Source organism: Cinclus cinclus, chromosome 2 (genome assembly GCF_963662255.1).
Source record: "Cinclus cinclus chromosome 2, bCinCin1.1, whole genome shotgun sequence".
NCBI classification, from domain to species: domain Eukaryota; kingdom Metazoa; phylum Chordata; class Aves; order Passeriformes; family Cinclidae; genus Cinclus; species Cinclus cinclus.
In genome coordinates this window covers 48,535,092-48,679,270 of record NC_085047.1, presented here as the reverse complement: position 1 = coordinate 48,679,270, position 144,179 = coordinate 48,535,092, and the positions used below count along the sequence as shown (strand labels likewise).

General features: G+C 40.4%; 1 protein-coding gene across 2 annotated transcripts; it reads right to left on the bottom strand.

The window, feature by feature from the left end:
* Positions 1 to 67,826: 67,826 nt before the first annotated feature.
* CDK8 (cyclin dependent kinase 8) lies at positions 67,827 to 142,630 on the bottom strand. 2 transcript variants are annotated; one of them, XM_062487611.1, is made up of 13 exons: positions 142,487 to 142,630; positions 119,376 to 119,451; positions 108,353 to 108,463; positions 105,141 to 105,281; positions 88,342 to 88,399; positions 85,459 to 85,590; positions 83,438 to 83,581; positions 81,387 to 81,456; positions 80,269 to 80,341; positions 75,376 to 75,473; positions 73,942 to 74,020; positions 73,664 to 73,822; positions 67,827 to 69,009 (listed from the first exon to the last, which is right to left on the bottom strand). In XM_062487611.1, exons 1-13 carry the CDS (start codon positions 142,612 to 142,614, stop codon positions 68,884 to 68,886), a joined length of 1,395 nt encoding a protein of 464 aa, XP_062343595.1. In that variant the 5' UTR covers positions 142,615 to 142,630; the 3' UTR covers positions 67,827 to 68,883. The 2 variants fall into 2 exon arrangements, with proteins under 2 accessions (XP_062343595.1, XP_062343596.1); XM_062487612.1 differs by having other exon boundaries at positions 73,664 to 73,819.
* Positions 142,631 to 144,179: the final 1,549 nt, after the last annotated feature.

The window sequence follows — 144,179 nt, the reverse complement described above, 5'->3', positions numbered from 1 at the left end:
CTCGTTACACATACAGTAACTCCCATTGTGAGACAAATAAGCTACTATAAAACCATAGTGAGTCGCAGAGAGAATTCAGCAGTTAGTCTTCTGTAAAAATCCCCTTTCAACACTTGAAGGCTGGAAAGAAACTTGTGTTCCATGAAATCTGGCATTCTATCAACACATCTCCATGGAGCTGGCAGGACAGAAGTGCTCCAGAAACCAGCTTCAAGTTAAAAAAAAGCATTCTTACCATGTACAAATAATAACAAAGAAGAGCCTCAAGCAACTTTTTCTCCTAGCTAAAAATCATCAAATTACAGCTAAGAGTACTGGGGTTGCAGAGGTTATCAATGATACCACTAAATTTGTTCAATCTGCTTTATTCCTGTATTTCAAATTAGTGCATTAAAATATCCCTTGTGGAATCTTTTGTCTGTCTTGCTTCAAGACATGTATCTTAAAAATGTAAACTTAGCTTTATAAGGGATTATGAAATTTCAGAACCCAACAGTGAGTATTTGAAAGCATCACACTGATTTATGTCTGTAATTCTCTTTTAGTCAATGCCAAGTGTGGGTGAATGCTAAGTGTGAGTTGGGAGGAAAACCATTACATAGAATAATAAAAGCAAAAACCATCAAAATACATGGAGTTCACAGTGGAGAACAGCATAAGCCATCAGGTTTTACACCTGTGAGCCTCTGGGGATATTCAAAGACTTCAGAGACTGCATTACCAAGTTGTGTGGTAGAATAGGACCATAAACACCTTCAGAGCACAATAGCTGCTCATGATGATCCCGAGTCCATCATGCATACACTCTTTCTTTGTAGCAAAATATGGATATTTGTTCCAAGCTAGTGCTCTCCCTGTCTATGGACCATCAGATGCTGACACTGTCACATATGCCCCTACAAACAATGTTTTGGTTTAACACCCATCTGAAAGAGTTCATATACTTCACACCTGGGGAATTTGCATCATAAATATTATCCTGGATCCAAACCAAACCTATAGCATAATACATCCCTACAGTGCTGTTTCAGCACGCTTTAATTTGCTGTACAAAGGCTAAAAATGTAGCAGTTTTATTTTGTTTTAATTTTGTCAGGATAAGATGGAAGAGAGACAAATACCGGTTAAAAAGAAAAACTATCATCCTAAGGCTGAAAATATGTCAAGAGTATTTTTTAATTATACTTCCCTCTAATACTTACAAATCCAGGTTCCTTGGATGGATATGGATAGGAATCAAAGTTTGTTTGATCCTCTCACTCCCTATAATGCACTCAGCCTCCCAGTCCTTTGGGAAGGATCTCATCTTCCTTTAGAAAGGAAGTTGACTGCCAGTTAGTACTGGCAGTCAAACACACAGCAAAATTCTGGCAATAGAGCCTATTAAAATCCACTGAAAGAGGAACAGACTACCTAAACCTAGCAAGGCTGCAACTGCCAAGGAGCATCACCAAGCCTCTTACAGTAAGGTTACCCAATACCTGCACTCCTACAATATCTGTACACCCTGACATTAAACTTACTCTCCAAACATGAGAAAGGCAAGAAGCAGCATCTCATTTATACTGCTGAGAGGCACAAGAGCCACTTGTGCTGGTCAGCATCATCAAGGCCTGTAGAAAGATCAGAAGTTGGACCTAGATCACATCAATACTTAGCAACAAATGTTTCGACCACAAGATGAGTTATGTTTCCTTCTCAGAAGGAAAACCCAGTCATTGCCTTAAGATCTGCTCCACTTAAAGTTGTGCTTTTTAAGACAGCTGCAAGCCAACCACTCCTTGATTTAATTAAATGGATTCCTTTTCCCATTCCTGTTTCAACATTTGTGCTATTATAGCTGCCGCTCCTGGCTGAGCTGCTTCTCATGCTGGAATCAGATTGGAAGTCAGCAAAATTCTAATCCAGGGGCAAAAAGTCAAAGCAGTTTATGGAATTACTACCCTTATATCTGAGAGCATAGAAGTGTTAGTGAAAGCACTCAATCTGCTTCAGGACAAAAGAAAAAAAAAAGAACAGAAAACAAAGCAATTCAAGCTGAACTCCCATTTCATACCCAGTTACAGTGTTTAGTTGTGCAGGTGAACAACAAGCTAAGGACAAGAGACTATAAATACGACCTGAAAGACTAGCAACAGCTTCCTACAAGAAATGGCATCAATATTGTCATATTGAAATAATTTTACTTGAGTCACAGAATATGCCGAGTTGGAAAGGACCCATGAGGATAGGATAGTCCAGTCCAGCTCTCGACCACACAAGGCAACCCAAAAGTTAATCCAGGTATTTAAGAGTGTTGTCCAAGTGCTTCTTGAACTCTGACAAATTTGGGGTCACAACTACTTTCTTGCAGAGCCTGTTCTTGAGTGCTTGACCACAACTCTCAGTGAAGAACTTTTCTCTAACATCCAGTTTAAACTTCCTCGATGCAGCTTTATGTCACTCCCTTGAGTCTTGTCATTGGACATCTGACACCGGCTGGATCAGCACCTCCCTCACACGGAAGTTGAAGATAGCAACAAGGTACCCTCTTTCCTAAGATTATACATGGTACCTTCAGCTGCTCCTCAAAAGTCATTCTCTCAAGTTCCAGTCCATCTTAATTGGTAGGAACATAAACTAATGACACTAAAGAGCTCAGAACTTTTGCAATTTTCAGTAACTTTCTGCTGACACATTTCCCAAAATCACGCAGGCATCCCAGCAAACTATGAGTAAGTCAACAAAAAATTTACCGAACAGAAGAAAACAGATATCCCATAAATTCTTCTTACCTTTTTAGCCACATAAGTTGTTTATGTCTGTATCCTTTCCATCTCTTCCTGAAAAGCATGCTTTTAGTGAATGCTAACCTGGTATACATTGATTTCTGTGGTTTGCTTCCAAAAAGAAATAAGCAGCATATACTCATTTTTATAAACAATTTTCATAAATTTTTAAGACCAAATTTATTTTTAAAGAATGAAGTATTAAATATGTACTTTTAAAATGAATACACAATACTCTGAAACAGAAGCGTGGATAGCAACTCAACAAAAATTAGTATCCTCCTCTCAGGAATAAGAAGTCACTTAACTGATGAAAGGTACCACCATTACCTCCCAAGAAAAATAATTGCCCTTAGCTCCTGGCAAATTGTGAAGGTCCCTTTTTTCTTTCCCAGGAGAATAAGACAGAATCAAGGACAAACCATTAAAAAAATAAGGAACCATTCTCTCTAGGTTTTCAATCTAAAATACAAATTTAATCCAAACAGATCTTGTAATTCATAGAGAACAGAATATTCTTTACGTGTTTACCATAATCACAAGTCATTGTGACTGCATGTTGAACTGATCACATTCCTATTTCCCAATTGCATCTATAAGCATTCCGCAGCCAAACACCTGAAGCCACTCAAGTTTTATACTGGTGAGATGCTCTGCACACATTTTAGACCACAGTCCAACCTTCTCTTCCTTTATAGGAGTTCTACTGCTCATACATTTATCTCCTCCTCTTTCACATCCAGCACCACTGCTTTGTGCATATTCACCACTCAGTTGCCAATGCAAAGGGAGGTTGGACCAGATGCTCCACTGTGGACCCTTCCAAACTTTTCCATTCCGTGAAATACATAAACCAAATAATAAATGAAGAAGCTTTAAATGTTGATGTTTTATTTGCAAGTAAAAGTATAACACTACAATGAGCATTGATGAAGTATGCTTTAGTTTTATTCCTGAATTTGAAGATGAAAGGGCAGCCATCTAGACCCTGATGATCATGAGAGTCTCTTGTAAACTTAAAGTAGTTTGAAATCATTTAGGGCAACTACTTCTAAAGAAAGAAAAACCCAACTCATTATTTTCACCCCTCCAGTTTCCAGTTCCACAATGGTTAGCAGTGAACCTTGGGATGAGTTTGTTTCAAAATATTTTGCATGCTGGACTAAAGCACTTTCATTAGATCCTATTGTTAAATTGCTTTGAACAAAAAGATTGCCTAGATGTTCATTCTTGACACTGGAAAGTAGATTTTGAACCTAAAGATGTTTAAGTGAAAACAATGGGGGGGGGGGGGGGAATGAAATCCTGGAATCTTAATATTCAGGATGCTCTTGTTTTTCTTTAAACACACAACAGAAATATAAAAGATGCCGAATTCTGAAATAACCTACTCTAAATTTTCCTCCTCACAGCAGTGCTGTTGCTGTTATAATGGTGATAAAATCTTCTCCTGTGAAATGCAATCATTAGTTTAAAACCCATTGAGCTGATGAGATCCCTCAATCCAAGAGGAATAGATTTCTTAACTACAGCTGTGACCAGCTGGCTGCTAAACAAAAAAAGGACTGCTATTGCCATCTCTGTGATGAGGCTCCAGTGGGCAATGCTGTGGTTGTTGGCACCCTTCCTGAGGTTGCGATTCACATCAGACCCATTGTGACTGGAGACCACTTCTCTCTTTTTTATGGACTGAAAGGGTGACTGTAGGCACAAACACATTGACTCCAACTCTCAAAGACTGTAATTTAGTTATCTATGATGACATGGATCTTCCATACACCCCACCAAATTATGTAACAAACCTATCAATACTTACATTGCTCTTGACTACACCTTAAAATAATCAGTGTAATCTAGACAGACTACAAGCACATGGAAGAAAATCAAGCCATTAGAGACTAATCCACACACAGTTCAAGAAGTAATTTAACTACATCAGTTAAATTTAGAAGCTGATTTATTTAATCATTGCATAGGCAAGATTTAAACCTCATCTTCAAGCAGATCCCTGTGCACTAGCTGCATAATTCAAGGGAAGTTATGATGATGCCAATTACAGAAAAGTTCAGATAAGAGGCCAATGACTGCATTTATTTGCAGAAATTAAAATTTCCCAGTCTCAGACAGTGACAACAAAGAATATTTCTATATGTGATGAGCATGCTAAGGCTCTCACAGTGCAGACACCAGTTTTAATACAAAGAGAAGAAATTTGCTAACATCAAACCCATTTTTCCAGGCTGCAATTCAACTCTATGCAGTCAAACCCAAAATGTAAATAAGTGCATACTGAAAAGAGTTTAACCCCAGACAGGCAAGAGTTAAGCCCAAATATTCAGCCTCTCCTAACATCAAAATCAGACTGAAAACAAGGAAAAGTTCATTGAAAATGCATGTACCTCAAGACTGAAATCTGTTGTGATTTCTCTATCATGTTTTAAGTTAGTCTCTCTCAAAACCAGTTCCACCTCATTTTGGCTTTACCACTTGTAACACAAGAATTCTGCAATACTTTCACCCTTCTCATAGGTCTTTTTCCATTCCCAGGAGACCATTGCAAAAACATTGTCTTGCTACTCCCCCCCTCCATTGCTATGCAATTAATGATCTGCAGCTTTTGGCTGGACAAGTAGTCCAAAAACCTTCCACCATTCTCCAAAGATTATTTCTCTCCTGCCCAACCTACTTTCACATTCTGAAAAGCTTCTTTCTTTCATGGGACTATCCTTAATGGTTTGTTTTAAATAAAACATTTAAGTTACTAAGTAATTTTGCAATTTAGCAGCCAGGAAGGTTAAAGGATACAGGTTACATGACTGAAGAGTCAGACAGCACAGGCAAAAGTCTTGGCATATAAATTTGGTTTAACCCTGACTCAAAATATCCAAGTTGTTTTCCCAGTAAAAGTAATTCTAAAGACTGGAAGAGTATTATCCACACAGCAATCACAAACATAATTTTAACATCTTTTTTTAAAATGTGTAACTGAATACACAGTATTTTTATCTGCCAAACTAAGTGTGAAGGTGTATTTCTTAGAATTGTTTGTATGTGATGACAAAAATTCTTTTGGTAGTCTACTGAATTGACAGCTAGGGCTAGTAAGCATCAGAGGCTGTTTTCATGCCTTGCATCTGGTATTTCATTCCTCACTACAGGCTCTCTAACTTTCTTTGTGGAAGACATTTTTGTACCGTAGTGTTGTAGGTTTATAATGGATGTTTAGAAAAGCCAGGACATGCTACTCACACACTTAAAATGCTGACTGCATTTTAAACAATCAGCAACTTTTACAAACATTTAATATATTATTTCTATCAACTTGACAACTTTTAGGGGCATTTATATTAGCAAAACACAGTAGGAAATCCAGAGAAGCAAGACAAGGCACAACTATAATCCAAGTGACAAAATGAGTGACTTAATTTCAAATTCAGATGCCTTACTACGCATGCAGAACAAGTCAATTAAGTTGTTTAAATTTTTTACCATGACTTGTAAGTGAAATTCTTTGAATAGAAGTTTAAAAAGAAAATATATTACATTTCAGTAGAAATCAAACATTATTTTAAGTGCAAGTTTCTCATTTTATTGATCAGGTAGTTTCCAAATTGTATGTCCAATCACAATGTTTATGATACGTGAAAGATCCATATACAACCAAAAATTAGAATTTGTTTACCAGAATTAGGTTTTAATTTTTTTAAAAAAACTTAAAGGCTGATATTTTCAACTACGTTCAGCATTATCTTTATATACCTATCAGTCACATTAAACTCCAGACTAGTTAAACACTAGACACTTCAATTTAAACACTACAGGGAAGTTGGGCTTAAACGGCACAAAGAAACAGAAAATATTTGATAAAACTACACTGAGAATGAACAGCAAATATCTCAAAATTTTTGAAGTTTTATGAGTAAATATAACCTAGGTAAAATATTCCAAAACCAAGGTTCTTACTCCTGTAGTAACCAATTTCCATACCCTCCCACAAATAAAAGCCACAATGTTTCCATTCAGCATGAAATGCAACTGAAATGTAACAATGCTGTAACATTCAATGCTTCAATAAATAATAAGCAATAAAAAAACCTAATAATCTAGTAGTGCAGTATATTTTCAGTCCTGCATAGCTCCATTTGGTTTACCCTTGTTTTGCCTTTTTTTTTTTTTTTTTTTTTTTGCAGACTAGTCACTTTCCCTGATACACTTCCTCCGCTTTTAACATTTACAGCAAGAGGTCTTTTTTCCAAAGAATTTCAGTATATAACCATTGATTTACCTTTCCATTTAATGGGCAATGCAAGAGGGGTAAAGGGGAAAAGAGTAGGTTCTCTTTCACCCTTCTCCTTCAAAAGCTGTTACTATAACTCTCCCACACCTGTATATACTATATATCTTCCTAATTCCTTCATTCCCCTAAACAGTTTCCTACTTGAAATTGTGAACGCATATATTTTCCAAGAATCCTTCCCTTTCCCAGCTTAAAGTGCAATCTCTCTCAGAACATATATGCTGAAAAGCACCTTGAGTATCATCAAGCATATCCTCAGAACTCAAAACTGAAATAAGCATAAGTGAATTTCAGCTGAGGGGGAAAAGTGTGGCAAAGGATCATAGCCAGGGTTATGGACAGTCAGCCTTAGGACACAGGAGAACAGTATCCTAAAGAGCAGTCTCCTAAAGCACTGCTGCATACTCTACTGTTTCTCAGAGACCTTGAAGCAAGGCTGGCCATGGTTTCTGCCAAAGGCACCACTGTGCTGTGCAACGCAGGAAGAAGACAATCCCTCCTACAAGTAGCTAATACTACTTTCAACCTCACTCTCTCGGAAGGAAGAACAACAAATCTGCTCTTCAGCTTTTTCTCCTACTCAAAAGCTTTCTCTCTCCCACTGCAGATGCCAACAAGCTGCAGCTCCCTGTAAAAACACATAGGCACACACTTACCTTTACTTACTGTAACAAAACTGTCTTCCCTTTTGGCAGCAGTCCCTCACTAGCAGCCCCAGGTGCTAATGTCACCCCACCTCTTGTGTCACACGGTGAGAGAAGTGCTACCCCCTTCCAGCAATGCAACAGGCAGTCCACATCCAAAGGTCCCTGGTGTTGAGTGTGGCAGCTGAGACAGATTGGGGGCAGGGAACTATTTCCCACACAGCTAGTTTAATAGCAATAAATACAAATCTTTTATTATCCGTTGCACTTTGATGCAAACAAATATTCAACCTCAGCAGATTTAGTTTAAATCTCTTAGACAATACATCAATGAAGTACAGATTATACAGAGTAAATGTAATTAACAGATGGAAATTTATAAATCCAGTACCTCATGAACAACGGTGAAGAAAGTAAATTTATTTCTGTTTTCCACACAATAACATCAATATTTAAATGCTACCAGTCTGCTGGGTGAGCAAGGCTTCTGACATTTGTTTCAGGGCCTAATACAGCACATCTTCAACATCACAAAAACATAAGCCTCCTTTCCAGGGCTGACTCAAAACCTTTTGGACAAGTTTCCAAAATTCATCACTGGTCTTCAGTTTGAGGAACTTATCACAGTCTTCAAAGCCATTTGTAATAGATTCACACAAGCACAAAGTAAGTGACAAGGAAAGTTCAGTAAGAGCTCTCTTGAACAACTCACCATTTAAAAAGGAGTGCAGAATATCTGTACTGCTTATGCGCTCGAGGAGACAGCAGTTCTCTACCTTCTGGCACACTCAGGTGGCTTTTTCTGCAGAGACAAATTTAACTTAGTCTTTCAGTAACAGAATCATTAAAAATATGCATTAAAAATGGGTTCCGTGATCAGCTAAAAAAACAACTTAGTAAAATATGGATGAGTAGAATCCAGACATTTTTAACTGTTTTGCACTAAATATTTCATGATACAGCTTTATCTTTTTCAAGGTAACAAAATAGCTTGTGTTATTTTATAATAAATTTTTAAATAGAACAATCAGCAGAGAAAGTAACATTTACCCACTCGAAGACTGTGGGGATGGAAAAATTATGTAATGGCCTACAGTAATGCACAATAAAACAGCAGGCTTAAATCCCTCTGAGATTCTTCACAGCAAATTAAAAATTAGTGAACAGAAACCCACTAAAACGGACTAAAAAAAGCAATGAGAATCTCTTACAAAAATTAAGTAATAAGATGTTTCCATGAACATACTACAGATCCTAACATCAAGAGAACATTGTGACTATTGTGATTAGCATTTCTCTCATACACTAAATTTTTACAAACTAAAGTTTTTTGCAGTTAAGATAAAAATGCCCTTTCTGCAAGAACTATACAAAAAAGAACTCTAAAACAGATTGCTTGCTTAGAGAAGGTTGATACTATTACTGTATTTTTACAGGGTTATACTATGCATTTTTTTGCCTAAATATTTTAGACAATTAAAATTCACAACAAAAAAAATTTCTTTATCTCAAGGACACAATAATAAACAGTGATTTATAAGAAAGACAAAGCATCTAGAACAGCAAGTCACTGTTAAAGTTACCACACGGATTTCTCAAAGGCAAGACAGCAGTGTCCTGCTTGCTCTGTCACCAACTGCCTTGCTCACTTTCCTTCATCCTACCTCAGAACACCATAGCTTTAAGGTGCCCATACCTTGATTTCACTAAGCACCGGTGAATTAACCACCTATTCCAAATAAAATACTGTCCTTCAGTTAACTTGCTGGCAAAATCTGCCAGTTTGTCAAGGTCTTGGTCCTCACTTCAGTGTTTCTGTGCTTAGAGATAAAACTGTTTTAAAAAGACACATTATAAAGGTTCACACACATACTCTCATTCATGCTCTCATTACCAGGACAGGTGTATTATATGGGGAAAGTGCCTTTCAAACACAGCTTCACAGTCCCAGTTAAATTATGTCAGACAGGATCCTATTAGCCTAAGTTAATGTAAGATGGACGTGGACCTGCTGAAGGGATTCCAGGACGGCCACAACGATTACTACAGGGGCTAGAGCACCTTGCCCTATGCAGACAGCATCCTGGAGAGGAGAAGGCTCCTTCTCTGCTGAAGGGAGACCTTACAACAACTTCCAGTACCAATAGGAGACCAGGAAGAGAGCTGGAGACGAACTATTCACAAGGACATGTAATGAAAAGACAAACTGAAAGAGGGTATGTTTAGGTTATATATTGGAAAGAAATTCTTCACTGTGAGGGTGGTGAGACATTGGAATGGTTTGCCCAAGAGAAGTTATTAAAGTGTTCAAGGCTAGCTTGGATGGGGCTTTGAGCAGCCTGGCCTAGTGGAAAGTGTTCTGCCCATGGCAATGGCATTGGAATTAGATGTTCTTTAAGATTCCTTCCAACCCAGGCCATTCTGTGGTTCTGTAACTGACTTCAACCAGCAGTGATTTAAGTATGCCTGTGGCTCAGGAAACAGTAAATCTGCTTTAGAGGAAATAGCACTACATTAAAAACGCTACAGAACAGACATCACTAGTAGTACAAGGTGATTGGAACTTTATACATGTCTTAAACCCTCTAGTAATACCAGGGTGGCCAAGAATGTATTACATTACGTTATCCTCAGCAGCAAAGGCACCTTAGCTCTTAGTTCAATTCCCCACATAAGTGACACATTTTTGTCCACATGCTGCAGTCTACCACTTCTATCATTTACATCTGTGCACCATTTGCAGTGCTGCACTACATAAACAGGATCCCTGAATCCATCCTGTGATGAAAGAACTCCTCACTCAGATCAACAACATAGGGCCTATACAGGGATGGAAAGGAAGTTGAGAATTACCACACTGTGAGGACAAGGCTCAGCTTTCATAGTGAAATAAAATCAAATCAACTATCTTGACATATATTTCAGTATAAATCCTTTCCTGGTTAAATAAAAACATCAGGATATGGTTAATGTCAAGCAGTTTTAGATCTTTTTCCTGTAATCAGATTTTTTACTTTTTTTTAAAGTAGAACATGGAAAAAGGCCCAGGATAAGCCAGAGACTATGTGCTCTGTATTTAAGATACACAGATATGATGAAAACACAAGACAAGATACAGAAAGGAAAATACGTTTTGGTACACCACTAACAGTCCAGCAGTACCTATCTACTGCCCCACTGTGAAAACATACACATTTCCCTTTTGAATGGCTTCTTTGTCATTAAACCCCCCCAAGAGAGAAAAAAAAAAAAAAGACAAAAAACAAAACAATAACAAAAGCCATTATAAAAAGATTCTTACTCATTATCAAGTACATCACTGACTCCTCTGTCAAGTGCCCCATTTGACACATTCACTGACTAAATTACAGAAAATACTGAACCGTCTCAACAGGTAAGAATTTAGACAGAAGAATGTGTAGCATTGACTTCTGATAAGAAATTTATATCCAGCTGAATTTTGTTTAAAATCAACATTTTAAAGGTTTCTAAACAAAGCTCCTAGAAATGAGGATATTACAGGCAAGCAATTTGAAGAACAAGCTATATGGCACACAGAGGATTACTTCAGAAATCCACAGGAAAAAAACAAAGGATTTAATGCAAGACATAACTTTTACATAGATTGAGGATTAAAAGTATCCAAATGGCGGGTCATCATGAAAATGGTGAAAAAAGGTTTTTATTTTGAAGTCTGCTTTCTGAGGTGGGGGGGAGTGTTTTTAAACCATGTTTTCATGTATGGAGACCCAAAGCCTACCACTATTGTCTGAATTCAAGTAATTGCATTACCAATGTATGCGCACAAAAAAGAAAGCGGGTTGAAACTTCAATACTGGTTTGCCTTGTTAAATTTATTCATGTATTCAATCTTAAAAGCGTGAAACTCAATCTTAGAAACCACTAACTCTGCAACACACATGTGGAAAACCCAGACAGGTTCTGAAATCTTCAAAGAGTAGAACCACACATCAATTAGTGGTTGGGTCACTTCTACAGGGGGATGGGGCTTTTCTGTAAAAGAGCCGTACAATCAATGGGGCTTCTCAATAGCACATCCTAAGCAGCTTTCATGAGACTGATTAAGACAACTCAAAAGTTTCTTATTTTTGGACTGGACTTGGTCCATATCCCAGTCTTAAATTTGGGCACAGAACAGGAGCAGCATAAAGACATGGCAGTCCATATTTTCCAGGTGGTCTTTAATTAAAGACTCACTTGCTGTTGTCTAGCCTGAACTTTGAGCCTCCGCAGCATCCAGAAATGCAAAATTAGTTGGGATAAATGCTGTACTTGGAGTGCAGAGAGCAATCTGCCCTTTGACAAGCCCTCAAGGGACCATCTCCTATTCTGCATCTTCTTGAGAACCACTCTGACAGTCACAGCACCCAGCGTGTCTTTTGCCAACAATTCTTTCCAAGAAATGAACAGGTTCAACCTCTTGGCAGTTTTTCTTCAGAGAACAAGCAGATAAATTAAAAATATCCAACCTATGTGGAGTATCTTTTATTCCATTTCACTCGCTGGATTATGGTACAAATATTCACTACTTGACTGAGTATTGCAGTCCTTCAGTACAGGACAGAGGAAACCCATCTAAACAGCAGGCTTGCAAAATCCTAAACATCCTGTGGAATTTATTTGAGGTTAACCACTTGATCTTCAGAGATTTGGCAATCCACAAAAGCCAGCCCATCAAGCCTATGAGCCAGCCAGTAACAGCAGTAGCTTGTCAGACACTCTTCACTGGTAAGAAGCATGACCAACCCAACATCTATCACCCCCTTGGTGTCTCAGCAAGAGGTTTGCCCAAGACTACACTCTCTTCTTATGGTCACAGCACTGACTCTTTACTGCAAATGAAACCAAACAAAGATTATACCACAAATTACTAGTACCAACCACAAAAGACAGAAAGCTCTCTTATCTTTGATCCAAAAAGAAAGGTTTCTTTCAACACCAGGAAAGAGAAAAGGCCAATACCTCTGAGAAGGAACAGATTTCAGATGGGATACCAATATCAAAACGTTTTCAAACACTTGAAAAGGTTTACTGGCAGCACTCACCATCCCTAAGTTCTTCACAGATAACAATCGTAATACTACAGTACAAGTCTTCCGTACTATCAGCCTGCTCCTCCTCCCAGTACAGCCCTGCACTCTTCTCCAGAAGGTCAGAGTACACATCTTAACACAATAGCAAAGAGCTCCCTCTAAGTTCCACTCCTAGCCTGTAGAGATGCCATCCTAATACTTCACTAGACGAATGCTGATGGCTTTACTCAAGTGGATCCCCACTCTCCTGTAACAACACTAAAAATGGGTCATCAGCAGACAGCATCTTTACAATTTAAGTTGTTACCCACCTAGCATTGCATAGCACAGTTTTTCAGTTACTAATATTTAAGAATATGTTTCTTAAAGTAGAAAGGTCCCTTCAATTGTATTTTCTGGAGCACTCAACCTCACTTCTTGTTAGCATACACTGCTAAGAAGCAGTGTATGCTAACAACTAGACAGATGCGTTGTGCAAGTACTCCAGACAGAAAACCTGTGGGTTCATTAAGGGGATTAGTCCAAAGATAAATGATGTGACTATCAAGTTAAATGCTTCATTAAAATACCTGAATTTGGTGACAAAATCAATCCAAAAATACCGTCAGGTCTCTTACAGCTGACATTCAAATAAAATACCAAACTTTACCTTGTGCTAGACAAAACCTAAGATTTTCTTCACTCACACTTCTCCAGAAATAGAAGAGGGTCATGCAGATTGTACCCTACAGTTTCATAATGTTAAAAAGAGAAGTGGCAGAGTAAGGGACACTTGAATGAGCACAGGCCACAGAACCCCACTGAAAAGCATTAGCCAAAAATATCACATATACACAGACCACAAATGAGGCACCTCAAGATTGATAAATGAAATCTAGTAGGCTTCCGATTGTCCAGGAAAAAAAGTGAAATTAAACAGAACTGATGTGGTTTTTAAAAAGGGGAAAAAATACCACACCAATAAAGAAGCGCAACAGGGAAGGGGGCAGCACCAAGGTCCTACTAACGACTCAGCACTGCCATAGCTGACAGCCAACTTCAATTCTATGGAATCAGAATTATGCAGATGGTCACAGCCTGGATCAAACAAGCAGCTGCTCTCTCTAGCACACCAAATTCAGGGCCAAGGCATTTTTACATCTAGATCTAGCTGAAAGCAGCAACTCGCATCATTCCATGGCTAATTCTCCTACAGCTTGGTGAACAAGAAATGAGAAAACATAAGAGCAGTCATTAAAAGTTTGAAGAACAGAAGGCACATCCTTCACCCTAGCAAACAGAACCATGCTTTGTGATACAGAGCTGAGTACATGGAAAAAAATTTCACCTTCCCTGTTATTATGTCCTCCTAAGAGGCCACACCCTTTGTTAAAAAACCACAACTGAGATATGAAACTTGCTTCTATTGGGAACTACTTTATGATGCCTTAAATGGCTTTTTAAAGTACATAAATAGCAAGAGGTCTTAAAAAACAAAATTTGACTTGTGGGAGATGATTAAGTGACTACTGGGGTGAGTTAAAAACAAAGGTGTTCAGTGGTTCTTTTTTTTGCTTGTTTTTTTTTTGGTTTTTTTGTTTTACAGAATTATAGAACGGCTTAGGTTGGAAGTTACTTTAACGATCATTTTGTTCCAACTCCCCTGCCATGGGCAGAGACACCCTCCACTATCCCAGGCTGCTCAGAGCCACCCAGCCTTGAACACTTCCAGGGATGGGGAATCCACATAATCTCTGGGCTATTTGTTCCAGTGCCTCATCACCCTCTGAGTAAAGAACTTCTTCCTATCTACTCTCTTTCAGTATAAAGCCATTCATTACCTCTTGTCCTGTTACAAGCAGCCTCCTCTTCCCTAGACTGAACAGCCCCAGCTCTCTGAGCCTGTCTTCACAGGAGATGCGTACATCAGAGGTACAGCCCTCCGATTATTTTCATGGCCTTTCTATGGACTTGCTCAAACATGTCCACACCCTTCTTAGGTTGGGGGCCTCAGAGCTGGATGAAGCACTGCAAATGGGATCTCACAAGGGCAAAGGAGAAGTGGAAAATCAACTCCCTCAACCTGCTGGTCAGGTTGCCTCAGTCACAATATTGATGAACCTGAGGCTGCCCAGTCCCGAGCTGGAAGACCACAAGTGTGGGAACAGTGGCTTTCCATTTGTGGACACTGAAATTCTAAGGGAGCAGCTGTATCACCTGAATATTTGCAATTCCATGGGGCATGATAGGATTCATCCCAGAGTTCTGAAGGAGCTAATGGACACTTCAGCAGCACCCCTGTCCATTATCTACCAAAAGTCTTCAGAGTCAAGAGAGGTCCGTGCTGATCTGGATCTAGTTTTACTCAAATTTACAAGAAGGGTATGAAGGAAGACCCAAGAAACTACAGACCTATTCATGTAGCCTCAGTCCTTGGAAAAATCATGGAGGAAAAGATTACACTGGGTAATACTAAAAGGCATTTAAAGAATAATGCAATTATCAGCCACAGCCAATATGGGTTCAAAAAAGGAAAGTCCTAACTAACAAGCTTATTTGATAACCTTTTCTGATAAGGTCACACATCTAGTGGACAAAGGGAAAGCAGTAGATGCAGTTTTTCTGGATTTTTAGGAAAGTTTTTGATACTGTCTCTCACAGCATCCTTCTAGACAAGTTGTCCAGCTGCAGGACAAGTGGGTTCATGGTGTGCTGGGTGAAGGACTGGCTGAAGGGCAGAGCTCAAGGGGTTGTAGAGTGAAGGGGGCTACATCCAGCTGGTGACCAGTCCCCAGTGGTGCTCCTCAGGGATCAGTTCTAGGGCCAGTCCTGCCCCTGTACTTCCCAACGATCTGGATGCAGGAGGGCAGTGCACCATTACCGAGTTTGCTGGTGATACCAAACTGGGAGGTGCTTTTGGCTTTTGTGATGAGCAGGGGGCTTTCCAGAGGGATCTGTGCAGATTGGAACACTGGGCTATGATCTATAGCATGAAGTTTAACAAGTCTAAATGTTGGATTTTGCACATGGGACAAAGCAATGCCAGACAAAGCATGAACTGGGAAAGGGATCTGGAGTACCTGGTGGGCAGAAGCTCTGAGTCAGCAGTGAGCCAGGGCAGACAGGAGGGCAAACCCCATCCCAAGATGCATCAAAAAGCATCACCAGCCAGGCAAAAGGGGGGATTGTCCTGCTGCACCCAGTGGTAGGTATGCATGTAGCTAATACTGTAGTCCTCACTATTTATAAATACAATATATTATTGTGTACCTCAAGAAACAGAGCTCTCTATATACACAAAACCAGTATGCTTTATCACTAGGAAGATATTTGTGAAAAGTGTGGGGTTTTCCCCCAATTTTGAAGTCTCAAAGAGCATATAATTTGTTTTCAAACAGACATAGGTATCACACAGATTAATCATTAAAGAGCCACCATTTACAAAATTAAAACTCAATGCAATTAAACAGTTAATGACTTCTTACAGCTGACCTATGGGGTTCAATCAAGGACAATATTCTGTAAAGAAATAAGGCAGGTAAGAAGGGAGGGACAGATATTGTAGCATTTTAACCGCTAAAATTTATGTACTGATTTTTTCCATTTTACATCCCAGCTGGAAAGCTGTTCTTGAAAGAGACTGGCATACTTAAGCATTAGCTACATGGCTCAGGTCTATCCCAATTTGTCCAGGGTGCCCCCCCCCCCGCTCCTGTCTTTAAAGGGCCAGATGCAACAGGCAGTTTCATTTGTTATAAACATTTTTATTTATAAGCCAGTTAAACTAAAACAGTTTTGCATGGATCTGTGACCTCAAATCTCACTCAATGTAGAGGAGCTTAGCAGTTCAGGAAGATCAAACAAATCACCAGAAATCCAGAAGTATGTGAAATAAAGTCCACTTTTTCTTTTAAAAAGAAGGCTAAAGAGGCTTAAAACCATCAGGCCTGCTGTTACTATGAGATTTTTATGGTTTTAATTAAGACCTGTTTCCATAAAAAGGAATTTTAAAATACTTTTTTTAATATAGGTAATAAAAAATATCAACTTCATTATCCTAATCACCTAACCCATCCAGGTCACCAACTGCCTTACCATCAGATTGAACACCACACAGTTGATACTAACTAAAGAGACTAGTTTTACCTGTTCCCATTAAATATTCCCATAAATTCAATAAATCCTATCCTTCAGATTACTTCATTATGACATTCACAGCTATGTTTGCTATTTTCTGCTGGGGGAAGATGAGGCAGTCAGCTGCCACAATTGCAGCGACTTACAAAGTAATTTCCATTAAGACATTTAGAAACAATAACTAAGATACAACACGACCACAAAGAAAACCTAAATTATGTAATACATACTACATATATATATATCAGATTTCTCCACAATAATATTATTGCAGGTAAACTATACTATTCTGGATTGGTTTGTTGTCTGCATTCCTTCCCCAGTCTTCCAACAACCAGAAAATACCCACTTCAATTCTGCCTTCCTCTATTAACATTTTGAAAACTATAAATAATTTATATTTCCAGTAATTATATACAGATTTACATCATGTAAGATGCAAAATATCTTGACTTTTGGGAAAAAAATAAACACTTAACATGGCAACTGGTTGCTGAAAGACATGGGCTTCCAATAAACATGCGAGAATTTTTTTTCATTTGAAGAGCAGCTATTCTGTTTAACCCTATGTCGGCAGGAGTGGAGGCACAGGATGTGTCACAGGAAAGAAGGCATGCCATGTCCCACAGCAATGCCATGCCTGCCCATGCAGCAGCTGACAGCTCCAAGAAATGTGTCTTACATCTGGAAATGGAAGCAACCAGATATTCTGGTTATTACTGACCACTTCATTCGTTGATGGGAAAAGACAGCAGGAAACCTGGCACAGCTTCAAATCCACCTCTTCCCACCTCCATATAAAAAAGCAGAAACCACACAATGCTTTGAGGAGTAACAACTCCACTTCCCAGAGGGCAGGGCCAGAGCTGCACAGCTGTGACACAGCTTCCTCTTTCCCTCTTCATTTAACAGCTGCTTGGTGCTGGCAAGAACAGTAGAGGAATAAAATACAACCAAACAGGGAGGCTCAATTAAAACTATTGATAAGCAGTGCATTAAGCTTTTGTTCAAAGACCACCAGCACATGCACTACAGATGGGTGGAAGGTTGCAAGATGCAACCACAAATGCAGAAATTGATGCCTTTACTCTTCTACCACACCTGACCTCTATCTGAAATGCTTATGTAGCTCTTCAGACCTGACCTCTATGACCAACAAGGGCTGAGGAGGTGTAAGCACCACAATCATTTGAGCTGACCATTCATGTTATGAAGGTTATGAAACCTCTCGCAAATTCTGCATTAAGTACATTGAACTAAAACAGATCACCCAAGAAGATAGGGAACCTTGTTTGTTTGGAGGTTTTCAATGATATCTGGGGTTCGTTGTTTTTTTCAAAGCCTCCTTTATGAAGCACCACTTAAAACTATCATCTGATCCCAAATAATAAAGTGTTTCCTTCCACACAGTGCAGATGCATACTGGCTTTGTTATTTTAGGAAACCCTACTGCAGATTGCCATGGCAATCACACTTTTTTTTTAAAGGAGATGAGTGCCCCCAACACTTCAAGATACTATGTCTTTCACAACTACCTCATATCCAAGTATAACAACAGTATGGAGATATTCTGCCCTTGAGAAAGGTATTTCTTTAGGAGTGGCCTATTACCAAGTTAATACGTAAATAATTCTGTTCTGCAAGAAAGCTACTACTTTTGGGCCAGCTATTCCATAGGTAGTGTTCTCTTATATCCAGAATCACCATAAGTAGTTTCAAGCCAACAAAAAACATACTGCTGAAAGCTCCCTCTTTGGCCAAGTTTGTTCTTCTTTTAACACCCAATAAGAACCTGATTTAAATCAAGTCCTATATGCTTTGAACAAGAAAAAGATGATGAACACTTCATTATACACCTGCAGAAATCAGAAAAAAAATGTATGGAAGGCATATTTTAGAGAACACTCCTGATATAATGCAAATTAACTAATCCAAAGTGGAATTCAATTATTTCTACAGTCTTATCTTCCTGCCATTACATTTGTTTTAGTATTTTCTTCAAAATGGATTTAGAAGCCTCAAAAATACAATTCTGACAAAAGAACACTTGTCCTTCAAGATTCGTATTTCAGACAAGTTTCTGTTTGAAGGTTTCCTCCATATTTTAGCTCTAAAATATCAGCTTAAACATCTTAAAGAGAATATAACAACTCTCAGAAACCCTCAATTTAATTCACTAGTTTTATTCCTCTAGATTCAACACCCATACTTTTCACCCTCACAGTTCAATCTCCCTCATGTTTCTCACACAGTGCTACAGCACATCATTTATCTTAGCCTATCCCTATAACTGAATGAATATAGACAAACTTGTTTGAGTAACCTGGACTGCTCTATGCTGTATTTATTGTTCTGTGATGAGGCATGAAGAAAGTTATCTCTGACCAACAAATCAAAGCTGTTCACTAGTTAAGACTGTCATCCCTTAGGTTCACAAATCCTAACTCAGTGTACTTTCTAATGCTTGCTATTCAAAAGCATTAACAACAATAATTGCACCAAAATGAGTAACAGTGGGGATACTCAAACTACAGATTTAGAGTCACAGGTCTTACAGTTAACATTACCATTAGCAAACGCACAAAATGATGCTGCATTTTTTTAGTACCTGAACCTCAACATTTAAGTTTGCTTCAAAAAACTTGATTATTACAGGCTGCCTATGTGCTTCTCTAACTTCCTCAGTGCTCTTGGCTGAGCAAAACACTTGCCGAGCTTGGATTAGCATTTAGCAGCTTTGGGGCTAATTGTTCTTGTTGTTTCAACCTTGACAACCAAATGTATGGACACACTATTACATTTAAGCTTCCAGAAGCATTTAACATTTGATTCTGCTGAAAATACAGTTCTACTATATGTTTTGAAAATAAAATCACTTTTTCCTCTTTTGGAAATCCATGATGATGCCAAACATATGCTTGTTTTCCAAACAACAACTGTTTAAAAGAAAGAAAATTCTTTCTGATGTTCCTGCCAAAAACAACATTCTGTGGCTCAAAGAAATTTGATAGTAAGCAGTTCACTCAGCTAAGGCAAGGAGGATTTACATTTGGCAAGGATTTACACTTCATGTCTTGCATCTACTTCCCTCCATTTTAAATTTTTTTGGGAATCCATGTGACAACTGGGAAGGGTTTTTGTTGTGGTTTGTTTATTTAATTTTTTTTTTACATCTCCAAGTATTTCACTCTCTAAAAATAAGACATCTGTGGGTTTTACTAGAAATGACACAAAGCAGAAGTTCATCATGTTTTTCTTTTTTATGGGGAATACTAGGATATTTTACAAGTTTTGAAGGGAAGTAAAAGACCTCAGAAAAAACGCATCAACGAGAGTTTGCAGCAAGAGGAAGTGGAACAGAAAATCCAAATGAGGAAGTGGCACACAAAACATTAAACAGCTTCATTTTAAAGCTGGAATAGGGAGAGAAGGCAATGGGTTGGGGTTTCAGCAGCCATTGTCTCAGGCAGCAGTAATACTACATACCCAGTAATGGTGGTTATTTCACTGCTGCCTCAATAGTTTCAGACTAAGAGACAAAATGGCCAACAGAAACATGCAGATTGGACTACATGCTACGTAAGATTTATTTCTATACATTTTAGAAAGCCAGGGGTTTAAAATGAGGGTTCAATCTGCTCAAATATTTGACTGTCTTTCATTAGTAACTCACAGAAATAGTTACTGGACCAATTTACGAAGTAATGGACAATATTTAATTCACTCCAAGCAGCTAAGACAACAGAAGTTCTGAAATTTTCCCCAGCTGTGGAGTATTACCTGCCTCTCCCCAGTTTTTGCAAATCATGTTCTAAATCCCATTGAACAGAACCTTGCCATCACCCTCCAAGATACAGAAACTACCAAAGACTGCTAAACCTGCTTCAGCATCAAGCCAAACTAGTCAGACAATGCTTCAGCCAGTTGAGTAACCAAGCATGACAGCAAGCTGCAGATCCACACAAGCTTCAAGGCCCTCAGAATTGTTAGTACAGCAATCAGAACGTTTCGCACAGCGCACACCTTCTCCAGCAAGATGGCAAGTATTCTAGAAGAAACATCAAAATCCCAATGATGCTACAGTAGTATTTCAGATGGAGCTATTTCAAGATGATAAAAATCCTTAACGTTAAAAACTAAACCACTTATTAGTCCACCAACATGGAAGCTTCTCTTGTTACTACCAACGCAAATCCAGTACAGAAATTCAGCAACTAGACATGAAGCTCTGTCTTTACAGCATGAACACCTTGAGCTATAAGTAGGTGTAGCTCCTAATGTTCACTGTGTGCTTGTGTGGAGATACCCACCCTGAATCAAAGGATACCCTAAACTTCAACATAGTCTACAACAGCACAAGCAGTGCTTGACAACAGAGGCAAATGTTCTAATAGCTGCATTTCATGTGAGGGCTGAAAACTTATACCTTGGTGTGTTCTCAGGCACTCCTCTGGAAGGCATTTGTAGCTCCTCATTTCAACCTTCAGGTACAGCACACAATTCACAATCTTTACAATGCTTTACTTGCTAGAAACTGATTACTACAGTGACTATGTACAAGACCTGTAGGATTGGAAAGAAAAGCTTCAAGAGAAGTGAGCTGGATGAACAAAATAAGACAGAATCTCCTCCACTTTGGGGGGAAAAAAAGAAAAACAAAAAAGAAGCTGCTGGAATGATAGTTCCTGGTTCCTTCTGCCAAAAGAAGAGTGGACAGAAAGCACATGGCTGCACATCTGCTTGTCTAGCAGTGCAAATATCCTTCTCCTATTCAGTTAAATCACCTGACACTGTAACCAAATCCCTTGTATAACTGCACCAAGACATCCTCTTTAAATACGACTTAAGATTTAACTACAGCTCCACTCCAGCTCGAGTTAGCATGCAGAGGTGAGAAGAAACCTCAATATTCCATGTGCAAAAAGCATTGATACAAGAGTGTCTTCAAATTCAGCATGAAATTGAAGGCTTCATTTGAAGTGATGTACTTTTGTCCACGCTTGCAGCTGTTTAAGCATTCAAAGCAGCAGCCAAGAAATACTACTTTCCCAGAAAATAACTCTCCAGTAAACCTGTGATGATATAAGTTCCAGAGAATTTCAACATTCAACAGAAAACCCATCAGCAAGCCCTAACTGCTGCAAAAAAACAAAGCGAAAAGCCACATCGCCACAAAAGCCTCCCTTCTAATTCACAAGTTCAAACTTCATTTATCCATTCACATGTAATGAGGCAGAAGAACTCCTCAAAGAGGTGTTTCCAAAAGCTGTTTGAAGTTTCAAAATAAAACAAGCTTTTCAGGCCTTGTCTTCCAGCACATTAGTCCCCACAGCTGCCTGTTGCTCTGTTAGGACAACACCAAAGCCATAGCAGATGAATGGTTTTCCTCAGCATCACTTGATATCAACCTTTTCAACTATGGGATTTCAAAATCAACATCAAGAAATCAATCCCAACATTCACTGGATACTATTAACATGTTTTGATGTATTATGCATCAGACATTACATACACAAGCTCTCCAACTATTACTTGTTATGAGCAAAGTGGTTTGCCACTGTAGATACGCCCAAGAAACCTGGGATTCATCACTAAAGTACTGAACAACACTCAATTTTTCTGCTTCTAAAACATAATACTTGAAAAGATAAATCAGTTCAAGCTTTCAAGTGGCACGAATATAGTGAATACTCAAAACCAAAATATTTAATAAATCTGGCATACTATGCTTTACACGCAATAGAAACACGCTGTCCCCTATCACTGAATTTGGCTACCAAATCTCTGTTAGAATAAAGAGATTATATTTGTTAGATAGGAAGGGGCTCCAAGAATCTTGAAGGAGTAACTAAAACTCTGCTGAATTGAGAGATCCACAAAAAAGGGGAAAAAAAAAAAAAGAAAAAACCACAAACCAACAACAAAAAAAAAACAGTCCCCATATATTCTGGGTTGTTTCTAGACCCAGAAAACACCATCAGTTCAATGGCAGAATATTTCACTATGTGAAAGGAAAAACTAATTCACAACCAGCAAATCCAACAAATATTTACCATACTTAGAAGCCTTCAAAATAATTCTCCAGCTACCTCACCTGCTAAAAATAAAGAAACCAAAGATAAGCTCCAAGTTTGCAGGTTATATCAGCACAAAGGCTGCCATTTCGCTCTCCAGGTGTTTATACAAATTTCTTAATTTCTTCCCAAATATTCTGGTGGTTCTTGTGACAGAAGAAACTACATCCATCAGTAGCTAAAAACATTTCAGTTAATTGAATTTTCAAAAAAAAGGAGTGAAAAACAACTGTGCTTTACCAGTTAAGAAAACAACCCAATACAACATTTCAACAGTTTTTACCAAATATTGGCTTAGAACTAAATAATAGTTAAATGTGAAGGAAAACATTTGTTTCAAATTTAACAAATAAGTCTGGTATCACTTGAGGTTATTGTCATTATTACCTCCAAAGGCAGACTAAGTTCTCAGGAGAGAATGTAAGTGCTATGAAAGTTCTGCTACAGAGCTAAGGCTTGAGGTGCTTCAATTTAATTCTCAGCCAAGACACTAATTTTTATTAGATTACAGGTATTCTGTATGTGAGCCTTCCATATGGAGAAGTTAATAGCCACCTTCTACCTCCACCTTTTCTTTTAAGAAAGTAAGCAGTGACAGACCACGACTCATCATACCCCTTGTACAGGGAAGCTTCTGAAGGCAAAGTACAGCTCTATTCTACACTGGAAGACATTTGTAATCTGATCCTATCACTGATCTCCATCTAATGCATGCCATTAAGATTAGAGAACTAAGAAATGGTCAAAACCAATTGCTCCCCATGAGTACTGTATAATAACGTAATTCTATGACATATAATTAACAAAACTCCGTATCTTAACCTGCTGGGCAGGCACAGCCTGGTCAGTAACTCACACCAGTAGTGCAATTCATGTGATACACTGCTGTGGCTCAGGATCCTATGCAAGCAAAAATAAAAACACGTCGAAAGTAATGACCACAACTTGTCTAATAATTTTAACTGGATCCACACATGAACCAGGAAGTAATAACACATCCCAGTTGAACTGAAGAGTACAAGAAGAGCTGTACTATACAACCTGCATTAGATTCTAGTGCAGTTACAAGACACATTGAGTAAACTTCACATAAAGACAGGCCAGCAAGTGCAGACTGAAATTAAATGCAATAAAATTTTTTACTCCTCCTTATACAAAGCAGTCAGAAGAACTCCGGAAGACAATGCTCTGGGACTGCTCAAAAGGACGAAGTACACTAAGATGTGACCATCCATGCAGGAAGTTTAACCAAAAGACAATGACCTGCAAAGGCATGAAAGCTAATTTATGTCCAGATGACAGTGATACAGTGACTGAAACACTCAGCTACCATCAGCTCTTCTGGAACTCTTCACCAAAGTATCTGCTGTGGTTTGTTTAGCTTTTCAGAAACCTTGTCCTCATCACTGTGTAAGACATTTGAAAACACTATCATCTGTCAGAGGAAAGAGAAAGAAAGTCCATCATCTATGCAGCAATATTGCCCACAGTCTTGTTTCAGAAAAATAAATGGCATGCACCTTCTCACTGAAGAATTGAGTAAATAAACCTGAGCTAAAGTAGGCACACCAAAGACTAGCTGATGTACAAGGAATTTATATTGCTACTCCAAAAATCATGATCCCTTGAGACACATTTTACAGACAAGGCATATACTGAAAAACAGAACAGGTTTATGGTGTTATTAACTATGAAATGTCGCATTATATAAATCAAACATGAAGCCACAATAACATATTCCTGCTATGAAAATACCTTTTTAAAGCACAAGCAATTCTATTTCTGACATGCAAAATAATTTTTAATACTTCCATGGACAAAGAGGAAGATTAACAAAGACTATTCAATTTCTATAACTACTGAGTTATAATCAAGACTATTGTTTCAGCATGTGATTAAAAAAATGTTTTCTATTTTCTCTTTATTTGAGGAAGATAGCCATGGAAAACGAGAAGAGGACTGGCTCAATTATACATTATTTCATGTACAACAAAACCTCTGTGTTCACTGCCTAATAGCTCCATTCATACTGCCGCTAGCTATATAAACACAAAACTAATCTTCCAGCAAGGGACAGAAAAAGTTTGCTTTGCACAACTCATCCCCAGAATTCAGCTGGAAGCAAATCAAGTTTCCACATCATTTAAGGGAAACATAGTATGGTCCTAGTCTCAAATGAATAGCTGCAGATAAAACATCCTAATTCCGACTAAGAATGACTTGGGGCCTGTGGGCAGATAACTGTCCTTCCATCTCAGCATATTTTCTTCTGATGAGAACTTAAAAGGCAAAAGGCTTTAGCATGACAACTAACAAAGCTCAGTTCCACAGCTCAAACACAGGGTTTCATCTTCAATCCTTGAAGTTTACAGGCACTGTAACCAATAACTTTCACAGATTTCCACCTTGAGCACTACTCTAGCATAATTATTTCGTATCATGTTAGCCTCCATGTATGAGAGGCCACATAACTTCGAATCTGAACTACAGACCACTGTAGTGTGGGACAACACACTGGAGGATAAGAACTGCAGCCTTATTCCATTACTTCAGTCCTCTCTTCAAGTACACTCACTATTAGTTTATGGGAAATACTCTATCAGCACACATCAAAAGAACAGTCTGTCTCCTTTAAATGCAATTTTTTTTTTATTTTCTATGTGAAGTTTTAAAAAGGCTGTCAGTCTGGCATGATAGGCAAGACAAAACCTCCTCATCCCCACATTTAAAGTTTCTTAAAGTTCTTGGCTGCTTTCATAATCTGCCCCATCTCTTTCTAATGGGAATACTGTCCCCTCATTCCCTGTAGTTTGCAAAACAGGCACAAAGAACTACAACTTTTTCCTGTTCCTGCACAAGCAGCACATACACTACACCATTTGTGCTTTGAAGTGTTTTCTATCAAGGAATCTCACAATTGTATCCAATAATCCATCACTCAAGTAATGGCACCACTTTATAGATTATTGCTCGACCTAAAACTATCAGCCCCTCTGTTATCTGCAGCGATTACTGAACTATACCAGAAAGAAAGAGAACAAACAAAGCATTTCTTAACTGCTTTTAGGTCAGTGTTAGAAATTGAGCAGATGAGATAAATCCCTGTCTTCACACGCCTGCACTCACTCAGACTCCAGGCTTCTTCTCAGCGACACATTTACTTAAAAGCCAAGTAGAAAGAAAATATTAATCCACAAAAAGCAAACAAACAAAACCAAACCAAATTAAAAACAAACAAACAAACAAACAAAAAATAAAAAAACACACGTGGTGGGGCAGGGAAGGGTTTAAAAGTTCCCGAGCTGTCAAGGACTCCCAGAGCCCTTCAAAGCCAAAGACGATTATTTCTAAGTACTTGAAGAGGGCTGGACACCAGAAAGCCTCGCGGGGGCCGCTCTCGGGGGGCGAACACGAGAATAGGGACGAGCCCCCGGCCGGGCGGCTCCCGGGAATGGACGCCGTGCTGCCGCTGCCCGGACGGAGCGCTCCGGGGAACGCGGGGAGCAGTTCGGGGACCCGCCCCCAGCCCCACGTACGGAGAGCTCCGGAGCCTGCCTCCGAGAGCGGCGGGGGAAGGGGAACGCGCCCCTCGGCTCCGGGGACCGGCGAGGGGCCGAGGCCGGCGGGAGGACTCGGAACAAAGCTGAGGCGAGAGGGCCCGAGGACAGGCAGCTCAGACCGGGCCAGCGGAGCGCAGCCAGCAGCTCCGGAGCGACCCACCGGCGCCCCCGCCGCGGCCGGGAAGAGAAAGGGGGCTCCCGCAGGGCAGCGCCGGGATTATCCCGCGGGCTGGAGACCGCTAAAGAGCGGCTGCTCCCCCTCCGCGCTCCTCACAGGCGGAGAAAGGACCCTCTGAGCGCCGCCGCCCGCCCTCCTGCCCTCCCTGCACGGTGGCTGCGGGAGACCGGAGCAGAGCCCCGCACCCACCTAGTGCCGTGTCCGTCCCATCCCTCTCCAGCCGCCGCCGCCGCTCCAGCCGCCGCTCCAGCCGCCGCTCCAGCCGCCGCCGCCTTCGCGGGCTAAGCCGCCGCCGCCCCGCCCCTTCGGCCGCGGGCCCCGCCCCCTCGCTGCCCTTATGGCTCGTGCTAGAGGGGCGGGGCGGAGCTTGCCAATAGGGAGCGGGGCCCGGCGGTGCCGAGCTCTGATGGGCGTGGGGAGCGGCCAATGAGAGCGCCGGGAGGGCGGGGACAGCTGTCAATCAGCGGCCCCTACCTGGGGCCGGCGAGCGGCCGGTTGTGGGGGAATGGCAATTCTGTCCCTCCTCCATCCCACCCTCCTTCGTCTTTCTCCCGGGCGCGTGGCCCGTCTCCGCCGCTTCGGCCCCGGCCTGAGTCCCGCTTGGCTCCGTGCGGCCGCCAAAGCACCCGGGGTGTGGCGGCTTCCCTGGGGCTCCCAGACGGCCCCCGAGCCCCACGTGCCCCTCGGGAGCTGCCGCCTCTTCCCTCATGCCCGAGCCGCCCTGTCCCGGCTGCGGGACGGCGGTGCCCGGTGCCTCGCAGTCCCCGGTCCCTCGCAGTCCCCGGGGCCATCTGGCGCCTCCTCCACGCCGCTCGCAGGGTCGGTGCTGTCACCCGCCCACCGCCCCGGCCCCGTCTCTGCCCGCAGGAGGCCTCTGCGGCGCTTCTGCCCTCATTCCCGACTGCCACGAGCACGCCCACCCCCGCTGCCCTTTTCTTGCCCTTGCGACCCAATTCCTGCCGAATCCAGCTCCTGGGCATCCGGGGCCCCCACGAGATCCGTGTTTGTCCAGACGGGCTCTCTCCCCCCTGGGCAGGTGCGTTGCGAGGGCTGCAGCTGCTGGGCCAGCCCCAGCGGTGTGCCCCTTCCAGCTTTGCCTGAGCTGCCATCCTTTGTGGTGATCCCTGCAGCGGGGGCTTTTGCTGAGCGCCGCAAAGCCTGTAGGAAGAAAGTAGGTGGGAGTGTATCACGGGAATCAGATTTTGGAGGGGCAGGGTGGGCAGAACGGACTTTACTGGCGCGGGAGGCTTAAATAACTAATGACAGCTAACACAGGACGCCCAAAAACCAGCAAGCTCATGAAGATGACGACCAGCTGCTTTGCCCAGTTCAGCAGGCTGTCCAGATCGATTGAGTCTCTGCTTGGCCTTTATATGGGACAAAGAGGTCAGGAGCACTCCCGTGATCATGACTCGGAATGATGCTCTGCACAAGAGGAGCAGGCAGGACCCACCGCGATGATGGTGGGTGGCACTGATGTGGAAGGCTGAAGGGGCAGCCACTGTCTCTAGACTCATACTGAATAAATGCTATTTAGTCAATAAAAATGATCACAGCTGAAAGTAAATGTTTTTAAACACCATCTCTATTCAATTGGCGACCAGAAGTTCACTCAAATCCGGTTGTGCCACTTCAGTTACCCGCATCTTACCTTACAGCAAAGTTGCAGGCTCATAAGCACCTCCTTTTCACAAAAATAAATAAATAAATATATGGGATTGCTGTCATTTTCAGATAAATTATTTGTATTTGAAGCACTTGTATCAGTCGTGGTAAGAAGCAACAGCTGAGAACCATTGCTGTAATCACTCCAAGTTGCACAGTAAAAAGCTGCAAGCCAGCTTTGAACTGCTGATGGTGACAGTTTTATGATCCTTAGCAAAGTAAACAGAAAAGAAGTCTTTAAGTAACATAACCCTAAAAGAAGGAAGCAGCAGGCTTTTTACTCAGCATAAGGTCTTAGTGGGACAAAAATCCTAAGAGCAAAATAGTCTCAGGATTTCCAGAAAAATTCATTCTCTACCCAGAAAAGAGTATTTTTCCTAAAACACATATGCAGCAAGTGGAAACTCTTCAGAGACTGTAAAATAAAACAGAGGGGAAAATTACTTGCTATTGTTAAAATACAGCTGCATTCATGCTCATTCAGTTGTCCTTTTTTCATGCTGAAAGTGAGATCTTGAAGTTTTAAAAATATTAATTTCAAACAGACCTATCTCTACCACTACTTTTTTTCTGCTCCATCAACACAAGTAGCCTGTGTGATGCAAGGTATTAATTAACATTTATTTCATTCCGGCTGCTTCCCAGTCTCCTGGATTACTTCTTAGCTTTCATTTTTCTCCTCTGTATTCATGACATTTTTAATGCCATTTCTAATAACATCTAGATCTTGTAAGAAAGGAACTCAGGCACAGCTTTATTATTGCTGCTTTGACCTTGCCTTTAAATTTGCAAATAAGGCAAATCTGCCAAACAATTTGTGTTGAATTGGTATTGAGTTTTCATTAAGAGAATAAGGAAAGTGGTTAAATTAAATGCAGGGAATAATTGAATCAGCATTTGTATGAACCAAAATTTTTTTTAAGTTAAATCATGCTTCAGAAAAGCCCTCTGAAGGCAGTAAATAGAGATTTAGATTGGCACACCAAGAGATATCCAGAATTGATCTTCTATTAATTTCACTTGAAGGAAGAACCAGACTTCAGAGGGTAATGAAAAGGGAGAATTAAAGGAGACTGAAACCAAGATGAGATAGTTGAAGTGAGCATGACATTTTTTTAATATCTGCTTATAATATCACTGCTTTAGATCAACTTTATAAGGACCTCCTTCTCTTGAATAGTTAATTTAACACACACACACAAAAAAAAAAGATACAGCATAAGAAGGAAAAATATTTTGAAAGCCTGTTATACAGCTTGTTGCTTCCTGCTGGAGAGCATATTTCATGATATGAAAATGTTTTTGTCTTTCAGGAAACACGAAATTGCTGAATAATGCTAAAATAAATAGTGTTGTGCAAATGATTTACAATGCCACCGATAATCATTACAGCATTTCTGATTATTAATGGTACATTGATAGGCCCCTGCAGAGTTTATTGCTGAATCAGCTTTTGATATAAATTGCTTTCCCTCCATCCACAGCTGCACCCCAGAGAAAGGGGAACCATGCCTTGACCGAAGTAAATGATTTAGGATAGGAAGCAGATACAGACTCTGCACAACCTAAGATGCTCTATTAATTACTACATCTCTGTTAATTGATTTATTTTCCTTTATCACAAAACTGTTTAGCCTTGATAAGGCTGCATATGTATTTCTCATACTATTAATATTTTCAGTGTTACTGATATTACCATATGATTCACATTTTTCAGGAATACTTTCCTGAGAGTATTAATTATTTTGCTTTTTCTTTATTGTTTTCTTTCTACTGTCCCTGGATTGCTGGAATACTGAAAGACTAGCAAAGAATATGAAACCAAGATGCAAGTGGATCCTCAAAGGAAACATTCAGTGTAAGTTCAAAGAGTCACGGTGTAATCAATCTTGAGGAAAAAAAAAGGCAGGGAAGCAAGAACAAAAGGAAGCCTAATAATTTTTCAAGACAGCTACTTTCATCAACTAAACAGGAGTTGTAATTCTGCCAATTAATAGTAAGGTACATTAACTATAAATCATAAAAACTATTCGCTATGCAAAGCACTCGTTTTTCTTTGCTAGCCCTGATATTTTGGGAGGGCAGTGTAGCAGGATATCCTATGAAGCAAGGAATGGTGATCTATGGTGGGAGTGGACAGGCTCTCTTAATGATTTTACAGCATTGCCAGTTGAACAAGCTCCCTTTATAAAAATAAACACAGGAAAGACATGATTCCAAGTTCCCTGAGAGATTAAAAAATTATATACAGAATGCTATAGTTAGTAGTGCACTGTTGATTTAGAGTGGCGCTAATGGAATGAAACTAGAAAGGGAAGCAGGGTGAATATCTAGGGGAAGGGAAGGGAAGGGAAGGGAAGGGAAGGGAAGGGAAGGGAAGGGAAGGGAAGGGAAGGGAAGGGAAGGGAAGGGAAGGGAAGGGAAGGGAAGGGAAGGGAAGGGAAGGGAAGGGAAGGGAAGGGAAGGGAAGGGAAGGGAAGGGAAGGGAAGGGAAGGGAAGGGAAGGGAAGGGAAGGGAAGGGAAGGGAAGGGAAGGGAAGGGAAGGGAAGGGAAGGGAAGGGAAGGGAAGGGAAGGTCATAAGGATAGTTGGGTTTCTGCAAGCAGGACAGTGTGATATGTTTCAAAGAGTACTGTAACAAACACTTCCCCATCAGCTAAAAAGATGAGCTAATTATTTTTTCTCCTGGTTGGATTCACTATAGCTTTTTTTACAAACCCAGCAGTCCTTTCCTAAACTTCGGTGGCTCTTTGTGTTATGGCCACCAATCATAACAGGGGTGTAATGTCAAGAGAGAAAAAATCTCATATAGGTAAAAAGAGCTTTTCTGGGAGAAAAATAAAAGGGTAAAGAATAACAATTGTTCAGTGTTAAAGGATTTATGTAGTGTTCTGGGAAGTCCCTAGCTGCCTTCTCATTCTACTAAGCCCATAAACAGGCATGGATACTGAAAGATTCATAATAACTGTGTTGGATTGCTCCCAGCCTGATGTCCAATAGTTACTGGTAGCTTCACTCCATCTGATTTGTCTGTCTGTCTTGTCTCTCTCAAGGGTAAAGTTTACCCACAGAGATTGCAATCATCCATTTCCCACTGACTTTCAGCAAGAGGTTATCATCTAGGTCCCTTAGGGCCCCTTAGAAATCTCTCTTCTCATCCATAGAAGAGAGTGCCTCAGTGTCGTACTCCATTACCATCTCTGACTTTAGGAAAGTCAAGGGGACAGAGTGAAGATAAGCTATGAGAACAAGAAGTGACTTTGGCTTATATTTGAACCCCTGTGATTTGCCTTAGATATGAAAGTACTTTGAATGACACATGGATGCCCAAAACTGCAGAGCCAAACCCAAGCTGGTTCAAAACCTTGGAATGTCCCAGTAGCATCCCACTTCTTTGGACAGACACTAGCTGCAGTCTAGTATGTGAGGTAGGGTGAGGGAGGAATTATGAAGGAGGTGGTGATGAAAGGATTAGTTATGTTAAATTATTTTTCTTTTTTTTTTATTCAATTATAAAGATCATAGTGGGTGCCAATAAAAATATGCTCCTAGCATGTCCTGGTATTGTTAGGAGGAATATTACATAGCAAACAAACATGAGGAGTACAGTAAGAAATAAATAAAAATAGAAAAAAAATCCATCCCTTTCAACCACGCATATCTCATGGGAATAAAGCTGTCATGGAAGCACCCTGATTACTCATCTCAGTGTCTGCCTCACAGGTTATCAACTTTTTTTAATGCACAGCCATTTAGATGGGAGGGATCAAAAGACCAAGTGTACAAGGATGCAAAACAATGCTTCAAAATGCTTCTGAACCTTCCCTAGCCTGTTGTACACTGCTTCCTCTTACGAGTGCTGTGACAAGTGAACTGTTATATCCTGTTATGTGACAGGGCAGTGACACAAGACCAATGAGACTGTATCCTTCCAGCAGCTTGACCAAGGATTTTATTTTCCAGTTGAGATGCCACTCTAACTTCCTGACCCCAGCTTCTAGACACAGTTGGATCACCAGTTAGATTTGTCCAGTGGATTGGCATCTGGTGTCCCAGAGTGGAAGAAGCTGATATGTAAAGAATTAAGGTGGAATGTAAAGGTAAAAATTGAAGAAAATTAAATGTATGGATGATAGAGGTGAGATGGAGTTTACTGAGACCACTTTTCAAAAATGTATGTAAATTAACTGCAAATAAAAAAGTTAACACTAAAATTAAATTGTGAGAGTAGTGATAGAGACCTGGGAAATGGGGCCAAAATGGCAGATCTTAATCCATCTTCCTGTGCCAAGCCTGCATAAATGAGAGAGATATGGTTATGGATTGATGTCTGCTGTATTATTTTAAGCTATTTAATCTAAAGCAGAGAATTTCACCATTTCCTCATGAGCTCTTGCTAAGCTTCTGTTGTCAAAAACTTTTTTCTAATATATAATGTAGCTCTTCCATGATATAATTTTAACACATTCTTTTCTCTTTATGTCTGCAGTGGATGCAGAGAACAGATGACAAACTGAGATTATCTGAAAGTTTCTCACATCTCTCCAGTCATTCATTCAATAAATTAAAGCCCTAGCTCTTTCTTTCTTGCCTCATTGGACATGTCTTCTAATTCTCTGGTCATTTTCCTTTCTTTCTTTTGAATTGCCTCCACATTTGCTGAAGTTCACTGCCCAGAACTAGACATGCAGCTCGCAATAGGAAAGCCTCATGTTTGCTTTTACTGTAATAGTATGACACTGTTGATACATATTCCACTTGTGAGTCACCTGCAGCCTCAACTTCTTTTTCAGCAAAATTTCTGCTTAGTCAGCTGTTTCCCATTCTGTGTTAATGCACTTGATTTTTCCAGATTGTGTGCAGACCTTGTGTTCTCCTCTTTGAAGTAAGTTAATCCTAGTTTTTTTGGCCAGCTGTCCCATTTGTCAGGATCACTTTGATTGCTACTCCTCCAGCTTTGTGACATCTGCAAATGTGCTAAACATACTTTCTACTTCATCATCCAGGTCCCTGAAGTATATACAAAACATAACCAAACTCAGAACACTTCCCTGGAGAATCTCAGGCAACAGTTTTCCACTGTAGTAGTGAACCTCTGCTAACTCTTACCTGATCTCTGCTTTCCAAACAATCTTCTCCAGTTTCTTAAAAGAATGTCTAGCAATGTTAAAAACCTGTCTCTATACCAATGTTTTAAAAGGAGATGAAGTTAAGAATCTCCTTAAAATTCGTGTGTATATTAAATTTGATTACTTATCTCTTGTTTCTGTTATGGAATACTTGGTATTTGAATGAGAGACAAAAAAAGAATATTTCAGAATAGACAGTGAAATCTGGGGTGTTTTGGATACCAGGCAGGGAAAAGTTGGATTTTCACTCAAAGAAAGTCCTTAGATTTTGAGCATCAGTAAGTAATCTGTTTCTGAGTGTTTGCTCACATGACTAAGGGTTCACATCACTATGATTGATCTTGAAAATGACAATTTTCTTTTTAATGAAGTTTTAGAATTCTGCATTTATTAGTTTCCCTTTTTTGAAGCTTATTCTTTATTGTCTTTAACAACAGCTTCAGCATGCAAATTCTCTAGCTTTTATTCTCTTTTGCTAGAGCTAATACAATTTTGCTGCATTTTAGACTCAAAAGCAAGGGAAATCACGCTCCTCCTCAAAGCACAATGCATATGTCATTATGCAAAGTTGAAGAGCAATCACCATGATAGGTTTCCATCTTGCACATTTTATCCTAAGCCTCCTGTTGTCTCCAATTAGACTTGTGTACCCATGAAGCATGAAGCATGAGTCCCTTCAGATATCAGTCATCAGCTCAGTCCTGCAAGGCTCCCTTGCTCTTGTGTTATCGTAGGCCATTCTGCCTGAGCTACATGGGATTTTCTAAGTTCCACCTGTACTTTCTGGGTCAGCACGCTCATTTTTTTGCAAGATGAAACCTGATATGAAAAGAGCATGGAAAGTATCATTTTCTGTGGGTCTTATGTCTGCCTGAAAGCTGCACGGATGCCTACGGCCTTCAGGGGACATGCCTAGGCTCTCCTTGCTCATATACAATTCATATTGTATTCACACGTGCCCCAGTGCACAATCAAATCTTATCTGAGTGCATGCAAACTGGAATATGCAAGAGGCATTGGCTGCACTCTGAATGCTCGCTGTGTCAAAAGGAACAGGAGACTTTACTCCCAATGGTAATTAAGCCTTGCTGGGAAATCAAGCGTATGTCATATAGAATAGGCTGCCTCTTCCGTTTTCTTTCACTCTCTCCCCCTGTCGACCCCATTTTGGATAAGAAGGAATAAAAAATGTGGAATGAGGGGGATATTTTAAGTAATTTTTAACAGCAGTTTGTCTGTTGAAGGAAAATGTGTTGTTTGCATAATAGCATTACAAGAGGAATTCTTAACTGGTACTGGAAGGAAATAATGGCAACCACAAGACAGAGCAAAAACCTGTCAGAATAAAGAAATCTTGGTCAACCCACAGAAAGGGCTATTGGGAGGCTCTGTTGCAGAAAGAAAATAGCAGAGCCTTTATGTGATGTAGATGCTCAGGGAGGCAAGGCAGCAAGGAGAAATAGAGGCTATTTGCTGGTTCGGTTTTAGCTGGAATGGGAGATGGCTGTCGTTCCTGTCATACATCAAACCGAGCTCTGGAACTCAGCAACAAAAACACTTCAATACAGATTGTCTGCAGCTATGTCTTTTTTATTCTCCTTTTTCAACCAGTGCTCCATGGGAAACCACATCTCACACATGCTCCCCCAGCTGAAAAAAAAAAGTCAGTTTAGAAACAACTGTCATTACATAGCATATTTTCCTCATTATAAGGCACTCAAAGAACAAGAAAAAGCCATCTGCTGTAACTTGGCTGCCCTTTCCATTTTAGGTTAATCCACATTTCTGGCTTTTTCATCCTCATTCCCGATTAAATCTGTCTCAAAAAAAAAAAGAAAAAAAAAAGAAAGATAGTTTTACAATCTGTATTTAAACCTTCTTATTCAATTCCAGTTCTTTTGTCAAGAGTATCAGGCAAAATCTCCATATCTTATACAAAACAGTTCTGCCTAAACTTTGAACATGTAACTGATCTTCCATTTTTAGGCAGATCTCTGGGGAAAAGGACTTAAGGTCCCATGGGATCAATAGTCCCAGCTTTTTGCTAGATGCTGAAGTATAATGGCATCATAGCATACCTTGAGTGTTAACTACTTCATTGTACAGAGTTCTTGTGTGGAGCATTCTGTTCACTTCCACTTTACATTTCTTGGAGGTTGCTAGAAGAAGCTGTTGTACTGTGCTTTGTACAATCAGAGAATTGCACCATGTCCTGTCTCTTGGGGAGGCGTTTGATTTTTGTTCTGCTTAGTTCTATCTATTGTGCCTTAATCTAATGCAAAAGTATCTGTGTGGAGAACAAAATGATGGGAGTTGTTTGCCCTCAAGTTCTAATGCTGTCTCTCCTATTTCAGTCTTGTTAATGAACAGCAAAACAATACAACAAACCAACAAGTCTGAGCTTCTCTTTGATAACACAGCAGGCACACGGAATGGCTTCTCCCAGGCATACTGATCGCTTTTGCCACATTTATAGTGCTCTAATAAATGCTGCTTGGAGCCAGTCCAGGCAATTGTAATTAATTCTCAGTGGGATGCTCATAGTGGTCACCCCGGATCAGAAAGGTCAGGACTTTGTCTGTGCCTTTACAACATCAGTAAAAATTAAACACCCACTTTCTCCAAAGGTCATCACAAGCCAAATACACAGAACGATCAATCTCAATCAGTTTCTCATTCCCTGCTGTTTCTCATTATTTCTGCAGATATCCTAAAAATTAAAAGTAAACACACAAACAAATCAAGGCAGAAGGCGTTTCCAGTGTTGATCTAATCCTCTCTCCTATGCAAGCAACTGTTGAAGATGCAACCAGGGGAAAGTGAGAGAGCCCCCTGAGCGTGTGGAGAACTAATTCACCTATGGGCACTCTGGCTTTAGTTAATCTCCCTGCCTTCTTAGGGTGGCTAAAGGAGGAAATCCAGAGTGGAAAACATCTGTTGCACCGCGGAGGCAACAGCAATTTAAGGTGGAAGCCTAAGTAACCTGAAGGAAAAATGCTTCCCACGCTGCCGGAGCGGGGCGAGGAGCGAGGGCTGTATCCGCTGCTCAGCACCATGGACAGGGCGCACCGGGAGGGACACGGAGGGATGGCGGAGAGGGGACAGGCAGGCAGGGAGCGGGACAGGCAGGCCGGGAGAGGGGCACCCACCCCATGGACCCCCGAGACTGCCGCCCCATCCCCGCGGGGCCGCCCGGCAGCCGGCCGGGAGGGGAGCCGGCTTGGTGAGACGGCTTTCTTTGCTGCATGCCTTTATCGCCGGCGCTCCGCTGTTTTCCATAACTTGCCGTGGCCTTTGAAAAGGGCAATGTGAAATTGCTTGTCAGTTTTCCTTCTGTTTTTTTTTTTTTTCTTTTTTTTTTACTGCTACATATCTTGGAACCTGGCAGTTTTGCAAAGGAGGAGGAGGAGGAGGGAGGAGGAGAGCACAATGCAAGCAAAGCACAAAAATGAGGAAGAGAAATAGAGCAGTGTGCACTTCAGCCAAGAGAGGAAGCATCAGCCAAAATCATGCACAAAATAAAACCAGCTCTGGACTGTTCTAACCACACAGGTACTCATAACCACAGCCTTCCTCAGGGAGAGAATATCAGTCAAATATCCCTCATTGACGCTGGTGTAAATCTAGGTTCCTCTTCCAGTATAAATGTTTTCTCTTTACAGTGCCAGACAGAAAAATTTGACCTTGGTGCTTTTATTAAAAATATTTAAATTTTATGGAAAAAAAATCTGCTTCTTTCTCTGTATTGTTTCTTTTTCTGGCAAATATTATTTTCTTTCACTGGCATGGTGAAAATCCAAAGCACATTATCACTTCTTTCAGAAACCATGTCAGTTTGCTTGCAAATGTCAAGTCCAGTTGTTCAGTATGAGAAGTACCAGCTTCAGGGCCAAGGCAGCCAGGTTGTTTTAAACAACTACAAGAAATAGTCTTCAAAGGCTATCAGGCACTAGGTATCATTACACTGCTAATTTCCCTTGGGACACTCAATCTCTGCTCATAGGCTCCTCACAGTCCCCGGCAAAGCCTTCATCGCAGCCTCACTCTCTTTACATCAATCTCTGCCTCCATCTCCTCCACTATATTCTCACTTCTGTGCATCATCTCTCTCACTCTGTTTTTCTTTTTAGTCATTGTGCACCACCATTAAATCAGCCAAGGAAGAGAAAATGTCCCAGCCTCACTGCCTTTTCCTCAATGCTCAACTTCCTTCAAAAAGCCAGGGAGCCAAATTAAGGGGGATACCATCACATCATATAAGATGTTTTCAGGGTCTCTCTCTCTTATATTTTACTTTCTTTGGCTGCAAATCATTGGGCAGTCAAAATCTGAACAGTACAGTCTCAGTTATCTTTGGCTACTGCTGAAGTACAAATGAGAAGAAATTATCCACCTTCAACTTGTACACAAGATAATTTCATTTTCTATCAAATAATGTGTCTTGTAAGAAATGCAGACAGATGATGGACTCTGGCTGGTGTTTATTATATGAAGTGCAACAACTCCTGTGATGCAGCCCTCCTTTTCTGGTCTATCTCTCTATTGATTTCCATGACATAATTAAATTGTGAACTCTGAAAGGGAAAGCCATCTTTCATTTCAAGTACTGCTCAGCATCTGGCCCAGCAGGGCTCTGAGCCCTTATTAGATCCCTGGCAAGGCTGCAATGCAAATAGTAAAGGGACTGCATCTGCCTGCTCACCAGCCCCAAGACTCCATGCTTGTCTGATGCAGGGGTCTTATATATCCAATAACACAATAGCTGGAGTGACAGATCACTACAGTGCTATTGTGCCGGAAGTGTTGTTATGAGTATAAAGGATTGAGCCAGTTATTAATCATCTCAGAGCACTTTACTTGGGCACAAACATAAATCACAGCACTCCATCCAGTTTGGTAATTACATTCTGCCACAATAAATCCCTTCTAAAATTTTTATCAATGGTAGTATTTTTCACTTTGTGCTAAACTTTGTGCTTTGTTGCTTTATACCACTAAACAGCTGACGTATTTCTCTTCTCAGATGATCAATCGCTTTCTATGGAAATTCAGATGTCCACAGAGCTTCAGTATGTTCTTTATGCAGCTGTCAGAGAACTCTAAAAAGCCGTTTCTTCTTATTAAATTATGTATAAATGCACATTTTTTTACTATAAAGAAAGATGCATGAATGATGTTAAGCAACAGAGTTCTTCAAGCAGCCTTTTTAAATGTCAGAAGAACAAACATGGAATTCCTAATGATATTTATCCCATTATGTCATCAAATCCAAAAGCATCCAGAAAAGAGAGAATACACTACTCTCCTCCTAATGCACCTTTCAAAATCTCCACACAGCATGGACAGTTCTGAATATAAAATGGCAACTTCATTTGCAACTGGCTATTTATTATTTAGTATACAGTCTATATAGCTGTGCATTCCTTTATAATACATGAAGAAAGCTTTTAATTAGTAAAGTAGAGAAGATTTGATCCTTTAGACAGCCACACTGGAGAACATTTGAAAAGCCTTGTGGAACTGCAGTTTCTGAAGCCTTGTGGCGCTATTCATAGCTACCACTTAGGATTTGTTCCTGAGAGAGAGAGCTCCCCCTGAACAGAGTAAGGTGTTTGTGTACAAAGGGAAATGGCATGCTGAGGCATTCCATGCTGGTGACAGTACAGGTCATTGCCATTGTTAAAAAAATTAAATAAAAATCACTTTCCAGCCGCCTTACACAAGCCCCAATGCACTCTTACAGCTTCCAAAGAGAAGATAAATGGACCATCTTTTCAAAACAATGTCTTCAAAATTATGTATTACACCTGATATCATCACTTTTCAGCTATCTTTGGACGCTTCCCTGGTTTAGTAGCAAACTGAAGAGATAAGCAAACACATACTAGGATCCGCATCGTTGCTTGGAAACAATCAGTTTGGGAATGGCATAATCCTATTAGTCTGAGGAAGACCAAAATTTTAATAGACTTCATGCAATTCAGATGCAAACTCTTCCTCTCAAATCAAATTTTACTACACATAAAACAGCTTTCCTCTTTTTTTTCTCCTCCATACTAAAGGGCATACAAAATGCCTCATGGCATTGCAACAATGAATAATGGTGTGCTAAACCTTTATTGATTTGCTTGGCATTCTCATAGACTCCCCACTCCCAAAACATATGCACTGAATTACACACTCATATTTGCAGTATTAAGAATGCATTGCATTCAGGAGAGAAGATTGGAAAACTTAAAGGACTGCTAATGGAATATAGAGGTCCAGATTATTCAAGCTGGGCTTGGCACAAGAGCACATTTGGGTGCACAGGAGGGATGCTGACACCACAGTTTTAGGCAACTCAATCACTTTGCACATCTGATTAGAGCCCTGCTATTGTGAATGGAGAAACACCGGGATCTCCTGTGACTGAGCCAGAGCAGGTGCTCACTTACTGTCCTACTCTTTCTCTGCTGAACATGGAAGAAGCCTCACTACCTGAAGAGATTGTTGAAGTTGAGCAGAGCCTCAGGCCCACTCTGATGTATTTTCAGCTGTCTCAGGAGTCAAATTGACACCCTGGGGCTGCTGCACACATGGAAGCCCTGTGCTCATGTGGTGGCGCCAGTGTGGATGGTGCTGACTCCTCTCCTCTGCTCCAGGCTGGAGATAGTTGTAGTGATGACTAGTGAATTCAACTTTCCAAATTCTAAGCAATGCAGAGCATCAAGAAGGAAACAGAGGGTGAAGTCTGTAGTCTTACATTGCTACATTTCCAATTTCAGGAGTGCCAAACTAGGCACTGAAATCCATCTTTATTCAGAGGAGCTCCCATTTACACACCGAACTCTCTTCCGCTTCAGTGGAGCAGAAACTTGTGTAAAGTGTACCGTACACACAATGCTTTCCCAGTGAAATTACTTCCTGCCTCATGGCTGTGGCTGCTGTCTTCGACCCAGCCAAGAAGGAGAGTTATCTAACCTTACTGTGTCAGTGTGAAATTCACCTGTTGGCTATGGGCAGCTCCTTCTCAACAGATATCATGATCAGAGCCACTATGACAACCCAGATTCAGTTCATACCTGCTCAACAGCCACACAAAGGATGGGAGCACCCCATAGCCAATATAGCCAACAGACCTGCTTTTCACCCCAAGACACTTCTCTCCAAGGCAGGGTCGAAATTTGCAGGGCAGGAATAATGCTGAGATACTACTGATGTTGCCTTGACTGAACTCCATTATCTCAGGCTGTCAAGCAAGCTTGCACTTTCAATGTTAAAAGCGTGAATTGCAAAAGTACAAATGGGAGATGATTCTCAAAAGACATCTTTATAGCCAGCAGAAAGCTTCATGCCAGTTGCCTAAAAGGCTTTGAAAGTTTTCCAAGACAGCACAACACAGGCCCAGATCACTCTGAATGGTTTAGCTTCATAATTGCCTTCTCTTTCAATACATATTTTTGTCTTTAGCTGAGTGTTTCCTACCCTGCTGCCCAAGTCCTCTCTCAGTGCCAGTATCCTTCAGGAAGAGATGAAGAGCTTCCTTTCCCACCCCACAAACGTGACCTGGCTGTGCCGCAGGTTGCCGTGGGCAGAAGCACAAGGTGCACTTACTCAGTTGTGGCCGAAAGTATTTCCAATATTCCCAGCATGAAATATGAGGGAGAAAGTCCAGCTCTGAGGTACAGCACAGCTGACTGCCAACTCCTAAAACTGGAGTGATGCCACAGAATTTGGCAATTTCTGCTTGGCCAACACACAATACTCTCAAAAGTTAACCTATTCTGTCACCAAGAATTACATGACCAGCTGAGAAGAGGAATTGTTTGTATTTCAGCCAACCCCTCCAAGTGCTGGGTTTTACTGAGACAGGTTTCTGCAAGCAACTTGGATAAAAGATCGTACTCTGATCTCTAACACTCCTTCTGGAGGTTCCCAGAAGCCATTTTTCACCTGCATAGTGTCTGTCTCCAGCCAGTGCTGGAGGTGTAATGAATTTTAAATGCAGCATTTGGGTCAGAATTTTTCTAACCTTCTTTGCTGCCATTTCTGCTCATGTTACAGAAGAGCCAGTCTGACCTCAGCTCTCTGAGACTATCCTAGACTGTTCTGCTGTTGTCTAGACCTCCTGGGCACTTGTATTTCCACCTTGAGATCTCCAGTGGTGTTGTCCTCACTCCTACATCCAAGCACTGAGAAAATTTTGAGCTAGCTGCTTCAGAAATGCAAAGCAATGGATGATAATCTTTTCTCACTCGTGTTCTTTAACTATTTTTTCTCTTAGTAAGAAATTGGCCTTTTTTCTTGTCTTTTCTACAACTTCAGTTCTTTAATTATTGTCCTATTTCTTATTTCTTGCTCTTTAGATTATTACATTTTTATTTTGGAAAGATTTCTTGAATTCTTCAGTGCCTAGCCACAAAGTTCTTCCTTATTAATACGTTACACTTGGCTGGCAGGTATTATATAAATATATATATAAATATACACACACACACACATATATATATACACACACACACATATATATATATATATATATATGTGGGTGGGTGGGATACAGCTGTTTGTGCAGTTGGCGGATCCTAATGGTCAGCTTTTGGTGGGAAGATGTCCACACAAGGTGAGGGTGATGGTGTCAAAGTAGCTCAGCCCCCTTTTTAATTATTTTCTCTAACTTTTCTTTGTCACAATCTAAAAGAGCCTTTCTACTCTGCAATTATAGCTCCTTCCTTCCAGTTCCCACCCCATATATCCCCAAGCAGTAGGGGGTGGGGTCTTTCAGCTCCACACAGTGATCTGAGCTCTTTTTATTTTGCTTGGCCCTGCAGGAAGCCTGGGGTTGGGATGGCTGTGGATGCTGTTCACATGGAAATGACTGCAGTCATCACAGAACATTCTTTAGGGTATCAGGGGCCACCAGGGGGACATCAGCAAGGAGAGGCTGGTAAGCCAGTGGCGTGGAGCCAGCCAGGTGAAAAGGGGAACAAGCCAGGGAGGTGAGCCTGGTAGTACCACAGGAATAATTGTGTGTCCAGAAGGCTGGAGGCAGCTGATCATGGCAGAAGGCAAGTGTGCACGTGCTGAGGAGGGAAGAGCTTGCCCCGTTTGTCAGTCAGGATGAAGGATGAGTCAGAAGGGTTAAGCTTCCCTGAGAGGTTTAAACATTTCAAGCACCAGCAGCCATAACCCTGTAACCACAGCACTACCACTGCTCATAATGAGCCCTTACATGCAGCACCGAGTTTCCAAGGTCTCAGGGCTGAGGTTCATTAGCCTTTTTGTGTCTGAACTTTCCTTAATCTGCCTAGAGCTTTCTTTTAAGCATGGTTAGTTGTATCGGCTGTGTTTTTTTTTCCCTAATGACCAGGTGGCTGTGCTTGATTAGTATTCCTTTTGCTTGTTTTAGCAGGCTGTAACCATAAGGTTTACACTGACGGTAGCAACAACGAAGAGCTCTTCTGTGCAGAATGAAGCCTTCGTGTCTAAACACAGTGAAGTGGTGTAGAGGAAGGCAGGATGATAAGTAAAAGGGCAGAGTCTGACACGGCAGAGCCCAGGGCCGTAAACAACTCACCAATGGGCAGCTACAGAAATAAAGATCTGGGAGCTGCATAAAGCACATTTCAGGGGTGGCAAACAGCAAAGAGCAAGTGTCTAGAATAAGTAAGATATGGTTGCAATGCAGAGTGTCAAATCAAGGTGTAAGCCAAATTAGCAAGTTTACAGAAATTATCCCTATTGGGTCCTGAGGGGAGGAGGAAGATACTATCAACTTGACAAGGTACACAGGGGTTCTGTTGCCCCCTGTCCCCTTGGTATGAAGCCATCAATCCGAGCACCGAGAAGGGCAGTGGAAGGGGTTGCAAAACACTGGAAAAAGGACCAGGCACTAGGAGTGGATATAACAATTTTAGCTGTACTGTTGTTATTTAAACTTTTTCTATAGTAACATTTTTGCTTTTATTTCCTTTCTTTTCTATATAAATTAGATATGGATTAATAAGAATTCTTCCGATCAGATCATTTAGATTTCAATTTTGCTAACAGCAGATTCTTACCCCTACCCAGTGTGCTTCCTTTTTGTCCATAACAAGATTTTGAGCTTAACACGTTGAATAATCCCCAATACTTTGGGGATTGAGGGAAATTCTGGTTTCTCCCTCTGTTAACAGCTCTGTAAACACCAGGCACCTGAAGGCACTAACATTCTCACCATTTTCCCAGAGCAATATTAGTAAGAGTGGGAAAGAGATGCTCAGCAGTTGCAGAGCATTCATTACAGTCACTTGGCTGGAGTAGCAGATTCACTGAGGCCCTACCTAACATCCCGGCTATAAAGGATTTCTAATTCCTGCAAGAAACCTTGCTTTTTCCCATGGCTCTGCAGTGCAGGCAGATAATTCCCATCAGCTCCTAACAGCTCTATCCAATGTGTTTTAATGTGCTTTTCTGAATATGACAGAACAAGGTCCAGAGAAGTGTGAGATCATCCCCAGGACCTTTGGTTTTGCGTTGTAGCAAAGGGGCTGTATCTCTCTATTGAGATGGTTTTTAGCCAAGCACCACAGAGCAGAAGAAATTCCCAGGTGATATGGGAAATGTAGGATCCATTATCCCTGTTCCCTGCCCACAGAGGCGGAGTCAGCTCATAATTATTCTGGTTTTATGGGCATTTTGCCTGAGGAGAGCAATTTAAAGCAGGTGCAGCATCACCAAGAAATGAGGCCAGTGACCTGGGGTTTCAAAAGGATTTGAGCATCTAGAAACAAGTACAACCTTGCTGAAAATACCCAACTCTCCTCTGGACACTCATCCCTCAACTACTAACTACTTGGAACAGTTTTTCTCCTGGTAATTTTAGGTCTTCCAACATTTGATAAAAAAATTCCGGATTTCTGATGGAATTGATGAATTTAGGAGACAAAATGCCAGCATTTCGTTCTATAAGCACTGAGATAATCCACTGAATTTACAAAGCTTCTACCTGCAAATCTCACTCAATATCAGCAGCTCCAGTGGGAACTCAGTGCTTCTGAGCGTCCAACTAGGAACAAACCACAGGCTAAAGACAAACTGCAGAGGATATTGGTGAAAGAAATTGAAGAATAGTTTTCTGAGAGATGTGCCATTCCCTGGAGAAAAGGCTGTCCAGACTGCCAGCTGTACAGATTTTTAGGTTGCTTTTGTGAGGAAATAAAATTCTAGTTATGAATGTGTACAAAAGAAAGTTTTCATTGGCAGATTATCACCTAAATCCTTTGCAGAAAAAGTGAATTAAAGAGGAATTTGAGTGGGGAAAGAACAATGCTTGGGTCAGGAGATCAATCCCTTATGCGCAGTGTATATGCTTTTACACTGTGAATGCATTTTCCTTGTGTTTCTCAACTTTTTTTCTGCCCTTTAATTTAAGGTTGCATGTTCTGATAGCAAATGTCTCACAGCTGCAGAAAGGAAGTTGCAGACAGCCTGTAATTTACTGCCAAGTAAATCACTCTGAAGAAGTTTGCAATTTGTGATAATGGTATTGTTCCTTCAATTCTGTTCTTGTAGCTCATCCTTCATTACACACACTTTACAAAGCCTTCTGTGTTTAGCAGCATTAGCCCCTCAAGCAAGAGATTACAGTAAGAATATTTAAAATTTTATTACTGAAGCTTTTTTTCCAAGTCCCTAGTGGCAGCAAATACAAGGTATGAGTGGGTGTGCCAGGAAAAATCATCCTTGTTTGTGTCAGGCAACTAATAAACCCCACATGTATAATACAACTTGACATGATAAACTGTCAGTGCAATTAGCCCTTAAATTAGTTATTTTATAATTCAGCTGTTCAGCACTGACTCAAACCTTTGTATGGCATCTTTCAAGATACAAATAGCTTTAGCAAGCAAAACAGACACCTGTAATTTATTGCTTCAAAATACACTTTTCCTTTCCATATATCTGATCTTTTGCCTGAAAAAAATGAAGATTATTTGAATTAAATGGATGGACTTTACCCAAAGCAGTCTGAGGCTCAGATAGGAGTGTATAATCTGTGTCATCCGTGGATGGACTGGGAACATGCACCAGTGCCCCACAATAGGCCATTTCTCTGGTAAAGAATTTGCATTTTACTGCTTTCCCAGGCAACAAATGCATCATCTCTTACCTCTAAGGAGGGGTGTGCATGTGCAGAGAATCACTGCACAGAATCTCATGGGCAGGATTCAAAACAGACAGATCTGAGGTTCCTTCGAGTTAAAGCTTGGTTTGCTTCTAATTATGATACCAGTCAAATCCACATAGGATTCAGATTGGTGAAATCCAAATTTATTTTGGTGTGTGATGTTGGTCTTGTTGAGTTTGCCATCAATGACTCTCTCCAGACACATTAGTTGGTGTCACCAAGGGACTCCCAAGGACGGGGGAGTGCTCAGCTCTGCTGCAGAGCCATTATTCACAGACCACATGCAATTGCCCAGGATCTGTGACACTGCACTTGGCTCACAGATTATTCGGCATTGTTATCAGCACCCAATGCATCCTCTCGAGTGTTACAGTTAAATTTTCCTCTTTTGTGTTCCAGTACAATTTTTTCTTCTCCCCAAATGGGATATTCCTTCCCTCTAGAGAAATCATATCGAGTGCCTTTTGAGGAGTCTCTGGTTTACCTTGTTTATAAACCCACTTTACACTATAGCTGAAACCCACTGCTTTGTATCTCATGTCTTTTTTTTCACCTTAGTACAGTGAGAAGGAGGGAATCATGCAAGCAAGATCTTCATCTGCTTCATGGAGAGCTAACCCAAAACATGGCCTGTGTTCAGCCAAGAAAAGGTTTTCAAACTCTGGTAATATATATATAAAGAAAACAGAAACATGAATATGAATGATCCACCCATTCCCTACCAATCATTGGCGATATTTAACTGAATAGCACGGCAATAAAATTTTGTGATCTGATAATTTCTTTGAGTGGAATGAACTCAGACTAGGCAGTCAAGTTGATATGGTGTTTGTGAATTTAGATTTATTTTTCATTACAATTTTTGTAAGATTTTGTAAAGCTAATGTGTTCCTAATTAAGTTCAATACAGAGGTGATAAAATTAGAAGGTAGTTCATAGTTAATCAATATTATAAAGATCTCCAAATGCTTTGGTGAATAGATCATCATATATCATTTTAAATACAAGTGAGATTGGTTGAGAAAAAGTAATTTTTTCAGAGTGATTCTTTGGATGATTTTTTTTTCAAAATGGATTGCTGTCTTGTTCTGACAAGATGAGAAATTCAGTTGCAGAAAAAAGGAACTACAAGACTATGAGAGGGCTGAAAAAAATCTACAGAAAATGCTTCCTTTGTTTTCTGGAAATCTGTAGCCTCTGCCAGTAATTTTTGTGTGATTGGTCAGGAGTAAATCTAGCAGAAGTTTTACTCAGGCTCTGACTCATTGTAATATAACAGAGGTAAGAAGCGTCCTCTGTGTAATTTTCTTCTCTTTTAGAATTAATATTTTCCTACTAAAGTAACTTCTTGAGTACAATATGCTTTCCTGCATCTCTAGCATATCCTAACATAGAACTTTAACTTTGATTTCTACAGAAAGTGGTACCTGTGGTTTTCAGAGATTTGTGGCACATGCAGCTGTGTAGCTATGAGGCCTCTTTGGGCAGTAAGGTCTGTTTTGGCAGCCCTTATATTCTAGGTATTTCCCATATTTCCTCAGTTAGCAAAGAGCTCCACAGCAGCAAAGAACCTCAGAAGACATCATGAAACCTGTATGAAAAACACATTATTAAACACCAGTCTCAGAATAATTATTGTCTTTACTGTCATCTTTCAGTGGCTGGCCACATGCAGTTTGACCAGCAAGCTGTGTCTTCCATCTCCCCTGCAAAGGAACACAACTAGATGGGGTGACACTTCAGGCTGGCTGGCAACAGTGGGAGACATTTCACTGACCAGTCCCTAGAGGAGAAGGGAGGCTGGGCTAAAAAATGTTTGTTTCTGCTTACTGACTACGATTTAGCGCCAGAACTCAGCATTAAGAGATACCAGCCCTAAGAACAGCCTTTTCCAGATATTCTGTGAGTCCTTAGGGCCTTGATTGTATCACAGCGTGAGGGGTCCCTCACATCTCTCCTCTCCTTGTTGATGTGATACCTGCAGATTAGCCCCTCACCCTGGTCAGGCCCCTCTAAGCCCACCCCAAGAGCAAACACAGACACTGCTGGCAAGACAAAGCCCCATTTACCCACCAAGAGATAAGTTCAGGTTTCTCTTAGATGATTTGCCAGCAAAGCATAAATACAGTTTTAATCTCAGCCCTACAACACAATGGGTCTGTTTGCTTAGGCTCTCTTACCTAAAACATACCTCTGCTCTCAGAAGAAAGGGCTGAAAGCACCATCCCACCATCATGGTGTCAACCTCTGCAATCCAGAAGCAGAAACCTCTTCCCCAGTGCCGAGCTGGTTTACAGACCTTAGGACTGGAGTCAGATGTTAAAAAGCAAATGCTGAGAAGGGTATTTAGGAATCACACTAAGGACTACCTGAAATACCTAAAGAGTGTCTTTTCCAGACAAGATAATGTCATACATTGATATAACATAATATGTCCTGTAACAGTTCACAGAGGAAAAAAAATTGGTGACATTCATATATTTTGCTGTCTTCTTTCAGCTTAGATGCCCATTTAAATATTTCTTTATTTCCATCCTTGATCCTCCAGCAAATGTCACAACCAGCACAACAGAGTTTCTGAAGGCCTTGTTTTCATCTGAGAGCATGAAGTAACCCAAATAATATCAATGGGCTGTGGCTAGAAAGTTTCACGAGGGAGGAGAATTAAGCCAGTTGAATAAACATGGATCAGCTTTGGCTATCACCCCAGGGTGAAATCTCTAGGTCACTTTGGCTGGAAATGACAGTGTGAAATGGGTCAGATATTCAGACCTTGGCTCCCCATTTTCCAGGCCCTAAAGTCAGTCTTCAGAGACAAAGCAAGCAGGGAATCATGACCCACTGGAGTTAATGGGCTCTGGGGGGGCACGGGGGAGGGATGGAGCCTGTGGAAAGAAGGATGGGAACAATTCATGCTCAGGGAGGACAGAGGAGGGAAGAAAGGGAGCAGAGCATTGTTGCAGCAATGGTGAGCTCCTGCAGCACCATCCTACTGTACCCCAGTTCTCTGCACAGTCGACAGACAAGAATAATTGTGTTTTGAAAAGGCTGGGTTTAAGACACACAGTAAATTTCCTGACTGACACCTCCCTGGTAAATGTGTATAAATTCCCTTGGATAACATGCCACTTGGCGAATTACAGGCTGTGAGTGCTCGGGTAAATTTAACTGCTCTGGTTTCAATAAGAAGGCTAATGGCTGTGAAATTCCCTCCCAGCTCCTAGTTTGAACACTACATCCACAATTTAAAAGCACTCACATGTTTACACCCACGTTAGCCAAAGAAAGAGGCTACATGGATTGTATGTTATGTTCTGCTCCTTGATGGAGTTACAGGGATACCAGAAAGCTCCCTTCAGCAGCAAAGCTGTAACCTTAAGTGAAAAAATACACAGAAAATCTTCCCCAGAAAAAAAAAAAACAAAAACAAAACAAACAAACAAACAAAAAAAAAAAAACCCACAAAAAAACCCAAACAAACAAAAAACATGAGCCTTGAGCATCAGAAAGAATTAAGGCCTAATTCTGCCAAGATATTATCAGCAGCCACTGCAGCACCTATTGTTTATATTCATAAGCTCCCTCCCTTATCTTTGTCTCTTTTACTACATCAGTTTCAGGCTACTGAGAAATTCCTTGGTTCCCAAATCAGACTGAAGCCACTGTAACCCCTGGATGCACTTGAAAGGAGCTGATTCTGATTTGGTTTTTGCTCTATTATCTCACATTTCCTCCCTTGACCTCTTGAAGAGATACCATTCAAAGGCTCTGAAAAGAAGCTCTGACTTGCTAGTTATATAAACTTCCAAACAAAAGGCGTGCATAATTAGATCGCCCAAATTTGTGCAGTAGCAGAAGCCTTATTAACAGAGAGCAGCCCTAGAAAGAGGCTTTTCCCTAACCAAAGCAGAACTACAGTGCTCTGAGGCTGAAATGCTGAGAACACTTGGACAGTACTTACCTACTGCAGTCTTGTAGATGACATAATGCTGTTAATTAATGGACTCCAGAGAGTCTGTTTTGTTTGTCTTTGTCTACAAGCTCATTTAAGTAAAAACGTTTCCATCGCTGACTTAAACTCTCTTTTAGGGGCCAATTCTGCATTGCATTTGCAGATGAACAGCCAGCCCATAAACAGGGTAAAATAGCTGTATGGCAAAACAGGGCCATGGGGACTTTTTCTCCATCCCAGAGAGCTCAGCTTATCTAGAAGGAGTCCAGTGGCCTTGCACAGGCACAAAGTGGTGCCTTTGGAGGTTTGAAGAGCATGCTTGATCTTCATCTTGCATCCCTGCAGGCACACAGCTTCAGTGTATTGTGGGAGCACAAAGAGCAGAGTTGAAAGCACAGCTGGGCCCAGCTGTGTGCAGGGACACAGAGCATGCTGGGGTGTGCAGGATGGTGGAGGAATTATCTGAGTGTTCTGCAAGGATCTGCCTGCAAGCAAGGTGCCTGCTCTGCCATTGTAGTCAAGGCAGTCTCTGGCTTTTGGGAGCAATTTTAATTCTCTTAAAGTAAACATTAGCTTAGCTATGTTGGATGGTTGCCACTTGCAAAGGATGTGTCTACACTATTGTTCTGGTTTGGACCACAAGTGAGCTTTAGATAAAGTGAATCTCCTCACCAACTCCATGGAGTTTCCCATAGACCCTAAACACTTTTCCCAGGATCCTTCTTTACAATTTAGGGGAGCTTCAGGCAATCAAACAGCTGTCAAATGTCAAGGCTTGAGAAAGCAGTCTCCCTCCCAGAAGGTGATATACACTTTGTTCTTCCTGAGCAGCAGCACCAAAGTCTGATCGATGAAACCTGACCAGGACATTAAATGAGAACCTGCAAGGGTGGCAGATGAGGTGAGGATGGATTAAAGTCCTCATGAACTTCTTCCATCTTGAGTAAGTGCAGAGCTGACTGTTTCCTCATGAACATGTGATGAATCCCAGGGTCACTGGAGCCCCAGTCCAGCTGATAGACTATTGAGCATCTCCCATCATTCCTTAACTGGCCAAGGGTGCAGCTGGGAAGGGAAATTTGATTTGAACACTGTAGCTTGGTGAAGAAGTATTGATTTCTTTCTCTTTTATTTCTGGGTAGACATTTGTCACCCAATCCTATTTTTTTTTCTTGGAAAAGAGATACTTCAATGGATAGTCCTGTGGAAGTTACAAGGAAAATATTTTCATAAAAAGAAAATTAATCTTTTTGGGCTGAAAACATTACTACATCAAGTAAGAAGTTTACTGTCCAAAGGCAATGATGTTGAATTTTGGTTTGGTTTTGATTTTTGTATGAGTTTTTGTTTTTTTCATCAGTGAGGATATTGTGGGGGTCCTCCTTCTTTGTCAGAGGTAGAGGGGATCTGAGTGCTCTCCATGTCTGCACCAAAGGCTCAATCACCCTCTTGTCCTCTGTCAAAATGATTCAACTTTCTGAAAAAGGCAAAGCAAGGCCTGCTCAAAGCAGGCTCTTTTGCCCCTTACTGAAGCATGGTGCTCTGGGCCAGTCCTTTACAGGGTTGGGGACAGTAGTTCCATCTTGGCCATGTGCCTGGAAAACAATGTGTTTCTGGGAGCAAAACCTGGCACTGCTCCCAGCCCTCAAATAGCCCTAGCCATGTCCCACATTCTCCTGGCTCTTCAGGGAGCCCCTTGGGCACAACTCTGAGGCTCTTGCTTTCATGCACACTGACTGCAGCACCTTAGTATAGGGAACAATTCTTTGTGTGATATTTGTACAGAATTTCACATGATGATGTTTAGGGTAGCTTGGTTTTGGTTTTTTGGGTTTTGTTGTTAGTTGGGTGGGGTTTTTTAATTACTACTTGTTTCTGGGTTTTGGGGTTCTTGGGGTGTTTTTTCTTGCTTTTTGTTTGTTTTTTTTTTCTCTTTCAGAACATACCCTAGAAAGAAATGCAAAGAGAAATACAGGAACAAAGCAGAAGATGATGCTAAACTCGGTCTTCAGAAAAGCAATTGTCCTTTGGTGAAACATCTAATGTAAAGCAGTTCTGACCTAGGCAGGTTCTCACTAGAGGAAGAGGGTAATCCTAACTTTTGGGAAAATTTCTGGTAGGCTGCTGTCTCAGCCACTTTCTCTAGCAGCAAACTAGAAATGGAGCTGCCTTGGTGCTTATGGCTTTTAGCTCTAGAGAACAAGTGCTCACTATTCTGACTTCCTGGTCATACAGGGAAGGCAAGAAATCTATGAGTTTGTCTTCATCCCCCTGAGCAAATCTGCTACCAGCTATGGTGCAGCAATCTCCACCCTGTGCTTCGATGTGATGTCGTCTGAGATTTGGGAGAGGGGATCCTTCCCTCTCCTGCCAGTGCTCAATGTTAAACTGGAGGGCTGCAACATCATCATCACCTCATCTCTCATTGTCCAGGACCTGCTGCATGCTATAACTTATGGACACAAGTTTCTTGGGATGGGAATGTGGGGGAAACCAAAGCTACCAGAGACCTGCTCCACTCTCTCCTCACAGTCCCACCATCAAGGATTTCCCTGCTCCCATCCCTCCTGCTTTACCCTGGCAAGAGGTTTTCTTGTTTGGTACCTGCCCATTGACTTTCTCTGGCACCTCTTGAGTCCCTGTTGCTCATTTGCCTCCTGCAAAAGCCTGGCAACCCAAAACCTTTGGCACAGCAAAGATGCTGAGGGGATTCCAACGTAGCCTCTCATAGCAGGCAGGCTGCTCTCCTTTTCCCTGCCTTCTCCCTAATCCCTTGGGAGAACATGCACATTCCATGGAGCCAAGCAGCCAGCAGCAACCTCAGGCAAGATTTTTTCAAAACATTTGCTGGTAGCACCAGGGCACAGGAGGAGTGGAGGAGGCTGCCATGTGTTGGACACTTCAGTCTGTTCTTGGGCCATCACAGGAACTTCTGAGCTTGGCAAAATTCAGGCCCTTTCCAGCTTCAAACAGGCTTGGTAAAAACAATGTCTGCCACCCGGGAGATTGCTGTGGACTGGAAGAAAGAGGCAGTTAATGTAATTCTGCTCCTTAACCTCCTGTGACAAGGCTTGGAGAGAAGGAAGGGATAAAAAAGGTGTGATGGGAAGAGGAGGAGGAGGTGGGAAATATCTCAGCACTTTAATGAAGACTTTTCAAAATGTCTCACACCTTGTCCCTGAATTCAGATCTCTTCCAGAAATGAACACCAAAGAACATGGCACTATTTTCAAGGCAGCCAGGGTGATAATGCAAGACACCTGCACTGATATGTATGTTTGGGTTGATCTGGGCTTTCCCTTCTGATGCTGAAGTTCAAAAAGCATGGTCCAAAGGTCTAAGTTTGCTCTTTAGACCTTGGGACAAAAGTTCCTTCCCTTGGAGGAGGAAGGCTGGTTTTTTTGACAAAATTAATGTTTTCCTTCAGTGAGGCTGTTAGAAACTGACTTTACAGAGAATAATATTTAAAGCACTTTGGTTAGAAGACATTGCAGCCCTTTTTGTGTTGCAATGCGCTGGAATACCTGAAATTATCCTTCAGGTATAGCAGCCTTCTCAAGACCTATTAACAACCTCCCGGGATAAAACCATGCAAAGGACACCACACTCCCAAGGTGAGGGATGCTGAGATGTCCCCTTCTTCTTCTCTCTGCCAGAGCTCCGTGCCCACCACAGCCCACCTTTTCCATTGGCACCCAGCACTCAGGACAGGGCGACAGGTCCCCCAGAAAATCCACAGGGAATCATCTCCCTCTTACGGTGCGATCCCGTACTACACTTGGGAGCCTCTCCCAGCATCCCGGGGTTTGCCGGAGCGGGCAGGCAGGAGGCTGGCGACGAAAGCACAGCAAGAGTGATCTAACATGGGGATGGATGGGCTGGGAGATGGAAGAGGGGATGACTGCTGGGGAGGAAAACGAGGGCAGGGAGGTGATGATGAGGTTGATCAGCCTCTGAGGGAAATGGGAGGAGGTGACCACCCGCGGCTCTTGAGGGCTGGAACCAGTGATGCAGAGCTCCCAGACGGTCCTTTCCACACCAAATCGAAAAATATTCCTTTGCCCCGAAGGCTGTGGCTGTGCTGGGGCAGAAGGTCCTTCCGCACAGGTGAGGGAGTGGCACAGGTGTGTTTGCCCATCGGACAGGTGAGCTCTCACCTGGCAGCACTCGGTGCTAAGGCTGGAGGCATCACCGTCACCAGCCCACCTAAACTCTCACAAATTCCGTGTATTTCTTGTCGGTACAGCTGCTCTGCCTGGCAAGGCTCTCTCTGTGGCTGGGACCAGGGAGGGCAGGAGCAGGGAGAGCAAGAGCCAGGGAGGGTCTGTGCCCGCAGTGCCAGCTCCCAGCCCCGCTCTGGTCACCGAGGCACACTTTGCACATCTCCGTCGCAGGGCAGAAGTCAACTGAGCTTGCCAAAACCATCCCTGCAGCTGCAGGGAGGGTCAGGAAGGTTGGGTCAGCGCCGGCCTGCTGGGCAGTGTCCGTGTTGCCCCATGGAGAGGCAGCTGCCTGTCCGGGAAGCACAGCAGCTCCCTGCCTGCCAGGACAGCTGCTCTCCTCCTGCAGCCCCCGGAGGGAAGCTGGCCTGTGCCCGGGTCCTGCCCAGGGCCCCTTCCCCAAATGGCTCAGCTGTCCATGTGCCCTGAAGGTGCAAGCCCGGAGCCTCCAGCACAGCAGTCCCAGACCAGTCAGGCACAGAGGCTGATCCTGGTTTCCATCATCAATCTGATAAATGGGAAACCTTCATGGAACAATTGGTGCTATGTCCGTGCACCAGTCTTCAAAGAGGAATGCAAGTTTTCCCCCGTGTTCAGGTGACCGTGTTGTTTGCAGAGCTCAGAGCAACCGAGGAGAACTCACTTCACAATGAATATTCAGAGAGAAAAGCCAACCTAGGTTAACAAGAATTTACAGTGAAACTGGTTGCATTAATTTAAAAACCAAGCTGTCTCATTTGCTCTTCACACCCTGTGATTTTCATAGACCTCTCCAGGTCTGACTGATTACTTTTAAGCCAGACCATGTGTGTCCAGTTGACACAAGCAGCACCCAAGAATGCGGTTCCAGCACAGTGCTCAGCAGCAGTCTGGGACCACACAGGTGCCAGGACCTCACAATGTGGGGCACATCCTACTCACAACCCCTGGCAGAGGCACCGACCCTCCACAGAGCTCTTCTCTGCTTCCCACATCCCAACTGCATCTCCCACAGCTCTGCTAATCTGACACTTATGAAATACACTTAATAGCCAGGTACTCATCCTTTGAGATGGATCTGAGAGGTATCCAGGGGTTGCTGGCTGGGCCAGGATTTCACAGGCTGGGCCCAGCCTGCCTATTTTACCCCTGGATTAAATAATAATGCACTGCAGCAGGAGTTAAGAGGAAAAGATGAACACAGTTGAACCCAGGTTTATATTTTGACTTTGCTTACCCCTTCACAACTCTGAATAGTGGCCAACTGCTTAAGAGCTGTTCATTTTGTTGGGAACATTCTTAACAGTGTGAAGGCCCCTTGCTCAACATACCAGCAATAAAGCTAATGAATCTCAAGGTGAATTCCAATACACGAGGTCTTCTATTTACCAGTTTTCCTATTTTTTTTGCAAAAAAAATGACAGCTGCAGTTCTCATGTAATGGCATGAATTTACAGACCAGCAATAGCTTCCTAGCTTCCAAATTCCCATTAACACAGGGGGTGGGTGAGAAATAACTCACTTCTAAACTGCCCAGGTACCTTCCTTGTAGTTCTGCCCAGGGACACCACACATGGGCAGTGCTGCTGCCAGTCATGTTGCTCTCTAGGTGAAATCCCTGGACCTTTTGATCCCTACAGAACCAAGGCAGAAAGGAGGAGATGGGAGTCTGTAAATCCTGGATCTTCGTTTTCCAGGATTTCTCCAGGCTCCCAGTCCTCCTCAGTAAAATACCAGCATTCACTGCAGCGTGTGTCCTGCAGGAGAACGATCCTTTGCAACCTACAGTTTCCTGCCTGCCCTTCACATGGAATTAAAATAGGACCTCTTGTCTATTTTGGCTTAACAGGGTACATCTCTAATCACACAGAAATTACAGGGGAAAAGGGAAAAAAATCTGAATGTTTATTTGCTGTTCTGGAGTAACAGTCTCTTAGTAATGCTACCTGCAGATAAATTGTGTGAAAATAAAACAGAGAATATGGAATTTAGTGGATAGTCATAGTACAGCAAGCAGATGTAGACATGTAATAATTTAGCAGGGAAAGGAGGGGGGAAAGAAGAGCAAGAAGGATACCTACTGCTAGAGGTGGTAGTGATGGAGAGGGAAGAAAAATATCTGTAAAGAAATTTGTGAAAAATCACCAAGTATTTCGTTCACAGCCAATGTGCTGTCCATGCTCCCAGTGGTAGGTCCCTGTCACACCTGGAGGGAGTGTCTGGATTAAGATTTCTTTGTGTGACCAACTCGTATCAAGTGAGCTTTTAAGGGGCTGCAGTGAGGGAAGCTGCAGGCAGCAGGCTGCCAGTGGCAAGCTGCCTCGGGCTGTGGTGCAGCCACGTGGCATTGCTCCCAGCCGCTGACCGGGTGACATTTCATCCAGTGTAAATTGCACATATTGCAAGCGAGTGAGCAGTTGGACACTCATAGAGTCATAACTGGGAAGGCCCAGGGGCCATTGCTCTCAGCTGCCCTACCTCCTGTAAAACTGGCCATAAAACTGCAGCCGGGAGCTCCCACATCCCGCCTGGCAATTCATGCCCGAGCAGGAGTGAAACTGTGAGAAAGACACTCTGTCTTCATTAAATCCAAACGTGTGCCATAAATCCTGGCTGAGAGCTCCAAAGGGCTAATTCCGCTCTCAGAATTCATATTATTCCTGCTTTGGGTTATCTCCTGCCCACAGGGTTCCTTACCTGCATTATTTCCAGAGCTCCTCTCCAAAAAACCAAACCTCATATTTCAGTGTTTGACAGCCTTGGGGACCAGTGCCGTTTGTGGACTAGATTCACACGCAGCCCCGAGCAAACAAGGGGCATGGGATCACCCACCCAAAGTATTTAGGACATTCATCCAATAGGTTTTACACACATGATTTGCTGAGCCCTCATCTAAAAAGGCCCAGCAGGTGCTTGTGCTCCCAGCAAGGGCATACAGGGAAATGCAAGAGGCTGAGCTGAGAGGACTGACCCAGAGCTGAATAGGGAGAAGACTTGTGGCAATGTGACAAGCCTCACTGGGGACTGAAAGAAACCAAAACAAAAAGAGTACATTTTGGGAAGCACCAAGTGCTGAGGGAAAAATGAAGAAAAGGGGTTTGAAACAGAGGTGCCAGGTGGGGGGAAATCTGTGCCTGGACTGAGGGCCAGGAAGCTGCTCTCAGTGCCTCTGGAGCAGGCAGCTGCCAGTCACCAAGGCACAGCAGAGCAGGGCAGGGCAGGGGAGCAGAGCAGAGAGTTTCTCAGCGTTCACACCAGGCAGAGCCTGACCTCCCATTCCCATGGCAACCCCAACTCTGCTGCGTGCACAGACGAAGGCATTAATTTCCCAGCAAAGCCATCTCAGACCCTCGGCACGCGCGAGGCAGCCGCCTTCGGGTTGCTGGGGGAACCGTAATTTTTAATCACACTGCATTAAGGGTTTTATTACTCTGCATATTTATAAGGGTTGGTTTATTCAGATCCAGAGAGAGAAAGAGATTTGCTATTTTTTCTGTGTCTTCCAGATTACCCCAGTCTTTTTCCTGCATGGATGCTGGTGCAGGTGATCAGGGTACCACTGTTGAGGGCAGATGGGATGAAGAATAATTACAGTGTGTGAAAGCAACACAGCAAACAGAGATGGTAAACAGAGAACTGCATAGCATGTGAAGGACGGAGATCACTGAGGTGGTAAATCAGTACCTAATATAATAAATCATATTTCTGTGGTTTTTGAATGAAAAATAACTGGGATAAATTTTAGCAGGGTGTTTTACATAAATGGCAGCTACAAGCATATCAACAACCATAAAGAATGACAACCAAAGGAAAAAAAAAAAAGCTCAATTAGCTACTTTATGGAAAGACTGAGGAAAAAATGCAACCCAGAAGAGTTTTTCTGCTCTCCAGGGTCTTTGCACTTCTCTGTTTTTCCCACTCCTGTCCTGTACAGCTTTGCTCAAAAACCTATTTGGAAAGCTTTTAGAAGAGCATCACTGTTATTCTTTGTTTGAACCAGCTGGAAAAAAATGACCTTTCCCAAATATTTGGAAAGTCACAAGCGTGACTCACCTAAAGAAACCCTTGGAGGTTGTCCTGGGGTCAAGGCTCAGACAGACTTGTTTCCTCAGATGTAGCTGTAGTTCTTTTAACACGTCCCTCTAAACTTTCACCACACAGACTTGAGTATATTCAGGCTTCCTGCTGAGCCACTTGGCCCATTGGACTGGCTGGAATGGGAGGTGTGGGATGCCAGGGCCAGGCATCTCGTTCAGCCCTGGCAAGGAGCAGGAGAGGTGCTGTGAGGCTGCACTCAGCCCACGCAGGGTCAGTGGTTTGGCTGCCCCTGCCAAACCTTACAAACAGACGAGCTCATGCCAAGCAAAATCTCTTCTGAAAGTAGCAGGAAAACCAAAACCTGTCAGCTTTGTGACACATGCTTTGGAAAATCCCTTCCAGTGCTTCAGTCATCCCAAGCTCCATCCCAGACAAGCTGAGCAGCTGGCTGTGCCTCAGCCCAGGCTGCTGCTGCCAGCCCTATCTGTGGCAATGATGTTGTCAGGATAGAAACATGACCTGTAGCTCCTTTCTTGCACTGGCTGCTGTGTTTTTGAAGAGAACTGTAGGCACCAGAAACACCAAAGACCCTGCAGGGGGTAAGGGGTGATTTGTTTATTCCAATGCAATAATTATTGGGAAGAGAAGTCAAAAACAGGAGCTAGTAGCATGTGTACCATGGTGGGTTGCACAGATAGGGGTGCTCCCACTGCTCATGTTTGTCCTTTCCTCCATCTGCTCGCCTTTCTGTTTCTGCCAACTATTCTACAGCTCCCTAGGCCTTCCCACTCCCTTCAGCAATGCCCAAGCTCTTGGTGGTACCTGCACCAGGAGCTGTGGTAGCAGCAGCCAGTGCCCCAAGGATTCTGGCACCTTTGCTCTCTCATCTCCTCCTCTAACTCTGCCAGCTCAGTGTCTCCTCTCACTCAATTTGCTCCAAGGCTGATGATTTTCAAATTCTTGAAGGTTTTGGGCTTTGACTGTCAGGCAATGTCCAGGCAAAGGCATCCCGTATCAAAAGGCTCCAGCTGTGCTGGGCAAGTGGCCACATGGTGGGACTGAGGGGGCTGAGCAGAGCACATTTGCCAGGCTGCAGCCACAGAGTGACCTTCACGTGGTGGCTCAGGGACAGCTGCCCCCACTGTGTGAGACTGTTTGTCGTAGAGGAGCAGTCACCCTTGGTCAGACCAAATGTCCATCTGACCCCACAGCTTGTCTCTGCCAGCCACAGATGCCACAGGAGGAGGATGAGGACAGGGTAAACCCACTGTAGCACTTTCCCAGCCTCTCCTCCTCCCCCATGGGGATCCAAGAGACCTCCTGGGCCAGAGTTAGTGTCTCTGTAGGCAATAGAGTTTAAATTATTTTCCTTTCATGACATTTTCCTGCCACGTTTTGAAGCTGTGTCTGGCACCGACAGGCTCCCATGGCAGAGCCCCACTGTGCAATGATGTGGTGTGAAAGCATCTCTCTGTTTTGAAGCTGCTGCCTCCTGCTTTTGCTCCATGCCTCCAAGGTGTCGGCTGTGAAAAAGCAATCAATGGCCATAGCTTATTTGCTGTCCCCAGGCCTCTTCTATCACCTTTTTGGCTGAAAACCACTCCTTTTTCCCAACTCTTGCTACTGCTCTACACCTTCAGGTAGGAACCCGTTCCTGGCCCAGGCTGGCACCTGCAGCTGCACACAGCGAGCCACCAGTGCTGGCCATCCACACAGCCGTGCTGGCCACAGTGCCAGGCCAGGGACAATACTCACACCTCACCCCAAAACCCTTTGTGCAGTCACTGTCAATGCTGTGATGCCTTTATTTTTCAGTGTCTTTTCTTCTCCATACAGCCAGTAACTTAGAAGCACGCAAGATATTTTTAGACCTAAATTAGAAGTGCTTCTGGTCTGCAATTGGGTGACTCAGCTGCCAGTGCTGTTTACTTTAGCTTTACAATCAAACGGGGCAATTATAGCCCTGAACAGCTTTTAGAGACCGCATTTCCTTGACATGCTGTCAGAGTCTGCACATAGTACTGTCTGTAAAGCACTTGGCACACCCAGGTACGTGTCTGAAGGTTTTCTAAAGCAGGTGGTGAATAAAGCCCTGGGCTGTCACACCTCTTTCCTCTGTCTGCTTGTAAAACCACCTTCCTGTGCCCTTCCTAACACCACCTCATTGCCAGAGGATCCGGCACGCTCTGCTGGGGATGCTCCCCAAGATGACAGCTTGTGAAGGATTGCTGCAGGATTTGGGTCACGGCCGGAGCGCAAGGTGGCATTTTCTGCCTAATGAAAGTCTCTCTCACAGCTTTTTCCTTTCAGAGGAAAAAATCTTTGCAGCTCACAGAGCCATTTGTACTGGTTTAATGATGCTAAAGACATCTATCCTGGGGGAGAGTTCTGCCTGAGCTCCCTGTTTACTTCAAACCCACTTATTTGTAACAACCTTTCCTCCAGTTCTTGAATCCTTCACCTGCACGAACATCTCCTCTAGATCATCTTTATTGAATACAGTTAAGTGTAGCTCATGGGGTTATTGAATTACAGGCATGAACTTAGCAAAATGAGATAAATCACTCACATATTAACCTCTCTCTATTAAACACATCTCACCCGGAGGCATTTTTCCATAAAACAGTAACTATATATCAAGCATTTGAATATTTGAAGCAGCTAATGTGGGCTTCTCCCAGCAAGAAGGCACATAACAGGAATGCAGCAGACCTCTCTGAAGGATGTTTTACTGCCTAAAATATTTATTAGAAATAGCACATTCTGTGTGAAGCTTGATCAGTTAGAGCCTGAGAGCTGCATTTGCTCTGATTTGTATCAGATTCTCTTCCATGCAACGTGGCACTAAGTGGAGATGAGTGCTGGCCACCACCCAGCCCTGACACCCACCTCTGCCAGCCCCTGGCACAGCAGGGACAGTGCCTTCCCTGGGCTCGCTCCCCCGTGGCCCCTGCCAGGCACCGGCTCAAAGGGACATTTTGAGAGGAAGGGGAGCTTGGTTTGGGCAGGAGCAGCACTAGGAAATGTTGATGCCCTCTGGGAATGCACAGGGGACTCAACTGCAGGCTCAGCCCTTGGCACGGGGGGGAGCAGCAGGTCCTGGTACTGCCCCAGGTCCTGGTACTGCCCAGCCCCAAACCACATCACTGCCTGCCTGCTCTGCAGCACCCTGGCATTCATACCCCTCCAAAGTATCTCCAGAATATTGGTTTGCTTTTCTCTCTAGGCAGTTTTCATCCTTTTAACTTCCACACCTTTTAACTTCTCTTACCGTGGCCTCAGCTTTGATGTTTTCAGAGTCCATGACATATCCATGTATAACCTTCCCTGCTCTGTGGTTTGACGTGTCTCAGGTTTTCGGGGCATTTTTTTCCCCCTCCCCTGTGTGACTTGGAAGCCTGAGGGGGTGTGTGATGGTTTATTTAGGACATCCTGATCCCCAACTGCATCTGCTCCAAGCCACTGATGCTGTAAGATTTTCAGATCAAAAGACTGACTGAAATGCCAGTGGTAGAAAATATATACATATATACAATAACCTGCCCTGATACATCACTGTAAAGACCAATAGCCTCTAAGGACAGGTCATGTTCTGCATCATTGCTTCTTATGCACAAGATTTTGTTCTGACTAGCTCTTGGATATTAACATTTCATAAATAATTAGCATAATCAATATTTTTATTCCTGGCATTTTTAAGAATTACACAAGGAATATTAAGGATCAGCAAAGATGTATTCGTAACTTCATGGAGCATAAACTACCCTGTTTAAATACTACTGTTTAAGGTGCCGCTCTCAAGGACAGTAATTTTTACAATCCATTAATTAGGCTTCCAGCCAGTGAAAATGGTTTTCAGTGTGGATATTTAACCCTTTTCTCTGGAAATGTCTTTAATTAAGGAATAAACTGCAGATTCAGTGACAGTGATGACGTCCCTATATTCCAGTGTCTTCTGGGGAGGACACCAGGGCATCTCTGCCCCATTTTGCAATGCTCTGTAAAATACCACAGTGGTAACAAAAGCTGCCCCAGCCCTTCTGCTGCCTTTGGCCCTGCACCCTTCAGGACCCCCCTGAAAGGCACTGAACCCCAGGAGCAGCACCTGTGGCTGCAGCATGCCCGGGCTCTGCACCGTGGGATCAGTCACTGCCTGTGTGTGTGTGTGTGTGTGTGTGTGTGTGTGTGTGTGTGTGTGTACAATGCACTGGAACCAAACCAGGAGGCAAAACACCTTCATGGCCTTTTGTTCAAACTGCAGGTTTGTTATCCCCACCTTGTCCTCCAGATCCAGATTCCAGTTTGGCTTTTCCTCATTCCTTTGAGGTACGTGCATGTTGCTGGTTGATGGTGTGACACTGCATGGCGCAGCACGGGTTACTCCATTAAAACACAGACCTCTGGGATATAATTTCTTCTTGTTCCCAGTGAACTGGATTTCATACTTTTTATTCTCTGTTTAAGAAAAAACACCAACCCAACAGATAGAAAAGTATGTCAGACAAGCTTTCATGATAATATTTTATGCTGATCCATTTTCCCAGCCTTTTTTTCCTAGTGGAAGCTAAAATCACATTTCTCCCACTCTGTAATATTTTAACCAAAATGATCCATCACCTGTAAACACGAGCCAGCATGTTTGAGCAGTGGTTTGGCACCTGTGTCACCACCTTCCCCCATGACTGTGCCTCACTGTCCACAGACTTGGGATGCTGCACTCATTCACATGTGGGCAAGGGCACAGCACTAAATCCCCGGGGGAGTGGAAACAGGATTGCAGGTCCCGGTAGACACTGGAAGCACAGTGAGGAGCCAGGTGCTGTGTAAGGCAGCTGCAGGATATGAGCTGGTCTCCTCCTTCAGCCTGCTTTCGAGTGTCCACATGCTCTGCACCTTTTCAGTAGGACTAAAGGAGGTTTTCCAGCACTGTCCCTTCTGACAGTGGGTCCCCACAGCACCTTGAGCCATCGATGAGCAGGGTCTGGCTGAGCCCCAGGGCACCAAACCAGCCAACCTGATTGACCAGCACCTTACTGCCCGCAGCCATCACCTTCCCTCCTCTCCTCAGACCCACACGGCACTGCCTGAGCCTCCTTTCCTCTCCTCCTCCTGGGGAGCTGGAGAAGCGTGTGATTGCAAATGACAGCCTCACCTCTTCACCCACGGAGCTGGGGCTGGATGAGATCTGATCAAGCAGCTGTTGATCAGCCCCGGGCATCCTCAGCACATCACTCAGGAGGCACAGGCTGCTCTGTGTCACAGCTCCCTGCAGGGCTCTCCCAGCAAGGCCTCCAAAGACACTGAGGGGATTTTCAAACCAGATGGTTTTGTCTGGTGTGCCAGTAAATTGCATAGCTGTATTACATACCTGCACGGCTGGTGGGAGTGGAATATATTTTAGGAGTTTATACAGGGATTTCCTGGTCTGCAACATCACACACTCCTTTCACCTTTCCTTGATCTGAAAGCAAGGTGGGGCAGAGAGCCAGAGCAAACCCTGAAGGACATCAGGAGTGCCTGAGCTGTGTATGAGCTGTCTGCATTGAGCTGAGCACACCTCAAAGCAAAACCCCCTTCCTACAGGGAACATTGCTGGCACCCAAATGCAGAATTTATCCCAAAGAATCCTTCTCCACAGTTTGCTGAGTATCTCCATATTCTGATCTACAGGAGCACATGGCTGAGGCAGGTGTGAAGAATGCCAAACAATATATCCTACTGTCTCCCCTGCCCAGGTAAGGGCATAAATTCACTAAGGTGGAGCTTGGCTAATGTAGGAACTTCACAGGTACTTACGTATACTTGAGAAACACTATGAACAGAAACAGAACTTTGATTTTAACAGGTGATCAATAAGAGCAGCTCTTAGCATGCCTGGCCAGTACCTTGTGGGAAGACCAGCCAAATACTAAAGGCAAAGCTGCACAAACCAATACAGGACATGGTCAGATTTTGGCACAGTGGGTCAGAGAAGGAATGAGCTCCCATGAAAGACAGGTGCTCTTTACACCACAGCAAGACAATACCTCTGGGCCTTCTCAGTGTAACCTTGGGCCCTCCAAAAGCATCTGCTCAAAGGCTTTTCACCTCTGTCTCAGCACTCCTGTAAGCACTGTCTGTACACAAATCCCTGCTTCATCTCCCTCCCTCCCTCGGTCAGCCGCTGCATTCCGTATGTGCCTAATGGGGTGTCAGAGAGGCGGCTGCTCTCCATACACTGTGGGTGACACATTGTACAAATTCAAGGCTCCAACAAACATTAAACAAAGGCTTGCTCCAAGGATATGGCAGCTTTCCCACATCCCCAGCTGAGCAAATGGAAACACTTCCCAAAAGCACATGCTGTAAAGGCTGTCCTTGGTGGTTCTGTGGGCTCAGGGCTATGTGCCAAGGTGCGCTGAGCAGCTTAAATAACAACTACTCCTGCACCAGCCCTTCCACCACCTCTCCTGGCTCAGGGCACTACCCAGTCCACCTACATAGGACCAGAAATGAAAAGGGATAGTTAAATTCAGGGATAATTAAACTCCTTGAGAGCCAAGGAAAGGCACCCTAATCTTGGCAGCTGAAAAGTACTTTTCAACATCTTGTGACATGGGGGCTTTCAGAGCAGTGATGGAGCTCACCCAGATTCCCATCCTGGGCTGGAGCTGGCATGAATCACCCCAGGGCAATGGCTTCATTAACATCAGTGCCACTGCCCAGCTCTCCAGCACAGCATCTCTGCAAGTACAGACAGTCCTCTGGAGACAGCTCCTGCCATCACTGAAGCCAAGCACCAAGAAAAAGGCTGCCTGAAATCCTCAAGGAGAGGAACTTATCACAAGAGACCTGGTAGAAACAGCAGCAGCTTTCTTTCTGTTTTGCTTTCAAAGGGTAAGCACCTTTTTCTCTCTCTATCCCACTGCTGGAATACAGTTTGTACATGCCATCATTCTGATGTCTGACAAATTATTTCACAGAGTGTTCTTTATCCATAGCTGTGACAAGCAAATTACACTGATTTAGGCTCATCTACCTTGGTCTCCAGAGATGCTGGATATTAAACTGTCTCACAACTGGCAGCCTGAATCACTGTAACCACTCAGCCTGAAGGAAGATGCTGAGATGGTAGCCCTACTGAACAAAAAAAGGCTGCTCTGTTCAGGGGAGGAACTAAAATATGGTGTAGGTGAGCACCACATTACTCATTCCTTCTGCAGAAATGAGGCTCATCTTAACCAACAATATTTACTCCAAATGGCATGTCTGCAACTTCACCACTGGCTCCAAGAAATACTCTCTGTCTTTCCTTCCCTGACACACAGCAAGTCCTATGAAATCCTGCAGGCTCCATTACCCCACTTGGTGGAAGCCAAACTGCCTAACCATGTTCATAAAAGGATCAACAGGCACCACACATGAGACGTGGAGACCAGGCTGGCCTTCCAGTGAAGCCACAAGAGGGTTTGCCCAGAAGTGGCTTCAGAATGAAGGAATAATATCCTAAATTGGAAGGGATCACAAGAATCATGCACATCCAGCCCCTGGTCCTGTACAGGACAACCCCCAAAATCACAGCACATGGCTGAGAGCATTATCTAAGTGCTTGAACTCTGGCAGGTTTGATGCCATGGCCATTTCCCTGGGAAACCTGTGCCACTGTCCAGCTACCCTCTCGGTGAAGAACCTTTTCCTAATATCCAGCCTAAACCCTCCCACGGAAAAAAAAAAGCTAAAAGAAAACCAGAACACTGGCCTACTCCTTAGCTGGGCATTGCTGGGGCACTGCCACGGGGAAGTCAGTGAATGAACGGAGTATTTTCCCATTTCTACATACACACACACAAAAGAACAGGACAAAGTCTTCTAGTTCTTCCTTCTAGGAAGGTGGGACTGCTGCTCCCACCACTAACACTGAAAGCCTCTTCAAAAGGGATCAGTGCAGAAGTTCTTTCTTTCTTCTTAAAGCAGCTGGATCTTTATTCAGTATGATAAATGCAGAGCTGCCACAGGCCAGGCTTGCCAGGACTGCCAAGGTTAAGGTGCAGTAGCAGATTTATCCCCACTATCAAGTTAAGCTTGTAGCCCATTTTCAACATAAGCCTACACTAGCAAAACAATTTGTCCTTTAATCACAGCAACAAAGACAGGCTCCCAGACTCCAGCTATTTTAAATGCACTCAGATGGGTCCAGATAATTGTTGGTGAGTAAGGAAAAGCTTTGAAGTTCTTGAATTCAGTAACAAAAGCTGAGCCATGTGAGGAAAGAGGCACAGCTTGCATGCTGGCTGCTGCTGCCATCTCCTCACGGGAATTTGTAACTCTTCTATTAAATCCTTCTCAAAGGTGCTTTCTTCTCCTCCCCTTTCGGTAACCCTCGTGTAAAAACCCCATCAAGAGCATAATAACAGGATTAATGTATTTTTATACAGTTCAGGAAAGTAATTTAGAGCTTTGGCCTCAGTATTTCTAAAGATAGTATTAAAAAGCTTATTTGATGCAGAAGATTGCTTATAATTATCATTAATATGATGTGACTGACCTTATCTGCAATACAGAATCATACCCGTCTTCAAGGTGCCAGAGGTTATACCAAACATTGAAAAACTTTTTCTTTCCAAAGTCCTAGAGAAAAAAAACCTCCAGTACCTAACAAATGACCAGATGACAGACAAGTCAAATATTAAGATTTGGCCTCCCTGCAGGATCTGTTTGTTCATGTAATCTGCAATATATCTACTAAAAATGAGAATACAAGTGAATGAAATTGAGAGTAGCAGGCCATTAAAAACTAAATGCAGAATATAAAGCTGCATCTTTATCTCAAATACATTTTAAATAAGAAAATTAAATTAAAGCATAAAATAATGGCAAGAGCACCTTTTGTCAACTTGATGCATTGCCTTTTGTAAAAATGAAATTCAAGCAAGCCTGCTACTTTCCAGCTGCAGACATCACAATATAGCCATATCAAATAAAGTCTGCTATTACATGAGTAATGCTATTTTGCATTAATATGAATATGCATCAATAGGAAACAAAAACCTGGGCCAATAGCACTTTAACAAGAAAAAGTCTTGGCACTATCTGAGTACGTGGGAACAGTCTGGACATACTGAACAGGCAAGCTTAAAGCCTATATATAAATTAATAATAAAGACAGAAAATGTTTTCACTTGAAAAGCAAACCAAGAAGTTTAATGCACTCCCACCTATATATTAATTTATTCCAGAAACCAAGGAAAGACAGATTTTGACAACTTTTATGTCAAAATTAAAAGGCCATCATGCAGTATCATAAAAGCAGGATAAATTCTGCACTCAGATTTTGTTCTTTAGTTTTTTAAGTCTCCTGCATACTTGAACCTGTAGTCCATCCAGCCAGGTAGTTTTATCTGCACCTCAAACATGGTTTGCCTTTCAGGCTGACTAAGGATTTGGTTTTTGTTTTGCCCCCCCACTGGCATCTCAGTGCATTTGGAGGAATCACACAAGTTGATATTCACATTACATGAAGCACCTGCAGAAAAATATCCTGAGTGTATTGCATATATCTATGTCAAAATTGTGGTGTAGTATTACCTACCAAAGAAAGAATGAGCAGAAACCTCAGAACTATCCAGATAGGAATGCCTCTGGATTTTGTAGATGAAAAGGAGCTGCCTGATCTAGGAAATGCTGCTGGTAATAAACCCACTTTTAGAGTATCTCCAGCTGATCAGCTACATGTACAGGACAAGAGCAATGCCTTTTTTTCCTGCTGTTTAAAAGAAAAATTATCCTTCTCACCAGTAAATGGAAGCCTGCCTTGCAAGACAAATTCCCATTGGATGTCATTTCTCAGGACACAACCTGATATAGATGGGGGAGCAAGGGGTTTTCAGCGATAAAAAAGAACACAGGCAAAGGTCATGTGCAGATTTATGAAAAATAAATTTATTACATAACACCTTGTTTTAACAATGTTTGATTTTTTTTTTTACTCAGAATACTTGTGTCATTCATGTAAAATAGTTTGATACAGTACATTGTATGTAAGTTTTTCCTCATAAATTCTAAGGCTCTCCTAACACCTTGTTCCTCTGCAGTAGGAATGGCACCCCTAAACAACGTGCGAACATTAAAAAAAAAAATTAACTGAACAAAATTTAAAATCCACTACACCAAGCTGGTTCTCAAAATTCATGACAAAATATCTGAATGGATGCCGCACCTTTTTAGGAAATATCATTCATGCTTTTTTAATCCCAAAGCATGCTCACAAATCATTAACACCAACAGGAAAAAAATAAAACACTGTCTATGACAATCATTTTAGTTTGTTTGCTGAACCAAACATGTTTATATCAATGACAACATACTTATTTTACTATCAAATAGCAGCTTTAATACCAGTCAAGTCATAGATTTCAAAACAAAACCAAAAACTTGTGTTGGAAATAAATCTTTGGGACGTTTGTAATTGCTGGGAAAAAATGCAAACGCTTTCATGTTCTTAAAAAAATCTCATCATAGCAATCGTGTCGGTCATAAAACATTGAACTAGGTGGAAAACGAACCAACCCACAAAAGTCACTAAAAATAAACGTCTATCAAAACTGTCTCTGAGAGTTATGGTTAGTTTGCTTTTTTGCCATGGTAACATATACTGTATGCTTCAAGTACCAGTTCAAAGATGTCGTGTACTATTGGTCAGATGAAGTTGTTACATCAAGAGAATTCACCACATACGACAACAAAAATGCTTGCCCCTAGCACATTTCACAGCTTCACCTGCTACAGACTGTCACTGAAAAAAATGCATCGGCCAGTCTGAACCATGTCAAGTAAACTACAGAAGTAGCATATCCACAACACAAACCGTGCTAGCACTTTCTTTTCAAGTCTAACCCCAAAACCAGGTACAACGTGGGAGTCCCCACTCGGCCCCGCGGCAGGGGGTGGGTCGTGGCGGTGGGACAGGTGGGAGGTGTGGGTGTACAGTACATTCTCTGGCCCAAGCCGGGCTCCTGGCACGCAGCTGCGCGGCCGGTCCTGCAGCATTAGCGACGGCGCGTCGGCGGCACCGGGTGCAGCTCAGTACCGGTGGGTCTGGTGCGAGTACTGCGGCGGCTGCTGGGAGGTAGCTGAGTATCCCATGCTGCTCTGTGGCTGCGATGTGCTTGGTCCGGGGTTGGGGTAGGCAGCATGGGGGTTGGAACGCTGCAGGGGGGAAAGCACAGACACAGCCCTTCGTAAGGTGGACATCGCAACACAGTTTCACCTATTTCACCTACTGACTCGTTTATTCAAGAGGCACCCAGCACATGTGGGCTCAAAGCAGCTGCACTTCCAGGCTTTGTTCCGCTTACTCTGATTACAGCAGGAAACAGGCATCGGTAATACCAGATTAGAAAGTGACAGCTGCCAGCCTTCTGCTATCCATCCTAATGGGAATCTTCACCCACCACAGTCAAACCTCCAGCCAACCCTCCAGATGGCTGCTGTGCACCTGCACATGATTCTGGGCTACCAACACTCATGGCAGTGGTCTTCTCCACTTGCTCCCTTCTCCTGCCAGGAAGGTAGGCGGGGATGGAGGTCCCGGTGAGGCATCTTACTGCTGATGAGCCACTCTGCTTTATTCTGCAGATTTTCACACACGGAGGATATACTTGCCAGCCTTTTGTGACCTAGGAGTACAGGCTGAGAGCACTCACTGCTACTGGGCTAAGGAGTCATCTATCAGCAGCCCTTAAAATACTTGAGGGAGATTTTAAAGACAACAGCAACATGTTGCTCAGTAGAACAAGATACATTCAGGCAAAAATGCCCTTAGAGGTAGCTTGGGAGATTCAGGTGGGACATTGGACGAGGGACCACTAAGGCGCCAGTACAGCACTGGAAGAACCCGCCCACAGAGCCTGTGAGGTCTCTCTATGAAAAATTTTAAGACTCAGCTTAACAAAGCCATACTAACCTGAGCGATTCAGAACTGGCAACAGCCCTGCTCCAAGTGGGAGACTCAGCTAGATGGTTTCCAGAGGCTCCTTTTCAACCAGCACTCCCACAATTATTTGAGTGGAGCACTCATCAATGCAAGAAGCTCTCAGCAAACCAGCAGCCACCTATTTTAATCTAAAAGTTACTATTTACTGATCATGTGTTATAAAGGAAAGAAGGACTGCCTATGAGATATGCAATATAACTATCTGACCACTTAGTAGCATTTACCATTTCATTAAATTAGCACAATTTCAGTACCTTACTGGGTTGGTTTGCATTCACATTAAGGTTTACATCCCTCACAAACTTTGCAGTATTTAGAAACTCTGTAGCTTCTGAATTCTTGATATCACAGTATTATGGTTTTTTAGGACTAGCTGCTTCTAGAAGAGGTCTGGAAACATCTATAAAGTAACTACACCAGGACTAGGGTATTCATACTAAGACCTGAATAGGAAAAAACTGTGGTGAACCAACACCCTGAGAAAGTAAAATATTAAGTCATAAAACAAAACCCCCAATTTTTTGCTTGTACACCATTTAGAACAGAAGCTATACCCAGGGTACTGAGAGGATGGCAGAAATGAAAAAGGCATACTCTACTTGTTCACACACAGTCACAGGACTGAGCTAACACCACTAGAGAAAAGGGGGAGAAATGGCTGGACCAGCACTTAATGTCTGTGGGAACAAACCAGCACTGCTGAACCACACCATTAGCATGGTGACTGAACTTTGTGACATTTGCCTTCAGCCTTGAGAGAAGGACTAAGGCATTCATCAGCAGAAGGGTCACAGCTCTGGGTCACCCTTCTCCACGTTGCAATTACAGAATGCATGTCAAAGAGCAAAAGTCTTGATTGAAAGTTGGTTTTGCCCAATGTGTGGCTCCTGTTTGCAGGAAACCATCACAAGTTTAACCATTTAAAACTGACCACTCATTTCAGTTGTAAAACTCTCCCTGCATCCTGACTTCCAAAACAGATCTTATTTTAAGACAGGGACAATAAAAAAAAAAAAATCAGATTATTTCATGACACCCAGAGCAACAAATGGCTTTTGTTTAAGAATAAAAGTAAATATCCAATCCTTTCTAAAGAGCATTAAGCACCCAGAGGGTCATCACGAGCAAAAGCTCAGAGTAGTGGAATTGCTGCAGCCTGTTTTAATCACATTGCCTTTGGGAGTGTCACATTGCAGATTTTAACAAGGAGGCAAGAAAGTCTGTGTGCCATGTGTCTACTATTTTTATGCATGGCAGAAAAGGATACAAGGTCAATGTGCCCTGCCGAGAGTAATTTGACTTCTGAGTGAATGCAGAAACTGCCTTAGTGTGCCTTGCCCAGGAGATGGCAATCCTTCTTCACAAGCTTTAGATGAGGAATTTGAGCAAATCAAATGAAGAACAAAGGAACAGGTGTTTGATTAAAACAGAGGGCTGTATTGTAATGGTTTTCTTCCCTCTTCTCAAGTTGCTAGATCAGAAGCAAAAAATGTGAGGAATTTTTTTCAGGAAGACCTGAAACCATCAGTTGGAAACTCTTAACTGCTTTTGTTCTAGTGCTAGCAAGTTCAGGTCTCCTCTCTTTGATTATCATGTTTTCCAGACACCTTAATCAGAACAAATCTACTGACTGCCTCTTTGCAAGGATAGGAGGGAAAATATGTTTTTTTTTGGTTTTGTTTTTGTTTGTTTTTTTTGTTTTGTTTTTTGTTTTTTTTTTTGAAAACAAGGTATCTTCCCTCCTAGAGAGATGGCAGTAAGATTGGTCAGGGGTAGTCCAGTTACCAGTAAGAACTCCTGAGACAGAAAAGCAGCAGTTATCATTATCTTAAAGGAAAAGTATTTTGCAATTATTTTTTTCAAAAGTGCTGCCCCCAGCTGTAATCCCAGTATAGGTATCTCTGAGTATAAAAATTCTGATGAGGATGAACTGAAAACAAACCAATGCCAACCCCAGCCAAGCAATTTGAGTCCTCTGACTTGTCAGCAGATCTCAGCTCTGGCTCACAGAACTAGGAGCTGAAGTTTGTTCAGAATGCCACAATGCAGCAGCAAAAGGAGGTGAAGGGCATGTAAATAGGGCATGCAAATGGGGCTCCCTGACAGTACACACAACCTCTGAATCAACTGCCTTAGATGCGTGACTCTGCCTCAGGGCAAGATGAAGGAAGTTAGAACTGCATTTGCCTTCTGCTTTGTTTCTGTGTTTTCAAGAAGTGGGAGAAACAGCCAATTAAAAGGCCAAAACAGCAATGGACTGCAGCTTGCCAGATTAAAAGGGATAAAACTCCTGTAAGAGTGCCTAGATGGATAATCCTACTAAAAGAAAGATGGCACTTAGAGGTACCCCACCCTGCAGAACTATAGTTAAGGCTCACCGCTGCCTCAAAGAGCTCTAAAAATGTATATTGTTCAAGGAAAATGACTTGCAAATTGATGTGTTATTGATGTATACTGAGATAAACTGAACAAATGCACTTGGGGATTATGTGAAGGGTCTCACAATAAAGCTCCTGGAAATGATCTTATTTTACATTTTTTTAGTACTTTCAAGTTTTGGCCAATGCTGAGAGTATACAGATTTAGGTAAGGATGAAGGCAATGCCCCCAGGCAGCTTCTGAGGCTGTCTGGTACTCTCAGGAACAAACTCAGAAATGCCAGCTTTCAAAGCCCACTGGTGGTTCATGGAGAAGGCCGTATCAAACTGAAAAGCAGGTTGACAGCTGCAGCTTCACTGACTCCATTTTTCAACTCTCCTTACCTTTTGCTGCAGACTATAAGCCCAGCTTAGTGGGTTTCCATTATCAGGGTCTCACATTCAGATACTATCTTTAAATTAACTGAAAACATTGCCAGTAATTTCCAACTTCCCCATCTTTTGATTTCATCCAAAACAATCTGCCAACTGGCCGCCTGTACTGTGCATTCCATGTGAACCAGTATGCAATGGTTAGTTCCTGCAGGCTAACATTTCCAGCAGCATGCCTCCTCTTGAAATCACTTATTACCTAGGCTTGCAAAAATCTGCCATTCTCTAACTGCTCCTGGGAATCATGTGAAGTCTTCCCTGCTCCTCTTTCGTAATTTCTTAGCTTGTATTAACTTAAGGTTCTGTCCTTAACTCTCTTCTCCCCAGTCTCCAGCAGTAGTCCCATCCAAACCCAAAAACTCAGGTATCATTTGCTGGGATGATGAAGATATTCTTACACTCCAGGCTCTGATTTCTTAATGTCTGAGCACAAGCTCAAATGCAGGAAGGCCAGAACATATTTTTCATGTTTTCCTCAAGTGTTTTTTTTCCCAATGCACCTCTTCTTCCTCACTCATTGACTGCCACCATCTCACCTGTCTTCAGATCTGTATCATTTGGCTTACTCGAACTGGAATCTTCCTTGATCTTCAAAGCAGATTATGAAAGCATCATGCCAAGTCTTTATTTGTCATACAAAATACTGCTTCTGCATCCATTAACCCAACTAAAGATTCAGATTCTTATTTCACAGCTTTTTTTTACTGCAATATCCTCTGATAGCTACCATTACAGGCTTGTTCAAGTAAGAAACGGCATTTTTAGGTGATACAGAGCACAGCACAACAGGTTCCTGGTCCATAATCATTAGTGTCCCTAATATGAAGATAATAATTAGTAACAATAATAATATCTGATCCTAATTTCCTAAATGGTAACCTAAAGAGCATCAGGATATCAACAAATCATCAACTACATGAATCTGAAAACAAACTCCCAAAAGATGCCAAAAAGTAACAGTTAATACAGTGACATTTACAAAATTACTTTTTAATTTGAAGAAACACTACTCTAAACATGAAAAGCAAATACACAGTATGCAAATAAAACAAAATACCTGATAGTCTGAGGTCATAATAAGTCCACCTGAGGTAGTGGTAGGAGGAACAACTCTCACTTTTTTCAGTGGGGGTCCCTGTGTGTGACTGTTGTCTTGGTTCCCTGGATGACCAGTTCCATTAGTATGGTTATTGCCCTGCTGCTGCTGCTGGTTCTTCTCAATTGTTTAAACACAAAGAAAAATTTCAACTCAAAAGCAGTACATGAAATAACATGAAATCAGGAAATAGTGTAAAAGCCAGTGAAACATGATGACACTGTTCTTCTAGTACTTACTTTGTCTCCTTTATCATCTGGTTCTTCTTCTGTTAAAAATTCTCGTTTTGGGTAAGGGATTTGACAACCTGCAAAAACACTGTCCCCCAAAAAAGTCTATTTATCACTGTATTAGAACAGCAGGGTTAGACCTGTAAGATTCACACTTCATCCAAGATAGTTTCAAGTTGCCTGAGCCATCATTTAATACCTGCAACTAAGGGAGAAGTTTTCCTTCTCTATCAACATATTCTAAATTTTGTAAAAGCATATTCACATTTGATTTTAATGTTCATTTGACTCATATACTAACTTAAGCTCCAAATAATTTTTTTGTTGATGAGAAAAATACAACACCTGTTAAGCATCTGCAAGGACACAAAGAGCTATCTCACTATAGCTATTGTGTAATTCACAGTCTCAGGACTAACTAAAAAAATTCCTGGAAACGTCACTGACTATTAACAAAACCACCTGGAAAAGAAGCTTAAAAGTGAATAGAAATTTCACCTGTCAATTCATATCTCACAGTCCGCATAGATTTGCTAGTGCAAGCTAATATTTACCTGCCCTTCATCAGTAGAACATATTTATAACATCTTTGTACACCTGTTAGCAATACTCATTGTGTATTCACACTAAAATGTCAATCTATATTTGACATAAAAGCCAAACACTATCCTAAAAGCAGTTTCTGCAACAGCCAATTGTTTGCATGACTTTAAATCACAGAGAGAGGTCAGGAGATGCTATAAATAATCCAGTAGGCTTTAGTGGAGTAATTTTATTTTTAATTAATTCCTTATACGTATACATATTTTATAAATTCTTCCCTAAAGAAGGGTAGAGAATTACAGACAGGATGTACTAATAGCTTTCCTAAAAGGGTGTACAGTCACGCTCTCTGGCTGCTCTTTTGGAAGAAGGGCTTAATTTTTAATGAAATCATTCATTGTCCATAATTTTTCTCCCTTTTGTAAATCTGCCTGTGCAAACAAAAAAAAAAGAGGAGTGTCTACAGAAAAATGGATTTAAGTTGTTAAGGATGACAGCACAGAGACACAGAGTTGATTTTCCCCATCCAGTGAATTCACAACAAAGGCTAAGACAAAAATGTAAACTAATTAGAGACTGTCATATGGCATTCTGAGGCAGAGAAGTGGACCTGCAGGCACTTAGCAGTTGTCTACCAAGATCTGTAGCATGCATAATCAACCTGTCAGTGAGTAACAAGATTAGTGCTGCAACTAATAGGATCAAAGTTCCATAAAGAAAGAGATTAATAAAAATGCTACTTAATTTTTAAAACCACGAATGGCATTTTAGTGGTTATAGCTTTCTTTGGTTGTTAGACAGTATTTAGCTCAATATTCACAAACATACTTAGGGCAGAGAGAAAGCACAGCTCTAAAGCATCTCTGAATGCACTGATAAGTTAGTAAACTGACCACTTACTCAGACGTGGGAAGAGGATCTTCCAAGAAGTAAGGATCCTGCATAGCCTGTTCTGAGGTAATTCTCTTTATTGGATCCATAGTGAGCAATTTCTGAAGCTGGGGAGAAAAAAAAAAGAAAAAAAGAAAGAAAAAAAAAAGAAAAAACACCTTTACATTACCAAAACTATGTACAGAAACTTCACTGTAGTCCTGGAAGAGAAGATGATACAAATGTGTCTGAACTCAAAGGCCAAATCATAAATGGCATAACCACATTCTTCTCTCCTGTTAAAACAGAAACTACATTTCCTATCAAAGGACGCCTATTTTCACTTGCAAAGACCAGAACACTCAGTTCCAGGCACAAGTGTTCTATCAAAACCATTCAAAAAGTTTCCACAATGTACTAGCAACTTTAATCACAAAATTATTTGGGTTGGAAGGGCCCTTCCAAGGTCAGTTAGTCCAGCCTCCTGCCACGGGCAGGGACACATTTAACTAAGGTTTAACAGGTTGCTCAGAGCCCTGTCCAGCCCAACCTTGAACACTTCCAATGAAGGGGCACACAGAACTTTGTGCAACCTGTTCCAGAGCCTCATCACTCTCTGAATAAAGAATTTTTTCTAATATCCAATCTAAATCTACCTTATTTCATTATAAAGCCATTATCTCTTATTCTATAAAAAAAATGTTCCTCTCCAGCTTTCTTGGAGAAATCTTTCCAAGTACTAAAAGGTGCTATAAGGTTTCCTGGGAGCCTGCCTTCTCTTTTCCAGGCTGAACAAATCCTGCTCTCTCAGCCTGTCTTCAGAGGAGAGGTGTTCCAGACCTCTGATCACCTATATAGCCCTCCTCTGGACACAGCACTCCAGGTGAGGCCATGTGAACTAGCAACACCAGACCATAACTATTTTATTTAGCTCTAGTGCCGAGTTGCAGTGATGTATTCTTAAACTACGTGTTTCTTATTCAAAAAGTTTGGTGTCCATGCATATACTTCTCTTCATACACCTGTATGAAGCAGCTGTGCTGGACAAACAAGAGATAACCTTCAGATACCACACAGAAAAATACTGAGTTTTCACGTTTCACCATTACAATACAGTGTCCAAGGCAAAACTACACCATGACATATTGTCAGACAACAGTCTTTAAAACAAATGTTTCACTTTTAACTTGCACTGAGTTATTTTAAATTGTGGATCTAACAAGAAAATACATATGTAAATAATAATTATTTACAATTCCTATCCATACTTTTTATAGGATTCATATATTCACCTTTTTAAAAAGGTGTCATGATCTAACTCTGAACTGGCCATCTCCTTTCACTAGCTATTAAGTGAGAATTCATAACTGCAATGCAGATCTCCACACTTCAAAAGCCGAGGTTAAGAAAGTACTTCTCCCTCCTCAGCCTTCAGTTTTGATAACATGGTTAAGAACATCTTTACTATGAATTACCACCATCAATCCAGTTTTGTCTTTCATGTCATCCACGAGAACTCACAGTACGTTATTTCAGCTCTCTGAGTCTACATGAAGTTTTTATTGAATAGCATGCTGAACAAGCCAATTCTTACTCTCTCAAAAAGCATTGCCAAGAGCCAGAAAAGGAAAAGGCAAAACATGACAAAGAACTGCCAACACACTGAAAAACACAAATAAAAAGTACTGCAAAATTCTAGCATCACTTCTGGCGATTGGATTCTAGAGCTGTCCATCACATGCTGACAAGTCTTGGTCATGATCAGACATACACAAAGAAATCAAAATGATTGTGCCACCATTATCCAACCCAGGGGATCAAAACTTTGGTTGTGTCCCCTTGTACAGATGCCACACAGAAGTAAATCTTCCATATATTATTACAGATATTTTCTATTTTGAAAACTGCTTGATGTAAAGATCACCTGGCTAAATGACACAATAAAAATGCAGTAAACTTCATACATAATGAATGGGACAATCACTACAGTTCATATGGACCAAAGTAACCACATGGAAGATCAAGAATCACTAAAATAACCAGAAACAGCAGTTGTTTACCACCCCCTAGGGCATAGGTAAGTTGGAAAAAAAATCAAGAATGTGGAAGTAGAGAAATAGTAAGATGCGATCGCATGCAAGAGCCAAAGTTTTCTTAACACATCAGTTCTGCCTGTGAAAAGGGACCACATACAAGAATGTCTGTAAAGAGGAGGAAAAAAATCTGGTTCATTTAAGTTGGGGAATCAAAACTTGGGGGCTTTTGGCACTGACAACAATCTCTAGATTTACATATTTTAAAACAGTAGATTATAAACATGTTCTGATGCAGAGAGTAAAAGCAAAAGATACTTGTATCTTAACAGCTACGAAACAGCAAGATCCTGGAATACCTCTGAAAGAACTGGTACACATAAATTCTCTGAACTTGTTCAGACTTTGTTGGAGCGGCCCAAGGCATTCATGAGCAGTTGAGCTTAGCCTCAAACAAGAGTGGAAACCTAAGACATGTTCAAATTTTGGCAGCTCCTGAACAGTATTTTAAGATGTTATTCTGGAAAGCTCAAGTTATTTTAAACAGGATCCACTGAACTGTTCTGACAGGACAGCTGTTAGCAGAAAATTGAGAAAATTCTGTTACAGCTAATCAACGTCACAGTACTTCTCTCACAACTAGAGCGATGGGAGGTACAAAAGAACACAGCTACATCTACACTACTAAATGCCCTGACTGCTTTTTTAGCTTCCTTAACACTAACTGATAGCATCCAAATCACACAAAACTCCCACTCTTGCCATCAGCTGTGTTGAGTGAAGATGGGTGAGGTACACAGTTGAGGAGTGTGTTCAGTCTGGGATCCAAGTTCCAACTCCCCTTATGATCCTGTTGTTCAGCATGGACAGATATAACCAAGGACAGAGGAATGGAAGTGGTCTAGTAAAGGACATCATTCCTTCACTTTGCTTGTTAATGTAACCACTGCTTTTTGGTACAAACATACTGAGCATGTTCACACAGTTAACAATCCCCTTGTGCTACAGCACAGAAAAGATAAAATTCTGCAGTAAGTGTTTTAAACTATTTTCATGTGACTATTTTGTGTCTAGTTTTGTTGCTCCATTGAAAATAATTTCTCATCTTGCAAGACAGAGAACATATGAGAAACAGATTGCTTTGGAAAGAGCATTCGTAGCTTGTCAGAAAAGCTAATTCATTCAGAGAAAGTCTTGTTATTGGCCTCTCTCAGAGGACTGGTTTGTTTGCTTATGTAAACATCTCTAGTATTACACCAACTTTTAACCTCAGAGAGCAGAGACACTTCACAGTAAATGATGCATAATGGTACCACTGCAATAATTACCCAATTCAGCTGGTTGTACTGTTTGGTTTAATGTGAACCTTAAATATATGCTCTATTTTAGACTGAAGTATAACTTATCTGCTTGGAAACCCCCTTTCAAACCTGCTCAAGCAGTATGCCACAAGAAGAATATTGCATCAGATCTGGTCTGACTGAAGGATAAATTCCAGAATTTATACAGAGGGAAGAGTACTAAACAGAAGAAAGACAGCTGCTTAAAAACTGCTTATGTCTGATTATCCAGGAAGGTACAGGTTCCAATGACTTGAGCAAAAGACACGTGGCCCTCAGATGCCCAGGCCTCTCCACCATCTTCCCTGTTCTCCACTTTGTTCTTCTCACCTCCAAGATGAAAAATCTCCTCCTCCTCTTCCCTCACTCCCATCCACCTCCCAAATAATCTATTTACTTTCTCATTTGAGCCTGAAAACATTTAATCTCAGTAGGAAACATCAAGATAAGAAGGATGTCCATTCAGAGAGACTAGACACCCTTAAATTCCTTCTTCTCAATATCTAAATACATATATACAGTTTTTTGCAGCAACTTGAATGTTCTTTAAAACACAGACAAAAAGGCTCAGTAATTTCTGAAACAACACAACACCAGCATTTCCAGGGCTGAGCAAGTGCATAATTTCAACTGGAGTCTTCATAAAGAACATTATACATTCTAGAGAGATAATCCTTGTTGTAAGAGTTCTATAAAGTATTCATAAGAAAGCTACAAAAGATTAGTGAACTAAGAAGACATATTAAAGTTTTCCAAACTACATGTCCAAGTCCTAACTTAATTTTCTTTTTAAGTCTGTAAGATGCAAAGTTGTATCATATCATAGCATGGTTTGTGTTGGAACCTACCTTAATAACACATTTTGTCCCAAAACGCCTGCAATGGGCAGGGGCACCTTCCAGGTTGGTCCAAGTCAGATCCAATCTGGTCTTAAAACATTTCCAGGGATGGGGCATCCAGAACTTCTCTGTGCAAACTGTCCCAAGTGCCTCCCTACCCTCACAGTCAAAAATTTCTTCCTAATATACAATCCAGCTCTAGCCTCTTTCAACTTAAATCCATTACCCCATATGCTACCACTGCTTTCCCTTGAAAAAAGTTTCTACACATGCTCCCTTTACATATTGAAAGTCTGCTCTAAGGTCTCTTCAAAAGCTTAAAAATTAATTAAGAAAAAAAAAAACAAATCAGGCATATAGGAATTTTTTAAAAGTAAAAATAAGCTGTTAAAAGTAGGCAAAGCAGCAAAATGGCTAAGGATTGCAGCAACAACCACAAAGACAACTACAGGCTAAACATGACTTAAAGAACAAAAACTTCAAAATTACTTGATACTGAACCTAATCCAGTGATGACACTCAGAATAATTTTATCATTGTGAGAAGATATTTTATCAATGTGATTTTGCAATTTTCAGATTGCAGAGTATCACTTATTCCTAACTTTATTTATAAAGTTAGTTACAGTGGACTTGACAACAGCTCAACTCTTACTCAAAACAACTGTAACATATATGATGGATTGGATTTTTTATGTATGCAGGAACTTACCAAGTGGAATGCCTTACTATCTGGTTTAACTTTATGTTTTTCCATATATTTGATAAGGCTGCAGTTGGTATACCTAGAAAAGGAAACACAAGTGGTATTTCTAATATGCAAATCATTGATACTGCAAAGTTTTCTTGGTAGCCACAAAACATATTAATTAGAGAAGCTTAGTCTCCCTGCAAATCCAATAAGCCGGGAAAAAATCATACTATCAACACCAGAGATTGCTTAAAAATCAGAACTGCAGAAAGGCATGTTTCGTTCACATCCTTATAAAAGCATATCACACCCACACAAAAAGCACACTTTTAACCCACAGGCAGACAGCAAACTCTCAACTGGACTTAAACTGCCTGGTAGCAATTTTACTACTATACTGTTTGATTCTGTGTAATTCTCATGACAATGAGGACAGAGATAAATACTAAGTTCATCTGAACACTCTCCTGCAACCTACAGGTTGCATCAAGAACATTCCTGTATTTACTTTTTTAAGAGAAGCTCAGAAAAAAATGTTTCTAAATGGTTGCAAGAGCATGGCAGATACAAGAAATGTATCAGCCCCAAATGCCTCAGCATCTGGGAGGTCAGACAACAGGTGGCATTTTAAGTGCAGGTATTAGCCTGTGGCAATGGGGACAGCAAAACTGAAGGGTATTTTCTTCTTCAGTCACTGTAAGCTACCCTAGACACCAAAGCTGACAACTATACCCACTGTTTGCTGGAAATAGTATAAGGTTACCAGACCCCTTTTAAGCAGCTATTACAGAAAATCATTGCCAGTACCACAGATTTGGAAACAGCTGTGCTTTGACACGCTGTGCTTTGCAAACCTCAGAGCTGCATGGGGTCTTACTGGCATCACCTGTTTCACACCTGCCACCTTACCCTTTACAGGCTACTCTCTCTAACCCTCTCTGGCTACTTTTCTGATCCACACCGCATCAACTGGCCAAGTTCACCACTATGAAACAACTTTCATTTTTCACAATCTAAGTCTTAACAGTTTTATAGTCCTTGTTTGGCATCTACATAGAAAACAACTTGAACTGCAAGAAATTTTTTGTAGGAAAGAGATATAAAATACGCTTTATTAAGAAAGCTCAACTCAGACTTACGTGTTTCTCCGGAAATCTTTCATCAAGGTTGAATGTTCTGGCATCTTTTTTATGTCTTCCCAATCTTTATCTGCAAAGCAGTATTAATTATTTTTTTCCCTCTCTCTAAGTAAAACAAAGCACTTCCAAGTATCTCCACAGCCTTGATTTTTATTTTTTTTTAAATTCTTCTTCTCTAACCTTGCAGTTGCTTATGTCTTTGTACTCCCTAGCTCCTTTTCCTTCATCACCTCTTCACAATAAATCATACCAACACTTAAGATGTTCCAGCTGTGTACTTATTAACTCAAGAACTTGAAAAAATGATGCCAGCTACAGTGCCCACAAAACAACGCTGAAGAAAAAACACATCAGGTTTTGTGCTCGAACCCTTCAGGACTGTTATCTAATTTATTTAGACACAGCTGTGATCTCAGGACAGGAGTACACAGGACTCCAGCAAACCCTGTCTCCTTCTAAGGGATTATCAGCTCTGACAGCATTTTTAGTTACAGGAAAAAGCCCAGAGGTACTTCTGCAAAGTAAGAAATACTGTTAGCAAAAAAAGAAAGTTTTAAAAAGTACTCGAAGAATAATTCATCACAATGTAAACCAAGGTCGAAATGAATTTTAAAATAAAACAAAAAACTAACTACCAGCATCTAGCCTCAAATGTCTTAAGCTCTAACTCTTGAGAAGGCTCTGTGGGCAAGTAATTTGGTTTAATTCAAATCTTTACTAAGTTTGATCACAACTGCAGAAGGCAGAGTTTAAAAGCATTAAATTAATCAATCAATCAGATAATTATTTAGTTATTACTTGGTTAAAATATTCTCCTCTCTTCTATGCCAGAGACATGAGAAACTGTTTCAGATAAGGCAAGTGTCAATTAAAATACATAAAATTCACTGCAGTTGAATGAAAAGCACTTCTTGGTAAGAACCAAAGACCTCCAAAGATCAAACGCAGACCATTAGAAAGGATTAATTAAACCAATCAGAAAACCAAAATGAGAGTATGATCTACTTATGTAAGCTATACAGAACCAATGTAAAACCTAAATGAACTAAGGAAAGTATAAAAAGGTAAAATTTCAGTTCAAAAGTAGAAGGGGAGAGTATTGCTTGAAGAAGCAAAAAGTAAGGAGACAATATGCAAAGGCAACATTTTGGTCAATCTTATGCAGCACTACAGAAGCAATGGAGTACACAGAGAAAAAAAAATCAAAAGCAAAAATAAGAGAATGTTTAACAACAAAGTTTTAGAACCATACAAACACATAGACCACAGAAGTCATGTGAAAGGAAGAGGCAAGTTCAGCAAAAAAAAAAAAAAAAAAAAAAAAAAGAAAGAAAACACAATTAATAGTGGAGAAGGGAACACAAGCAGTGAGGAGAAAGATAAAGTAAAAATAAGGCCCCTGTAACTCTGACTCCTGCGATCATGTGAACACTAGAAGACAAAGTATTAACTGAAGCAAGGCAGCCTGCATAAAAACAAGATATGACCAACACTGAGGGGAAAATGCAACAAAGTGATATCCACACTGTCATTTGCTTTGGTTCACACAACTAGTTCTTTCTTCTGGTTTAGAGTGAAGAAATTTTTTCTATATCACCAGCTTTCCACCAGGGGGGAAAAAAAAAAAAAAAAAAAAATCAATGCCCTTCATTACTTCCAAATTCTATGTATAATTTGGCATGAGTTAAAGAAATGTGTAATATTCACTAACTATATATATTTTTGCTTGGTTTCATAAATCATCAGTCACCTTCCAAATCAACAGTCAGTACCGAAGAAATGCAGAAATATTCCTTCTTATTTTTAATCATCCACTATTAAATATAATCTTTTAAAATAATAAAGCATTGGTACATGTATACACAAAGATAACCCTATCATTAATAAAAGGGAAACTATCTAATTTGACCATTGGATTCTAGATTTATAACTCATGAAATAAAGATTGTGCTTGAACAACTCTTGCTTTGATCAGCTGCCACCTTCATATGCAAAGAAAGCAATATGGATATCTTTCTTTGAACACTGGTGATAAAAAATACAGTATGTACCTGCAGGAAATCCCATTACATTGAATATTCTGTCCAGCTGGTCATGGTGATAAGGATTACTAGTTTTGATATCTTCTTGTCGACAATGGAATATTGGCTCTGATGTTAGCAGCTCTGCAAATATACACCCTATGGCCCAAATATCTTTAAAAAAGGAGAACAGAAATAAAAAAAAAAAAACAAAAAACAAAAAAACAACAAATGAATCTTTCCAAAAACATCTGGATAAGGTAGAATGTTAGTGTTTAGCTTATCAGAGGTAAGGTTCCCGTATTGAAAATTTCAAGTTTCTATTGCAGAAGTGAGATGCTTCCTCAACTTTTTCTTTCAGCTTTGAATGGAGGTATGCAATCCAGTAACTACACAGGAGCTGAGAGAATATCATACAAGTTTCTGTGGGGTTTGTGAAGTGCAGTTATCACTTAACATTGTAAAAGATTAGTTTGGTTAAGATTAAACTGAAGGAAACTGTTGGGGTAACCATCAACACACCAAACACAAACAAAGAAAAGCCAACCAGCATCTTGCCCATTCAGTGCCACATTGTCATGACCAAGAAATGGGCAATCGCTGATCAGCCAAGTTTAAGTAGCAAATTACCCCAAAAGTACAAGCTGAAAAGTAACAGTATTGGTATAAACTGAATCCTATCTGTAACACCCTGAAAGAGAGTAAAAAGCAAATTGCTACAAGCCCACATACCTCAGAGCTTTTTCATAACATTCGTTAAAAAAAACCCACAAACCCTACAACCTTTCTCTTTTCACTGTTGTTTTCCCATCTAATAATCAGATCACCTGAATTTTCCCAGTTGTTTTCTCAATTTTTGTCTAGTACATACAAACAATTTTAACTCAAAGTGGTGCTACACTGAGCCTTGAATGAACAAGGTCATAAACAAGGACAGAAGCAAATCATGTAGACAGCATAACCCCATTACTCAGTGTTTTTACACAGTCATTTTTTATCTACACTGAAAAAACTATGTACTAGAGGCTAAGACTGCCCATGCAGTTTCACACACTGCAATCAGAAGAAATGGCAGTAAAGTGAGGGAACATGCAAATGCAACAAATTAAGCAGTTTAAAGGAACATATAAAAATGTATCTATAAAAGAAACACAGTATTAACAGAACAGTAAACAGGAATACATTTAAGGCATAAACATTAGAATTGCTGACAGAAACAAAGATATGATATTTAAAAACAAAACAAGAAAAGAAGTTTGAGTTCTGAGGAAAGCTTTCCGGTTACAGAAACAACACAATATGCTGACACACAACCTCCATGTCTGTGCAAAGTAGAGTAGCTGCTAGTGAAGTTATTTCCTCCCAGAACTTTATTGCCTGCCTTTAACACATCTTTTAAACCAGGCAGCAAGAGAAAATCTTCCCACTTTTTCCTACAGTCTCTCTCCCTTCCATAGCAAAGCTGATCAATCCAGGAGAAGCAATCTCCCTCCAGTTTGCAGCTGGGTTGTTTCCCCTGTTCTACATCCCACAAAAGCTCTGCCCATCTGTCATTTGTCTTTGAAAAAGACACAGAAAGGCTGAAATGCAGCTTAATTTTACAGTTTAGCTTCAGTGCAGCCACCTCATTCTCCATTCCACACATTCTTTATTTCATATATTTATTACACTAGGTAATAACCTCTGCAATAAAATTAATGCACTGTGCCTCACAGTCACCCTAACATGATTTCTACTAGCAGTTCAAAGATGCTTCCATGTTTTTACAGCCTCTAACAGCATTTATGAAAGTCCTGTATGACAGCCACAAACTTAGACTGCATTGCAGGGCATTTGGAGCCAAAACCCAGCAACGTATTTCATACATATATATATGTAGAGCTTGAGATCCCAGTAAACTAAACAATTTGTCAAAGATTAATGTTTCTTCAAGAAAGAAGTAACGTACCTTTAACTCAGCCACTGTCCTTTGAACAATTTATCAAAGCTTTAATATCTGAGTACGGTTTACATAAACAATAAAATAGTACATTTTTGTCCAATTTACTTACCAATAGCTTTGGTATAATGCCTTGCTCCAAGAAGCAACTCTGGAGCTCGATACCAGAAGGTTACAACTACTGGATCCAAGTCTGCTAAAGGCTTCAGAGGTGAATTAAATAATCGGGCAAAGCCCATGTCAGCTGCAAAATTCAAAGAGAGATGCTTTAAAATTTGAGGGAAACCAACAATCTTCCTTTTTTTTTTTTAAACAGACTGATTGCGTTTACTTGTTAGCACTATCATCACACCTAAATAAAATGCAAAGGCAGACTGTAGCAGACATGAACTCTCTGAGCAGATTTTCTTTCTGTAGAAGTTACTGGATGGCATCACCTTTGAAGTATATAATTATAAATCATTACTAACATGAGTCATTTACAATAAAGAATTAACCATTGTTCTGAAGAAGTGCATCAACTCCTCAGGACACTGGTAAATCCTGACTCATTTTTACCCGATGTTCTCTGGTAAAACACTCCCATTATTACAGGATGTTTTTTCACAAACCAGCAATTTTTAAAGTGAGCAAAACGCAGGTTCTGCAAGGGTTAGAATGATTTATAATACATACGTGGACATGATAAAAGCTGCCTCTTCATGAAGTTAGCTGTAGCAAGACTTCCTTCACACAAAAAACAGAAACTAAGCCTACAGCACCTGCCTCCCTGTTGATTTTCTATCAAGATGCATTTCCAGCATCAATATACCAGTACTGAATACCATTCAGGCTATGATTTTAAAATTTGGGTTATGGGCACTATATCATTAAAAACTGGTTTTTTAGAATTTGTAGTATAGAACTGCCTAGAAAGTTGTCTGAACTACCAAAGATAAGTCACACAGGAAAAAATGGGCAGAGACTAAAATATGCAGCTTCTCTCATGAAATTGCTTTCCTGACCCACCAACCCCTAACCCCAAGACAGAGTGACCCTATCATGTAGGGATATTCACATGCTGAAAGACTTGAATGAAATGAGATGAGCAGCCACCCTGAGGGAAAAGGGCCTACATGCTATAGCTCACTGAGAGAATACTGCAGTGTAAATAAGGGTCTCCAACTTGACTACACAATCCTTAATTATTTTTGCATATGCATTCCTATTTATGATTGCTTTAATGCATTTAAAAAGAAGCATTTTACAGTTTTTTACATTAAAAAAATCAACTACTCAAAATTGATCAAATCACTATTAACTATGAATAATAAGAAAAACTGTTGGCAGCAAGTGAATTTAAGACCCAAAAAGACACAAAACACCTATAAAAGTTATTTTAAGTTAAATACCAGTTATGTATTTTTTAGAAAAATTAATTACCCTGGAAAAGTGGAAGCCCTTTGTATGTATATAACTTCTGCATTCTTTTACTGCTGTGGCAATCTTAAGAAAAAATACCTACATTTTGATAATACACTTAAAAATTCAATGTTACCCTCCCTCTTTCCCTGCTGGGAATGGATGGCTCAGAGGAATGGTGGCCCAATACAGAATCTTTCACCTGTCCATTAACAGAGTCTGACTTAATTTAGCTGTTTACTAAGTTAATCTCAAATTAATTCAAAACTATAAATTAAGAAGTAAATGGGTGGTCTATGTGCAATTACTAGCGAATAGTTGTGTACAACAAATATCACCACCACTGTCGAAAGTGAGTCCAGAGGATGACCTACATTCTCTGTTTTGGGAGAAACCCTCCATGAAGAATAATAAGGTAATATGAAGAAATTTTCCCTGCTGCTGTCCGTGCTGTACCTGTTTTCTATGCAGACCTCAACCCCTACTGTGAACCTTAGTGCTCAGAAAGGTATTAAAAACTTTCAGAGTAGGATCTGCAGAAGCCTTCAACCCTGGCCCATCACTCCCTGGATTCCAAAGGACAAGGGAAGGCCTAGAGCAGCACTGAATGCTCCCTGAAAATCCTACCCTGAATCATTATACTAGTGATTAACAATATAGTTCAGATAAACAAAACAGTAAGAGAACACAGTAACAATGCAGAAGAGTAATCTCATAAAAGAAAGCCAGAGGGAAGTGAAAAAGATGAACTAGCTTTAAAAAAACCCTTCCAAATGGAGCTGCATTACTGTAACAAATGTAAGCAGGCTCTGCATTAGTAGCTTGCTATTACAGCACTGCCATGATAATGTACAGCCTGGTACAGTTTATTATTGTTAGACTACTGTTAATTTTTATTTATGCATTTAGTTTAAAACAACTGAACTTCTACAAATCATCCTCTCACTGCAAATAGTGAATCCCACCAGAAAAGGTTAAAGTAGTGTGGAAGTGTTGGGTCCTTTCTAACCTGGTACACCACAGGCTAAGCATTTAGCATTAGCTATTAGTTCTCACTAACGATTTTGGATAGATTTCTGTGTTTTCTGCACTTTAAATATCCCTTGTGCTCATCTCCAAGGGACCTGCCTACTCTGTCAATGATATTTTGTAGGCTGAATGCCATTTTTGATTCTGTAAGATTTAAGGTTTGTAGCAATGAGTAGTTCCCTATTTAGAATTTTATGAACAGCAGCAAGATGTCATGGCATTAGAGGTAAATGGAGGAAATTTTAAAATCCCATTTCTTTCTCCTCCTCTCCTCATCGCTAGCTGTCATCTTTAACCCCCCCATCAAAATCCCCCACCCCACACAAACACCCACTTAAGCAAAATATAATGACATTTTCCACTTTTTATTGAGGCTACAGCATTTCATTGTCAGAACTGGTATATGGGGATAATACCATGAAGCCAGTCACTCAGAAAACAGCATTTAGGCAATGTGCCCAGGCACAAACTGGTATTACAGTGACTACTTTAGGTGGTACAACTGCACCTTCAGAACATTCTAACTTAAATGCTACACTGGGACTTATCAAAGATATAAACATACCAATTTTTACTCTTCCTCGCTCAGGACCTTCACCCATAACTAAAATATTAGCAGGTTTCTGTGGAAAAAAAAATAAATATACAATACATATACCACGATAAACCTAAACATTAGTCTCTGAAAAGTTATTCAAGCTTTGTTTTGCCAGTTTCAAACCAACTTTGTTTTGATAAAAATGACAAGTTTCTCTGTCACAGTAATGCTGTGCAAGGACCCAGACACAGGCTCTCCCTGACTGCATCTTCCTGACGTTTCTTCTCAGCGTTGCTGTGCTCCAGCACCACATTCCCTACTGACACCCTGGTGCCTGTCCTCAACACGCACCAGCCCGCAGCCACGGAGCCACTGGGATTTCTGCCCAAATTGCCCTAGATCTTTCCAGTGGGAGGCAGCTCCACTGCTGCCCACCACCCCAAATGCAGGGATGGGAAGCCAGCTCTACAGCAAGTTTTGCCCAGGGTTATTAGGCACATTTGCACATTGTACATTAAAAATACACAAGTGAGATACAGATGAAACATTACCATATCACTTGATATTGGAGACAACACTCATCTAAATTCTTCCTATTTACAAGTGTTCACCAATTCACACAGCTGCAAAACTGGAAAGCACTGCCTTTATGTTATTTTTCTGTCTTTGCTTTGTTTACTATGGAGGCAAGTTTAAGAACTGAGCTAGAGTTGGCTGGTTAGAAACATGACAACTCACTTCATAATGCTCTATTTTCTGCCGTCCTGTTTCTCATAATCCATTCTCAAAGTCCGTAGTCAGAGGATTCCTCAATTCCTAACACAGTGTGTATATAATGAAACCTGCAGTGCTTATTTGGAGGGCAAAAAAGTAAATAAACTCACAACTAAAGCTGATAATATATGCCAGACTTGTTCTCAAATGGAGTGATTTAGACACCCATTCATTCTGTAAATCCTGGACAAAACAGGGATTCCTATTCAGTTGCGACCTGTAAGATTATAATAAGGCTGAGTTACAGCTCTTGCTTTGCTTTTCCAGTTTAAATTGATCTGAAGCTAAGAGTACCTGAGCAAAACAGTTTAGACTACCTAGAAGTTAACGTAGTAAATTCCAGTACCTTGTGTGATTTCCTAAACACATTCTAGGATATTCCCAAGCCTTCCTGAATCTATCAGGCTTTAATGTAAACACATGCAAAGAGGCAGAAGACCACAATGTGATACAAATCAAGAAGTAATTTCTATTGTGTAAAACAAGGTACAAAAAATTAATACTCCAGCAAAAAACTTCCATGAGAAATTAAATTACTGTTGCTTATGAAAGGCTGCAAAATGGGTTTCTGAAACTCTACAATCCTTGGACAAGATATGTAAAAAGAATCTGAGGTGTTGCATTTCTGAGAACAGGTAGAAGATGTTATCAAAAATGTGATCAAAAAATGTAAGATATATTCAATTGTCTTTCCAACAGCAATAACAACAGATCCAGCTTGTGCTGTATTAGCTCTATGATTTCCAGAAGAAATTGGCCCCTATACCACCACCACCCTTTTTTGCAAGCATTCCATTTAGACTGCTTCTACAAAAGTTACTAGAAATAAACAAGCAGTATACAATCTTTAAATTCATAGTCACTGCTGAACTTGATGGCAATCCAATCTGCTAGATATGAAAAGACATCATTTCACTAAGAGACCTTTCTATTGCTACACTGTGACTCAAAGAACAAATCCACATCCTTTACAAAACCTGCTTTGATATATATGGGGTGTTAAGCTACAAGTCTAATTATTATGTTTTCACTAGAGTTAACAATACACTACACAGGCACTAAAATTTTTCAGATATATAATACATGGACAGAACGCATCAAATACCGTTTTCCTCCCTGCAGGTTCACAGGTTGATAATACTCTAAAAAATGCTTTTAACATCCTCATGATATTTTCACCTTAAATATTTTACTGTTTGGATTTTGGTAAGCACAAGAAGTCCTATTCACACAAAGACTGCATTATACCAGATGACTAATCAGCACAGCACTGGGTAACAATTCCTGCACCAAAGACCTTCTACCCTAAGGTGAAGGCAGGTAGAGATGAGAAAGCACAGTATGACTGTACTAGTTAGCAAAATAAGTATCAACAGATTGATTCACACTCAGATTTCATACATTAAAGAACACATTTAACAATAGAGACCATTTAGAAATCTGTGTAGGAGTATTCTAAAGCAGCAAAATAAAAAAGAACCCTCAGCTGGTCTGGAATATTCAGTTCACCTTTTTCTAAAGTCACAGGTCTCCTTCACTGAAACAACTCTGGAACAGAAGATTTTTCCTACAGACAAAAATATTTATGTAGTCACATCACAGTTTTAAAAAAATCTCAGTTAAAAAAAAAATTAAATGTCTCATTCTGGAGGCTTCCATTTCTAGAATCACTGTATCACAGATTGAAACAACATTTTTTAAAGAAATTTTACAAACAAGATAACCCGAATTTAACTTTACATTCAAGTTAAAATTCAGTAGGGGGATATCTACCAGAAATCGTATAGGGATAGAATTGGTATACCTAAATAATATATATTTTGATGAATCCCTGAAAAACACTGAAGTTGACTAACAGAAGTTAATACATGTGTCAGGAATTATTTCAAGGTATCTCTTAATCAAGCCCACTATCTGGAGAAAAAAAAAAAAAAACCTGAACAACTCCCCAGATTTGTCTCTTTGGGCAACTCTTTACACATTATAAATTTATTTGCAGAGAAAAATAAGCAGTCCTTAGGAACAGAAAGGAAAGATTTGGATAAGCATTAGTTTAATTTATTAATTTTCAGTTTAATTCTAATTATCCAGAGAAAACTGAAGTTGAAACTGCTTATCAAATCACATGGGCTGAGCAAGCAAAGCACAATCTTTTAGCGATTCTTATACTGTGTTCTGAAAACATTCTACTTTAAGACAGCTCTATTTTTTTTTTGTAACTACAAATTATCAAGTTAAAGTCCCTAACTTTTGTACTAATAAAGGCATAATTACTTTTGCCATTCAGTAAAATAGTTTGTGCATGCCAGACAAATGCACATGAGAAACCTGCTATGATCCTAAACCAAATGTGAAAAACCATGCAGTGATGTACAGCTGAGTATTTCAGAGACCAACAAAAGTGTCTGGCAATCCTGTAGAACTAAATTCAATAAAAATCACCCTTCTCCCAAACCCACCTCAGCAGCAGAGGGAGAGTTCATTCTCATTAATGACCCTGTGACCATGGCACAGCACTAAATCTTATCTTGTCCTATATTTGGCTTTGTAGGATTCTTTCTTATGATTCCTGGACAAATCCTAATCTTGTGCATTTAATCACTATTACTGTTGAAAAGAGTATAAAGATCCCTACTGATATATTTTTAGGTACTTCTAATTTAACAATTATTTGCAAAGTGCAAAAAGAAATCCTAAAAAGCAGGCTAGTTTCAACCAAGGGAGGTAAAAACCCAGAGAGGTTCACAGATCTGTGAAGAACTTGAAACAGTCATCTTCACCCATCTGCCTGATCTCACACAATGCTGCTTGTGTTCACCCTGATCCTGAAGTCTCTGGTGATGAAGGTGGCACAGTTCCCATGCAATCTTCTCTCTCTCACTCTTCTCCATTGAAGTGTTTTTCCTTTCCTTCTAACACAACAGACAAGGTTAGTCCCCTTGCCTCTTCTCTTCTTCATTAGCAGAAGGCAAATACAACCACTCCACTGAAAGAACTTCTTACACTTCCTGGGAGAAACATCTCTCTTCAAGTCTATCACCTAAATGAAAAAAAAAACAAAAAAAAACAAACCAACAAAACAAAACCTCTCTCCTGCTCTGTGTTTTCTAGTAGTCTATTTTTTTCCTAGATCTATGATCATTCTTGCTGATTTCCTCTAACTGCTCTGCCTTGGGTCACCCATTTCTTTGAACTCAAGTGTTCCAAATTACACATTGCTCCTGCTGAGGTTTCACTTATGCTAAATGCAGTGGAAGGATTGTTTTTATATGCCTTGCACAGCATCTTCCACTTTGTATGATCCCAGTATGGTATCCTGCCTCACTGTGTAAGGCTGTTGATTCAAGTTAAGGTTAGCAGACGTGCATTTTGTTCATATCTTCTTGGCAGGACTACTACTTTGAATGACTACTGCAGTCACGTACTGCTTCTTAACATATACTGAAAATGTTCGTGTTCTTTCACAGAGTGGAAATTGGATTTCAGAACTTAGATGAATTGCTGTTTTGAAGGCAAAATGCAAACAAAATGAAAATGATAGCAGACTGTGTCGTGATGTGACAAAAGAAAAAAAAAGAAAAAAAATTATTCCTGCTGCTCAGAGGAAGTCACTGATAGGAGCAGGAGATGAGTATTTATTCCATGTTTGTATAGTAGATGTCCAGAAATCCTAGGACATTGTCTCATGCTCCTGGAAAAGTATTTTGGTGTTAGGCCAAATAGTTTCATTAACCTTTACTCACCAAAGCAGTGAGGAAAGAACTGGGCATTTTCAGACAGCTTAGCCATTGCAATTTTTGATACTTAGTACTTCTATGATCAAACCAGGTCTGCAGAAAGTATTGCTCCACACACGTTTTGCTACTAATCTGTTTCTGAATCACCAGTTTTCAAAGACTGATTTTAAACACAGGTATCAGTGAGTAATCTAAACTCCTTTAAATTACCAATTATGGTATTATGATGTGGATGCTACCTCCTCCCAATCCACGTTATTAACTTTTTGCAACATTTGTATGTATACTAATGAACAGACTCATACTTTTTACACATCCTTTTTAATGAACCTTTTAATAAGGTTTTAGTATAATCCTAACCAATTTTCATTTGGATAATCCAATACTTAAGAGTTTGGCTCCTAAAATATTACTTGGTAGAGGACTCACAATGATCGGATAAGTCACACAAGTGATATTTGTTAACTGCTGGCATTTGTGCATCCTTACTGGCTGTGCCACCAGTTTACAGAACTGGCCATGCCATCCACTTCTACCTGTGATGAGCCATGATAATTTGTGAGAACATAATACTGGTTTTCAATTTTTTAAAAAAGAGCACTTTAACTTTAAAAGAACAATACTAGGCAAAGGGTTTTTATCCCTAAATTATTTTGCTTTTGCAACTATGACCTCGACAATGGTTTTATTATGATTTATAGTGAATGACTTCTTTATATTTTAGACTTCAAAGTAGCATACTAAACAACATAGGAATTATAATCTATATTAAACAATACAGACTTAAAAACCAACCCCACAATCATAGAAAACCATAACTGAATTTCTTCAGCTGTATGCGAGCAAGTGCCTGTGAAGCATGAAACACAAGTAAGTTAAAAATGTCTTGCTGAGAAGAAAAAAAAACCCAAAAAGGTTTTGAGAGGGTTGCAAGGGGTTCGAAAGTTGCAGCCTGCCCAGCAGAGCACTTTTGTGGAACAATGATAGAAATTGTAATAGACTGATGTGGTTTATCACTTCCCAGTTAGGTCCTCCGACAAGAAAAGCTGTGCTGCAAAACCTACTAGCCTTTAGCTCTGGCTTCAAAATTTACACTCCATCTCAAGGTCAATGACTCACAAAAGATTCAATGTTTACGCTTCATCTAGAACATCTCTAACAACCTTGTTATCTTCAAGCAGTCATAACCTACATCACAATATCTACTTATTATCAAGGTGGTATGCTCTCTTATTGCATTCTTAGGGACTGGAACTGTCTTTTTGCATCAGTTTACGGTTAGAAATTTCCATTTTCTTTCCACTTCGAACAAAACTGTTCGAAAAAAAACTTCAATACTAAACAGTACTCCAGCACAATAGCAGTGACAATATAACCTTATTCAAATGATAGTATCAGTACTTTTATGAAGTTAATTGCTTTCCTTAAATTCAAAGATATGCATTTTTTTTTGCTACTGACTGGGGCTTTAAAATACATTATAATCAAAAGACCACCACAAACACTGGTGAAAACAATGGCTCCACAACATATATTAAATCTAAGTATTAAAATGTTCTGATTACAGAAAACATTAATTGTAAAAAGCACTAGAAAATTAAGAAAGCCTATTTTAGTGTAATACTTCCTGCTCATTATGTTCTTATAAAGAACATCTCAGAGCTCTTTAAAATAAATAAATTGAGCATCTAAATAAAATTCTTTAAAACTAGGAGCCCTTAAAATTACCAGTAACAGCCAAACAAAAACAAACTTCTAAATTATCAAAGCACACATGTCCAAAAATTTTAAAAGTACAGGAAGTATTTGGATAGGATAAAAAATAGAAGGATGCTGTATCTATGCCAAGGGGGCCTTCTGCTAGTTACCATCAACCATATTTTATCTCTGTTTCAGCTTGATAAAAGCTGTTAGTCTCACTACTACATTTTTAGGCTCTGAACACACTCCAAAAATTTCTTTCACTGCTGTCACTCAATTACTGCCAACTTGGGGCATTGTAACTTATTAAAAAAGCGTGCACACTGCCTAATACACAGACTTTTCTCACTTTCACTGGAACTGAATTTAAGCTGAATAAAAAAAATAATTACACTTTTCAGGTCAACTCTTTCACTCCCTAGAAATGTCAGCAAAAGTGGCAGGGTGTGACTTTCTGTACTAAGCCTCAAAGCAAGGAAAGGTGGATCACAGGCAAAAATATTATTATAGCAGGAAAATCTACCATGTCAAATATCATTAGCACATCATTGAAAAGTGTAGTAACAAACTTAATACATTAAAATGAATGGCCCTGGAGAAATATATTTCCTGTGGGTTTTTCTATAGGTTAGGATGACTCTGGGTGCTGTGGACACATCAGAGCAAGATCAAAGCATGCCCTGAAACTGGTTTTCAGGTACTATGTTATTCTATATATAATTCCATCCACCTTTTAAATTCAAAGTTCTGCCTCACAAGTAAGGATTTTAAACGTGTGATAAAAACCCCGAGTACTGTTTTTGCTCAGTAATTTTGTAGAAGCAGTTTCCACAGGATGACAGGCATTCAGTAGTACTGTAATCTCGCACATCTCAAAACTTTCCAACAGAGGCCTTACTTACTCTTTGGTTTACACACAGCTGTGTTAACCCTTGCCATTTTCTTTAAAAGCCCTATTTTGACATTGTTTGTCATTTAAATAATACTTTCATTATTTTCATATCACCCTATATGAATGGGCTATAAACAACTCCTCCCTGTTCTGGATTATGAAAAAATACCAAAGGTGAAAAGTCTTTGTAATTTACTACTATGCACTTCTGAGCAGTTGCACAGGATTTGCTTGTGTTGACCTGTTAGAGCACTTTCATGCTCAGAACAAACACAGTAGTTCAAACTGTATCTCCCCAAGTATCTCCTTTTGTGTCACTCATTCACAGTAAGACAGACAAAGTTGGGAAGTCATAAAGAACAAGCTTTTACATGGGGTAAGTGTGTCCTATTCATAACCTTACTTTAAAACTCTTCAGATCAGAGTTACTCAAAGGACTGTTTTCTTATCATCTTTTCCTCCGTATCATGAATATAGACCATTCAGACAGAATATAGCATTTTCTTTGTACAGTAGTGAAAACACTTATCATGGCTATGTTCTATATTTTGTGCAATCCATATTCCTACCTTCCACAGCATTTTGTGTGGTAACTTTTCCACAACCTTAACAAGGTACTTGGCAGTAAAAAAAAAATCCAACAAAACTAGAATTCAAACTGCACTTACGTGTTCCTAAAATCATAACCTAGGGTTTTTACTAAATCCTACTGAAGGGTTTTTATTGACTAAACTTACTTTAAAGGTACATTCATGATCAAAGAGCTTCTGGTCCTCCATACTTCTCTTAGGTCAGAACCACAAGTTATGCTGGCTTTTTTTCCATCTGGCTAGTACAGCTTATCACCTTTATGGCAGGAATTAGATCTGGAGTTTCTAGCATGCCTTTCCCCTGCAAAACTCTTACCTCTACTTGTATTTACATACATAGATACGACAGTTCCTGCAGCCAGTTCAGTCTAACTACTGAGATGACAGAGTTTGCCTTCAAAAAGTGAAGGATTACTTACATTGCTCTTTACAGCACCAGAATCAGGTATCTGGCCATCTTGGAAAGCCAGCAAATGAAAAAAACCAGGCTAGTACCAGAAGGACAAATTTATAGCTATAGATAAGAAAGAAATCTAATATAGTCTGCCCAGAAGCTGATGCATTTTCATCCCCCAATGTGTCATATACATGCAGATAAGTAATCACCTGCAAATTATACTCCTCAATATATTACTTGAATTACACCATTCTACATCAGTTATTAATTTACTTAAATGAGCTGGAATTTTAAAAAGTCAGAATATTTCTAAGCTTAAAAAAAGCAGAAGAAGCTTTTCAGCATTTGTCCCTGGTTCAACTATCAATACATTCCTCCCAAATCACATGTCCTCCTCTATATGACATTTGCTTTCCATGACATTTGAAAGAAATGGTCTGTTTTGACACCGTAACTTTTTACCAAATGTACCTGAAATTTGCTTACAGATACAAAGGTCACTTGAAGAAAGTAAAAATCAGCAGGCCCAGGTAAGCTTTGTCTCCTTAAGCAGCTACAGAATATCAACAAACCAATGTAATTTTCTTGTTATTGTAAAATGTGCAACACAACTTGCATTTTCTAAACTATTTTTTCCTAGAGACTGTAGAAGCCATTTTGCCTATCCACAACTCTAAAGCACCACTTTGTTTCCAGCTTAAAAGTCAATATGCAAGATAAAGACACATGTATTTCTGGTACTGTAATTAAACATATATTCCACAAGACAAGGACAAACTTCCCAAAGGCACAGAAAAGGCCTGAATTGATTTCATACCCTGTAAGGTAAAGATACAAATGGTTAAAGATCAGTACTGAAACATTCAATTTAGTCCTGAAGGGCTCCAGAGGAATAAGGAAGAAGATTCAAATTTGGAATTTCCCTTCGGCAACAGTTTTCACTGCCTGTTAACTGGTCCAAGAGTGCCAAGTAAAATTATTCCACGTACAATGATGTAGAAATGTCAGGAAAAAAAAGAGTCTGCTTCCATTGCTTCTTGTGTCTGACAGTTCTGCAGCAGGTAAGGCAAAAATATCTCACTAAAGCATCACTAATCATGTAATGCAATTTCATGCCTACAAATCTTCATCTGCATTGCACTTGCCTGTCCGTAACGTATCTTGTGGCAGTTCAATAAGGACTCTTAGTTTTTTTCCATTTATTTTTTGCACCTTGTACTTCTCTCATACAGAAGATTGATGATTTTGGATGCCTACGATGATTTTGGAATGCCAAATTCAGAAACTCTACCTGCACTTCCTCTAGGCAGCAACAGTGTCTGAGTACTTGTGTCTAAGTGCAGTCATACTATTGGCTTGGTAAATTAGCAAAACCCTTCTCACAACAGATTTTATTCCACCTTGACCTTGCCTTTAAACTTTCAACAAAGACCGCAATTACTCTTGTTTCAAAACCAGATACATTCATTAACAGAGAAAAAAAACCTGTTGTCAGTATTACTGCCAGTTTTAAACACCAAGGTTGTGAGACTTGGCTTTTATCACCACACAGGATTAATTATTTTGAGAATTATTTATAGAAAAGAAATACTGAGCTAAAAAAACCTACATTTAGGTTCCACCAGACAAAATATTAAGTCAGTACCCCCAGACACATGGATATAGTCAGACTTTTTGGAAACAGTTGCTGAAGATAATGAAAGGCTACAAAAAAATTACAGATAGTGCTGAACTTGACAATCAAGCAAATGGGGCTTTGAATAAAAAGCAGTAGTCTGAGAAAGGGATATTTGAAAAACCTGTACCTGGAATAGAGTTTTCTGACCTTTCCTTGCACCCCTACTTGCACTTAAATCAAGCAAATAAATGTGCTTTTCACTTGCAATCAGAAAAATACTCATCAAATGTTCTCCTATTCAGCACTCCATCTTTTCATAAATTGTAATCTAACAGCATTGTGTGATAAAAGATTATCTAATAACTTCTAGGACTGATTCAGCATTTTTGCTAAACACTGGTTGCTTGGATAAAATTTTTCAAGTGTTATCTGTTGATCTCGCATATTACATAAATCCTGGACTCTGTACTATTTTTTCACCATCCTTAAAATTTCTTACATGGCCTTGCATTTTCTTATAAGTCCTAAGGTTAAAGATGATCAACATGTAAAAAGCCATGAGAGATTACATTCTGATTCAAAAATTGCTTGAAAAGACACAGCTTGTGAATTAAAACAAAATACAGTATTTTCACTATCTTTAAAGACTGATTTACAAAATCACCAGGAAGTCTCACAGTAAAGGCCTAAACACAACTGGAAGAACAGCCTGAGTACTTTATTTTTATTTATATTTTCCATTTGATTTCTGTACTTAGCACCTTCAGCAAAGAATGAAAAATAGAGGCCTATAGCTTAAGGCTTGGGTATATCATCCCTGAGATATTGCCATTACACAAATGTTTCATACTGAGGTCTGTAACAACTGATGATCCAGTAGAAGTCTATCTTTCATTTTTTGACCACACAGTTTCCAAAAACGTTTTAGGGAATACATCACCTTTTTCCTCAGGAAAAGGAAATGGCACCATGTCATTCCTCTCATCATACTGCAGTCAAGATACATTGCAAAAATGTCCTGCTGCACTTCAAAGATTTGGTATTACACCGCATTCTTCACACTGCTCCTTATTCTTTGGGAGCTATTTGATCTTTCATATTCATCTTACACCTGCTCCCACATAGCCCACCCCTTGCACCTGGCATCTCTTCTCTTGATTTGTCATGAGCTGGATTTTAGACTTTGAAAGACCAGTAATTGAATTTTTCAAGACAATCAAATGGTGAAGATACAACACATTCACAGAATGGCTGAGCTGGAAGGCATCGCTGGAAATCATTTGCCAGCTCGTTAAGGGTGTGCTCTCTCACTGTTCAGGTTGCTAATCATGATGATAAACAGCACTGAACTCAGAACCAGCCCTTGGGACACTGCACCAGTGACTGGTGTCCAGCTTAACTTCATGGCACTGGTCACTATTCTTTGAGCCCTTCGACTCATTCTGTTTTCAATGCCCTTCACTGTACACTTCCTGGTGTGTACTTCATTAGCTTGTTGACAAGGATGGATGGGATGCAGAGCTGAAAGCCTCACTGAAGAAAGCAACATCCACCACTGTTAGCCCATCCATTGAGCCAGCCATTGAAGGCTTTCAGGCTGGCCAAGCACAACCCGCCCTGCATAAAAATCCACTCTTGATCACCTTGGTATCTTCCAAATGTTTCAAAATGGCTTTCAGGAGGATGTGATCCATCACCTTTCCAGTGATCAAGGCAAGAGTGACTGGGAATGTAATTTCACAGACCCTCCTTGAAGACTGGAGTGACATTTGCTTTCTTGCCCTCAGGAGCTTCCCCTGACGGCTATGACCTTTCAAAGAGAGTGGTCTCACAATTATTTGCATATATGAATATGAAGCACATGATTTGATACATCTCTACAGGTTTCTCTATGATGATCTCAAAAGATCTCCCACTACTTTTCCAACTAGAAGGCTGGTAGCACTGCAACAATATGCTCTACCTCTACCTTTAAATCTACATTTGTACAAAACTGACAGGCATTACTCAGTCAAAAATTTGACCTAACAGGCTATTTTTTCAGGGCTTTTTTTGGTTGCTTCTCTCTTTTTCTTTTTGTTTTTTTTTGTTTCTTTTTTTTAATCACTGCCATGAGCACCAAACACTAAAATTTTGCAGTCTCTTTGATCACTTCTACATTTTCATTACTTACTGGTTTGAAAGTGTAATCTAATACATTAAGAAAGTGCTAAGAAAGGCAGGCAAGGGAGTAGTCATGCTCTCTGTAAACAGAAAAATTAAGAAACACTAGATATTATTTTAACTATGGAATATTTACAACTATAGTAAAGTTCAATTCACAGGAAAGCATGTGATTACAAGTACATGCAAGAAAATAAAGTTCTGCCAGACACACTGTTCTTTTGTGAACTCACTGAAGTACACACCAAATGAAAAACACCTTGGAAACAAAAATCTTGGGCAATATAACAGCTGACAACCAGAAGAGTGATTTGGTTTGGATTGCTGGGAGCTTCTTTCTCCTCTGAAAGCAAATCATCAGCAAGTCATTATAATACCTTTTGGGGAATAACACCTATAATTTATAGAGTAGAAAATCACTCTACTTTTTAAAGCTGTGAATTTATTTATAGCAATGTTCACTATTACTACTTTCTTCTTCTTAAGGATTTAGGTTCCCTCTTTCAAATGACTTTGGAAACTTTATAGAAAGACAGAAGACCATTCCTGTATTTCTGAAGTAATCCTTAAATATTGACAGGGAGATATCATTGGATTCTAGAGTTCTAATGAGAAAAATGGTAAATTGCCAAGGTAAAAGTTCCATATATTTAACTTTGCCTAAAGCACACATTTCAGTGATTCACTTTATGGAGCCTGGAAAATGACTAAGATTTGTCCACAAAAAAAGACTCTGGCAGTGGCTTTTCCTGATTTATTGTTCAAAGAACATCTTTAATGTTCTCACTAATCCCAAACCTGGTAGCAGATATCCTTGGGTAGAGTCCAGACCTCAGAAAGCTATGTGCCAACTGTATTAAAGCCTGACTACCTCAAAACTTACTAAAAGCCAGTGCTTGTCCCACAGCAGACCTCAAGCTGAGCTGCACACTAGGAATGCCTTCCCCAGACTCCAACAGTGCCAGTCTGCAAAGGTTCACACACACGGTGACACAATCCCAGTCTAACTAGGACGTGGATGGTATTGATAAGGGCTAGGAGACTGTTAATTCCTTTGGCAAAGGACAACAGGAGAAGAATGGGAAGCAGAAGCCCAGCACTCCGTTCTCCACTTCCATACCTCACTTGCCAAGTGGCAATTCATCTGTTCACCACCCACTCACACCATGCACAAAGAGAGAGGGAATGTAGTCTGAAGATTCAGGAACAAAAATAGTTTTATATTAGTGTCCCAGCTGCAGTACTACAATACATGAGAATTCCTCTAGGTTTTTTTGTTGGGTTTTTTTCTGGGGTGGTGGTGGTATGCTTTTAAGCACTGCTGCACCATGGAAGTATTTGTTATATAAGCTTAGGTGCCAACTCCATTATTAATGCAAATTGCAGACTAATCTTACTTATTCTCACCACATAGAAGCTGCAGAGGGGTGCTCATCTCTTACCTGAGACTGGATCCTGACTGTGTAGACAGGACTACCACCAAAAAAATTAAACAAAGATGCATGCTCAAATGCTAACAGACATGGCTTAGAAGTTATTTTAGCATGCAAAGGGACCTCTATTTTGAGCCTGTTACTTTAAAAAACCTTTCAAGCATGCTGTGAAGTGCATGCTGTTGTCTCCCTTGTTGTTGAGGTTGCACATTGGTCATAGATCTGTTTTCATCAATCTTATGCTTATTTTGAATAAAGGAAGAAGCACCATATCTGCATATTATAAAGTGGAAAAAATACTCAGAAAAGAAGTCAGCAAAATGCAGTATGTTTCAAGCATGCTTGATAACTAAATTCAAAATATTATTAAAACTATAATTGATGCACTTTGTGGTAATTATATGAAGTGTTCTTATTTCCTTCCTGCTACAGTCAGACCATGAATAAACAATCTGCTTTCAACTGCTCTCAGCCATGAAATTTAAAGAAGCTGAAGAATATGCAAGTCAAGTAAGAAATTTTAAAAGGGCTGGCACTTGTTTGTTGAAAAATTTCACTGGTACATTTCAAAGACTTATGGAAAAGCTAACTACTCAAGTACAGTAGTATTCAAGGCAGTATTCATAGGTAAATACAATCAACTTCTCCCTGCTTTGACAGAAATGGTGAATCGGCTTTCATGTACACAGTGAAAGAAAAACAGCGTTAAGTACTTAAGTTACTGCAAAGATTTGTACACATTTCCTTCATAAAAAGCACACCATGACTACAAACCCCACAACACACAATTACTGCCTTCCAACAGATTTTACTGTTTCGTACAGAAATACAGTCACCTTATACAAACCTTACATGAGCTGAGATTTCTTGATTTCCACAACGTGAAGACAAATTTCAGTCTAAGTTCATGTGATTTTAATAGCCACTACATTTTACTGCCTGGCTTGTAGGTACTAGTGAGAAAGGAGTTGGTTTATGCCAAATTTTGTTTCCGGTTAGAGAAGTGAAAATCTCGAAAAACCTCCAAAAAATTACGTACCTTAAAGCTAACTTGACTAAAACATCTTAAAAAAAAAAAAAACACCAAAAAAGAAGCCAAACAGAAAACTAATCCAAACCCAGAAAAACTGCACTTAGAAGGTCATTACACAGATAATTCATACCCATTAAAAAATTCCTTATTCCTTATCCTCTGAGAAAATAACAATTTTTGCCAACTACTACAGTCTTCAGCTCTCTACCAGCCCCACGCACCATCACTCTTACAGTACAAAACATGAAAGCAAGCACGTAACTTAAGCAGCTCTGTGGGTGTATCTAAATCCAGGAAAACATAAAACATCTAGAAACTCCAGCAATACCTATTGTCTAAAGGAACAGCAGGAAAAACATAGTAAATCTGTCCAGTCAGAGCAAAAACTGATGATTTAACACTGATATTCCTGAGTAATAATGTTACAGGTACCCTGGAATAGAAAAATCACATCTAAGCATTAATACCAGTACAATATTAATATGATCAGTATGAATCATAATGTTAGTGAGGTCCCAATTCTCAAGCTTAACCAACAGGACCCTGTCTTTCCAAGACAAAACACTAGGTAGAATCCCTTCTGTTACTCAGGTTATTTCCAGACCCTGATAAAAGAAAGAAAGCATCGGCAGGTGCAGTTCTGTCTTTTGTTTTGCAAGAAACACGTGCCTTCTGAATTGAGCTCAAACTGGACAGTTTCAAAATAACAAGTCCAAAGGTTTCCATAGACAAGGTGGCGCAGGCAGCCCCTGTACAGCTCTTCTGGATTCTCACCAACACAGCTTGACAAGGTTCTGGTGGGAAGACCTCTCAGTCTCTGCCTCAAGCTTTTGGTCTCTTCCTCAGATTATCAAAAGATAGAAAATTGTGATGGTGGATTTTCTGCTGGAAGGAAACTTCATGCTGGACTGAGACCACCAACGCATTTCACAGAAAATAAGATGGCAGTAGTTTTTTTTGCAGTTGCAAACTTACACCGCATTTTGGCAGCAGCCCTAGATGTGAAAGGCTCTGTAATAAATTACCAATCTCCTGAGCCATCCAGTTAACAACATGCATTGTTTCCTTTTAAGCATTATTTTAAGTTCATAAATTTTGTGAAACTGTAGCAAGTAAAACATCAGAAAAATTTAGATTCTTGATGACAAATCATTTGCTTCCTGTATGCCTCTTAAGAATATAATAAAGTTGTCTAAGTACGAACACGCACATGTACAGGTATTTCCATATTATGTTTTGCTCCACTACTTCATGAGTCCTGACAAAGCCACCGGAATCTGATTTTTTCCCCTCCTGCTGAGGCTGTTGTTCCATCGCTAAAAGCAGGAGCAAATCAAAACCAGCCACACAATCACCGCAATAAAGCAAAGTTTCGCTGCATTTCAGTCTTAAAAATGGAGTTTATCAGAGTTATACCTTTTTCCTACAGTTCAAATGGAGAAACTGGCATTCTGTAAAAGCATTTATCAGGCTTGAAAATAGACGTCAAAAAACTAGTCCTTGACCACATTTCCAGGAACACTATTAAAGCTATTTCAAGGACAAAGTGACTCTGGAGGAGTAGTAAGAAAGCCAGACTTATTCCACCAAACACAGAATACCACTGGTAATACTGAATCATTAGGAATGGAAGCTCAAACTAATGATACTTCTAGTTACTGAAATTTCATTTGTGCTTGAGAGTATCACATATAGGCGGTACACTTAGAAGCAAATTGGAAAAAAGAATGCTATCAAAGAGTAAGACCTATAGACAAGTGGACTGGAGAAACTACCCAATTTCAAGATAACAGACAAAAACGACCAGTTAGCCGTGGGTATATTTTGAAGGCAAATATATAAGAGTTGGTGAGATTCACCAGTTGAAAAGAATTTTCTGGTTAAAGACACTAACTCAGTTTAAAAATGTTTTTCCTTATATTGTAGTTTGAATAAATATTAGTTTACCTGCAGAAATCATCTGAAGGTGGCATGGCTATAGTGCCGGTAGATTATGAACATTAGGAGAAACTAATGCTTTCAAAAGTCACTTTCCTACATTAAATTGATAATTTCAGGGGGAAAAAAGGGGTTTTTTTAGCAGTTCTTATGGTAAATCATTCTCCCCCACCTATATCAAAGGTGTATTCAGTTATTTATCTTGCCTGCAGTGATACTACTAGAGGCATTTTCTGTACCTCAACAAGCCTATTTAAATGAAACCATTTAAATGAACCATTTAAAACAGTTTCTTTAGAAAATCAAAAAATAACAACAGCCATCTGATACACTTGCTCTCACGAGCATATCAGCTCACAGCCAGCTTTTAAAATTCACTCTACTAATTGAGGCCATCTGACTGCAGTGTAAAAATATATATTTATTAGAACATGCTTTTAGCACCAAGATTTTTGTTTCCCAGTGGTTTTTCATTGAAAAAAAAAAAAAAAAAGCCACCCTTGCCCTCAATCACCATCCCAGTGCTAAAACCCATTGTGGATCCACTTACCAAATCCCTGTGTAACACCCAGTTAGCATGCAGGTAGTGAATACCATCTAGGATCTGATATAACAGCGACTTCACCATTCCCCGAGGTAACTGAACTGGTTTCTTGTTTGCTTTAGAAGCCCTGTGAAACTTGATTATATGCTGCAAAAGGGAAAAAGAAATGAAAATAAAACAAGTGCAATGTTTACACAAAAAGATTGCCATCAACTCCTTACACAGACTTCTTAGGGTTTTTTTCACTCTTTCATGATTTGTTTTCCAAACTAGAAACATGTGCTTTAAGTACTAACAAATTAATCTTGTCTTGGTGAAGTGATCACTGTCCCAAAGCAACCTCTCAAAAATTAAAACAATTTTTGCTGTGGTTTAACCCCAGCAGGCAGCTAAGCCCTGCAGAGTATGAGGAATACAAAACCAATACAACCATCAAAGCACATTTCCTTGCAGATCACTGATCTTTTAGGTTTTAGAGGCATTTTTGTCTGGGGAGTCTTTTTGTTAAGATAGGCTGATACCCTGTACATCAAATCATAGAACTTGAAGTGTATTACTTCCTACATTATTTTACTTCTAAGTTTTCTCCTACAGTAGTAACTGCAGCATCCAAGACCGAAAGCCAAGCGGAAATTTCTGCAAACTGTATTAGGAATTTTATACATTTCAATCAGAAGCCCAGAGTTATTCCTTCTGTACTTACTATACCCTCATAGCACAATACTCTCAAAACAGAAGCTGTAGACAGAGCAAGTCTACAAATCTGTCCGTCTGAAAATCAGCCATGAAAAAAGAAGCTTTAGCAATTCTGAGTTTAGACACAAGCAGTGATGTCTGGCACAAAGGAGGACCCCAAAAGGATCTGTTGTCTCAGCACTTGAATCCCAGGTGTCACTAAGCTCAACAGCAAGGTGTGCCACAGTCATGGTAACCATTTCCATGTCTGTTTCCTTCAAACAGAGGCAATTTCTAGAACAAGCTTCTTAACGTATTTACACTTTTTTTTTCTGTAATGGTTTGCACTTGTGTGATCATCAAAACAGCCCAATTCTTGTCTCCCAAAACCTGGCACCAACTTCTATCATGTGCTCTTCCTACGTTCAGGACCCCTTATGTTCCAGATGTCAATTAGCTCAACTATTAACTCAACTATTTTTCCCTTTGGGAAACTGCCTTTCCTCTCCTGCCACAGCCCAGCTCCATGCATGCCCTCCTTTGCTTCAGGCAGCCAAGCTTGGCTTTCCTGTGAGGAACAAGCACATTTCTGCCCTAACAATGGTAAACACAGAGATGCACAGAGAATGCACAGCATTGATGAAAAGGCCACAGTACCTGCACTGTCAGCCAAGTACCACATGTAAAAGTACCCCTCAGCCTTAGCCACAAGTTTCACACCTCCTCTCACTTCTACCAACTCCAAAACAAGTGTTATTTTCATACAGTGGACAGAGATGCAACTCTTTAGAGACACACAGAAAAACAGATGGTTGTCCTAGACTTCTTTTGTTCCTGCTCTAATACCCTCTGTATTATCTGGCCCTTTCCCAGCCTTACTTAAAACCTGCTGTGATAAATACACACAGGGCTGGAGCATTTGATCTATAGCTGGCTCTCTGGGGCACAGAGCCAGCCCAGTCACTGCAACCAAAACTGAGATACAGTGAACAACCAGGAGCTGGTACAGCTGAGGAATTCTGGAGTTCATACAGGTATATGCATGTAAGCATAAAGGTCAAAATTGAAGGTCATTCTGAAGTTACTTACAAACCAGTGTTTCTGTGGTGATTCAGGTTACGTACAATGCAGAAGCAATGCAGAAATGTATAAATACAAACAAGGACAGGTCATAGTAATGACACCCCTAACAAATACAAAGCCTTGTAGCACCTTCTGAAACAAAAAAATCCTCAGACATTCCTAGACCTCTGTAGCTTAGCATATCATAAATATGGGAAAGTAGTAAAAAAAAATAATGCTCTTATTTTTCCATCATATTAAAATAAAAACTGACTGCACTCCATTTCCTCAAGATGATGCTGCTTGTTTGTCGGCCTTAACAATGTCTCACCATTTTAGCTATTTGCTAATTTTTTTGTCTCTAATTTTATTTTGGCAACCAAACCTCAATACCAAGTATCAGAACTTCCAAGGCAACTAACTGTCAGAAAATACCTTTCATTTAGCTTAGCAGAAAGAAAACTGACACACTCATTTTTACACAAACGCTATCAAATAATTCCGAACTATAAGGAACACCATTTTCAAAAGAAATTAGTTTTACTTTGATTTGTGCTAAGTGACATACTGACGAAGAAACAACTCAATTCATACTGTGCAATTCTCACATGTACACATTCATAAAAATTTCTATCTCGTTACAAATTGTTTCTGTTGCACCCCTTGATAAGAATCTTAGCATCTTCTGAGATTGGCACTTGTAGCATTGAGAGCAATGCTCCAAATGTATGTCAGCATCAATTTGAGGCACACACACTAGTTTTTTCAGGAAATCAAGGCTGTGTGGCATTTTTCATTTTTTACCACGCTATTTTATTTTTAAGTATTCCAAATGGATATTAAGATTACAAATATTGAGCTAACAGAGGAATACAGTATGTATCTTAAAACAAATTTACTTTGCCTCCAACAGGTTTATATTTTAAAGCTCTATCTTGCAATTAGAAATAAATAGCTTTCTTCCCAAATACATGGAATTTCTGCAGACAAGTTGAGAAAAATTCTCAAAAAAAAAAATTCTACCCATTGAAATGTATGAATTAACTATACAGTGTCACTATTCTCATTTTATGTATTCACAGATGACAATCAATGCAACTAAAACACTGAACCGCCCTATTCAGAAAATGTTTGTCATTTTTCAAAGTGAACTCACCTGTGTAATCAATATATTTTCCTGCACCCTATTTTAGTTGTAATAGGAGTTTATATCTACATTTATTTAAGCAGACTTCTAGCTACTTAGAGCTGATTTCTGCAGACTTTTTTGCAGTTTTTTATCTTGTTTAAGAAACCACAGGTTAACTGTGTGGTGAGTTTACTTAAAATTTTCCATTGCTTGTCCTTTAGTACTGAAAATGCTTCCAACAAACATGGAGTAAGCAGTTATACTGTGTTTAAAAATGATGTGTCTCCCCTGTCCCTGTCCCTTTGCTGCAAGTAAAACTCTAAGCCTAGTACCTACAAACAATTCACCTTACCCAGAGGTCATGCTCAGCGTAGTCAAAGAGAAGCCACACTTTCCTGTCAGCATGAGAAAGGAACACCTTTTGCAGAGAAATGACATTTGGATGCTTGAGCTCCCGCAGCAACTGCAAAAGAAAAAGTCCACAATGGTTACATACATACAACCAGAACTGGGATACTTAGAACACAAACAACAGAAGTTGAAATCTGCAAGCCATAGAATACCACTTTTTTTTTTAATGAAAGTCCCACTCATTAGTTTCAAAACAAAGCTGAAAGCAGGTCATAACCCCCTCAGGGCATTCACATCCTACTCATTTTATAAAAGCTCAACTTTATGTAAACCTCATTATTATCCAGGACTGAGATGACTCTCTAAACAGCCAGCTGTGGCATCTGCCCTTTCACAAAGGCTATAATCTCCAACAGTCCCATTTGGAGTACCCTGTTTTCTCCTCACTTCCAATTATTTGAAAATGCTGCATTTTGGTTGCAGTAATTTGAGACTGAATGGGATGGCTGATGTACAGCCTGTCAGTGCAGTCAGCTAAACCAAAATGTGGTTTGTAAGGTAGACTGCTCATCTACAAGGACACCACTCTCTACAGAAGAGGGCCCACCTTCTTGCCACAACAAAGATTACACCAGTTAGTACATTCACCGAAGCCACCCATAACACAGCACCCAGGTCAAGAAAAAAAACCTATTCTGGATGCACAAAGGCTGGTGAAAGGTAATCTGGTACAGAGTTCTTGAGCTCAAACACATCAGGGTACTAACAGCAAAGACAGCCCTAGCACAGGGACACACCTGGAACTTCTTTCAGCAGCAGTGAGCCATTAAGCCAGCTCAGCTGCTTCAGAAGCTATAGTCTGAACCCCACCAAAAGGAAAACAGATGAGATACAGCACAACTGAATGCACACAGCATCAGCCTATTTGAGCTCTACCTATCATGTTACAATAATATTGTACTCATTCAATTACTAAGAAACAAAAGCTTTACCTAAGCAAACAGCGGTTAAGTGCGACTACCGAAGACTAGTCAAAATCCTGCCAGTTCAGTGTGCCAAAAATGACGACTTTTTTATTAAAATTAATGTTAGGGGCTTTTATTAAAAAATGCCAACAGAAAATTAAACTACTCTTTAAACACAGAATTTACTTCAGAAAATCTATTTTCAACAAAATATAATTTTTCTACTACGTAACAGAGGAAACAAAAAAATTCATTCCTTTCTATTTATACCTTTGTTGTAAGTGCTGAAATTTTAGCTTCTACTGAGATAGTAAAATGGAAGTATATATATATATGTGTGCCTGTTTCCTTCTCTCCTATTTAATTTGAGACAGACTTGCATTATGACTCACTGACCAGCCTTCAGTGTGACATTTCTTGGAAAAAAAGGACCTATAGCCCACAGAAATTTTACCTCAAGTATAAGATCAAACAGGGAGATAGTGCAGAGGAGACAAAGCAAGAACATAAATTAATGCAGAAGGTTTCAGAGTTTCAGCATGGTAAAACTCTTAAGATTTATAAAAGCACTACATCAAGGCACTGTAAGGCAGGATCCACAAGTATGAAATTCTTTAAGTGCCTGTAATTCCTAGAAAGAATAAGATCCATAAGGGAAAAACCAAGAAATGCTTATTAGCACTTTTTTATCAATTACAGGTGGGGACTGACTGTAGTAATTTAACCCCAGCCAGAAGCTAAACCCCAGAGAGCCACTTGCTCACCTCTCTCAGTCACATATGAATGGAAGAACAAAAATGCAAGATAATTTGTGAGTGAGGTAAGACAGTTTAGTAAGTGAAAGAAAGAGGAATAAACACCACATCCACAACAAAAACAAACAAACAAACTCCAGAAAACAAAAAAAACCCCCCAAAACAACAACAACAAAAAAAAAACACACAGAAGCAAGCAAAGGCAATCACGTACAACTTCCCACAAGACTGATGCCCAGCCAGTTTCCTAGCAAAGGCTATCCCTCCAAAGGGAGGAGAAGCAGGAATGGGAAACAGAGAAAGCCCAAACACAGTAAGAAATAGCCAAAGTGCTGCTGTCTTATCAACACTGCTTTAGTCACAAATCCAACATGCTCCACCATACAGGCTGGTATGGAGATGAACTGCATGCCAGACAGGCACAGCACAGCATCAAACACCAGCCTCCCAATGGTGAATGATGTTGCAGGGTTTAAGAACACACTGTGCCAATCCTTAGAACAAAGTAATTTTTCTTTAATCAGCATAAATTCACATATTAAATTTATGCTAAACTTTTTAATTAACCCTACCAGAATAATACATGACAGTTCAGCAACTGTATGTCCATACCAAAATATTATACTGCCTGTGACCTAATGGACACATCTGTACCAGATACAACAAACTATTCCTTGATGAAAGATGCAGATACTGGTCAGAGTTCTAAAAATTAATGTAACATTCCCTTTTGTCCTTTATGATCCCATTTTAAGTCTCTCCTATTCCTTATTCCTGGGGTAGCAGATATCATCTACCTCATCTACCTAAAAAAAAAATCTAACCTATTCACATGAAATGTGAGTCAGCGTGGAGAACACACAGAAAACTTATCACCAAAGCTGGACACAAATATGAGAAACTTTTAAGTAATGCAGCAGAAGGATTCCCTGTCTGTGTAGTGAGGCAACATAGACAGAATTCTCCCTTATTTGTTCTAAGGTAGAGTTTGCAGACTTTGAGATTGACAGCATTTCTTGCTTTTTTCTTCCCCACTCCACCTTGATCATTCCTGTTCCCACCTTTTATTCTTCCTCTAATCCCAGCAATCCTCTCAAATACCCAAACCCCCACTATCTTCCTTAAAGTTCCATAGCAACCTGTTTTCCTTCTCATCAGTCCCACCTGACACTCTTTAAGAAAACACCTGAGAAGTTCCTTTTGCAGCCCATCACCATTGTGCTATAGGAGTTCTGGCCTTCATTACTGTCACTGACAGCACCTCTTTGTGGACTCAGTCTATCATTCTTGCTAGATTCTGCATTCACATGTGCTGAATAGCTCTTAAATCCACATTCTTTTATTTTGCTTAAAAAAACTGATGGTTCAAAGCCAGACAGCCACAAGCAACCAAGTGAACAGGATGGCTAACATACATCAGCAAAACCATCAGAATAAGGAAACGACTGCTTCAGTGGGACAGATGATTCCTGAATCACTGTCTTGGAAAGGTTGAAATGCTCGCAGTGTGAACACTGTCTGAAGTATCTGAAAGAGCTTGTGCAGATGATAACCCATCACATGGGCTGTAAAAGAGAATTTTCAGCAACCTCAGTCTCCATGAATCAGGGCTCTCTAGCCCATAAACCACATGCCTTTCCTACCAGATCATTTGACTTGTGTCCAGCAGCTGACAGAGCTCAAAGACAGTTCAGACAAAGTAGACTGCAAGAAACATGCTTTGACTATCAGTATGATGCCTGCCAATGATAAGGGCTATTTTTTGGCCTAATGACTTTGTTATCTAATTGCTTCTGTCTATCCTAGCTCAGTTCTGTAGAACACAAAGAGAAAGCAGACAAAAATGATGTATTTGGCTCTCAGTAAACTGCCTTCCTTTTCATTTGCCTATCACGTGATGACTCAAACCTATTTCCTCAACCAGAATGGTTGGTCTTATACCAGTCAGACTGGGTACCCCCTTATAAAGAAGGGAGACCAACAGACCTTAAAAGGAATAGAAATCAGCAAATGACAAGGATGACAATACATCTGTTTTAGAAGTCCATGTGTGTCCCTAGCTGATCTTGCCCTCATTTTCATATTGTTCAAGATCCAGCAAGGGAAACAGCATCCCTGTGTGCAGGTCCTAGGCTCACACTGAGGTCCTTCCATCTCCCTCTTGAAGAAATACTCATTCCACACAGCCACAGGGCACCTGAGGGACAGTAAATCAAAGTGTCCCAATGATGCATAAAATTGTTGAATTACTTCAGGATGAAGGAGAAAGTGAAATAAAACAGGATGTTATTAAATAATCAACAGCAGTAGTAAGGGAATCAGGAAAACTGCAGCATGACTAAGACAATTTTTTTCTTGCACTAACAATTATCTTTCACATAAAATATGAGCTGAAGTCAGCACTATTTTTTATGAACATGATGTGCTTCCCCCGGCAATATTCCCACATTTCCCATACAGCTCTCCACAACTACAGCACTTCTCATGAGCCAAGACACAGCACTCTTCACCTAAGCAAGGATTTCTAGCTCTGCTGCAAACGTCATTTCACCCCTGCCCTTGACATTTGCTAACCTCTGTTGTCCACAGGGCATGTTAACCTGCAAAACACAGCTTTGCAATACTACCATGTTTACTTCAATAATTCAAGTTGCACAGGGAAAGTTAAGATCAGTTACCAGGAAAAATTATTTCACCAAAATGCTCATCAAGGACAGGAGCAGGAAACTGTTGTGTTGCCATTCCTGGAGGTATTTAAAAGACATACAGATGTGTTGCAACTGAGGGACGCGGTTTAGTGCTGGACTTGGCAGCGCTGGGTTAATGGCTGGACTTGACAATACAAGTCTTTCCAACCCCAAGTGATTCCAAAATCCTGTAACGGAGCGTAATTGTTCCAGAAGGAGTTTCCTCTACGTCAGGACGTCAGCTATTTTAGAAAAAGCAGCTTCTTGCTCTGTTTTCCTTTGAGTGCCATGCAGCCCTTCTCCCAAGGCCTAGGATACTCAGAAAACTGGCTACACGCAAAGACATTGGAAGTATCAACCAAACACTCATTTAAACAAAAGTCACTACCTCATAACATGGCTAGTTTGATGGCATAAATTCCAACTCCAATTATCATCTCATGTTTCAAAAAGGCTCATGGCAGTTTCAACAAGGGATCCAGAAACAAACATCATACATTAACCATGGCCTTGCAATGGAAAATGCCATGGCTTTGCAATGGAAAAATGGACAAGCAGAGCCATGGAACACAAAGCGGACTGTAGTTGATGCAAGAAGGCAACTTTCAGACTGGAAGGAGAATGATAAATTTTACTCATCCTGTAACAAGAAACGTGCCAGTGGAATTACTGCTACCACAGATGAGTATAGGCAGCAATAAGACATTACTTGAAACACTATGCATAATTCTGGCCCATTCAGGGAAGATTAATTCCAACCGCAACAGGGCAAAGAAAGCCCAAGCCTACACCCAGAAGAAAGGAGAGCCTACCTCTCAAAGAAAACCAGCAAGCCAAGCCAAAATGCTTATAGCCTGCCAAAACAAAGCAGAGAAGAAACAGTCTCTATATCTCTCTTTAAAATGAGAGCAGAAGAAAAGAGCTATTTTAACTAACTGACCATATTACAATAAGTACAAATGGGTACAAATTAGTCATGATTAATTTTGGCTTAAAGGCTGAATAATGTTCATAGACTCATTACTAGAATGAGACTCAGCAACTGCCTTCAGAGATCTCTTTTCCTTACAAGTTTAACTTCTAGCTTGCTAAATTTTTTAAAGTACCCTTTGCTTGTCTGCAAGAGCAGGAATTGATTATTATGACTCCAGAGATGTCACTCAATTCTAAACCACCAACATTTGTTAAAAAGTTTCCAAACACTATTCTTAGTTTCCTATGGAACAGTGGAGCTCGACTCAAGTATTTCAAACTTTTTATACAAACTAACTCCCAAGTTTTATTATATAAATGCTCAAATCTCAGGCTGGCTTAGCTGCTATGCATCAGATTCAAGATCTGTTTGTTTCAGTGTAAATGCAATTTTGGTTTTATATTCTCACGAGTCAGGCATTCCACAGTACTAAAAAAGAACAGAATACCTGCTGAAAGTGCATGCTGTTTTCCTTTCAGAAGTGTTCAAAACAAAAGCATTGTAACAAAAAGTTTTAGTACTGCTCACTCTAAAAATTTATTATGAAGATGCCAACACATTTTTGAAGCACCAATTCTTCAGACAAAGCAACAATTTCACAAAGTTGTATATTTTATTTTGATTTTTTTAAGTCATAAATGTGCAAAAAAGAAACCTGACAACACAAAATGTCAAGAGGAAAAGAAAACACAAAACCATACTCCTTTTTACCTCCCACAGCTTCTAAAACAAGTGAGTCTCATGCGATGCCATGTGCAAGTCAATATTTATTTGCACCTTCTAATTCCAAATCCATTTTAAATATTAGAAGAGGTGTTACTGAACGTTCCCTGAAAGTAAGGAGGTGGGTGAAGAACCTAGATGAGACAGACACTGGATGTCAAGCCTGAACTGTTCACAGAAAACAGTAGGATTCCTAAGAATTCTAATTAAATTTAGTCAGCATCTTTGTCCCACTGTCATAGAACTAAAAACAGTGCTACATTCCCTTTACACAACATCAAGAATACTGTCTTCAGATAAGTAATGTAGCTGGGTAAAGTACTCAGTCACAAACGATATTTTACATACTGTATTAGTATTAAACTAAAGCATTTGAGAATCATTAAACACGCCAAAAAGAGTAAAATTGAACATCTGTCTTCCTCAGTACTTTGTCACCTTTCACTGCATGGAAAGATTGCCAAGAAACCCTCGGACACAAGGAAGACATGCACTCATCTAAGTGATTTCTGTAGTTGGTCTTTCTTGTGGGAAACTGCTTTCACTATTAGCGTGGAAGGGACATGACTGTCCCCATAACCTGAGGAACCAACTATTGTTCATTGCCACACAGCTGGTTCAGGATCTCTTCAGGCAAGCTCACCTGGCAGAGTTATTTGCTCCTTACCAGGGGAAGGTGTTGAAAATGGTATAAATCCTGGTGTCACCCAGTTTTGGCTTCTGCCTCACGGGGTCCCCTCTGGCTCCTGCAGAGATCACAGTTATCCTCAGACTGGCTATGAAAGAGCCCTTACACCCTTCTTCCATCCCTTCCACTGGCAGAGAGAAGAGACACCTGACAACCCCATGGTGACACACTTGTCACCCAGGGCAGAGAAGGCCCAGTGTGTGAGAAGGACCAATCACTCTCTAGAGGAGCCTCCTCCACCAAGGTCAACTCAGGCAAGACCGCTCACTAACAGCAGCTCCCTTCTAACTTGCCACAGGGGCTGTGCCTGCTGCTGTGCCTCTGTCTATTCCTCTGCCACCCTCCAGCCCAGGTGAAAGCCATGGGGACAGTGCAGACACAGAGATGAGCAGGCCTGCAGTAGAGGCTCTCCCTTTCACAGGAGTTAAAGGATGGTTCAACTCTGCTTGCTCACTCCACAAAGCTAACAAAACTGGTCTTCTGCCCTTTGGCAAAGATGAACGTCCTACAGTCACACAATCACTAGATCCAACATAGAGGACATCATCTTTTGTGATAACAGACTGCACTTGTTACAGCAGGAAACAAACTCCTAGGAATGCCTCCAAGGCAGATCTAAAAAGTGAAAACAACCAGAGAAGCCAGCTGCTTATTGTTCTGTAGTTTTCTGTTCCATTCCTGGCAGCCCCAAGGCTGTTTTAACTCACACAAACTGAATATGGTGTTTAAAGGACACAACACAGACAGGAGACAGCCAGAGCACAGCACTGTCCACCCCAGACCTGCACTGTCACATTCACCATTTCAATCACTGAAACCATCTGCTATGACAAGCACTTCCTTTTCAGAGCCAAGACAAAAATTAATTATATTGGATATTTCTGTTGACCTAAACAGGCACCAATAAATAAACACATGAAAACCTGGTAAAAAGAAAAAACAAAAACAGAAAAACAAAACAAAAAAAAAAAAAAAAAACCAAAACAAAATAAAAAAACCTCATAGCTCCCTCAACTAAACAAAACAAAAATCTCAAACAAGACCTCAACCTAAGCAACTCCTCACTAGCCAAAGGAAGCATATGCAAGACAAGTACTTGCAAACCCACTGAAACTGAACGAAAAATGCTAACTGACAAAACATACCAGCAAATCACTTGGTTGCTTCAAAACCTAGGACTTCTGTATAGGAAACTATAAGAAATAAGCCAAAATCCTGAAGCTGTATTTAAAGCCTGGTTAACTACTTCAGCTTTCTACAGCCTTGAAGAATTCTCCTGCTTTGCCAACTGTGAAATAGCATTTGCTGCGCTATTCCAGGTGGATAGATTTTAATGACTTTCTTCCACGTGATTAAATCAGAAGACGGGAAATCAATCATTTGGGCTTGTACATCCTGCATATTTTTATACAAATCTTCTCACCATTCTATCTCTCTGCTCTCCCATCTACCACAAATTCAACTCTTGGCGTGCTGAACATGCAGTTTTTAGTGCCTGCTTAAATCCTCAGAAGTTAAATTGAAGATCACATAAGAGATAACCAGCATACCAGGCAGTGCACAGATCTGCAGAGAACAAGATACGAGCAGCCACACATTCAGTTAAGATTCTGAAAGAGGCAGGATTCACAAATGTTTACCATGGTGGATTAATAGGGAAAAGATAAGGAAAAATCTCTCTTCAACCAGCCTGATATGAAAGACATTGATTCAATCAGCATAGTAACTGTTAACTCCACCAAGCAAATAAATGGTTGAAGAAAATCAAAGCTGGAATGACTGAAGAAAAAAAAACCCAAACAAATCACTTATTTAAACTGATTTATAGATTGAGCTGATCCCGTAACTGATCCAGCCATCTGAAATCAGGTCTCTAACCTAGTTTAAACCTTTCCCTGTAACCAATGAATTTCAATAGCTACCACATTTTTCTTAAACTGTTCTTCAACTCAGGTGTCTGCATCAAACAGATGTCTTAAAAGAGTAGATTATGAGGTATTTCTAAATATAAAAAGTTACGCAATACTCCAAAACTGAAGTTATTCATCATAAGACAAAAACCATGGCAGAGCTGTAAAAACAAGAGTTTCACTGGGATTTATATCAAACTACATTCTTCCCAGATTATCACAGAGGAGAATATATAAGCCTCAGCTCTCCAGAGAAACTGAAATGGATACAGCTCATATGCAAACCAAACCATCCTAGTTCCTCTTAACACCACCACACTCTTTAAATGCATTAATTTGGGTAGTCCAGAACACACTGTAAGAAAGTCCAGCATGCAGGCTTGACTTTTAAAGTACACCAACAAATAATTTTATTAGTTATATTAAAGATAACAGGGCACAAAACTGCTGGTTAACTGAGTAGCATTCTCACAAATGTTACATATACTCACACAATCAATATAAACAGTATGATTATTATCATTAATTTGATTCATTTCCATAGGAGATTAATTTTGCTCCTTTTACAATATTAATTGATAGAAGGGTGGAAAAAATCTATTTAACAGAATTAAATTAACACTACTCCAGGGGGGAAAATTTCTCCTGTTCACTTCAAACAGCAATGTGAAAAGAATGAGAAGAAAGAAATTCAAACCCACAAGTCCATGGTAAATTATTAATTCAACTGCAGGAAAATTCTACCACAGTATTAGAAGTCACAAGCCTGGAAGGATAACCAGAAGCTAAGTCAGCTATGGCTATGAAATACTGCTTTAGGTTTTGCTTTCTATCCCTACACCTGCTTTTGGGCTCCACACCCCTCCTGGCTCTTGATACCTGCCTTCTTGACATCTTTGCTATTTTGCACTGTGTTCCCTCCTTCCCTCATCAACCCTGTCCCACACGGGCCCTGAGCTGTACTGCTGTTCCCTTCCAAAGGCACATGCTGAAGCAGCCCAGAGCATGGAGAAAGAACCTCTGCCTCCTGCTTCCTTTCCATCAATACTTGGGACCTTGCTGCCCAAGAGGAATGAGGCCAAATCTTTCCTGCCTGTCAGCCAAGTTAATGATTCTCATAATGCACAGAAACCGAGTTAAGGTCATATACAGAGCAGAGACACCTCCCAAACACCAGCCAGGCTTCCCCTGCCAAGTTCAAGCAGAACAATCTCTTTGAATCTTTTCAGGTAAACTACTGCAGAAAGACAACAACTTATCCCAAATCCCTCTGAAATGATAGCTGACATTTCCTAAAAGCATTCAGCCTGAGTCAAAGTATTTCGAAATCCTGTGCACAAGTGGCTGAAAGCAACAAAACTTAAGACCCTGTTTTCTGCTCCTTTCGTTCAGGGTGGATATCTACAATAGCAGTGGGCTCATCTTTCACCACTGGACAAAAAGAGCATCTCCTAAAGAACATTCTTTGTGCTTTTTTTTCACCTCAGTTCAAGAAATAATGTTTTTTGATACCACTAAGTCAAATGGAATTTGACTAACTGGGAAAGCCTAGTACTACTTCAGTCAATGAAAATGAAATTTAGGGCCCCTTGAAGAAATGAAATTTAGGGCCCCCAGACTGAAAATAAACTATTCCCTTCCCACACACACCCTTAAGTTACATGCATTTCTTTTTAGTAAACAATTTCATTTGAAACATTTAAAGAACAATGAACCCAAGTAGCAGTAAAATATAAGAACATACAACAGATAAGCTTCATAATACTAGTTCTTCCACTGCTTCTTCACAAGCTTCTCACAAACTGTAACTAGACTACATTATTCATCAGTTTCTAACAACATGAAATATACACCTGGAAAATGAAAGAAAAGGTCTGAATAGCATTCATGGCTGTACTACAGCCTCCAAGGCAACAACAGTCTCAGTTTAGTTTGTAACCTTCACTTAAATATAAGTTTAAATATTTTAACCACTGCAAGATAATAAGAACTAATTTCTTCAGGAAAAGAACTGAAGAACAATACTAAAAGTCAGACCAAATGTATAATTTAAGTCACTAAAGCTAATCATGTCCTTAAACGGATGTGTTTAAATATAACCTGCCCTGAGGCAGGCAGTAAATTTCAAACTAATAACACTGTCAATTTTAGACAGCAAACGTAACAGGTACATAAAGTCTCCCATGATGTTTGCACATACTTTATACCCCCCTATGATAAAAATATAGCACCCATTGTATAATAACATAATTGAGCGGACAAAACCCATGCAAATTAATACTTTTAGTAAGTGTGTTGGCTAGGAAAAAGAACTGTTACTTACTGCTATTTCTCTGCATGCAGACATGGAAATTCCAGTACCTTCTATCTGTTTTAAAGCGTAATCTTTATCATCTTTCCTGTGAAGAGAAAAAGAAGTTTGGTTTGTTTTTTTTAAATTGCACCATTAATTCAAAGTGAGCTCTTCAGTACCATTCAGAGATCAGTTTCTAATTAATACAAACTATGTATTTTTTTTCTTCTCATTTTTTACTAGTTACATGTCAGGATAGCCACCTAAACCATAAGCTAACCACAAGCCTTGATAAAGTCAAAATATAAGTGTGCTCTCATTAGATCGAGATTGCTTAAGAAACTGTATTTTCTAAATGCAGTGATTAACACTTCTTCCTTCTCTTATTAAAAAGAAAACAAAGCAACCAATTAGCACATATTAGGAATAAATCTAGTTAGAGCTTTATCTCACGTAAATGTATTGTTCTAGGATGCAATAAGTCTCACTCATATTTTAATGAACTCTTGAGCAGCCCAGAACTAATGCCATATTAACACATCTTTTCTTTCCCCTAGGTACCAAACTGCACCTTAAAATTTTGCTCTTACCAAGGTAATGAAACTGTCAAGATTAATAAAAAACTCCACCAGATGTTAGAGCAATCTGAAGAATCCAGAAATGGATTCCAGTGAAAGGTGTCCCTGCCCTTAACAGAGGAGCTAGAACTGGATGACCCTGAAGGTCCCTTCCAATCCAAACCATTTTATGAGTCTATAAAAAGCTTGCTCAGCTTCAAACATACATAACACTTACAAACAATACTGTGACGTTCCTGTACTTCAATCAGTATGTACCTTAGAGCCACTTATTTAAAATGCAAGCCAATTAGTAACTCCAGCTACCAAAAGCAGAATCAGGAAGAGATGCACTGCAGCAAAAGAAGATACTGAACTATTCCTCATTCTCAGGCTCAAAGACTCAAAACTTTTAAGAGATGGAGTGCTTGTCCTTCCCCCTTGTGTGCAGGCATCCACAGTACTCCTTGGGGGGGACATTTATTATTATTATCATTATCAACAGTATTGCCTTCAATATTTGGGGCACTTGTATAGCCTCAAAACTCTAGCTTACATAAGAAGCCTTATTCATTTTTAATGAATTCAGCTTTCACAACTGTGAAGAGCCACTCTAAAACAATGAAATTCAACCATCCTTAAGGCAAATAAAACTAAGTTGTAGTTAAGGATTCGGAACAAATGCACTTGTTTCTTCCAGCTCTCACCATTTGTAAAATTTTGAATTGCTTTATTCCTACCCAAAACACACACTTTTCCCTATTTATCACCACTTAGGGAAGAGAGAAAAAAGTAGGAAATTAATGGACAAAATCTGAACACAGATAATGAGAAGAAAGAACAAACAACAAACGGATAAGGGAAGATTTCAGTATGGGAACAATTACATGCATGCAGGTGAGATAAAAGACTAGAAAGTATACAGCATTTTTTTTACACAAAAAAGGAAAAAAAAATAATAGAGAAGGCAAAGATGGAAAAGGCATTAAGATGTTTCCATGCAATATAATCTTAAAACTTGCCAGCCTGGAAGAGAAAGAGAAAATGCTGAGCACGAACTCTTCTTATGTGGCCAAAACAAGGCATTACATAACCCCCAGAGAACACACTTCTACTCAACTTAAACAATAACAAGTTGCATGAAGCCCAAAACCAAGAAACTATTATGATTCTAAGCATGATATGATAATTGAACTGTGCAACTCATGATGTAAGAACATCACAGGGAACAAAAGCATAAACAGATTTAAGACCAAACTACACAATTTGATCTTTTGATAATTTGATTTTAAGATCAAATAAATTAACACAAACCCATGGTGGATAATGAAGTTACGGACCACTCCATGAGCAGCTTCTAAACACAACCCCAAACTGCTTAACAGCACAGAGATCTTCAATGCTGACAGAAAAAGAGGGAAAATTTCTAAGCTAAAAGTTGTTTTATCTTTCATCTGCCTTAGCTAGCAATGGTTGGCTATTCAGCTGTTACTTAACAGAAATATGAAGCAGAACTAATTGGACTATAGGTTATTCTCATTGCCCTAAATGCTCACCTACTTAGTTTTGAGGTGTTTGAAGAGATCTGTTTTGAGAAGCGCTACCACACAGCTGCTACTATTACATGCATTACCACTGACAGAACAGCGAGCAAAATGGGTCAGACTACAGGTTTTTCTCGTTCCCCTGTTGTTTATCTACTTAGATTTCAAGGTATTTGAAGGACAAGTCAGTTTTAACACAAGGTACTGCCATAAATCTGGCGATACTACAAACACTTCTGGTAGCACTGTCTATAACGAAGCTTGCCATACATTTAAGATGGTACAACTATTTTTAATTGATCAAATTTTTGCCAAATTAAATCTGGACTAAAATTTTGCATACCAGATGGCAGACCTTCCCCAGAAATTTTTAGGTGAAAAAACTTTCAGCTGTTTCCTAGAACAAAACTGGAAGAACACTCTTTCAGCTGTGTATGCTAACTCTTTCACATCAGGGCTTTAATGCTGAAATTTAACAGGGTGGCTTAAAGAACACAACATTTGGTCTTCTCAAAGCAATGGGTGAAGTCTCTGAATATTCATCTTCCCACATTAAAGGCCACTTCAAGAGCTGAAATCCAGAGCATCAAAGCCCAATCTTGCTCTGCCCTTACAATGACCCAGAGCTGTGGGGAATGAACCCTTCCCTTGCTTTGCTCTGTCCAGGTGCTGCATGTGAGAACCCAGACCAAGTGGCCTCTGCTAGGTCCTCAGCCTATCCACGCAGTCTAGAAGAAATATAAGCATGGCAAAAAGAAGGAAAATAAATTAAGTTTAGGGATAAAGCACATTTTTTAGCACCACACTTCTCCAGAATGAGGAAAAAAATAACCAAAGGCTTTTAAGACTTAAATTCTCTGAATTGTGCTGGCACGCTTGAGATACAAAGTAGTAAGGCAAATCCTAACCCACTCCTAATATCTGCTCCATGCAGAGGCTGCTATAAGCAGCTGCTATAAGCACAGTTACCCCACTACACAACAAGCATCAGCTTTTCCATTTACAAGAGTAGGAATATCCTACTTTTACCTTTAAGGCAAGTGATATTTTCATTGTAAAACCTAATTTGATTCTTCGGGAGCCAAGGGAATTGGGGGAATACTTTTTAAAGGGGGTGGTAAGAGTTTGCAGGAGTGCCAAACACAATGACCAAGCTCATTTTACAAAACTTGAGAAAATATTTTGCCAACAGTCTATTTAGAATCATAATGCAGCCTAAGGCTTCTCCATGATTTTGGAGATGGGCAATTTCCTTCTCTGAAGATAGAGATGTTTGAAGATAAAGAGACATTCAAAGACAAATCAGGAAAACAAAAAAAGAAAAAAAAGTCTTGTTTATAAACATCTTCCACAGCCAACTGTGAGTAACAAAATGGGCCACTTAGCAGGCTTGCATTTTAAGGGTACAGTAAGACTCAATTCAACTAAATTTCTCCCTTCTAACTGAGAGTTCATGTTGGGAAAATCTGTTCTCTCTCCCTGCTGCCTGGAACTGAACATTAAAGTAACTTCAGCAGCTCCTCCACCTACCAGTAGGCTTAGAAAAGCTGGTCAATATGCAAACTTATTCTCATATCAATTTATTCTTATTTTCCTGCAGTTATGTAGGCTGATTGCATCAACTCTGTGGTGCTCCCCAGTAGTAACAGGTGGCATGAGAGCAGCAAGAATAAGAAAACTCACGTTGTACACTGCTGCTGACAACAGCAGTACTTACTGTAGTCATGAGCAAACTACATAACCTTGTGAAAAATCCTCAGATAGACAACACTAACATCAGTGGTGTAAACTTAAAAAAAATGGTTATCCGCAACACCACTTCCTGAAGATTTTAATGAGAGCAACAAAAAAAAAAACCTGCTAAATTGCCATTAAAAAGAATAAAAGGCGCTGCTCTTACAGCTTGAAGAAACTAATTTAAAAAATTGCCATCTTGAAAAGCTTCAAGTTTTTATTATAATGCTACTTCTACACACTATAGTTTTATGTTCTCCTGAATTTGGAAGTACAACAGCATTATAAGAAATATTCAGCCTCTGGGAGGAAAAAAAAAGCCTAAAAAAATCTCCACATAAGCAAAAGAAAGGAGGCCTATTACATAAAAGGCAGATTTTAAATAAAATTGGGTTATTTCAGCTCACATACAAAAAACTTTGTAGAAATGTATTGACACATCTCTACAATATACCCTTTATTCAGATCATCGGAACAGCTCAAAATTCATCTGACTAATAAATATAGCAGAATAAAATACCCAAGTTTTTAAATCAGTGATGGTTACTCTGAATTTACATTAGAGTTAAAAATCTCAAATTCAAAATTAACTGGTCACAATATAGGAACAATTTTGCCTATATAGAAGGAGAAGTAAAATGTGACTGCAGCTAAACATTTGAGGGAAATAGGCATTGAAGTTTTCAACTACCAAAGGTAACTGTAAATGCAGTATCTCTTCTACAGCAAACTCTAAAGATACTGTTTATGCCTCTTCTTCCCTGAAAAATAAAAAACCTGATAATGAAAGATAAGCCTATTAATAAAACACGTGCACTTTTTTTTTTTATTTCTACACGTTAAATTATGAAAATCAAACACAACAGCAAAGTCTAACATTTAGAAGACTTGGCATTTCATTCTGCAGCATAATCCCCTGCCTCCTCTCCCACATTATGGCAGTGGTAATTTTTGGTTTTGTTTTTAAATAAATTAACATCACCCTAGTTGTGCAAAAGATCCAATGTAGTCTATAGGAAGTAGTAATTCGGTTCTTGGGAAGCATATAAATGCAGAAATGCAGTTTTTGAAACTGAAATATTTAATACTAAATTTAATGTTTCTATTAAATGCCCATGATATAACCACAGCAAACATTTAAATACACATCATAAGAACACAATTTTCTAGCAAGTGCAGTAAGATGAGGGCAAACCTGGTACCCATTCAAATGATGACTTGAGAGAATAGAATAATCTGTTTCCTCTACCAACACCACGTCCATAGCACCAAATAATCTTGCCAGAGTAAGTTCTATTTATTTTGTACCTATTAACTACGAACCCAGTACTCTGGAGAATCAAGGGGCAAAGGACACAAGGGGCTCAGGTTCTCAGTGCCTTCTTGACATTGGTTTTCACATCACAGTACACCTTCACAAGTACACATTCCCAACACTAGTGGCACAGTCCTGGTGAAAGTAGAGGAAAACCAAATTAGGGACAATGTCAACAAAAACAAATTAGGGATGATATCAAACTCAAGCCCACGTGACCAGGTGGCTGCATTCAAGGGTGTTTAACGGCACTGGAAAACATCACTGCAAAGCCACTCTGTCATCTGCAAAAGGTCACAGTGCACACTGGCAGATTCCTGATGATTGGAAAAGGGCAAGTATCAGGATCCTCTCTAAGAAGGGCAAAAAGGTACAGTGATATTATATATAGGCCAACCAGCCTCATCTCAGTCCATGAAAAGGTTATGCAGCAAACCCTCCTTGGAAGGTATTTTCAGGCCCATAAAAGAAAAGACTGCAAATAACTAGCAAGGATTTTCTGAGGGTAAGCTTTGTCTCCTCAAACTGAGTGTCCCATACAATGAGAGGAACAGTTCTGTGGACAGTGAAAAAGCATTGGACGTTACCTTGATCTTAGCACAGCTTGTGACATGATGATATCATACATTCAGAGCCAAATGAGAGAGCCTGGACAGCAAGTGGCTGCATGGGGCTCAGCTGCTGGGGTTAATCCTTGACAAGCACATAAACTGCCTTCATAACTGAAGAATGCAGTAAAATTTATATTTACTAAGGGCTATTGTCACAACAGCTGAGAATGAGAAAAGTTTAAAATTGTAAAAAACACGTAAATGTATGGAACCCAGCAGTTACCACTGCATGCATTTCAATGCACAATGCTGAGCAGGTGTAACTCGGCAGAATGAGATCTAACAGTTCTGTGAGGATAGAGGACAACAGTCAAATAGCAAAAATTATGTGCATCAGCAGAACATAAATTATATAGGAAAAAAATCGATACTAGCTACTGGGTACAACAGCTGAGAAGTTACATTGTAAGCACCTGACTTCCCATAAACACATTTAGGTCAAAACTTTTGTCAGACTAATTAGCATACACAGTAAATCTCATAACTGACCCTGTAGCTTCAGGTAACCCTAAAATAAAGAACAAAATCTTACAAGTCATTCTCTCAAAAATATCTGAGCTAATAATGATACAATGATAACCACTTCATCTTCTCACAATTTTCTTTTTACAAAACCTTCTGTTTTCATATACCAAAATGTTTTCCAATTATGTTGACAAAAAAACCTGAAAAATACCAAGATGTTTTGCACAATGGCTTGCTTTGAGTCAATCGGCTGCTGCTGAAACAATCCCATCTTCATCCATATGCTCTCCTGTCCTTTGAGCTAGAGGCCAGGCAGTCATTCTCCGAGGAAGATGAGTTTGTTCTGAGCTTATTCAGAAAGTATTTCCAGATTTTTCTCTGGTACATTTTCTGCCCCATTAGTATGTTGAAGTGACCTGCTGAGTGCTCAGATGAGCACCAGAGTTATCTAAAAACAAAAAGCAGACATAGCAGAAGTACAGCAGTGCCTGTCCATATTTAAGATGAAGTCAGATTATTTTCTAACCAGTACTTTTTTACCACATCAGCTGGATGCAGTACATCCACATTTGCTAGAAGGCTGCAGCTAAGTGCAACACCCCCTGCAGAAGTAATTATGACCACTGGAAAAATCGGCCATAGCTAAAGCCACATATTTTTCAAAATATAGAAACAGTATGAACTAAAATTATGTTCTTCTCTTACAGAGGTTTAAGAAAGACTTGAAAGTTATTTTGTTTCTACTAATGCTCTGTGCATATTATGAATACTGATTTACAAAAGTTGATTATTCTACAAATACTTAATTTTACAAGGGCCACTCATGGGGTTTGTCATGTGAGCACATTCCAATTAAACTGGCAAAAATAAGTTGGACAGAACCACATCAGAAGATAAACATTAGCTCAAATTACTGCTCTTTCATTTGACTGAACTTAAAAACATTTTGAAAAATGCAGTAGTTCTATTAACTTGCATTAAACTTACAGGAAATAGGTTAACACCATCTTCTCTATTATAAATTGTGTGCTAACCCAACCGAAGCATGACTATTTTTAAAAGTTCAGATTTATTCAAGCCCAGAGTATTTAAATGTATTTACAACCAGCTTAAAGTTTATCCCATCATAAATTCTAGCTTGTTCCTTTCAAGGAAGAAATCTGCCAAAAATGAGATAAAATCCCAGATTTTGTCATGAAAGCCTCTTATGTATTAATATATGAGACAGGATTATGAATACTACAAGCCAGTCAGAAAATCTGTTACTCTGAACTATTTCTTAAGCATCTCAGTTAAAAAGATTAGTTTACAACTCTTCTCTCCTCTACAAAGTTACCTGAAAAGAAAACATGAAAATAAAGGAACATCTCTTTCCAGGAAGAGAAGGGAATAAAGTGCAGCTCGTACCAATTAATCTGTAGATGAGAATAAATGTAGTTCATGAAGTAGTGCAATTTCTTACATATTTGTCCTTGCTGCTAAAAGCAGCATCTTCTACCCATTCTAATACAGATGCCCAGCATCAGGACCTCTTTACAGTGTCTTGCACTCTCAAAGAGTGCTCACTCCTAAGGGGGAGATTTCAGACTGCTTCCCTCTTTCTGCAGAAATAAATGTTATTTACTTCTTCAACTTCATATGTGAGATACACAAAAAATATTAATAAAAATGCATGGAAGCATGCTAAAAACAAACAAAAAACCCCAAAACCACCAACCAAAAAAAAAAAAAAAAGGTGGTGATCAACTGCCTAGAACCCACTAGAGCTGAATGGAGCCTCCAAACAATACAGCACCCTTGCAAAACTTATACACTACAGAACTTGGAAAATTTGACAGAAACTTCATATTTCATTTTAATTAGCCTGCTGTTCTCTCTTTTTTTTTTTTTTTCCCAGAGATGTAACAAAAATATATGCCTCGATGCTAGGCAGTGAAGATCTTCCAAATCTGTCGATAAGTTCTAGTAGAATTAAAAATTGTACTTGGGGTCTAGCAGAAAGATCATATTAAAAATGTAAACATGAAACAATCTAGCAGAAGAAAAAAATTAGACTTCTCTAAGGTAACACTTCTATAAGTTTGCATGGTAAGGGTTGGGGGGTTTTTTTCTGCTTTTCAAGACACATATATGATGCACAGAAAAAGCAGAGGCAAAAAACAGTATATGCAAAAGCAGGGAAAAAAGACAGTTTGTGCTCTTCATTGTTGTTATTAGCCCCCTGAAGCCCCCCCATAAAGGTTATTCTGCAAGAAAATGCTTCAGAATGACTGAGTCTTGTTAACACTTTTAATTTGCAATTTTCAGACACTATATGATTTAAAAAAGCAGGAAGAAAAACCTTTACGAAAGGATACAAGCATCTAAGGTGCGCAGTTTTTCACTGAGGCTGGTTTCATGGACTCGGATCTGATTTTACAAGATGCCATGTGAAAATAAAAGCCCATATTTTACTCACCACAATGCTAACACAAAGAAATTAGTCGAGGGGACAATGTATTAACAGAACTGAATTTATTAAAGGTCTAGCTAAGGCATCAGTATTTTTTCCATTCCCAAAATACTAAAAAGGACATGGCAAGATTGCTGGGCCAGAACTGCATGATTATTTTTATCAGATAGCAACACTCATGCTGAAAACACTTTCTACTTCAAAATAAATCCTCCAATAATCAGAGCTTTTAGTGGGTAAAGAAAAAGTAATATTCAAAGCTAGAGGAAAAACCATCAACAGCAAGCCAATAAACACAAGGGTTTCTGAGACAGCTGATGTGGTGAATGGCAATTACTGATTCATTTTTTTCCTTTTGTTCTTAGACTTTTTTTTTAATTAACAACTTTTGCCACAACATGTAGTTTGGCACGAAGTTCAAAGCAACCAAGTAAATTCAATGATGCACTGTACATATGGTTCTTCTGATCTAAGAATTTGCTGCTGTCAAAAGGAAAGTCTCTCAACATCTCTGCCTTACTGCTCCCAGCCAAAAAATCCTTTCTCCTTTATGCCAGTTCTGATCTGTTCAAACTCCATAACATGATTCAACTCCTGCATTTTCTTCAGATTTATCTACTTCTAAAAAAGAAGTTAACTAATGAGTTAACTAACATTTAACTAATTCTGTCAGTTTACAGCAGGGTACGAGGAGTATCAAAACCAGCACCAACAAAGTATATGGTAAGAGCAAAAGGCAGCAAAGGAATGAGTAGAGGAGAGATATGGAGGAGAAAAAGCAAAATACCACTCACCTCACACCATTCTCTGTAGCTGTGGTAAAACCTCAGCAAGTATGGCTGTCCATAATTCAATAAACAGAAAAAAAAGCCAATCTTGCCCCTAGCCCTGCAATTACCTCCAGCACAAAATTTCCAGAGGAGAGAATCCCTGGGATTTTTTTATCTTCTCCTCTCTTAATACACAAAACTGCAATTTGACAGCCAGCCTAAAACCTAGGTTTTAAACCCACAAACACTTAACATTTAAACAATTATGAAGATGGTTCCTATGAGATTAGCTGATAGGCAGCAGACCCCTGCTCCAGACTCAAGGCTCCATGGCTCTTTACTAAAGGTCATAGCAGTCTTACCAGTACTTTCATAGGAAACAAAACAAGAAGTGCCTACACAAATTATCTCTAAAGGAAAAGACTGCTGTAAGTAATCTGCACTTTCCTTCTCTTCTCAGACTGCTCTTAAGTCACTACAGTATTTGTACCACTTCAGAAACTAGAAGCTGCATAAAGAGAGCACAGCATTTCAAAGCATCAACAACAAACTGGGCTGAAGCCCACAAGGCTACACTCCAGAAAACCTTAATTTCATTGGGTAACTTCTATTTTTGGTCCATTTTTCTTCAGTAGTCAAATCTATGACATTATTTGGTTTACATGGAAGAACCAACATTTTTGTTGCTTTAAAGAAAACTTCCCTAAGTCTTTAAAGACACAACTTTGCCTAACAATCACAAACTCTCTACTGCAGGAGCTACAAGTCCACAGATACTTGCTTACTTATTTGCCCTTAATGGAATTCTCTTTCAGAAATGTATCCAGTCACTGAACAACTGTTTCTTATCTTCTGGAGGACACTCAAGATCTTAGAGACTGTCCCTTGCTCTCACAGACAGAAGAGTCCTTGTCCATAGGAATGACTGAAGTTTTCACACAGACACTGCTCCACACTCCTGAGTATTGTTGTTGGTTCTGTGATGAAGGAATTAGAAGCACCTACAATACTGAAAAAAATACTTACAGCAACAATGGCACTGTGCTTTCTGCTCTACTCCATTGCTAGTAAGTTCTGTGATTCTCTCTGCTTTTTAGCAATTGCTTGCATTGAACTGGCACTTTCACTAAAGAGTCATTATAAACTCCACAATTGTTTTTTTAAACAACAATAAACTTGTGCGTGTGTAAAGAAAGGATCATTTTCCCAAATAAATAGCTCCACATCAAGTACAACATGTTATTGGAAGAATGTGATACTCAGGGTAAAGCCCTCAGGAACAGTCCTTGCCTTCACTATCCCAAGTAACACTCATCAGCAAAGCTTCTCCTCAGTTATTTATGACAAGTGATTTCCAAACAAAACTTCTGAGCAGCAGAGACTCCTGAGAGATACCACTAATGACCTCTCACCATTATGTCACATCTCTTAACTTTTCCATCCAGAGAAAGACCATCTCTAAATTAAGCTTTAGTCTCTGGCAAGAAACTTAACAGAATGCCTTTTGAAAACATAGTTAAGATTACATCAGCTGCATTGTCATTAGCCTGTATATTAAATCCATTGACAGATTTTAATAGACTTATGAAGTGTTGAATGTGCTTTGTAAGACTGTTTTTGCTTCATCTCAGCACCAATCATGGATCCACTATCTCTGCTTTTGATTCACCCTACCAATCAGTAGCTTCCACTTTTCCAGAAAGTCCTTTTAAAAATTGATCTCGCCACTGCCCCTTTCCAATCTTTCATAACTGGGACAATTTAAAGCACAAGGTTATACTTCATGGTTAGAAATTTGCTCCTTCCGACGTGCAAAGATATCTCCCTTGACAACTGACTGCTCTTCACTTCATGAATACCTACATTTGAGACAGATCCCTCAATCACAGTCTTTACTGCCAATCTTTTAAGTTACTTCACAATGTCTACATTCACTTAGCGCCTATTTCTTTATTCATCCTTCACAGAAGATGTAATTTTTCAAAGAACATATTCTCAATCCCAAGGGCTTCCTTTATTCTACTATTTCAGCATGTCACATTTTTTTAATTTATGGGTTTAGAGTACTTATTCAGCCTCACTCACTGAGAGCCCAGCAGAGCTTCAAACACTGTTCTCAGGCAGCCTGCAACATTCCACCTCCTTGGCTCTCTTTTAGCTTTGAGAGGTCATCTCCTCCCATCAGGACCCCTCATATTTTCTTTTGTACTCCAGTGGTACTTCAAGCAGGTGTTGTTTTATTTACATTCGGCACTCACCAGGAGCAAAGAACAAACCATGTTTGTCAGACAGCCCTCAGCCTCAATCTCCTCCTCCACCCTGCTGTAGGCTAGGTCCTAAGTTGGTTCCCCCTCTGTGCCGGCCCTGCTATCTGTTCCACCAAGGAACTACTCACTACCACGAAGTTTTGTCTTGGCACTCCTCCCTGACCAAAAGCACCCACCTAAATTAAATGAGGCTAACAGGCCGTTCATTGCTGTATTCTCTGCTTTGTAGCCTCGCTGATCCAACACAGCACAGTCAAACAAGTCAGGCAGATGTAAATGCAGTCCTAATGATATTGTTCCCCCACCCTTACAATGTACCCACAGAGCTTTCCGTGTTGCAATAGATGGTCTTTTTTTAACGCCTTTTGGTATCTGACACTCATCTGGCAGAGTCACATAAGCTTCCAGTTGGGCTTTTATAAAATGGAACTAACAACAGTGAATGGCCTTGTTAGCACATTTACTTGCGAGGGGTTGTTTTGTTCAACCCTGATTAAATAGGGTTGATGTTCACCCAAAGAGAAACAAGAGATTCTGAAAGCCAAGCTGTTCAAGTATAAAACGTTAGATAAGATTCAAATTACAGTCAGGGACAAGTTTGCTGCCTTGCTGTCTTCAAGTCCCCCCTGCCCAGTTGCTTTGATGAAGCTCCACACCTCGCACAGAAGTTCTGTGAGAACACACAGTTGATGAAACCTGAGTCTCCAAGGCTTCATTGTGGGATTATCCAGCTATCTGAATGTCAACTGTAATTGGAAGTACATCTGTAGTTAAGGCTCCCCACTCACAGGGAAAGGCTATGCCTCTCAGAGAAATTTGTATCTTGGCCAGAAATACAAAGTGGAATCAAGAGTTTTCTCCAATTCAGACCCTTTTGTATTTCAAGCTCTCAGCTGCACTTATTTTCCACACAGACAGTAATGAATTGAGTCTTCATTTTTAGAGCAACTCTCAAGTGGCCTTTATTCAAATGTCAACATCTTGTATGCAAGGTGTTACAAGCACACAGCAGAGCTTTCCCAGAAAAACAGGCAGATTGTTCCAGTGACCTTTAGTTGTGTTCTTGCCTGTTCACAAAACGTGCATTTTTTCAAGGATGATTTTAATTTTTGATGTTTAGACTAGCATCTGTAGTTGAGAAAAGCATTATGTTCTCTCGAACATTTTGTCCTTTAAAAAGTATCTGCAGCTTTAATCATGGCTTATACAGTTCCTTTCCTGCAAATTCTAAACTGACTGCACAATATGCTTTGCTATACTACCACTTAACACTCAAGGTTGTTACGATGCTGTTGAATAGAAACTGTTTCCTGAACAGCAGTATCTTTTCACTTGAGTATCACATATAATTTTATAAGCACTCTTTGGCATTCAAACAGCCCTATGATTAAGCCAGTCTTTCACTAGGATATGCAAAAACCCCCATGCAGTAGGGCAACATCAGTAGAATTCTCCATTAAAAAATAAGCAGAATATTAAATGGTCTACCCAGCACCTTTATATATAAACTACTAAGGACTTCATATGCTTCTGTATACAATTCAATATATTTATTCATAAAATCATAGAACAGTTTGGGTTGGAAGGGACCTTACAGATCATCTAGTGATTTCCAAATTCAAGCAGCTATCTGCCAAATGGGAAGCTTCAATACACAGAAGTTAGCAATTAATTCACAAGTAGCCTAACAAAAAATTGTAACTATGAATAAAGCTATGGCTGTAATCCCAAATGTGCTATTATGGGGATTGACAAGGTCTCAAAAACCATTTGTTGAGCCTTGGAGGAGACAAGAGAGAACAGCAGGCTAGCCAGCCAGAACACAAAACCATCCTGAATGGTCATCATCCTGCACATAGCAGTAACGCACAGCATTATTTACCAAGCTCACAAAGAAAAGATGGGGGCCAGTGGGGGGAGAGGAGCATGAGAGGTACAGACAGCACTGGTGGGATGAAGCCCGAAACTGAAACTTGATTCCCATCCGCTCACACCAACACAGGCTTCTCTAAACTCAAGACTGCTTCACAGTAGAAGGCTACCAGAAAGAAAAGCAAGCCTTTTATTAGCAGTGAAGTATCTTGATGCTCCTGCCTCAGCTTCGTGACTTTACTTGAACAAGCTTAGATACATTTTAGCTGTTTTGAACCTTACAAGAACAATTCCAAGATTTAAATTAAGATAGAAGGATGAACTGATTATCATCATCTACATAAAGTCACAATCCAGAACTGACTATTTTACAGTATTACAAAACTGCTGGCTTGGTTAATATTTTAAATAAGTATAAAAGAAAGAGAGCCAGTTACATAGTGATTAAACATAATCTTCATATTCTTATTCGGATTCAAAATGAGAATTCTGAATGTTACCCTTCTGTACAGGCCCTCTTGTATTTCAAATGTTTGAGATCTGGCAATTTCTCTTCCGCCAACAAATGTCCAGAAAACAGAGTATTTTAATCTCAAATAATTTGAGCTGAACAAGTGTAAGACTCTTCATGGCAGCAGACTGGCAGAAGACATGCAGATTATTACCTCTGTACGACAGATTACTCACCTCAGTAGGTTGCCTAGGAGGCAACCCTAGTTTCAAGTATACTTCCAATCTGAACTTGCAATTAGACAGTGGATAATTCCACAATAAAGCAAACACCCTTGGGGAAGAGAACAAATAAAGCAGGTTTCATAAATGCCATCACATTTCTACTGTTCAAGACAAAAGCTGCAATCAGAACTAGCACAGCCCATGTGAATTTAAGACAGCAAGGCTGCCAAGTCCATTATCAATTTTCCAGTATTTCAAAAGTAGCTAGAACCTTCTGTATCTTAACGGAGGGACTGTACAGACACAGAATTCTTTGGGGTTTCAGCAGTTCTAGAAATACAGAAGTATACAGAGGTTATTAGTATGTGTAGCTACAAAATTAGTATTTTTTTTATGGTTAAGAGATGTCCTGATGATTTTGGAGAAGTACTTGAAAGCTGTTTTCCATAGAACCATTATCACATGCAGAGACCACAAATAGTTTTGCTTAAAATCAGCAAAAATGTTAGGAAACACATCTGGTTATTCATCTGCTACAGGTTATTCTTTTAGAATCTGCAAAGGCCAGTCAACCTCCTGCAGAAGCATGAACGGTATGAAAACCTCACCACACTCATCCCTCAATGCAAGGGAGATGCCCCCCCCCCCCGTTTTTTTGTAGTTAAAAAGCCTGCAAAAAAAAAAGTCATCACTTATGAGGAAACACTGTCTCAAAATCTCCTTTCAACCTGATGACTGAAGAACTGCTACTGCACTGCCAACTACCTGCCCACTGAGTACTTATCACTTGCTTATCCACCTGAACTTTGGTTTTCAAAGTACTTTTCTTCAAACACAAAATGTACAAAACTAGATCATTCATTAATGCTACCCTTTTATTCCTGTTTTCAGACATCAAATGTAAGGGGCTCCTTCTAGGCCAAGTCTAGGGGTTTTTCCGCAATTTCTATACAGATTCTAAAAACTCAGCACTGGAAACCAGAGCTGCAGTACTTATCATCCTGGGCTATGAGACCCCAGAACCCTGACTCACCTCTCTCATCCTACTCATCTTCTGAGACAGAAACCAAATCCTACTCCACAATGGTCACTGATCAGACCCAGCAAAGCTGCAACTCCATTTTTCTTCCTGTCTTCAGACCACTTGTTAACACAGCCACAGTCCTGTACTAGCTGTACAAGAAGATGCTCTCCCATGCAGAGATAGAATGCCCAAGCTCTGAGCTCCTGAAACCTGCAGACCCTCCCTGTCACCTCCATCTCTCCTTTCATCTCCTGAAGAGTGGTGTAGATTCAGGTTCATCACCTCTTCCTTTCACAATGCATTTTTTCAGTGTACTAAACAACCGTGCAACCTAAATGAGCCTATCATAGATAATGAGTTTTCTTATGTATGTAGCAGTCTAGAAGGAAAATAACTACTTGGAAAATTTCAATTGTCTGTCTGTAACCAATGCCATTAAAATTTTTCTAAAGTTTTAATTATTTTTTATACTTCCCAAGAAGACACTACCAGACCATGCAATTATTTATGATCCTCACTTCACCTACCCCTAATCAACAGTACTCTATAACAGCACCACTGCAACAAATAATTATCACATTTTTGCTGCTTCCAAGGCAGGCATGAAAGGAAACCAGACAAGTTTACCTATCACTCCTATTACAGACTCTTGTAGAAAAACTCAGATTAAATCACACTTCAAAATGAAAGGCTTATTCTCGGGAACTAAGAGACAGAGGCAACCTTCAAAAACAGGCCAAATGGCAAAAACATAGACAAGGCAAACATTTTATTATCAGACAAAAAAACAGCACACCAGACAAATGGCATAGACCAAAGATAGCACTCTTGGCCGGCGCAGAACAAAGGAGATTCTGTAAGATGCATGAAGTGTCTCCTTTTGGGGCTGGAGCCAATGATTTCTGCTAAAAAACCCCAAAAAACAACAACAACAACAACAACAACACAACCAAACAAACAAAAAAAAAACCTGGCTGCCATTTGTTAGGACCAACACTCATTACCTCACTTTCCTATACTCATTAAACAAATTTTATGTTTAAATCTTAAGAAGATGAGAGGCAACTACACCCTTCTAGAACCCGAGCTGCACACGGCAGTATTAACCACAGCAGAGGTGGGAAGCCACAGCCCACACCAGCAGCCTGTGCACTGCCCCACATCCTCAGTTCATCTAAACACAGCCACCCAGTCTCCACCCCATGTAATCACAACTCCACACCGAGAAGAATCTGTAGTAGAAAGAATTCTGTTCCAAAGAAAGTTGATAGGCGAACAAAAAAATAAGTTAAACAAATCAGTAGCACCTTCTTTTGTTAGAAGGTGCTGCTACCCAGACCTTTGCAATTCCTGTCCTGCTTTTCATTGTCCTCCAACTTGTCCATGCCGTATTATTCTGGTCAAAGACATAAGCACCTCTGCCTTAACAGGCTATTCAGAATTATCTGCTTCTGTGAGTATTTCAGGTGCATCAGTGAATGGCTTATAAGTCACTAAAGTTCATTAAAGAGAGATTTTACAACCAGCTTGATACAGCAGCACAACAATCATATTTTAATGACAAAATGGACGTATCTATAATTTGAAGGTCTCGTGAAGTGCATATTGGCATGTTGGTTGTTGCTGCACACTGCTGGAGTACAACCTTGCCATACGCAAATCCAAGTCGCTCTTCCTTCATTAGGTTTCATCTATAGTTTTCAAATTTCAGCCAGACTAATTCCATTTGTAAGAATCAAGAAATTTTTCAGTTTCTGCTTGAGTAGTCTGCAAATTAAAGCTCTTCAGATCCCAATGGTAATAAATGACATCGCCACTGTTCTGTGCTTGGTTATTTTTAACAACCAAAAAACCACAAAACCTTTGAAAATATTTTTAAAACAGAAAAATCAAAGAATACCCAAGACCTACAGTGAACATACCACCTCATTGTAATTGCACCTCCTGTATAATGAGCACCCTCAAAAACTGTCCTCTATTCTCTAATGGGAAATCACATACAGCAGTCCGTGCCCATGTAATTTGTACAGTAATACATGTAAATCAAACTACATGGAGACCTTTGGTGTTTTTCTTTGTTGTTTTGCAACACTACTTTCATAGCCTCTTCTCTGTACTTGACATAGGCTTCAGGTAGGAATGAAACACTAACTCACCTTTGCTGTAGGGTATGAAAATAAATCAACACATCTGTGACAGGATAACAAAAGATCACACCAAATAAGGCCTAAAGGCCACAGCAGGACTCTCTCAACCACATGACCTTAAAAAACCTATAAAGCCTGGAGCCATGTAACCAGGTGAGAAGGAAAGGAAGAAGATGGAAGACCCAGTTAAAAGAGTGGTTGACCAGAAAAATGTAAGAGCACAAGACTGTGCAATACAGCATGCCAACCTCATTATGCAGATATAGCTTAATTAGGAACTTTGCAACTACTGTGGTGAAGGATCCAAAAGAGACTCAGGGCATGTATTTTAAGAAGATAATACCACATATTACATACATAAATAAAGCTTGAGGCATTTAGAAATTCCACACCACTGTTGACAGGAGTCAGAAGCCAAAGTCTTGCATGCCAGCTCTGCGGCTCACCACCTGCCTGCAATCTCCACCAACTGCTTTGGGTCAAAACAGCTGAAATCAACACACAAACATTCAGCCAAAAACAACAAAATCACCACTGAGAGAAGATAAGAGTTGTCTGGAAAGTTATAGCGAAAACTTATAGCATGACATTCATGATATAACTCCTGTAAAGGCTCCGTACAGAACTAATCAAGAAGTTCCAAGACCAGCCCTGCTGTTTCTCACCAAGTAAAATTTTGACTCATTCCCAAACTCTATGTACATCTCTGTTACTAACTTTTAGTTTATCAAACTAAATATCAATTTGACATAGACGTTGATTAAATAATTGATAACTTATCTGATGTAACTCAATCAATGCACACCCACAAACACAGACGAACTGTAACTAATCTGCTAGCCACTTTACAAAGGGCCAGAAAGTGGTTTAGTGTTAAAAGAAGAAAAAAAAAAGAAAAAAAAAAACAACCATCAAAACTCAGAATTCCTAAAGTAAGCAAAAGCAGGCTCCTCTGTATGTATTACAGAGCTTGGCCTGATCCCTAAGAGAGCAGCTTAATTTCTATAGTTACAACAGTCAGAAGTCACTGGTTTTGATAACATTACAGAACAGACACTATGCTCTTATCTTTTCCCTTTAACAATAGGTTATGCAGTTTATCTACACTGCATTAAAATATTTTCTTTATGTTTTCCAAAAACATTCCAGGTCATCTATCTTCAAATGCTGTGAAACAAGAATAGCACAAGAATCTTGCACATTACCCAATACATTCATTATTTTATCTAACTTAAACAGTTCTGCCTTCCCTATTTTCCAAGATAAATACTCCTCATCCCTTTAATTTCTCTTTATACAAGAGTTTCTGAGAGAGAATCAAAATTCTTGCAATATCCTTTTAATTGTTAGGTAGAAACTATGATGTGCCATATTAAGAGATTACACAACCCAATACCTTACTGGACATCTACTAGATTTCCACCATTCTGCTTTTACAACTCATACAGACACTCAAGGGCGGAAAATAGGTAGATTAGATTTGACTCCTGAAGCATGCAAGATGTATTTTCATAGTGCCAATTACAATGTGTCAGTAGGTTCAAATTAAACAATCTGTTCCCCCACCTACAGCAATACTTCCAACACAGAACTGTAAGAGCTGAAATTACAAAAGCAAAAAAGATCCCACTTACACTTGTGTTGGGGAGCAACATCACTTCTCACAGCACCTGACAACTAGGAGAGCACTAGATTGCTTAGCATTGCTTTCCCACCTTCAGTCTCACCACTCAAGTCTCTTTCCAAGAGATTAGGAAAGCCTTCAATAAAGCACCAGGGGGCATTTCTACAGTCCAAGATCCCCAGTTACATAATTTTTTTGCTGTTGTAATTTAAAAGTTAGATGCTGCCTAACAGGGACATTCAATAGTTTCTTATTCTCATCCAAACCACATCTGATAAACAGGAAAAAATATTATTTGGAAACACTCCAAATTGCCACTGAAAAAGTCAGCCTTGCTCCACAGAAAAGGCTTCTCTCTCAGACTTCTGACTGCAGCAGCATCATAAAAAGGAAGCAGTGGAAGGCCAATCCCAGTAAACCTGGGTACACTGCTTTGACATTACCATGTGCTCAGCATATAGTGCCACTCCCACGACAGGCTGCACCTCCTGCACTGCACAAGGTGGGCAGTCAGGCTTGCACAAGAGACCCCAGTGTCCTGCCACTTCAGTCTGCTGATTACAGGCACTCAGCTCCTAGGAAGCCGCGGAGCAAAAAAAGTTAAAAACAACAGACCTGCATGTCAGATCACCAAACAAACACTGCTGGCATATTTTCCAAGTCCAGCATAAGTCAAATAGGTAGGTTTAATAGCTGGGTTGAGCAGCGTTCCTGAGGGAGCACCCTAAAGCACATAAGGCAACTTTTATGCAGGAAATAACTGTCATTTTCTGGATCACAAAAAAAAAGTAAACTATCCGACAAACACGAGAGATGAGCAACAGTTCCTTTATCTGAAGACTGATGCTCAACATGTTGAGCACAACCTGTGTTCCCTTCCCAGTGTATAACATGAGTCAAATGCCTTCTTGTACACCTTCCTGCTATAAAAATAAACCCATCAATTCACAGACTTTGTTCTAAGTAGGTTTTAGAGCCCACTGCAGGTACTGCACTGATGAAAAACACACTACCATTCAATAAAAAGCCAGGAAGATTCAACCACATAGACAGACCACAAACTTAAAATAACAGAGATTAAAATAAAAACTTCAGAATACTATTTTGCTGCAGGCAGTGCACCAGATAGAGCTCAATTATGATGCCTGACATTGTCACTCAGCAACTTGAACACTTGGTGCTCAGTTGGGTCAAGTGGGGCAGTCAATAAGTGATAAACTCCCATGGAGCTGTACCTGGTGATCCTCTGAGATGGACCACTAGAGACTCCAAGCCTCACTTTGTGGCAAAGGGCACTGAAGGGCTGGACTGGCTTTTTTCTTGGACCAAATCATGAAAGAAACCCTGGTTACAACCCCACCTGGTCACCAGCACACATACTACAGGACTCCTTCCTTGGAAAGATCCTCACTCCCATCAAGATTCCTGAAAGACTGCTCTCCAAAACATTCCTGTGTAGTTCCAATGATACAATTAACTTCCTAGAACTAGGATACACAGCTGCTATCTAGTTTTCAATTGCCTTACTGCACCTCAGAGGCAGCTGTAAAGCAGTAATATTTAAAAAAAAAAGGTGAAAATTGCAGTTGTACTACAGACTGCTCCTAGTATTCTTGTACTGGGCTTTACCACCAGAATCCTTAGAAGATACACTTGCACAAACTAAATTACTAAAATTTAGTTATTTTTTGTGATACTTCTATCTCAGTCATCCACAGAAGACGACATCATTTAAGAAAAAGCTGAACCAATATTGTTAACAAAATATTTGCAGTCCTGCAGCCCACTCTTCAAAGTACTCTAAAAATTACGACGTATATCTTAGAAGATTTGTGCTATTTAAATTAAGAATTACACTAATGTAACAAAGTTTAAAGAACACTTGCAAGCTCACGGGAAATATAAAAAAGAAGGTTTGAGCTATATAGATACTAGAAACAACTAAAAAAATGATTGATCCATCACTAGTTACTATTCGGGGAATAATAAAACAATGCAAGAGTATTTATTTAATATATGCATGCACTAATATACAAATAATGAACTTTGTTGCAGGTACTCCCCTCTAAAATATATATTATATATATAACATCCTCCCATCTATTACTACAGCTTCACAACACTAAATGTTATTGCTTCTTTGATTTAACTGATTCCCTTTGGACAAAGGGATGTAAAAGAAACCTTCAATTTCAATCCTAATTCCATCCTCATAATTTAAGATTACAGATGTACAAATATATTACAAGCTATCCAAGTATCTATGGATGCTTCTATTTTATGTATTTTAGAGACCATCCAAGAGCAATTACACAGGGTATTCAAAAGAAAAAGTTTTCAGAAATCAGAAAGGCAATTGGAAGCATTATGGAAAGGGATGGGAAACAAGGCACTAAATGAACAACAAAACAAAGAGAAAAGGAGACAATATACACTGCTTATCTTTTTTCCCCTCAAACTTTAATCAAATACCATACCTTGATTTCCTCCCTCACCAACAAGAGTGAAGATTTAAAAACATATAGAACCTATTGTGAAACCACCTTTGAGCAGCTATCCATTTTTAAAGCAAAGAATCCAATTTTTCTCCTGAAATTTCTCAAAACAGCACTGCCACCACCATTTTTAAACACCCTCTCCCAAACAACATCAAGCAGACCAATGATTTCACCAAAAATGCTTCAGCAGCATAATAACCTTCAGCATGCTGAATAACCTACATGTTGCTGCAGTCCAACATGCTGAACAAAGCTGCCTGACATAAACATCAGAAATGTAGCCGCATCTTTCAGTACCTCAACTTATTTTTCATATTACAGATCTCTGTAAGGGCACAGAAACCAGAGCTGGCTATATCAGCAGCACTGGTACCTGCATATAAGGAGACTTGAGGCAACAGCTTATCACACTTAAAACTGTCTTTTTTTTTTTTTTCTCTCCCCCTCCTGCCCTCCCAGAATAGAAAGAATTCAGGCAAGATCAAATTTTTTCCTATGAACAGTTGAAAGAATCCAAATATAAAAGTTGTGCAAAATGTAGTTACCTGACTCCTACCATCAAACAAAATTCAGGCTGAAGTAAATGTGCTGCAATTAGATGAGCATGTTTAAGAGAAGACAAGATAAGGTGCAACCATTTTCATTACAACTGTTCTCTAGGAAATAGTCAGAGAGTTTCCTTCTAGAATCAAAAGCTTATGTAAACACAACCAGACCGTATTTTGGCCATGACTGACCACTGCCTGCTTTAAAACTTTATTTAAAGAATGTACAATTAATAGTCAGACTTTAAAAATGCACCTTATTGTATTGTATGCACAGCATACAGAGCACCACTGCAGTGAGACTTTAGGAGAAAGACTAGATGCAATTCAAAATTTAGGAGCTGCTACACGAACAACCCGTGCCTCTCCCGTTTATCCTGCTCCCTACTTCCTATTGTTCCGCTGCTCAGCAAGTGATGCCATGTCACGGACGAGGGAAACCTAAATGACACTTTCATTGGGTCTTTCTTTAAAATGCTTATGCCGAGAAATTTATTTATTCAGGTCTATACCAATAATTGGTCATACACAAAAGGTGGTTTAAAGCATTCTAAAGCCCCAAAAGCACGAGCAGACTGAGCAGACTTTGGCTTCTGAAGCAGACAGCAAGACTACCCAAAATGGTGACTACAAGTAATAAATCATATTTTAAAAAAAAAAAGCATTGTTAAAAACCACACCGAACAACAACAACAACAAAATACATTCTATGAAGCTGATGTTCCGGCTGAACAGTATAAGCGGCCACTGATTGACTCACAACGAGAATCCATTACAGGAACGGTTTTCCTCGGGCACAAAATTTGTTTCTCCAAGCCCACCCGTACCGGCAGAGCGCTGAAGGGCCGGGGACGCTCGCAGTGACCGAGGGGGAAGCAGGCGCGGGCCGGCCGGGCTATAACGCGGGGCTCGCCGTGCGGGGATCAGGCACGGCCGGAGCAGGGACGGCACTGACGCGGGGAGAGCACACGAGCCCACGGGGCAGAACGCGGCCCCGGGGTCCCGCGGGGAGCCGCGCCGCTCGCTCACTAGCTCACTCACCCGTCCTTGCGCTTGGCTTTGTAGACGTGCCCGTAGGTGCCCCTGCCCACCTTGCAGCCCTCGTACTCGAAGAGGTCCTCCACCCGCTCGCGCTCCCCGGTCAGCTTCACCTTGAAGTCATAGTCCATCTTGGGGGCCCGCCGCCGGCAGCCGCGCCCCGCCCCGCCGCACACACCGGGCGGCGGCAGCAGCAGCAGCAGCAGGAGGAGGAGGAGGAGGAGGAGGAGGACGACGACGACGACGACGAGAAGGAGGAGGCCCCCGCGCCGCCCCGCGGAACATCCAGCGGCGGGGTTGCTCCCTTCGCTCCGAGCGCCGGCGCTCACTCCCTCCCTCCCTCCGCCCCGCGCCAGCAGCGGCACGGCCGCCGGTCCTCGGGCGGGCTCTCGGGGCCGCGCCCGCGCGCGCTGCCGCAAACGGACGTCGCAAACCGCGGGCACCTCCCCGGCCGCGGGCAGAGCACCACGTGGAAGGGGCCGTCCCGGCGTGCTTTGCGGGCGCAGCCGCACGCCGGGAGGTGTAGTACCGGGAGGGAAGGAGGCCGGCCGTGCCGCGCTGCATGCCGGGAGCTGTAGTTCCTGGGCACGGTACGGGAGCACGGGGCTCACCATCAGCAGCCGCCGTGACCGGCGCTCGGTCCCATCCCGGAGCCTTGGATACGGTGAATATTCCGGTTCCTGGCTCGATCCATGCTGGTGAGAGCTAGACGCGGTTGGTTCCTGCTGCTCTGAATATCTCTTAGCATGGTTGTAATTAAGACAATTCCACGACGGTGAACGCGGACGAAATTGGAGACTCGCAGAATATTTTGGGTTGGAAGGGATCCATTAGGTTATCGAGTCCAACTCCTGGCCCTGCACTCTCCAGGAGCCATACTATGTACCTGAGAGAGTTGCCCAAACGCTTCTTGAGCTCTGTCAACCTTGATGCTGTGACCAGTTCCCTGTGGAGCCTGTTCCAGGGCCCGGCCACCCTCTGGGTAAAGAACCTTTTTCTAATATCCAACCTAAACCTCCCCTGACACAGCTTCAGGCCATTCCCTCGTGTCCTGTCACTGCTCACCACACAGAAGAGATCAGTGGCTGCTCCCCTTTCTTCCTCCAGGAGGACGCTGTAGCTGCAGTGAGCTCTCCCCTCAGCCTCATCTGCTCCAGGCCAAACAGACCAAGTGACCTCAGCCACTGATTCATCCTTGTGATGGAGCTTCAGACAATTTCTAATAGCTTAATGTCTTTCTTATGTTGTGGCGTCCCAGGCTGCGCACAGCACTCAAGACACAGATGGGTGTCACAGTGCTGATAGACCTCTGTGTGGCTGCTGAGATTGGTCGGGATTTAATACAAAAACTCTTGTGTTTGGCAAGGCTCTTGTATGTGACCAGTAACTGGGCATTTCCTGATTCCTCTCCTTGGCTGACGGAGCCAGGTTTACCCACCCAATACAAAGCTGGTAATTTTGTAGGACAGGCAGCTGGGAACTAAACAAAAGCTACAGCAATATTTCTACTTACAGCGCAGCTTTTGGCATTTTTAATAGTCATGCACACATGCTTCACGTTTCATGTCAAGAATACAGCACATTGAGTAAATAAGTGGGTACTCAAATTCCCTAGCTTAGAAGCATTATAGAATGTGGGGGCTCATAAAAGAAGAAACAACATATTCTGGAATGGTCTGAAATCATCTCCATTTTC

Bases quoted from the DNA above. Each gene is read 5' to 3' on its own strand.
- CDK8 (XM_062487611.1), bottom strand. From the start codon at position 142,614: ATGGACTATGACTTCAAGGTGAAGCTGACCGGGGAGCGCGAGCGGGTG. The intron at 75,474-80,268 runs GTAAGTTCCTGC...TTTTCTCCCCAG, and splicing joins ATAGTAAGGCATTCCACTTG to CTTCAGAAATTGCTCACTAT. The intron at 73,823-73,941 runs GTAAGTACTAGA...TAAACAATTGAG, and splicing joins CAGATGATAAAGGAGACAAA to AAGAACCAGCAGCAGCAGCA.